Raw genomic sequence first — 121,896 nt, 5'->3', positions numbered from 1 at the left:
GCACTCCAGCCTGGGCAACAGAGTTAGACTGTCCTCTGTCTCAAAAAAAAAAAAAAAAAAAAAAAAATCGAATTGGCTTTTTTTTTTTTTTAAGACGGAGTCTCGCTCTGTCGCCCAGGCTGGGGTGCAGTGGCGCAATCTCGGCTCACTGCAAGCTCCGCCTCCCGGGTTCACGCCATTCTCCTGCCTCAGCCTCTCCGAGGAGCTGGGACTACAGGCGCCCGCCACCACGCCCGGCTAATTTTTTGTATTTTTTAGTAGAGACGGGGTTTCACCGTGGTCTCGATCTCCTGACCTCGTGATCCACCCGCCTCGGCCTCCCAAAGTGCTGGGATTACAAGCGTGAGCCACCGCGCCCGGCCCGAATTGGCTTTTATTAGTGATTCATGAATCAGGCAGCATCTCATCTATAAAACAGAAAAGTGTTCCAATGAGCTGAGCAGAAGGGGTTGGGCTTATAGGCAGAAAAGGGCTGAAGAAAGCAGAGATAAAGAACAAAAATCAGATTGGTCATTTTGAAGTTACTTTCCTTAAAGAGTTACGTCAGAGGGGACTTCTTTATCGTGCCAGCTCAGGTATATGGGCCCCTTCTCCTATTTGTTGGAAAACTGGCCTCTTTTAAAGTTGAGTTTAATTACCTGGCACCTAGGACAAATGCCTCCATTCTGGTTTTGTCTACTCTCTTGAGGCCTAGTGCCAGAGTTCTGTCCAAAACAACGACCTCCCATAAACTTTATTTAACACCATTGATTTTTTTCCCTACGTCTAAGTCACCCCAACTGTTACAAATTCCTATTACAAAGGGATCCCTGCTATGCTAATTGCAACCTTTGGGGTCTAACCGTGCTGTGTACACACACACACACACACACACACACACACACGCTCAACAAATCTATGCTATTTGATAAGAGGCAATTTGACGTCAAGAGAAAAACTATTTGGCCTAGGCTCTATGCCAAGCCTTGGTTGTGCCACTAACTGTGAAACATACCTCCCTGACCTTCAGTTTTCTGGCTGCAGACCTATTTTTCCAGGGGTGCCAGGGAGGGAGGATAGGCAACTGGTCCATTCGTTTATTCTCCCCATCTTCCCGGCGCAGCCTTCTTAGGGAAACTCCGCCTCAAGGCTGGGGACTGGAAGAGGGGTGGTGGGGCCAGGGTGGCCATCTTTGTGCGGGGCGACCCGCCGCCCACGTGCTGCGGCTCCCGGGCCATCTTTGTGCGGGGCCGCGCTTCCGCCAGCGCCGCAGCGGGGAATCTGCAGTAGGTCCGCTGGCGATGGAGTGGTGGGCTAGCTCGCCGCTTCGGCTCTGGCTGCTGTTGTTCCTCCTGCCCCCAGCGGAGGGCCGCCAGAAGGAGTCAGGTGGGCTCCGGGCAGTGCCGAGCCTGCCCCTTGGGCTCGGGGTCTGACCGGAGTCTCGAGGCGCTTCCCAGCGCGGCCGGCTCCCGGGAAGATGCCGCGGCCGCTGTAGCTCGGAGCTGGGCAGAAGGCACCGGGGCGCTTGCGGCGGAGAGTGAGGTGCCGGGGTCTCTGCTCCTGCTCTGGACCCTGGAGAGTAACCCATTCCCCGGAATTCAGAATGACAGGGAGGAGAGGGAATTCCCCGTTCACCCGCAGGAGGCGCCGCCCGTGCTTGGCTACTCTGGACCTGCCTGAAACACTGAGGAGTCGGGGAGGGGGGCAAATGTCGTGCGCGCGCGCGTGTGTGTATATGCGTTGCCAGAAGAGAAGAGGGGTTTAATGTCTGTAGCTTTTAACTGATCCTCTTTGTGAAGTTCAATTTGATTAGTAGAAAGTGAGAGTCCGCGTCACTATCCGTAGCGTTCTGAGGATTGGGCATTAAGCTTGGGAATTTTCCAGTTTCTTGGACACCTGACAGCCGGATAGAGGAACAGACTTGACGTGAGCGTGGGGGTTGCACACACAAAAATTCCTCCCTGGCGTTTCGTTTCCATCAGTGGGATGGGAAGGGGATTTCTGAAAGTTTTGGTCTTCTGTTGTTTCTGCCTGTGTGGTGTCAGCAAATAACGCTCAGGAAAATTTTGTTAACTCTCATTTACTTCACTTTTTAAAGGTTCAAAATGGAAAGTATTTATTGACCAAATTAACAGGTCTTTGGAGAATTACGAACCATGTTCAAGTCAAAACTGCAGCTGCTACCATGGGTGAGTTCTTTTCTTTGATGTGTCTTTGAGAGTTTAGTTGCTGCCACAGGAAGTATTCAAACATCCTTGAGAGATTTTGGTTGCAGTGGTCAGAAAGGCAAGGATGTTTTTCTATTTCTGGGGAATAAAAATGCTCTGGGATGCGAAAGGCTCAGGTGGTGTCAACCTAACCACTGACTCGCTGCGGGATTCAGTGCACGTGCATCTGTTTTTCCCACTGGGCTGCAAGCTTCTTGAGGTCAGGGTCTGTGTCTTTTTTGCTGTTGTCTCCCTGGTGTTAGCCCTCAGTGCGTGCTCCATAAATATTGTTGAGGAAATAAACCCATCTATCGCTGAATCTAGTCCTAAATTTCCTGATGGTTATCTTTAGAAAATGCGCATCAGGCTGGGCATGGTGGTTCATGCCTGTAATCCCAGCACTTTGAGAGGCCAAGGCAGGTGGATCACCTGAGGTCAGAAGTTGGAGGCCAGCCTGGCCAACATGGTGAAACCCTGTCTCTACTAAAAATACAAAAATTAGCTGGGCATGGTGGCACGTGCCTGTAATCCCAGCTACTCGGGAGGCTGAGGCAGGAGAATCGCTTGAACCCGGAGGTTGCATTGAATCCAGATCATGCCACTGCACCCCAGCAGTGAGCGGGGCGACAGAGTGGGCGACAGAGTGAGACTTTGTCTCAAAAAAGAGAGAGAATGCACATCAGGGCCGGGATGAGGTATGGTAGAAAGATAACTCTGAAAACAGACTTGGGTGTTAATGCCGGTACTCCCACTGGTTACCCCTGTGCCAAGCCACTTCAACTCCTCTGGGTCTCAGATTCTTCATCAGCTAAATAACAGGGTCTTTTAAGCTCCTTTTTATGTTATTTTTGACTCCTCAAAAAATTCCTTGGATGCTTATGATACTTATTGAAAACTTACTATGCACTCACTTTAAAAGGAATACAAAATAGTGTAATTTTGGTTACTGCTGTCACGCTACTAGAGTAAGGGGTTGTGGGGGAGAGTGTGGACCAGACAGACCAGAACAAGAGAGTCAGTGCTAGACTGTAAGGCATAAACTTCACCTCCTGTGGGATTGGGAGGAGATGCCAGGAGGACTGAAGTGACTAGAAGGACACAGGTGTGGCATGAGTAGCGAAAGAGGAATACAGAACTGCCAAGGGAGGGGCAATCCAGATGGAAGGAGGAAGAAGAGACATTGACCTGCTTTTTACTTTTTATTGCTTTATCGCATTTGATGTTTCAAATTACCTACAGGGCTTCTAGGGAAGAGCTGTTCATTCTCACTCTCAATTCTTTTGTTCCACTTACTGTGTTCTCTAATACGAAACCTAAATGCACTTAGGAAGTAGGTGGAATGGCACCACTCTCTTGGCCTGCTTTCCTTGATGACTCCCATTCTTTCCCAGTGTCATAGAAGAGGATCTAACTCCTTTCCGAGGAGGCATCTCCAGGAAGACGATGGCAGAGGTAGTCAGACGGAAGCTAGGGACCCACTATCAGATCACTAAGAACAGACTGTACCGGGAAAATGACTGCATGTTCCCCTCAAGGTAAGAGTTATGAAGTAGATATATCTTCTGACTTTATTACATATGGGCTTGATACCCTTTTATAGAGGAGCCAATTCATGGGACTAACAAGCAGATCCTTCCTCACATTTCAGGCAGACTATGAAATAGTGACGAGCTCTTCTCCTTGCCTGGGAATTTTTCTTGCGAGCTCCTCTCGAAGCCTGTCTCCTGAGGCTTGGCTCATCACAGGTTGTACTGTTGGTGGCTCTGCCTCTTCTGCTCCTTCCCTGGGATACAGGAGCAGGACACAGGCTGATGAGGCCTAGCAGGAGGGAGCTGGGCTGAAGGAGGAAGAGGAATTGGTTGAATGTCTGTCATGGGCCAGTGTAGTTCTAGATACTGAATATTCAAGGGGGAGTGGTAGAGTCAAGAGGAGTAACTAGATGGGGTTTGGTGGTTCACACCTGTGATCCCAGCACTTTGTGGTGGATTACTTGAGCCCAGGAGTTGGATTATGGCAAATAATCCGGCAGAGTGGCAAATAATACAACAGAGTGAGACCCTGTCTATTAAAAAATAAATAAATAAAAAAAGAGGAGTAACTAGTGCTGCAAATTACACTAGCCAGGACTTCAGAACTTCAGGTGTGAGACCTGAGGTACCATGTCAGTGGGCTGAAGGCAGGGTGGTAGGCAGGGAGGGTCATGGGCTGAGCGTGGAGGTTGGGTTTAGGCAGCATTGCACATACCAAAATATAAACTTTATTTTTGGAGTTTTTTTTTTTTTTTTAACTCAGATCTTTATAAAATTAGAAGGTACAAAACTCAGAGGGCATAATATTCCCTTATGTAAGAGCATCTTTCTAAACAATCCCTATTCTGTCATTAAAAGTAAAATAAATGTGCAGAGTTGCAAAAAATTATCAATTTGTACATAAATATTTATATTATTTGTATTTAATAACTTTGTAACAATTTAATATTTATTCTTATAAGTATGTAACCAAGGCCGGGTGCAGTGGCTCACGCCTGTAATCCCAGCAGTTTGGGAGGCCGAGACGGGCGGATCACCTGAAGTCAGGAGTTCGAGACCAACCTGACCAACATGGTGAAACCCTGTCTTTACTAAAAATACAAAATTAGCCAGCTGTGGTGGCGCATGCCTGTAATCCCAGCTACTCAGGAGGCTGAGGCAGGAGAATCGCTTGAACCCAGGAGGCAGAGGTTGCGGTGAGCTGAGATTGTGCTATTGCATTTCAGGCTGGGAAATGAGCGAAACTGTCTAAATAAATAAATGTAAACAAGAAAACAGGCTGGGCACGGTGGCTTGTGCCTATAATCCCAGCACTTTGGGAAGTCAAGGCACACATCGCTTGAGCTCAGGAGTTCAAGACGAGCCTAGGCCACATGGCAAAACCTCATCTCTACAAAAAATACAAACATTAGCTGGGTGTGGTGGCATGTGTTTGTATTCCTAGCTACTTAGGAGGCTGAAGTGAGTGGATCACCTGAGCCCAGGAGGTCAAAGCTGCAGTAAGCCTGAGCCGTGATTATGCCACTGCACTCCAGCCAGGGTGACAGAGCAAGACCTGTCTCAAATAAATAATAATAAAGAACAGTAAAAAAGAAAGATTATTTAATATCTCACAACCCTGAGAAAATCAGTTACCCTTTGGCTATCAGATATCGGAGGAAATAAGGTTGTAGAGGAAAAGACTGTTAAGATATTTTAAACAGACATTTGTTCCATTATTTGGAACTCAATGATAGAGACTTTAAATACAAATTGTGAGTCTAGGAGAATTTTTAATTTCCACAAGTGAGAAATAAAATAAGAATATAGACATTGTTGGACTTTGAAAGCTTACCCAATGTTTAATAGTTTGCTGAACAATTGCCAAATGAAATGAGATGCTTTCAAAGTTTCTGAAAGGCACAATTCTCTTCTTCCTGAGCTCAGAACATTTTGGTCATAATCATGAGCTTAGAAATGTTCTGAAGGGAGTACAGGACCTTCATTAGCAATAAAATAACATATATTTCCAATGACACTGAAAGTTCCCTATCCTAGCTACATATACAACTAAGGAAAACAGAGAGGGACAAAATACAAACAGGATGCAGTATTCCAAAACACAATCCTGAATGAAATGCACACAGTTGTATGATATCTCAAAGATTCCCATATAGCTAGAAATAATATCTTTCTAGGTCTAGATACTTTTTTTTTTTTTTTTGAGAGAGAGAATCTCGCTTTGTCACCCAGTCTGGAGTGCAGTGGCATGATCTCGGCTCACTGCAACCTCCGCCTCCCAGGTTCAAGCCATTCTCTTGCCTCAGCCTCCTGAGTAGCTGGGACTACAGGCGCCCGCCACCACACCCGGCTAATTTTTGTGTTTTTAGTAGAGACGGGGTTTCACCTTGTTCGTCAGGCTGGTCTCAAACTCCTGACCTCGTGATCTGCCTGCCTTGGCCTCCCCAAGTGCTGGGATTACAGGCAGGTCTAGATACTTTTAACTCATCCAGTATCAGAAATCTATGTGACATTTTAAAAATTCAGTTTTGAATAAAATAAAATATAAACTCCACATTTCAAGGATGAGCAGAGGAACCAGAGGTTTATCTAATTAATGCTAGAGACAAGTCATTTCAAAGATGAGGAGTAATGGTATTTTTTAATAACAGCTTTATTGAGGTGTGGTTAACATAAATTACATATAAAGTATACAATGTAAATGTTCCCACAACAAAAAAATAGTATGTGAGGATGTGTTAATTAGCTTGATATACTCATTCCACAATGTAAACATATATCAAAACATTACATTGTATCCTGTAAATATGTACAATTATTATTTATCAATTAAAAATAAAACCTACAGTGTACACTGATAAGTCTTCATGTATGTTTATACCAAGATAATGAACGTTCCATCACAACCAAAACGTTCCTTCTGCCTCTTTGCATTCCCTGTCTCCTGTGTCTCCCTGTCTCCCACTCCTCCCCATGCCCCACCTTCAGGCAGCTGCTGACTACTTTCTCAAATTATAGATTATTTTCTGGTTTTCTATAAATGGAATCATATAAGAGAGTACTATTTTAAAACCCAAATGTGGCCGGGCATGGTGAATCACACCTGTAATCCCAGCACTTTGGAAGGCTGAGGCGAGTGGATCACTTGAGGTCAGGAGTTCGAGATCACCCTAGCCAATATGGTGAAACCCCGACTCTACTAAAAATACAAAAAAATTTAGCTAGGCATGGTGGCAGGCGCCTGTAATCCCAGCTACTTGGGAGGCTGAGGCAGGAAAATCGCTCGAACCCGGGAGGCGGAGGTTACAGTGAGCTAAGACCACGCCATTACACTCCAGCCTGGTCAACAAGAAAAAAACTCCATCTCAAAAAATAAAAATTAAATTAAATTAAAAGCCAAATGTGAAAGAAATATGACCATTTTAGCTGTAATGTATAAATTGTACTGCAATTTTTTTTTACATTTTTTAACTAGTTTTTTTTTTTTCTTTTAGTGTCAAAGAGTATTACATGCAGTTTGGATATGTAAAATACCCAAATATTTTACCATGCTAAAATATTTGGATACCTCCAAAAGACATTCAGTGAAAAGGAAGTTTCTCTTCCACCTCAGACCCTCAGACCGCTAGTTCCTGAGACCTCTTTTCAAAAGACAATTAGAATTATGTGTCTTGTATATCCTTCTAGAATAGTCTGTACATTTAGAAGCATCTAGACTCATTAACAAACTAAAACATGCTCTGTCTTCTGTTCTGCACTTAGATTTCTTTTCCATATAACAGTAGATTTTGAGATTGTTCCATAAGAGTCCATAGAGAATGCCTCACTTTTTCATGGCTGCATAATAACTTATTATATGGATTTCTTTATTCAGCCCTTTATCAGTGGACATTTAAATTATCCCTTACCACATCACTTTGCTTTTTGGGTAACGCAAGCAATGCTGCAGTGAACATCCTTGTTACTGTGAACACTCATGTAAATATATATGTAGGCTAAATTCCTAAAAGTACAATAACTAGGGCAATTAATGTCATTTTAAAATCTTGATAAATAGGCTGGGTGAGGTGGCTCACGCCTGTTATCCCAGCACTTTGGATGGCTGAGACGGGCAGATCATCTGTGGTCAGGAGTTCGAGACCAGACTGGCCAACATGGTGAGAACCTATCTCTACTAAAAATATAAAAATTAGCTGGGCATGGTGGCCTGTGCCTGTAATCCTAGCTACTCGGGAGGCTGAGGCAGGAGAATCGCTTGAAACCCGAGTTGGAGGTTGCAGTGAGCTGAGATTGCGCCATTGCACTCCAGCCTGGGCCACAGAGCAAGGCTCTATCTCAAAAAAAAAAAAAAAACAAAAAAAAAACTTGATAAATAGGCTGGGCTCTGTGGCTCTCTCCTGTAATCCCAGCACTTTGGGAGGCTGAGGTGGGAGGATCACTTGAGCCCAAAAGTTCAAGATCAGTCTGGACAACATACCAAGACTCTGTCTCTACACACACACACACACACACACACACACACACACACACACACACAGAGTTGCCAGGTGTGATGGCACACACCTGTAGTCCCAGCTACTCAGGAGGCTGAGGTGAGAAGATTGCTTGAGCCTAGGATTTTTGAGGCCACAGTGAGCCATGATCATGCCACTGCACTCTTCAGCCTGAGTGGCAGAGTGAGAGACCCTGCCTCAAATAAAAAAAAACTTAAAAAAAGAGAAATCTTGGTAAATAGAAGTTAATTGTCCTACAAAGAGGTTAAACACTTCCACAACCCATATATCATATGCTGTGAATAGATCTCACACCCTCACCAACACTGCACTATTGGACTTTTTGATCTTTGCCAATCTGATTGGTAAAATTGGTATCTAGTTTCACTGATATTTCTTTATTATTAATACAGTTGAGCATCTTTTCCTATGTTTGTGAACCGTTGATGTTTTTCCTATGTATAAAACACTTTTTTTTTGGCTAGAGGAGCTCACTACATTGCCTACTATGTCACTGTGTTGCTGGTCTAGAACTCTTGGGCTCAAATAACCCTTCTGCCTAAGTCTCCCAAGTAGTAAAACAATATTTTAAATCAGTTATTTCCATGCTGCCAGAAAATTTTGATCAAGCCTTTGAATGCTGCCCCTAGCATAGGGCTGGTCAAGACCTCAAAGGATGAGGCAGAAACAAGCTAAACTGTCAGTGTATCTTCTTTTTCTTTCAAGAAATCCCTGATTTCCCAGGGAATCTAGTCAGAAAGCTATGTTACAGTATTTATGATTATGTATATAACACTTTTTCTGGCTTGCAGAACCGATTTTGATAATGTTCTTTATTCGGGTTGAAGGTAATGAAAGATTTTCTATCTGTTCTCATAAACTAGGAGACTTAATTAAAATGGAAATAAAAATAGTGTCTTTGTGAGGAGCAAAGCCAAAGGAACACAGGTAGAAAATTAGCTATTTCAGCTGTTACGAGAGTTTGTATCTTGCCTGCTAATTAAACTATTCCATATAAGGGAAATAAAAGAACTGGAATGAATAAAGTGGTAGAAGTAGCAATAATACTCCCTTCAAAGCTATGATGATTTGTTTGGAAAATTTTATTAAGTATTGTAAGCTGGAGCAGCTTAGCTAGGAGTGAACTTGCACAATACAAAAAAGCAGAATAGCCCGTTTAGAAGCATTGCTTTCAGGAGACTTTGCAGTAGGCTGATGGTCTGGAACACTGGCTCGTATTACTTTAAAATGTGAATGGGACCTGGCCTTGTCCTAGAGCCTGCAGGCACTACTCTGCTGAACTTATGGTATGTCTGGTTGACAGGTGTAGTGGTGTTGAGCACTTTATTTTGGAAGTGATTGGGCGTCTCCCTGACATGGAGATGGTGATCAATGTACGAGATTATCCTCAGGTTCCTAAATGGATGGAGCCTGCCATCCCAGTCTTCTCCTTCAGTAAGGTAAGTACAGGGAGAGCCACATGGGTGGATGGAGGGTGGTCCTCTAGGATATGAGCATGAGATCGTTGTCCGGTGACATAGTCTGATGGGTAATGGTAAGGATGAGGACTGAGGTCCAGAAATGGGTCTGTGTCTCTATTAGCATCACAGTGATTGAGCAAAAAGACATAGGAGAAAAAGTTGAGAACTGGTAAGTCATGTAAGATTGCTTGAGTGTCGATAGGGCTAGAGATGGAGGCTAGGGCGTGAGAGGCCTGAGAAACCTACAGGAATTAGAGGTGGGTCTTGAAGATCCTACAGAGCATGGGAGGAAGGGGTCCAAGAAAGCTTGGAGTTAGGGAACACCTTCATTCCAAAAGTTTGTTGAGCTCCTACTATGTATATATTCAGCCATAGCGCTGGGTATCAGCTGTCCCATCTGTCACCATATTCCAGGGGCCCAGGTGGCTAAAAGTGAACCTGAAGGTGCCAGATAACTCCACACGGTGTGTGTGCAAGCAGGGCATTGAAGGGATAGGCTGGAGATAGCCTAGAGGGCTATGCAAGGGGTGATCTTTTAGACTCATCATGGAAGATTGGAGTAGCTAGGACACACCTGTGGGCTTGGGGAATTGGAGGCAAGGAATGTCTTGTCAGTGCTCAGGTTCATGTAAACGCTGTATTGGCAGGGATGGGCCTTGGTTCCCCAGAGACAAGGAAAGCATTTGGGGGTGAAGGTGGGAAGGCTAGAAGAGAGTGGATGGAAGATTCTATGGGGTAAGAGTGAATTGAGGAAAACCCCATGGAATTTGGGAAAAGGAACACTATCTCTGATTTGGTTTGTCCAAAGCAGAGGGACCTTTTATCCCCACTTTTTCTTTATCACAGTTTACTTTCTCCCTAGACTTGTTTTATTTCCTGTGTTGCAAGTGGGCAGAGGCCACATTTGTGTTGCATTTCCCATGGTCTAGCCTCATTTCTCAAAAGTGCTTGGTTCCATTGTTTGTCGTGAAACTCACTCAGAAGAACAGATAGAGGCTCCCATGTAAGTCAGTAGGGACTTCGTGTTTGTTATCTATCTATTGTTTCTGTGGATAATAAAGTATGATCATCGGTATACTGACTTTCTGTTCATCTTTTCTTCCCTCCTGTTTTTTAAATCAGTGACTTCTAGTTTCCAAGGGAGAGTTTTACTCTGTCAACTTTATAGTTAATTGTGCAGCTTCTATTGAATAGCTGTTACGTTTAAGGTGCTTGATGAATCACATCATTTTTTACATATTTGAGAGACGGCAAACAGCATATTGCGCATGTATTTCCAGTGGAAGAAACAGTAGAGTTAGAGGTTTATCAGTGGCCAGATTTTTAACAGAAGTAACCATAGAAAGGAAACAAATGGAGGCCAGGTGTAGTGGCTCACGCCTGTAATCGCAGCACTTTGGGAGGCCGAGGCAGGTGGATCAAAAAAAAAAAAAGGGGGGGAGGGAACATATGGCTTTAAACTTCTTTCTTTTTTTTGAGACAAAGTCTCACTCTTGCCCAGACTGGAGTGCAGTGGCGCGATCTCGGCTCACTGCAACCTCCACCTCCTGGGTTCAAGCGATTCTCCACCTCAGCCTCCTGAGTAGCTGGGACTATAGGCACCTGCCACCATGCCCAGCTATTTTTTTGTGTGTATTTTTTAGCAGAGACGGGGTTTCGCCATGTTTACCAGGCTGATTTCAAACTCCTCCCCTCAGGTGATCCACCCGTCTCGGCCTCCCGAAGTGCTGGGATTACAGGTGTAAGCCACCGTGCCCAGCCTCAAACTTCTTTCAAAAGATATGTGATAACAGCCCTTCTTCTCATTTTGCTCATCCATACTTCTGACCCTGATCAGTGAATAACCAAGAATTTATTGACCAATCAATGTGAGCCCAATGGTGCCATAGTATGAGATAACACTAGCCAATATTTATCAAGTATGTACAATGTGCCAGCTACTGTTCTAAGAATTTTATGTGTATCAACTCATTTAATATTCAAAATAAACCGTTTAGGTAGATCATATTATTGATATTATTGTTTCCCCCATTACAGTGATAAGGAAGCTGAGGCATAGAACCATTAAGTAACTTGCCTAGCACTGTAAAGAGGTGGAGTCAGAATCCAAACCCATATGATGCACCTCAGGATCCCACACTCTTAACCATTGCACTGTATTTCTTGACTCTTGCTCTCAAAAAAACCCATTGGGAAATAACCAAAAACTGATAAGACAGTGTAAACTCTTAAGTGTAATAGTTAAACAATGAGAGAGCTCTGTGATTATTCAGAATTGGGCATATTGTTTCCTTAAATTGGAAATCTTAACAGTATATATCCTCTAGAAAAACAGAATTTGGGGGAACTGAAAAAGCTGACCTTTAATGTGATTCTAAATTCTGGAATTCAGTGAGCCCATGACTTTTAATCCATAGTCACTTTTGCCTTTTAATGTCTACAGGCTAGACTTTGGAAAATAGGGAAAATATATCTTTGACAATGTGACACTAAACCAAGGCTGTCCAGATCCTGTGGCATGATTGCAGTTGCCTCTTTTCACTCTGTTCCAAGACTGATTTAGAACGACCTGTCTGTTTTTGTTGAAGACATCAGAGTACCACGATATCATGTATCCTGCTTGGACATTTTGGGAAGGGGGACCTGCTGTTTGGCCAATTTATCCTACAGGTCTTGGACGGTGGGACCTCTTCAGAGAAGATCTGGTAAGGTAGGTCCTTTAAAGAGGTTTTATTTTTTCCTCTTTCTGGGTTTTCTTGAAATAAGCCATATAATATAACCCATTATTTACTTTTTTTTTTTTTTTTTGAGATGGAGTTTCGCCCTTTTTGCCCAGGCTGGAGTGCAATGGCGTGATCTCAGCTCACCGCAACCTCCGCCTCCCAGGTTCAAGTGATTCTCCTGCCTCAGCCTCCCGAGTAGCTGGGATTACAGGCATGTGCCACCACACCCGGCTAATTTTGTATTTTTAGTAGAGACGGGGTGTCTCCATGTTGGTCAGGCTGGTCTCGAACTCCTGACCTCAGGTGATCTGCCCACCTCGGCCTCCCAAAGTGCTGGGATTACAGGCGTGAGCCACCGTGCCCAGCCTATTTACTTTTAAGTGACTAATTTTTAAGTAAAAAATTAAAGACAGAAAACTGTAACACAAACAATTTTATGTGTGTCTAATAATATTTACATATCCATAGAAAGGGGCAGAATAGTCTATCCTAAACTATCAGCAATGCCTCTTTGCAAGGGATTATCAGAGACTTTTGTATTTTAAGTTTTTCTTTCTTTCTTTCTTTTTTTTTTTTTTGTGACAGAGTCACGTTCTGTCTCCCAGGCTGGAGTGCAGTGGTGCTATCGCAGCTCACTGCAACCTCTGCCTCCCGGGTTCAAGCGATTCTCTTGCCTCAGCCTCCTGAGTAGCTGGGATTATAGGCGTGTGCCACCACGCCTGGCTAATTTTTTGTATTTTTAGTAGAGATGTGGTTTTGCCATGTTGCCCAGGCTGGTCTGGAACTCCTGGCCTCAAGTGATCCACCCACCTCAGCCTCCCAAAGTGCTGGGATTACAGGCGTGAGCCACTGTGCTCAGTCAGTATTTTCAATTTTTCTATACTTAAGATTATTTAAGTAAGAGTGCATTCTTTCATAGTAAGAAAAAAATTAATGACCTCGTCATAGGGGGGATAGAAAATTATTTGGAAGAATATAAACGTACTTGGCAATTGAGAGCTAAGTACTTTAGGCAGGGCTGAGGGAGCATAAATGTCCCATAAGCATCTCAAGTACAAGCTTATTCCAGATCCTCTCTGATTCATGACTGAGACATGCCTTGGCCTGTTGACTCCATCCTGCTATCATTTCTGAATTTAGATTGTGTAGCTCATCCAAGCTGTAGATATTTCTTACCTAGCTACATTTTACATCATGATTCAAACAACTTTGGTGCTTAATTAGGGAACTTCCAGAAACACAGTCATTATAGGCCTTCTCTCAGGTATAAGGAAAGCAAACAATTCAACCTTGTTTCCATAAATACCTATCACCTCTCCCAAGTGTGGCTGAAGATTCAAAGAGGATTAAGGTAATATTCCCTTCCTGAAGAAACGTACAGGGCTGCAGTCCTCAGTGGCGGGTAGAGCCCTTTGTTAAAAAACAAACTTCTCTAGTGGGTATAATTTGGAAATTTTAAAAAATAATAACTTAGTCTCATATTTTACAGAACTGGAACTAGAAATTGTCTTTGTCCAACCCTTTATTTCAGGGATAAGGGAATGAAGGCACAGAAAGGTTTAGTGATCTGGTCAAGGTCAGAAGCAAATCTAGGCCTAAAGACCCAGTTTCCAAGTGCATTATCCAACCTACTTTACTGGTTAATATTCCTTGTGTTTTCCTGACATTGAGACTGTCATTTCTTGTTTATTTTTGGGTTTTGAACATAATTTTGAAAGGGGGGGAAAAAGGTGTGGTTTTTTGTTTCTTGGTTGTTTTTTAAAATTTTTTGTAGAGACAGGTCTTGCTATGTTTCCCAGCCCGATCTCAAACTCCTGGGCTCAAGTGATCCTCCCGCCTTGGCCTCCCAAAGTGCTGGGAATACAGGCATGAGCCACCACACTAAGCTGGAAAAAAGATTTTAAACTTTTTTTTCCCAAAGTTATTCTTGGCCTTGGCCTTAGTTTTCTAATCCTTCCCTCCCCCCTCCCCCCAGGTACTTGCAAATACCCTTTTCACATTCTTCTTTTTGTAGCTCTTTTCCCACCTGTCATGCAGCTGCCTTGTTTTTAAAATCTTTAAAAACATTTTTACTGATTATGAAACCTATATATGCCCATAAAATTTTACAAATATGTATAACTTAGGCAACTTTCCCCCTAACTTATTGGTGTATCTAAGTAATCTTTCCATGTCTTTGTTTCATGTCAGTACATATGAAACAGTCACTTTATTTATTTGTTTGTTTGTTTATTTTTAAGAGGCAGGATCTCACTATGTTGCCCAGGCTGGACTCAAACTCCTGGGGTCAAGGTGTTATCCAGTTACTCCACCGTGTAGTTAGTAATACCATTTTCCCCCATGTAAACTAGTAAGCAATTTTTAGGCAGATGGAATGTTTTAAAGTCTAATCTTGTATGAATACATTTTTCTTTTGATACCTTCCCATTTTATTCAATTGAATTTATTCATGGTTATAGAATTATAATTTTGTTTTTTGGAACCCTCTGTTTAGAATCTCTAGTGATGTTCATTTGTTACCTTGAAAATTTAATAATCTGCTTGTTTATCCATCTGCACTGACGTCTGCCTGCCACTGTTCATTCTATTTTTCTGATGTTTTGGGAGTTTGTGCCCACTGATTTATATTTCACTCTGTAGAATAATTCATTGTTCTTTACAGATAGAAGATTTCATTTGTTACTGTCAGAGAGGGTTTAAAAAAGAGGGCTGGAGTAGCACCAGGCTGTGGTGGCCACTGTTAGCACTTGCCTGGAGAAACAAGTCCTAGCTTAGGTCTTTTGAGGGAGGATGGGTGGGTTAGGAGAATGAAAGAGAGAGAACAGTGATACACAGTTTGGGTCTGTGTATATTAAACACAGCTTCCCCAGGAACCAAGGAAATAAAGAGAAGTAACTTTGAGTATAAATGGATACATTTTTTGTTAGGTAGTTTGACAATATATATCAAAATTGGAAATGTATACTGTGTACCCTTTGACCCAGCTGTTTCACATCTAGAATGTATCCTAAGGAATTAATTAGACAAATGTGCAAAGATTTGTGTACAAGGATGTTTACTACCGTGTTGTTTCTTAGAGCAGAAAGTTGGAAACTACCTAAAAGCCCATCAATAAAGGATGAAGTGAATCATAACATGACTATAAAATGGAATTTTTGCAGTGAGTCTTTGCCAGAGATTATAAAATGGAATATCGTGCATGAATGGAAAGGCAGTGTAGGTTTTAAAAACTCTGGGTTCAAATCCTGGCTCTTATTAGCTACATGACTCTGTGCAAGTTGCTTCACCTCTAAAGGACCTCATCTGTAAAATAGGGATGATAAAACCCACCTCTTAAGATTGTGAGAATGATTTTATATTTACAAAGCACTTAGAATAATGTCTGTAACATAGGGAAGTGCTATATAGATGTTGGCCGTTATTATTATTTATATTTCCTATTAAGATTGTTACCTAACAGTATGTATGGTGTGACCTCTGTTACATAGAGCAAAGTTTCTCAGTATTAGTGTTGCTGACATTTTGGGCTGGATAATTCTTTGTCCTGGGAGCTGTCCTGACCACTGAAGGATTGTTTAGCAGCATCTCTGATCTTTACCCACTAAATGCCAGTAGCAGTCCCCTAGTAGTAACAAGCAAAAGTGTCTGCAGACATGGCCAAATGTCCCCTGGGTGGGAGGGAAGGGCAAAATCACCCCCAGTTGAAAGCTACTAATATGAATAAATGATTGCAAGGAAATTCTTGGCTAAAATGTTACATGGTTACCTCTGGAAAGGGAGATTCCAGATGACTTATTACTTTTATCTTTATGCTTTTTCATGAGAACTTTGCACAAGGAGCATGAAACATTTTCCACTAAAAACAAAATAACAAAACTCCAGTGCTATAGTGTCTCTGTTTGGGCAGGAAGAAGTATGGGGAAAACAAGATAGTTTTGGCCTTAGACTGGAGAATCAGGTAAAGGTGATCCATCCAGAAAAGGCCAGAGGATGAGCCAGGTTGGCTGAAGGTGGAGGTCTGAGGGCCTGGAAAATACTGAGCAGCGTTCTCAGCTGAGTGAAAATGAGCAGCATGACATTATATGTATCTGAAAAGGACCTGTGCCTAGAAAGTTTATATCCTCAGTTTCTCCATTACTGTAATCCAGCCCACCAATCCGTCATTAACTTCAGTTCAGCCTTCCCTTCCTTTTTCAGAGAAGATGCTGTGCAGACTTCCGTGCAGGGAGGGTTCCTACGAAGCAAGTTAAGAATGATGCATCTGTGAGCTAGCAGTTTCAGTAAGGAAGGCTGGTCATGGTAATGTGTACTGAGATCTGAGTTTCAAGGACTTCATCTTTATAGAGCACTTAGTCTGGCTTTAAGAATACGAAGGTGCTTTTCAAATATCAGACTAAATCTGATGACACTTCCCACCTATGGAAAACATAAAATTAGAGAGTGATTTCCCTTTCATTCCATTTCTGATGCTTTTTTATTTTTTTGCAGTTCTGTTCACATAATGAATTTCATCAGTAGCACCCTACTTAAAGTACAGAGGAAATCCACATTTGCCAAATTATAAACAGACCTAATCATAGCCTTCAGGGTTTGGGGGCTTTTCTTTCCATGTTGTTAACTTGTTAATGGGGAGTAGATTTGTAGATACAACTGGGTAGCACCTCCAGAGCAATGAAATGGTAGCAAAAGGAAACAAAGTGTCCTTTAGGGCTTTTTCTTTTGAGTGGCTTTGATTAGATTTATTTAGAAATATGAAGCTCTGAACTAATCTTCAGAAATGGTTAAAGCACATTCTTATATAGTTGAAAAAGAGATATTGAAACTAATTAAATTCTATATTCTTAGGTCAGCAGCACAGTGGCCATGGAAAAAGAAAAACTCTACAGCATATTTCCGAGGATCAAGGTGAGTTATTTTCTGACATTTTACAAAGATATTCTTCCAAGTAATGTAAAATGTAAGTAACTTCGAGGGTGTGACAAGCTCTGTAGTTCAAAGGGAAAGCTAAGATAACAAAGAAAGAAATGTGGAGTCGCAATTTTAGATTCGAGAATAATTCACATTATTTGCCGAAATCGCCACTGATTGAGTTGATATTCAAAGAAGTAAAGTTCATCCATTTCAGTCATTTAACAGATATTTTACATAGTGTCACAAATGTGTCAGGCATTGATTATGTGATGCCAAACACAACAGATGGGTGTGTTCTTACAGTCCCTATGAGTAGCTTATGATCAGTTTCTAGGAGTAGCTTATGATCATGCCACGGTCACTCTGCTGGTTAATGCAGAGCAGGACTCATCACTGTATCTCTTGACTGCCTTTTTTATCAGACCGTGTGGCTGCTAAATAGTGGTTAAGAGCACAGAATGAGACTGCTGAAAATGAAGAAGGGAGCAGGGAAGAAAGAGAAGAGAAAAATGGCAAAGGTAGTAGGAGGACCCTGTGTTGTTCAGCTCCATAGTCCCAGTGCCAAGAACGGTTCCTAGCGTGTTGATATATGATAAATATCTGTGAAGCAGATGAATAGAAAAGACTGTGAAGGGAGGAGGGTTTTGTAGTTTTAGCAAGTGAGTCCTTGCCAGAGATTATACTCTCTCTTCACCCTCCTCTTCGCTTGGGAGCTAGACTTTAGGAGGTAAATGGATTATCCAGCTACTATGTCCTGTTTCTTACCAACTTCTCTGATTCTTAAATCTTGAAGTCACGAATTAATTTGGGGACCATGTCTGGACTTCAAGAGTTTTAGGACTCCCTTGAAATTATGTGAGGATATGTGCATTTTTCTGGGAAAGAGAGAGGGTTGGTTCATAGTTCTTAACAGATTATCAAGGAATCCATGATGCCTCACATGTCAAGACCCTCTGCTACTTGGAACATCACTAGAAATTCTTCCACATACAGTCGTCAGGTTTTTAAGCCCTTTGGTTTTTGTGCATTTTTTAAAAATTAAATATTATACTGGACTGTACAGAGCATACAAAACAAAGGTCACGTAGCTGTTTTAGTGAGTCGTGACTACCTAGCCTCACAGTTATGAGCACCAGTGATTATAGAAGCCACATGAACTTTCCTAAAAGGGAAATCATTCCCTGGGATTTGACCACAGTGACCTGAACAACATACCCTTCAAGACCAAATGCAAGCAAAGAAGGGCCAAGCACCCCCCAGCCCTAAAGGTACAGAGGGGACCAGCCCTGGATGACCTAAATGCTGCAGTACCCAGTATACCCCTCCTCTGCTGTCACGGCACCAGTGAATTGTCCATTTGTGCAGAGTCATTGCATTGGGTCCTAGTCCTGCTCACCTTTCAGGGATTGGGAACAGTATTCTAATACAGACCACACAGTTTTATGTCACGTGTTTCTTTTATAGGACAAGTCCAGAACGAGATCCTCTCATTCTTCTGTCTCGGAAAAATCCAAAACTTGTTGATGCAGAATACACCAAAAACCAGGCCTGGAAATCTATGAAAGTAATCACCAGTCATCTGACTAGAACTACAGCAGTGAATATTCTCACTCAAAGAACATTGCCACCTGGGTAGAATTTGAGATTAGGTTTCCTCTCAGTGGTGAGGTGAATGTAAAGAAAGTTCCATGAGCCATCATTAGCATATATGTGAATTCTCCTTTTTCAAACTTGCATTGCTTTTCTGGCCATATTATGACTAGTATATTGCACTACTTTGAAGGTTTAAACCAGAGGTCACAAACTTTTTCCAGGAAGGGCCAAATAGTAAATGTTGTAGGTGTTGCAGGTTGTATGGTCTCTATCGTAGTTGCCAACAGCCATGGGCAGTTTGTAAATGAATAAGTCTGGCAGTGTTTTTATAAAAACTTTATTACAGCCGGGCATGGTGGCTCACGTCTGTAATCCCAACGCTTTGGGAGGCTGAGGTGGGTGGATCACTTGAGGTCAGGAGTTCAAGACCAGCCTGGCCAACATGGTGAAACCCCGTCTCTACTAAAAACACAAAAATTAGCCGGGCATGGTGGTATGTGCCTGTAGTCCCAGCTACTGGGGAGACTGAGGCAGGAGAATCGCTTGAACCCAGGAGGCAGAGATTGCAGTGAGCTGAGATCGCACCATTGCACTCCAGCCTGGCAACAGAGCAAGACTCCATCTCAAAAATAAATAAAAATAAAAAGAATAAAAAATAAAAACTTTATTTACGGGCACTGAAATTTGAATTTCATGTAATTTTAAATTGTCATAAAATATTACTCTTTTACCTTTTTTTAAACCATTTGAAATGTAAAAATTTTTTAGTCCATGACAAAAACAAGCAGTGAGTCAAATTTGTCCTGTGGGTCGTAGTTTGCCAACCCCTGGTTTAAATCAATGATCTCAACCCTGGCTGTGCAATACAGCCAGAGAGCTTAAAAAATGAATCAAATGAGTCCGAATCTCTGGGAATGGTGTCCAGGAATCTTCATTTGTTTAGAACTTTTCAAGTGATTCTAAGGTGAAGCCAGAAATGGGACCGTTGGTTTATAGTCCACTCTCCTCTTAACTCTATGGCTTTTTGCCTTAATCAAAGAAATTAAAGCCCTAAACTTGCTTTCTATGAAATTTCCATATACCATACGAGGATGCTATGAGGAAAAGCTTTAGACTTCTTGGGAGAAAACTAAGTAAATCTGAGGTGCGTGTATTATTTCATACAGTTTCAGTCAGATAGGAGCAAGTGAGCTTAAGAAACTTTGTTGAATAATAAAAATGTGAAAAAATGTATTCATTTAGAACACAAGTTGTTAGCATCTACTGTGGGAGGCTGCAGAAGCAAACAAAACTTGTCCCCTCATCACGGAGTTTACCATCTGCTAAGGTGGATGGAATGTACGTGGGGATCTCAAACTCAGTGTCCCCAAGGGCCAGCAGGTGATGTCAAGAGGTGAACAACAGAGAATACTAACAGTTCCAAATGTTAATAAGAACCCAGTTTGCCAGATCTTCCTTTTTATTCTCCAAGAAAGATTGGAAATCTGGATTTTCACAAGAAATATCCTACCACCTACAAATGTTGGCAATGATTTGACTTTTTTTAAAAAAATACTTTGCATGCCCAACAAAATTTGAGCATGGGCTATATACACCCCTAAGGCCATCAGCCAGCACCTGGGACCTTCTCTGCATACATAATTTACACAGAGTGAAGTGTGCTGCAGGCTGTGACATCTGAATTCAAAGGAGGGCAACATGGCTTTAGGTGAGCTTAAACTCTAAAATCAGACAGGCCCCAGTTAAAACTCTGTCTTCTATTTAGAGCCACGTTGACCTTGAGCAAATCTCAACTTCCAAAGCCTTGGCTTCTGCATTTATATAATGGGAATAATAATGTCTCCCGAGTATATTGGTTATGAGGCTTAAATGAGATAATGTTGATGAAATGTTTAACAATGCTCGCTGCACAGCGATCACAATAAATGCTGTTGCTGCTAATACTAATGACTTCCTTTCCACTTAAAGGATACCTTAGGAAAGCCAGCTGCTAAGGATGTCCATCTTGTGGATCACTGCAAATACAAGTAAGATTTGCAGGACTCCTGACTCTCTTGGTTTCCATACTGCTTTTGAAATAGCTTCACTTTGGGTGAGAACTTTAATAAAAAGGCCCAGCTGGAGTAAATGAAAGTTGCATTAATTCATTTCACTGGCTTTTCCTGAAGGCCTGTATGCACTGACCTGAGTTCTGTGGCGACTGTAGAGAAGAATGGAACATGGTTCCTGCTTCCAGACAGCTGCGTGCTAGCTAGTAATCACAGTAATGGAATTACCTCTCCATATGCCCCACCCACCCAATCGTTGAAGTTAGAATAAATATTTCTCAGTTAATAAATATTAGAATTATTATCCTGGTGTGCTGGCATGCTCCTGTAGTCTTAGCTACTCGGGAGGCTGAGGTAGGAGGATCCTTTGAGCCCAAGAGTTCAAGACCAGCCTGGGCTACATAGTGAGACCCTGTCTCTAAGAGAAATAAAATAAAATTCCGGGACTAAGAATTAGATGAACAGGTAAAACCAGGTCTAGAGGAGGGCAGTGGTGGTGGGGGTGGCTCAGAGTTAGGAGTGCTAGTGACACACAGAGTAGGAGCTATATGGTGAAAGTAACTGGTTGGCGACAGGTGCGTGCATAAGAAATGCTGAGAAGACAGCTTTTTTTGTTTTTTTTTCCCCCTGTGGGCAATCTCTGAAAATTGATTTGGTTTTCTTCATTCTCTTCTCTATACCAGGGATCCCCAACCCCCTGCCATGGTACTGGTCTATTAGGAACCGGGCTGCATGGCAGGAGGTGAGCAGTGGGGAAGCGAGCATTACTGCCTGAGCTCTGCCTTCTGTCAGATGAGCCTTGGCATTAGATTCTCATAGGAGCACAAACCGTATTGTGAACTGTGCATGCAAGGGATCGAGGTTGCATGCTCCTTATGAGAATCTAACTAATGCCTGATGATCTGAGGTGGAACAGTTTCATCCAAAACCATCTCCCCCACACTACCCATCCATGGAAAAATTGTCTCACATGAAACCGGTCCCTGGTGCCAAAAAGGTTGGGGACCGCTGCTCTATACTTTTAAGAGAAGAGGGTGATGTCCAGGAAGCAGTGGAGACCTTCGACCAGATGGGGTACACTAGAGGAAAAACAAGGCTTTGGGAGGCCATGACTAGTTAGAGACATTAGGCCTAGAAAAGCTTGTGAAATTTTCTTCACTCTTTATATTTTGTGTTTACCATTGAACATTTATTTTCTCAAATATTTTCCAAATCTACAAGCTGTCATTTCCTTTTGAGCCCTGTATACACTCTACCTGGCACGCAGCTCCTGACCCTATCTAGCGCTGTCTGGAGAAAATATCCCCTATTTTTCCTCACCCTGACATTCCCAGAACAACCTGTAGTCCTAGCCCTGGTAAAGCAAAGAGCTGATAGAAACCACTTAGGAACATATTAATGTGTCCTTGAAAACTCAAAGTGGAAAGAGAATGGAGAGGGATCATAAAAGGAAAGAAGGGAGGGGAGAATAAGCATAAAAGGTCATATTTGTGGCAGCAGGCATATAGTATCAAATGTATTTTGTTCTTTTTTCCTCAGGTATCTGTTTAATTTTCGAGGTGTAGCTGCAAGTTTCCGGTTTAAACACCTCTTCTTGTGTGGCTCACTTGTTTTCCATGTTGGTGATGAGTGGCTAGAATTCTTCTATCCACAGCTGAAGCCATGGGTTCACTATATCCCAGTCAAAACAGATCTCTCCAATGTCCAGTAAGCAGTTATCCCCCAGTGTAGAGTTTCTAAGACCCTTCCAATCTGCTTTTAAAAATGCCTTAAAACCAGTCATGTAAGACATTTAGTCCTACGATTTTTTTCCATTGAAAGCTTTTTTTCCTCTAGGTTTGCATATATATAGTATTGCATTATTATCCAAGTAGGCTATAAGTGGAATTTAATTTGAAAAAGCGGTTTAATACTGGTTTCAAATGAAACATTCAGATAAAATGAAGTTAAAAAGCGCTAATCTCTCCAAGACTAAAGATAGGGATATTCAATCTTATTATATTGTCAAAAGGATTTTCAGATACAGCATGAGAATTGACTCAAGTGAAGTTTCAGCAAATTTCTTTTCATGACGGGAGGAACTAGGAAGAGGTATAGAGAAGGGCCAGAGTTATCTGAATATTGTCGTCATGGTGATATCTGTGTATATATATATTTTTTATATATAAATATATTTATATATAAATATGTAAAATAAATAATAGAAATATATAATATAATATATAATATAAATATACAAAATATATGTAAATATATAAGGTAACTTTTGTATTTTCTCAAATATGTCCCAAATCTACAATAGGGTTATCTTTAATCAGTGTGTGGGTTTTTTTAAAATTATTATTTTGTTCTTGAGAGAACCCTGATATCTTTGCTTGGAGGAAATAATCCACCATCCACATACCTAAAATTATCCGTAGACCTCAATCTATATGGTCTTTCTGATTTAGTGCCAATGAAGTTGGTCTATATTTCACAGTGAAATTCTTTTCATTTTAGAGAGCTGTTACAATTTGTAAAAGCAAATGATGATGTAGCTCAAGAGATTGCTGAAAGGTGAGTTCCGTTCATTTTCCCTTTTCCACTTTACTTTGCCATCCCCATTATGCCCTAGCCAGAGTTATCTGAATATTGGTATCATGGTGACATCTGTATTTTATCCTCATTATATGGAGATAATTCAGAACTAAAGCTGTCCTGGGGGAAAACATAGACACATGTCTACGTATGCTTGTTTTAAAGAAAAAGATAGGCCAGGCGTGGTGGCTCACGCCTGTAATCCCAGCACTCTGGAAGGCCGAGGCAGGCGGATCACCTGAGGTCAGAAGTTCAAGACCAGCCTAGCCAAGGTGAAACCCCATCTCTACTAGAAATACAAAAAAATTAGCCAGGTGTGGTGGTGCGTGCCTGTAATCCCAGCTACTTGGGAGGCTGAGGCAGGAGAATCACTTGAACCTGGGAGGCAGAGGTTGCAGTGAGCCAAGATCACACCATTGCGCTCCAGCCTGAGCAACAAGAGTGAAACTCCGTCTCAAAATAAAATAAAATAAATAAAGAAATAAAGGAAAAAGATGTTAAGTTGTATTGCTACATGCATGTATGTGGATATGATTGCCATAGGGTTGGTTCTTGAGGCTCAAATGAATTAATTTATATAAAATGCTGAATAATGCTTGGCACAAGGTGAGCACTCAAATGCAGACTGTTATTATTATTAAATTCTGTGCTTTAACATTTTCTTGTTAAATCTTGTCTCTAGGGGAAGCCAGTTTATTAGGAACCATTTGCAGATGGATGACATCACCTGTTACTGGGAGAACCTCTTGAGTGAATACTCTAAATTCCTGTCTTACAATGTAACGAGAAGGAAAGGTTATAATCAAATTATTCCCAAAATGTTGAAAACTGAACTATAGTAGTCATCATAGGACCATAGTCCTGTTTGTGGCAACGGATCTCAGATATCCTACGGTGAGAAGCTTACCATAAGCTTGGCACTTATACCTTGAATACCTGTTATCAAGCCAAATACCTGGTTTTCCTTATCATGCTGCACCCAGAGCAACTCTTGAGAAAGATTTAAAATATGTCTAATACACTGATATGAAGCAGTTCAACTTTTTGGATGAATAAGGACCAGAAATCATGAGATGTGGATTTTGAACCCAATTCTACCTTTCATTTTCTTAAGACCAATCACAGCTTATGCCTCAGATCATCCACCTGTGTGTGTCCATCACTGTGAAATTGACTGTGTCCATGTGATGATGCCCTTTGTCCCATTATTTGGAGCAGAAAATTCATCATTTGGAAGTAGTACAACTCATTGCTGGAATTGTGAAATTATTCTAGGTGTGATCTCTCACTTTATTTTAATGTAGGAAACCCTATGGTGTTTATGAAAAATACTTGGGGATCATTCTCTGAACCGTCTAAGGAAGCGGTAGCAATGCCATGCAATGATGTAGGAGTTCTCTTTTGTAAAACCATAAACTCTGTTACTCAGGAGGTTTCTATAATGCCACATAGAAAGAGGCCAATTGCATGAGTAATTATTGCAATTGGATTTCAGGTTCCCTTTTTGTGCCTTCATACCCTACTTCTTAATGTTTCTCTAAAGCCAAAAAAAAAAAAAAAAAAGACAAAGCCTGTTAATAAATTTAGGAAGTAGTCCTCATTCTTTAATGGAACTATACATAGAACAGCAGCTCTTCCTCACCCTTTGCATACCTTTAATATTTTTCCTTCTTAAATTGGCCACAGCAGGGGTCATTCACACTCTCACTGTCTTGCAGGAACCACAAGAAGTCTTCATATGTGAACATGCCGTTCAGTTGGTAGTTAAGAGCATTCAACTTCAAATATATAGAAGATACTTGTTTTAGTGCAAATCCATGCTGGAGTGCCTCCTTTTTCCTTTTTTCCCTTTTTGAAAAAGATGTTTTGGGTAGTAGTTTAATATCTCAGGGTGCTCTTTCTAACATAGTAAAAAATGAAGAAAAGTGTTTAGATTAAAACTCTGTAGTCTGATGACTTAGAACCATCCTTGACCCTTAGGCCCAACCTTTCCACAGAGAAATCACCTCTCTTCCTTTGTCTTTTAAGAACTATTTGGTATTAACTAGTTTCAGAATTAGTAAATGTGAGATTCAGTCACATAATTATCAGACATTCCATTTGTCAGAAATGTATTTGGATTTTTAAACTCCTTTCCACAAAATTTTTAGTCTAATGACCTTCTTAGAGAAGTTGAGCATGCCTGGCAAGATCATTTCATGGAATAAGCAGATGTTTAAAGTTAGATTTTTTTTTTTTTTTTTTGAGTACCAGCAATGCACAGGGACCATGTTCTTAGGTTCTTAGTCTGTGAATCTAGCAATAGGCAGTACAGATTTCTGAGTTGTACTATGGTTTTGCCGTGTCACTATGAGGCCCTACTAGGTGTAAGCATTCTGTCTGAATTTTAATTTCCTCTCATTAAAATAGGAACAAAATTTGCTATCCTTTAGATTAGGAGCTGAAGATTCATTTCCCTGGGAATGTTTCCCATTTAGCTTCAAGTTTCAGCTCAAACATCACCTTCTTTCTGATTCCTTTCATTCATTCCTCGAGGCAGTAAGGGGCTACCATAGTACTTTGCTTATGCCTGTATTATATGACATCACTGTAGTTACTTGACTGTTTCTCTTACTGTTCTGTGAACTTATTAATGGGTGAGAATCTAGTTTTACTCATCTTGATGGCTCCATGATCTAACACAGTGCCTCACACAAAGAACTATTGGGTGGGTGGATGGATGGAGGAATGGAGACAGTTGGCGTAACTAGATCCTATATACAGATTATTACTGGCTCCAAAGGATGAGTAGATAAGACCATAAGAATTGGATCAGTGTAAATCCTCACCTGCCCTTTGAGGAGCCAAGAAGGGCATCTTTGTCTTTAAATACAGCAAATGTTATTCAGATTTTGTACTTGTCTATCTGTTTACCTCAGTGTAGATGATATGAGGATGGTATAACTATGTAAACTGTTTGTTTTTGAAAATAATTTGTTTCCCTACAACTTTTGAAGGTTTTATTTGTTGTTGTTGTTACTAGTTCAGTCCCAAACTTACCCTTTCCTTTTCAGAGAGCTAATGGCCATGCTTTTCTTCAAGGAAAGAATAATTTATTTGAATGAAGTGGGATACTTGGATAACACAAATAATGCTTTGTCTTTATTTATTTCGGGAGTGTTATCTATGTGCTGTCAGTGACCCACCTTACTCTACTACAGGTCAGATTTTCCTGGTGGTCAAGAACAGAAACTGCCTCTAGCTAGTTTAAGCAAAGTAACTTATTAGAAGGATATGAGGGCATCTCGTGGAATCTAAAAAGGTTTCATAGTGGTTAGAAGGATAGAAGCAAGGGGCACCTCCAGGAATCTCAGCAAGAATTTTGACTGTTTCCAGGGTGCTACTATAATGCAGTTCCATTACCTATTGGGCTCTGTCTCAGCCCAAAATTCCCAAGGGCAAAAAATTTAATGGGCTCATTTGGGTCACCTCCAAGAGTTCCCTACACTTAACCCCTAGACTGACTACAAACAAGAGCACAAACAGGGCAGACACAGTGGTTCACACCTGTAATCCCAGATCTTTGGGAGGCCAAGGCAGAAGGATCCCTTGAGCCCAACAGTTCAAGACCAGCCTGGGCAACATGGTGAGACCTTGGCTCTAAAAAAAAAAAAGAGGCAGGAGGATAGCTTGAGCTCAGGATGTTGAGGCTGCAGTGAGCCATGATCACGCCACTGTACTCCCACCTGGGCAATGGGAATGAGACCCTGTTTCAAAAAAAAAAAGCACACATACACAAAAGTCTATCTTCACATGAATCTAAAGATGCCCTCTCAGGATAATCTTACTGCATCCAGAGGTAAGGTGTTGTGGATGGAGCAGAGAGTTATATTTACGAGTCACTCATTTAATACTTACCAGATACTTCTTAAGCATCTACTATGCACAGAGACAAGGAAAGTTTACAAGAGGCTCCCAAACCTCAAGGGGCTGTGCTGTTGAGACGATAAACAATACGAGAGGCATCATACATACGTGGAAGGTGATTAAGGCAGCAGGAGTGCCGATTATTCATGAAGACAATGTGGATCTGGAGTTTAGAGGAAGAATAAACTTCCAACTGGAGCAGATGGGAAACTTCGTGGAGGTAAAAATTAATTTATACCATGAAGGATAAGTAAATGAAATGGTTCTTGGAGTTCTCAAAACTCATTCTCTCTCCACATGTGGAAAAGTTTTATATCATATATAATGTAACAAAATGTAAAATACGTAGCAAGGGCAGTACTTAGTGAACCTGGCAGGGAAGGGAACCTGCTGACCCCTGAGAAAAAAATTCACTGTGAGGGAAGAAACTATTAGGTTCTATAAACAGAATTCAGCAACAAGGGCTGATGGTGGAAGAATGGTGCTCCAGGCAGTATGGTGATTGCACTGAAATCTTTCCCTGATGCAGTTACTCTGCTGGCAAACACATGTCCTGGGGACAAGAAAGCCATATGTGAAACAGTGGTCCAGTAAACCCCATAACACCTTTTGGCTTAGACCAAGCTTGTCCAACCCATGGCTCACGAGCTGCATGCGGCCCAGGAAAGCTTTGAATGTGCCCCAACACAAATTTGTAAACGTTCTTAAAACATGAGATTTATGCATGACTTTTTTCTTTTTCTTTTCTTTTTTTTTTTTTTTTAGCTCATCAGCTACAGTTAGTGTTATGTGTGGGCCAAGACAATTCTTCTTCTTCCAATGTGGCCCAGGGAAGCCAAAAGATTGGACACCTCTGGCTTAGACTGTGTTGATCTGAGAAGCTTCAAAAAGAGCAGACTACAGACTACAGGGCTGGGCTCGGTGGCTCACACCTGTAATCCCAGTACTTTGTGAGGCTGAGGCAGGCAGATCACTTGGGGCCAGAATTTTGAGACCATCCTGGCCAACATGGTGAAACACCATCTTTACTAAAAATACAAAAATTAGCCAGGCATAGTGGTACATGCCTGTAATCCCAGCTACTCAGGAGGCTGAGGCACAAGAATCGCTTGAACTTAGGAGGCAGAGGTTGCGGTGAGCTGAGATCGTGCCACTGCCCTCCAGCCTGGGTGACAGAGCTAAGACTGTATCAAAAATAAAATAAAATAAGCAGACTACAGAGGAGGGTGAGCATTTCCCTTGTTCTAAAAGAAGGTAAGCCGTAAGGGATTGGGGAAGTAGGAAATGTGGGAGGGCTCAGATGGAAGAGCAGCAGCAGTGCGAGCAGTAGGCAAAGGAGAGGGGACTTTTTTGAGTTATTAGGTGGCAAAAGGAACCTTACAAATGAGTCTTCAGTTACCCAAAGGAGAAACAAGTTATAGAATTTAAAATTTGCCTGTTAATATGACCTCATCTACAGGCTAGTGAATCCTGGGGCATTTGAGTTGTATATAAGTGATTTTGTCAGTATCTTCCCAACACCCACCCAAACCCTCCTACCCATTTCAAGTCTTCCTTCATCCCAGAATAATTCTGGGGTCATCTTATGCATTTCGCTTTTTCTACATATAGGTTAGAAACAGACTGTACAGCCATTTTCTTGGGCTTTCAGGCCTTGGTAACTTATCTTGGTGCCCACTTCTACCTGACATGGGATAAGCAGTAACCCAGAGCCAGAAGTCAGGGGATCTGAATTATTCATTCAACAAATATTTACTGAGCACCTACTGCGGTTCTAGGTCCTGGAGATAGAGATGAATATATTTGGCCTGTGATCTCAAGGATAATTTATTGAGACAGATTAACAAATAGGAAATTATGATGTAGTGTTCTAAGTGCTACGATGAGTGCTGAATCAAATCTCGTATCCCAGAGTAGTCTTTGTGGCACTGTCACTAATTGAGCTGGTCACTCTAGTCAGTCACTTCTCAGGGACTTATGTGTAGCATTTCCAGCTATCAAATTCCTAAGTCTACTTACTGTATTCTACTACAGTGTGGCAATTTTGATTGACAACTAGAAAGGAATAAAGAAGGTGAAGGGATTGGCAAAATGAATAAGGGAGTATGCTTGTTAACAAGGATTGAATGAAATTACACGAATACTGAGAATATTTTAAATGCATTCATTTTAATGAAAACTATACTTCGAAGCATCTATTAGCAGAGGTTGTAGTGACGGCAAATTATACAAACACTTGATAGAAATTCCAGAAATTCTCCTGCCTTTTGAGAAGCAGTAGGCATATGAACTAAAGGGAGTGAAATCCACCTTAGGAAGACCTGCCAAAAAGCTGATTCTTCAAAAAACTGTTCTCGAAATCTTAGTTTAACTGGCACCAACACCCATCCCCAATGTCTCGTTTTTTTTTCCGGCAGAACTGACAAGGTACAAATGGACCCCGCCCAGCGTGGAAGCCATCTCTAATGTTGGCAGAGTAGGTTGGACTTGTTTTTGCACAAATCGCCTTTCCCTCTTTCCCTACTCCACTTGTACTGAATATTGCATTTTCTTCCATACTGAAGCGGGATTTCTGGCATTTTTTTTTTTTTTTTTTTTTTTTGAGACGGATTTTCGCTCTTGTTGCCCAGGCTGCAGTGCAGTGGTGTGATCTCGGCTCACTGCACCCTCCGCCTCCCGGGTTCAAGCGATTCTCCTGCCTCAGCCTCCCGAGTAGCTAGGATTACAGGCGCCCGCCACCATGCCCGGCTAATTCCTGGCATTTTAAATACGATAAATTACTTCAACCTATGACCTTAATATAACTTCAACCTCAACCTTAATATAACTAGCCGCAGACACCGTTTGCATGACCCAGGAAACAGACACGGAGCGAAGGCCTGCCGGGACCACGCTGAGCTGCACTACCGGCAGCCAACTCACTTCCGGGGGTGGACTCAGCACAGCAGTGGCCCAACCCGCCCTCAACCGGAAGTCTTTTGGGCTCCGGCTTCGCTGTCGCCCCGCCCCGTGGCCTTTGCCCCGGTCGGGCGGGACTTCCTGTGTTGTATTTCCAAGGACTCCAAAGCGAGGCCAGGGACTGAAGGCGTGTGTGTCGAGCCCTCTGGCAGAGGGTTATCCTGGGTCAAATGCACGGTTTCTCACCTCGTACTCTTACGCCCTCCCGCGGCACGTCCGGGAGGACTTGAGGTCCTCAGCGCTCAAGTTTGTCCGTAGGTCGAGAGAAGGCCATGGAGGTGCCGCCATCGGCACCGCGGAGCTTTCTCTGTAGAGCATTGTGTCCATTTCCCCGAGTCTTTGCTGCCGAAGCTGTGACTGCCGATTCGGAAGCCCTTGAGGAGCGTCAGAAGCGGCTTCCATTCGTCCCAGAGCCCTATTACCCGGAATCTGGATGGGACCGCCTCCGGGAGCTGTTTGGCAAAGAGTAAAAGTGCCTAGGGTCTGAAGTGGGGTAGGGGGCCGCGAAAGCGGTGTCCTGCAGCGTTGGCAGCCTGGGTCAGCCTTAGGACACCCAGGATGGTGTGCTTCATTTTTAAATTAGATTTGAGGTTCTGATATTTGTAACCCAAGCTTGTATCTTTTTTCTTTTTCTTTTTTTTTTTTCCAGACAGGGTCTTGGCTCTGTCGCCCAGGCTGGAGTGCTGCGGTGCTATCTCGGCTCACTGGAGCCTCTGCCTCTGGGACTCAAGTGATCCTCCCACCTCAGCCTCCCGATTAATTGGGACTACAGGCGCGCCCCACCACGCCCGGCTAATTTTTTTAAAATGTATTTTTTATAGACAAGGTTCTTACCATGTTACCTAGGCTGGTCTTGAACTCTTGGACTTAGGCGATCCGCCTACCTCGGCCTCCCAAAGTGCTGGCATTACAGGCGTGAGCCACCGCGCCAGCCCAAACTCGTGTTTTTTTTTTTTTTTTTTGAGACTGAGTCGCGCTCTCTGGAGTGCAGTGGTGCGATCTTGGCTCACTGCACTCTCCACCTCGCAGGTTCAAGCGGTTCTCCTGCCTCAGCCTCCTGAGTAGCTGGGATTACAGTTGCCCACTACCATGCCCAGCTAATTTTTGTATTTTTAGTAGAGACGGGATTTCACCATTCGCCAGGCTGGTCTGGAACTCCTGACCTCACGTGATCTGCCTGCTTCCGCCTCCCAAAGTGCTGGGATTACAGGCCTGAGCCACCGCGGCTGGACTGCCCCTGGCCTAGAAGGGCAATTATTTTATAGTAACTTCAAAGACGGCTATTTGTTAGAGCAGTTTCAGGATGACATCTTGGGAGCTTCATTAGCAGTTCTAGCTTCTTATGCATTTGAGAGTAACAAATCGAATTAAATAGTAGCTTTTCCTTGTTATTTTAGATTGGCATGTGCCACCCACTGCATAGTAAACTTTCCCAGTGCGTTTTAAAAAAAAAATGTGTTTGTTTATTTTTAGAGCCAGGATCTTTGCTATGTTGCTATGCTGGATTTGAACTCCTGGGTTCAAGTCCTACCTCAGCCTCCTGAGTGAGCTGTGACTACAGGCGTGTGCTACTGTGCCCAGCCCAATGCTTTTATTAATACAGTCCTATCTGAGTATTTCATGAAATTATTTAGTAAAATAGAATTTAGATTTTTTGTCTTACATCCACGTTTTTATTCTTTAATACATTGCCCTAAAATCTCACGAGTTGGTGTGATTTCTAAAAGTTAACTTAAGGTTTAAACGGAAATATTGGTCTCTCTATCCAACTCACAAATTCTTCCTATTTCTAGGGGTGTAATAGTCATCACATAAAAGCACCTTTTAAAAAACTTTTTATTGGAGTAGGAAATGCATTTCAAAAAATGTACGTAAGTATACTGAGGAATGAATTTTCACAAACTGAACATAGCTGTACCGAACACTCAGAAAGAAATGGCAACTATTATAACATCCCAAAAGCTCCCCTTATGCCTTTTCCGGTCATTGTCTTTTCAGGAGTTGCCACTATCCTAATTCTAACAGCATAGCTTCGTTTTGTCTGAGACTTACATTCCTTTTAATATAACTGAACTGTTTAATTCATCTGAGAATTCTACCTATGATGAAAAATGTTGTGGTGTTAGCATTTGGGATAATTCTGATTATAGAGTCTCTTGGAGAGCAATGTCCATAAACTAATCCCAAACCAACATTGTCTTTTTAATGTTGTAGTGAACAGCAGAGAATTTCAAAGGAACTTGCTGATATCTGTAAGACGGCAGCTACAGCAGGCGTCATTGGCTGGGTGTATGGGGGAATACCAGCTTTTATTCATGCTAAACGACAATACATTGAGCAGAGCCAGGCAGAAATTTATCGTAACCAGTTTGATGCTGTGGTATGTACTGGTGATCTAAAGAAATCTGGGGCACACTGACTTAGCAATTCACTTTACACTTAATCATTCAATTAGGTTGTGGGGATGGAGGGTTGTTTTAAGGTGTCAGAGTAAAGAAATAAAGTCTGTACTTAATAACAGTGGAAGTACTAATGTTAAAGTGCCTGCATGTGGTTTGAGAGACTCTTATCTTCAGAACAGCCATGTTTGGCATCACCACTGTGGCTTTTCTTTCTCAAATACATTTCTTCCAATCCCCTGCTAAGTCGTCAAGGCACAGCTGTAACATATTTACCTCATTCACAAAGCCTCCATGAGTATAGGAGCTCACACTAAAGCGATGGTTAACATTTATAACTTTATAGAGTGCTAACTCATTTGTTACATCGTTAGATCAGTACATCAGTTCTTCTGTGAGAATATTAAAGCTCAGAGAATTTTTAACTTTTTATTTTGAAACTATGGCAGGCTTGAAAGTTGCAAAACTAGTACAAAGATTTCCTATATACCTTTCATCCAGATTCTCCACTGTTAACATTCTACCATGTTTGTTTTATCATTCTCCCTCTGTATAATATGTACTAATTTTTTCTGAGCTACTTGACAGTAGGTTATAGACATGATGAATACTTCAGTGTGTATTTCCTAAAAACAAGGAAATTCTCTTATACAACCACAATTATAAAATCAAGATCAGGAAATTAACACTGATGTAGTACTATTATCTTATTTAAAGACCTGTAAATTTTGCTAGTTATCCCAAAGTATCATTTATTTTAAAAATAAATAAAAAATATGTATTTTTCAGAAGTGAGGCTTGAGTTCTTATTAAAAAATTAATTAATTAAATTTTTTTTTGTCTGGTCCAGAATCTGACCCTGGATCACATGTTGAATTTGCCTGTCATGCAGCTTTGGTCTCATTTAGTCTGGAAGAGTTTCTCTGTTTTTGTCTTTCATGGCCTTGACTATGGGTGATTTATTTTGTAGAATATCCCTCAATTTGGGTTTGTTTGATGGTTTCTCATGATTGCATTCAGGCTATGTTTTTTGACAGGAATACCCTAGAACTGAAATTAAATTAGAAACCCATGATATCTCTGTCCCTTTACTGGTGATGTTTACTTCAGTTACTTGGTTAAGATGGCCTCTGCCAACTATACACTGTAAAATTACTATGTTTTCCCTTGGTAATTTGTAAGTATTTTGAGTACTTGTTAGTTCCTTTGAGACTATGTAAATATCCTGCTTTTCATCAAATTTCTACTACTTAAATGCTATTATAAACTATAATATTTCTACTATCTAAAAACTATTCTAAATTATAAATGCTATCTTAGCATTTATAATTTTTTAATTTTTTAAAAAAAATCATGTATTCATTTATTTTTTGAGACAGGGTCTCACACTGTTGCCTGGGCTGGAGTACAGTGGCACAATCTTGGCTTGCTGCAACCTCCATTTCCCAGGCTCACTTGATTCTCCTGTCTCAGCCTCCCTAGTAGCTGGGACTATAGGCATGTGCTACCATTCCCAGCTAATTTTTGTATTTTTTGTAGAGACAGGGTTTTGCCATGTTGCCCAGGCTGGTCTCAAACTCCTCAGCTCAAGCAGTCCACCCTCCTTAGCCTCCCAAAGGGTTGGGATTATAGGTGTGAGCCACTGTGCCCAGCCTATTTTTATTTTATAATTAATTAATTTTTTTTTTTTGAAATTTTTTGAGGCAGGGTCTTGCTGCCTCAGTGCAGGCCGGAGTGCAGTGGCGCGATCATAGCTCACCACAACCTCAAACTTCTGGACTCAAGATTTCCTCCCGCCTCAGCCTTCCAAGTAGCTAGGACTGCAAACACACAGCACCATGCCTAGCTAATTTTTAATTTTTTTTTGTAGAGGCAGGATCTCGCTATGTTGTCCAGGCTGGTCTTAAACTTGTCGGCTCAAGTGATCCTCCCTGGTTGCCTCCCAAAGTGCTGAGATTACAGGCGTGAGCTGCCATACCCAGGCAGTTTTAGCATTTAATGATTATTCTGCCTGTAACAATTATGACTGTGGTGGCCAAATGGGCATTTTCTAAGGTCTATCATTCTTTGTACATTTATTGGTTAGCATTATGCTCTAAGGAAGTGTTTTCCCTTCCCCCTCTATTTACATATTTATTTATCTATTTATAATTTATTTCTATCAGTAGGGACTCATGGATTCTTATTTTATGCTGTAGATTTATAATTCGTTACAGGTTGAGCATCACAAATCTGAAATCCTGAATGCTCAGATTCAAAACTTTTTGAGCATTGACACGTCATTCAAAGGAATTGCTCATTGGAGCATTTCAGATTTCAGTTTTTTGGATTTGGGATGCTCAACCGGTAAGTGTTAAAAGCGCATATTCCCAAATCTGAAAAAATCCTAAATCCAAGTATCAGATAAGGGATCTGGTCTCAAGTATCAGATAAGGGATACTCAACCATTTTTCATATCCTGATAGGATAGGCTACACATGGAACTTTTACGTAAGCCTCAATACTTAAAGAATAATATTTCTAGAGATTTTCTAGTATTTCTATCTGTTTGGGTGTACCTGACTAATCCATAGCTAAAATTCCTCTACTGCAGTTCTAGAATAAGGAAAGTATGATGGTGTCTTAGAACCTCACAGTTTTTTAATTGACTTTAGCAATCTGCACATCGTGCTGCCACACGAGGCTTCATTCGTTACGGCTGGCGCTGGGGTTGGAGAACTGCAGTGTTTGTGACTATATTCAAGTAAGTTCACTCTGAATTGTGAGATAGTGAATTTTCTTGATATTGTTTTAGGAGTGTGTCTTTTGAGCAGGTGGGGTTATGAAAACTGAATACCCACATGAAAGTGATTAATAATGCCTTTTTTTTTTTCAAGAACTTTTGTCTGTGTAAAAGACTGGTGCAGTTATGGTTTTACAACCATGTCTGGAACACATTGAAGGGGCCTAGGCTAGAACCAGGGATTGATATAGTAGGCTTTTCTAAATCTATTAAGTCAGTGAAAATAACACTCAAGAAGGTGAATGGGATATGCTTTAAATCTTATATTTTCCTTCTCTTCCCTTTTTCCCAGCACAGTGAACACTAGTCTGAATGTATACCGAAATAAAGATGCCTTAAGCCATTTTGTAATTGCAGGAGGTAAGACATTTTTGTTTATATTTTTCAGTCTTCTCAAATATAGTTTAGAAAATGTGTAAGGACTTATACATCAGAACTACTGAATTCTTTGGTTGGCTTCCCATCACATCTCATCAACACTGATGCAAAATGTGTTTATGGACAGTGTTGTGCTTCACCCTTGATATACTCAATGGGCAAAACAACAAGGCCCTTGCTTTCTTTGAATTTTAATGTCTAATATGTATGTGATAATACAGGTTGTTGTGATAGAAAGTAACAATTCGGTGGAACAATGGGATCTCATCTGGACAGGGTAGTCAGAGAAGGCCTTTCTGAGGAAGTGACATTTGAGCTGATAACAAAGAATAGGAAGGAACAAGACTTGCAAGGAAGGGTGTCCTAAATAGAGGGAACATCAAGGGGGAAGGCTCTAAGGCAATACAATTCCTTAAAAACAGGATAATAGCCTGGTGAGTGAGGGGAAGAGTAGCTTGAGATGAGATTGGTGAGGACTGTAGGAAGGGACTAGATTTTTTATGGTAAGAACTTGGATTTTATTTTAAAGCTCTCTGCCTCTAGTATATATATATGTATTTTCTTTTTAATGAGCATTAAAAATAGAAGGTACAATGGTGATTACCAGAGATTGGATATGGGGTTGGGAAGATGTTGGTCAAAGGATACAAAATTTCATTTAGATAGAAGGAATAAGTTCAAGAGACCTATTTAAAACATGGTAACTGTGGTTAATAACAGTGTATTGTATACTTCAAAATTGCTTTTAAAAAGTAGATTTTGGCCAAGTGGTGGCTCACACCTGTAATCCCAGCACTTTGGGAGGCCAAGGCAGGTGGATCACCAGAAGTGATTTGAGACCAGCCTGGCGAACCTGGTGAAACCCCGTCTCTACTAAAAATACAAAAATTAGCTGGGTGTGGTGGCGGGTGCCTGTAATCCCAGCTACTTGGGAGGCTGAGGCAGGAGAATCACTTGAACCCAGGAGGCAGAGGTTGCAGTGAGCCGAGTTCGCGCCATTGCACTCCAACCTGGGCAACAAGAGTGAAACTCTGTCTCACTTAGTGTTCTCACCACAAAAAAATGGTATGTGAAGTAACGTGTAGGTTAATTAGCTTAATTTAGCCATTCCCCAATATATACATACTGCAAAACATGTTGTACACCATATGTGTACAGTTTTTACTTGTCAGATTTAAAAAATAATTTTAAAATGAGCATTCATTTCAGAAAGGTAAATTAACTGCCATATACACTCAATCACTAACTCATGTACATTCTTGTATGTACAACAACACACATATGTATTCTGAACATAAGTTTGTTTTCGTTTGTTTTTTTGAGATGGAGTTTTGCTCCTGTTGCCCAGGCTGGAGTACAATGGCGCGATCTCGGCTCACCGCAACCTCTGCCTCCCAGGTTCAAGGGATTCTCCTGCCTCAGCCTCCCGAGTAGCTGGGATTACAGGCATGCGCCACCATGCCCAGCTAATTGTTTGTATTTTTAGCAGAGAAGGGGTTTCTCCATGTTGGTCAGGCTGGTCTCGAACTCCTGACCTCAGGTGATCCGCCCATCTCAGCCTCTCAGAGTGCTGGGATTATAGGCGTGAGCTACCATGCCCGGCCTGAACATAGCAGTTTTTAAATGTTTTTTTGGAAATAAGCTTACAAAAGATAGCAAAATAAAAATAATACAAAGAACAGTCTCTATCCTTCACATACAGAGATTTAGCCATTGTTAACAATTCATGCTGAGAATTTATCCTAAATTAAGTCAGACAACTTGCTTTATCTTCTTGCTACTGCATGCACTCTCCCTCTTCTCTCTGTATATGTGTACACACATGGGAAAACACATACACAATTTAAACTTTTTTTTTTAACTTTTATTTTAACTTCAAGGGTACACGTGCAGGATGTGTAGGTTTGTTACTTAGGTAAACGCATGTCATGGAGGTTTGCTATACAGATTCTTTCATCACCCAGGTATTAAGCCTAGTATCTTAGTTGTTTTTCCTGATCCTCAAACAACATTTTAATGAAAACTTTTTAAAATACAAAACTAGAGATAGGCATTAATAGCGTTAGAGCAGCCAGATTGTTTCATTTTTAAATTTGCAAGCATTTTTACATGGGTCTTGTCTTCCCACTTTTACTTTCTTACTTGCTCCTGCTGTTACATTCTCTGTCATCTGTTAAATGTCAAAACCAGGCCAGGCACAGTGGCTCACGCCTGTAACCAGCACTTTGGGAGGCCAAGATAGGCGGATCGCTTGAGTATAGGAGTTTGAGAACAGCCTGGGCAACAAACATGGCAAGACCCTGTCTCTGCAAAAAATTATCTGGGCATGGTAATTCATGCCTGTAGTCTCAGCTACTCAGGAGGCTGAGGTGGGAGGATGGCATGAGCCCAGGAGGTCCAGGCTACAGTGAGGTGCGATCATGCCACCTCATTCCAGCCTGGGCGACAGAGCAAGACCCTGTCTCAAAAAAAAAAAAAGTCAAAACCAGAAACCAAGGAATGATATGGTTCTGCTCTTCATTCTCTTTCCACTTCTTGTCCTATTAATTATACTCATTAAATATATATGGATTCTTTCACTTCTTCTTTTTTCCCACTGCTACTATCGTTTCGTCCCTGTTTCTAATCTTGATGTGCTCTACCTGTAACCTAGTTAGATTTTTGAAATATGAATACGATTTTGCCACTTTTCTGTTTGAAATTCTTCTATAGTTTCCCGTCACGTTAATGTCAATTCTTGATCTGGCGTCCATGTGCCACTCTTTTGCTTTCACTTTACGATCTCCTTGGATTTCCCAGCATGTTCTTGCCTTCTGTGAATCAGTCCCTCTTCTTGAATGCACTTTCCCACTACCACAATTAATTTTGTTCGGCTCCTACTTAACCGTACCTTTCAAAGTCTAGATCGTTTGTCAGCCTCAGCTTCCCTAGAGAGTTCTCCCTAGCCATTTTCCTATGTTTAGTTCTATTTAGCTGTCTTTCCCCTGTGTTCACATACTTCACTATTTTTTTCTTTATCTTTGATTTTCTGCAGCTTGAAAATGATATGCCCAGGTGTAATTTTGAGGAACATTTACTGTGCTTGGTGTTTTCTGAACTTTCTGGATCTGTGGTTTGTTGTCTGACTTAATTTAGGATAAATTCTCAGTTATTGTTTCAAAGATTTCTTTAGCTTTCTCTTCTCCTTCTGTTGTTCTAATACACTTAACACCTTTTGTAATTGTTTCACAGTTCTTGGATATTTTATTGTGTTTGTTTGTTTGTTTGTTTGTTTGTTTGTTTGTTTTTGGTGGAGGAGGTTCCCATCTTTTTTCTCTTTGTCTTTCGGTTTGGGAAGTATCTTTTGATATCTCTTCAAGCTCAGGGATTCTTTCCTCAGCTGTGTCCAGTCTACTATTCTTCAGTTCTGTTACAGTGGGTTTTTTAATTTGTTTTATCGCTAGCATTTCTTTTTGATTCTCTCTTAGAATTTCCATCTCTCTGCTTATATTGCCCATCTGTTCTTGCATGCTATCTACTTTATCCATTAGAGCCTTTAGTGTATTAGTCATAGTTGCTTTAAACTCTTCATCTGATAAGTCCAGTATCCCCACCATCTCTGAGTCTGGTTTTGGTGCTTACTCTGTTAGTCTTACTTGGTCTCTTCAAACTGCTTTTGCCTTTTAGGATGCCTCGTAATTTTTCTTCTTGATAGCTGGACATGATGTACCTGGGTAAAAAGGAATTGTGGTAAATAGGTCTTTAGTAATTTGGTATTAAGATGTGGGAGAGGGAACGTGTTTTGCAGTCCTATGATTAGGTTCTTAGTCTTTTAGTGAGCCTGTGCTTCTGAACTGTTAACTTCACAAGTGCTTTTCAGTTTTTTTCCTCTCCTTTGGTGGGACAGGATACTACAGTGGGTTGGAATGGGTATTTCCGTTCTCCCACGGAGGCGGGAATGGGAGGCTAGAGCAGTTGCATTTGGATATTCCCCAGGTTGGTTAATCTCTGACAAAACCCCAATAGGTTGGGCTGTGCAAAACCATTTATCTTGAGGGCAGGCCTTGGTGAGAATAATGGAATGTTCTGGCATATTTCAAAATGGTTACTTTTCTTCCCCCTTGCCAGAAGCCTGAGGGGATTTTTCTCAGATCTTTACTGGGAGAACCTGGTAGAGCTCCTGGAGTGTGGGGACCCTCTATGATTGGGCCCCCTACGGTTTTTAGGTCTTAGACTTTTCTACACTGAGCTTCCAGCAATTTATCATTTATAGTCAAGGTTTCCTACTCTGGTACTGGTTTCCATGGAGGCTTCTGCTCGTGGGTTTCTGCTCTAATAAGGTGTGATTCTCTGTATTTATCTGTCTGTCTCTCCTATTTTGGGGCAGCAGTTTACCCATGATCTCACTTCTTTGATGGATCTAAGAAGAGTTGTCAGTTTTTCCATTTGTTTAGCTTTTTACTTGTTGTTAGGAATAAGTGATCAATTCTAAACTTCTCACATGCCATACCAGAAACTGGAAGTCTCCCTTTCCTTTTTGCCCCACATCTTGACAAGCTGATAAGAAAGCCCAAGTGCTACCTTGATTGACACCAGCAGGAATTTTCAACCATGCAAGCTCAGGCCTACATGAGGGAACTCTTGCTCTAGCCCCACCTTCTAAAACCACAAGCCAGTCAGTCACCCTTCAGATTCTCAAGTCATTTTGGGACATGCTTGGGATCTTACCTTGCTCTCCCTGGAAAGCCTCATTATGTGTGTAATAAACCTTTTGGTATCGTCTTAGTACCTCTTGGTACTTTGGCATCTCAATATCTGATTCAAATTTTGGGTGGGGGGGGGGTTTATTGTCTCTGGAGGGTAACCACAACATCTTGCAAGTAGAAAATCCAAATGAATTAAGAAAACCATTGGAAGGCCAGGTGTGGTAGCTCATGCCTGTAATCCCAGCACGTTGGGAGGCTGAGGCAGGCAGATCTCTTGAGGTTGGGAGTTTGAGACCAGCCTGGCCAACATGGTGAAACCTCGTCTCTACTAAAAATAAAAAAATTAGCTGGGCATGGTGGTGCACATCTGTAATCCCAGCTACTTGGGAGGCTGACGCAGAATGGCGTGAACCTGGGAGGCGGAGCTTGCAGTGAGCTGAGATCGCGCCACTGCACTCCAGCCTGGGCTACAGAGCGAGACTCCATCTCAAAAAAAAAAGTTAAGCATAATTTACTGTGCAACTCAGCCATTCCGTGTCTTAGAATCTGCCCAAGATAAATGAAAACATGTCCACGCAAAGACCTATATATAAATTTTTATAGTGGTGCTATTCTCAACAGCCTCAAACTGAACCCATAAATTCATCAACTAGTGAATGGGTAAATAAAATATGATATGTCCATTCACTTGAATATTTTCATCAATAAAAAACTGATACATGCTGCAACATGAATAAAACTCAAAAACATTAAGTGAAAAAAGCTAGACACAAAAGACTTCACATTGTATAATTCTATTCATATGAAATGTCCAGAATAATCGAATCTGTAGAGTTAGAAAGTACATTAGTGGATTGAGGTGAGACTGGCAACCAGGAGTAACCACAAATGGGCATGGGGGATCTTTTTGTAATGATGGAACATTTAAAAATTGGATTTTGGTGATGATTATATAGCAATGCAACTAAATTTTTTTTTTTTTTTTGAGACAGAATCTTGCTCTGTTGCTCAGGCTGGAGTGCAGTGGTGCGATCTCGGCTCACTGCAACCTCCACCTCCCGGGTTCAAGCGATCCTCCCTTCAGCCTCCTGAGTAGCTGGGACTACAGGCATGTGCCACCATACCCGGCTAATTTTTGTATTTTTAGCAGAGACGGGGTTTCACCATGTTAGCCAGGATGGTCTCAATCTCCTGACCTGGTGATCGGCCCGCCTCGGCCTCCCAAAGTGCTGGGATTTCAGGCATGAACCACTGTGCCGGGCCACTACATTTTTTTACTAAAAATTATTGAATTGTACATTTAGATGAATTTTGTGTTATGTAAATTATACCTCAATAAAACTGTTAAAAATACATTAACACAGAAGGGGAAAAAGGCAGTGCTTTTAGACAGGAGGAAGCAAAATTGTCTGTATTTGTAGGTAATATTTTAAAAGATGACTTGAAAAATTATTGCTAGTCAGTAAAGTGTAAATATATAAATAGCCTTTTTATATTTCAGCAGTTACTTGAAAAGTAAAAAATTTTCTTAATAATAGTATTAAGAATGTAATATAATAAAGAATAAATGTAATAAATGTACAACTTCTCTGGAGAAAATTACAAATCATAAAAATGGGGAAACAGTTGATAGTTAACCCAGTATTTTTCTACTTCATTTATTTTTTTTATTTTTTATTTTTTGTTTTTTTTTTTTGTTTTTTTTTTTTGAGACGGAGTCTCGCTCTGTCACCCAGGCTGGAGTGCAGTGGCGCGATCTCGGCTCACTGCAAGCTCCGCCTCCCGGGTTCACGCCATTCTCCTGCCTCAGCCTCTCCGAGTAGCTGGGACTACAGGCACCCGCCAACGCGCCCGCCAACACGCCCGGCTAATTTTTTTTTTGTATTTTTAGTAGAGACGGGGTTTCACTGTGTTAGCCAGGATGGTCTCGATCTCCTGACCTCGTGATCCGCCCGCCTCGGCCTCCCAAAGTGCTGGGATTACAGGCTTGAGCCACCGCGCCTGGCTTTTCTACTTCATTTATAAATTGAAAGCAATTCAAATCAATATTACAGGGTTTTTTTAAAAAAAGAACTTGATACAATGTCTAAATCATATCTAAAATGCTGATTATAAGAGCATAGCAGACATTTCAGAAAAAAATAATGAGGGGTTCTTGCAACTGTAAAATTAAAATCTGTATAAAGTTACAATAAAGAGGACAGTGAGGTATTGGTAGATCTGTGGAATGGAATTCAAAGGTCAGGAACAAAACCAAGCACACACAAATAAGTAAAGGTGATACTTCACATTTGTGGTTTAAGAATAGATCATTCATGGGCTGGAACAGTTATTAACTGTTTGGAAAGAAATTATAACTACATTCAGTACAACAAAATTAATTAACATTTATTATGGTGCTTATGTAAAAAACGTCCATGAAAGATTAGGGAAAATATAGAAGTAAATGTGTCTCTGATTTCTGAGTAGGAAGATATATAAATGTGTACATATACAAGCTGACCTTTGAACAACACTGAAAACAGCTTTGAACACAAGAGCAATGCTGACCTCTGCCCTGTGCAGTTGAAAAATCCGCATATAACTTTTGACTCCCCCAAAACTTAACTACTAGTGGCCTGCTATTCTCCAGAGGCCTTACCAATAACATAAACAGTTGCTTCACACATAGATTGGTATCTACGTATATTTTATGCACTTAGAGATACATTTTTCTTAATTTTTTTTGATATTTCTAGGCTAGACAGTTTATCTGTGAGTTTTTTCAAGTTATTGCACATTTCCAAAACATTTTTCAATATATTTATTGAAAAAAATTCGTGTGGCCCGGCATAGTGGCTCATGCCTGTAATCCCAGCACTTTGGGAAGCCGAGGCTGGCGGATCACTTGAGATCAGGAGTTCGAGACCAGCCTGGCCAACATGGTGAAACCCCATCTCTACTAAAAAATAAAATAGGTGTGGTGGTGCGCACCTGTAGTCCCAGCTACTTGGGAGGCTGAGGTGGGGGAGAATAGCTTGAACCGGGGAGGCGGAGGTTGCAGTGAGCCAAGATCGTGCCATTGCACTGCAGCCTGGGCAGCAGAGTGAGACTCTGTCTTAAAAAAAAAAAAAAAAAAAAAAAGAAAGAAAAAAAAATTCGTGTGTAAGTAAATCTGCACAGTTCAAACTCATGTTTATCAACTGTATATATTTTTAAGCATAAGAACTAAGAAACTAGGAAACAGGAAACACAGTTTTGGCCACATAGAATTTTTAAACTTATCTATGTCGTAAATACTATAGAAGACATTAAATGTAAACAATGCCAAAATAATAATATGTGCAGGTAGTGGATAAAAGCCCTAATACATCAAAAAGAAAGGATAGCTCAGTTGAAGATTGGACAAAGGACATGAATTTGTAATTCACAGATGTACCACAAATAACTTGTAAACCTAGGGAAAAACAACTTCTTTTCTCTACTAATCAGAGAAATGCAACTTAAAAATTACATACCACTTCTGGCCTATCAAATTGGAAAAAATAAGAGAATGCAGAAGACTAGATTACTTGCATACTTTTATTTGGAAAGTAAGTTTATGCATCCTTTTTGAATAGCAGTTTAGTAATTTAAGTCAAAAGCCTTAAAAATGTTTATACTTATACCTTTTGACCCAGAAATTTCATTTCTGTGAGTTTGTCCTAAGGAAACAATCAAATGTATAAAAAGATTATTTGTGGAGGGATTATCATCATACCTTTATTTAAAATATCTATAAATAGAAAATCTAAGTGTTAGACAAAAATTTGTGGTACCTCCATGCAGTGGAACCAGGTGGGTGAAAACTTAGTGATACAGAATTTAATAATATGTTCTGTGAAAATAAAAAATTTAGTATGTACACCATGGCCCCAGTTTTTGTGTGTTTGTTTTTTTTTTTTGGAAAGAGTCTTGCTCTTTTGTCCAGGCTGGAGTGCAGTGGTGCAATCTCAGCTCACTGCAACCTCTGCCGCCCAGGTTCAAGCGATTCTCCTGCCTCAGCCTCCTGAGTAGCTGGGATTACAGGTGTGTGCCACCATGCCCGGCTAATTTTTGTATTTTTAGTAGAGACGGGGTTTCAGCATCTTGGCCAGGCTGGTCTTGAATTCCTGACTTTGTGATCCACCCATCTCGGCCTCCCAAAGTGCTGGGATTACAGGTGTGAGCCACTGTGCCCGGCCCCAGTTGTTTTTTTTGTTTTTTGTTTTTTGGGTTTTTTTAATTTTGTTTGGAGGATCAGAAAAAAGACTAACTTATTACTGACTCTGGGTAATGGGATTAAAGGTGATTGTGATTCTTGTTAATTTTGAAAATTTAAAAAATGAATATATAGTACGTAAAAATATAAACCTCAGCTGTTATTTATTTTGTTTTTTGTGACAGAGTCTCTTCCGCTGAGGCTAGAGTGCAGGGGTGTGATATCTGTTCACTGCAGCCTCCGCCTCTGGGGTTCAAACAATTCTTGTGCCTCTGCCTCCTGAGTAGCTGGGATTGCAGGTGTGCACCACCACACCCGGCTAATTTTTGTATCTTTAGTAGAGGCAGGGTTTTGCCATGTTGTCCAGGCTGACTTAGAACTCCTGACCTCAAGTGATCTGCCTGCCTTGGCCTCCCAAAGTGTTGGGATTACAGGTGTGAGCCACTGCACCTGGCCTCAAATGTTATTATTTAAAAAGTGTTACCACCTTAGATGGCATTAGTTGCATTGTGCATAGAGAAAGGAAAATGAATGAGCATGATTGATGCACAGTCCCAGCAGAAAGGAAAGACGTCTTTCTGTGCACCAGGTAGCATTGTAGGCCAAATGCTGCTTGCTTGTCGCCCCGCCTGGGTGGTGCCGTGTAGCAGTACAGAGAGAGTGAGTCTAGGGGAAGGCACAAACTGGAGGGGCTAGCGAAGGTTTTTTGCTTTTTTATTTTCCTTGAAGAAAGAAGAAAGAAAGAGAAGGGGAAAAACATTTTCAGATTTTTAAGGAGAGATGGACAAAAATGAAGCAGAATGAATGGATCCATAGAGCATATTGGAGATTTATTTTTGTAGAAGGGATGTTTCTTCCTTTGAATCTGCAGAGTGGATGGGAAGCTACCTGTGTTGGCATTTTAGATTCAGGAAGTATAGGCTGTAGTAGTATATTAACATTGGATTCAGAAAGCTCACTTAGGGATTTGTGCCCTTTTTATAGAAGGAAAGTTTTAAAATAGGATTCTAGTTTTAAAGATGATTTAATATTGCCTTTCTTGTTTTTAAATAGCTGTCACGGGAAGTCTTTTTAGAATAAACATAGGCCTGCGTGGCCTGGTGGCTGGTGGTATAATTGGAGCCTTGCTGGGGTAAGCATTAACATGGTCTGGTTCTAAATTGGCACAATTTTCATTAATGCCTTGCCTATTAAAAAGTTCCATTTATTTTCAAAGAACAAATTTAATCCTTAGAATCTATAAAAGATCTCTAGTCTTGCATTGGCAGTGGCTTTGACTGTCCATCCTAATTCTACCCCAATGGTTTATCTTACTTACAGTTTTTATTTATAGTTTATTTTACTTAGTAGTTATTACAATAAATAACATTGACTCAATACAACTATCCAAGATAGGGCCCTTATTCAAAATGCCTTTTTACCAGATAAAACTGTTTAAATATTGCTAACACCTGAAACTATAGTTTGAACAAAGGTATTTATGGGAGCAGGGAAAAAAGAACAAAAAACAGTTAACACGCATATTCTGTAAAAATTGTTAGTAGGATTTTGTTTTGCTTAATACATTTTTTAAAAATGTTCTTCCCCAACTTTTTTACTTTGAACAATTTCAAACCTACAGAAAAGTTGAATGAATTAGTACATTGAAACCCCATATACCCTTCACCTAGATTCACCAATTGTTAACGCCTTGGTGATATTTTCCATATCTGTGTATATGTGTGGGATGTGAATATATTTCTTTTTCTTTCTCTTTGCTTCTTGGCTAAACTGTTTGAGACCTCATGATACTTCACCCCCATATATATCAGCATGTATCTCCCGGGATGAAGAATACTATTCCATGAAATCATAATACAATTATCACAGTAAACATTGTTTCAACACATCTATCTAAGTTAGCGTCTATATTGAAAACTCCTCAATTATCATCCTAATGCCTACGTGTTTCTCCATTTTGTTTAATCATCCCATCATGATTAGATTAATGTATTTTTGTCAGGAATACAACATAGGTGAAGTTGTATCCTCATGTATCACATCAGGAGATATTCTGTCACCCATTATAAGTAATATTAACTTTAATTACTTGATATATTGGTTTTCTGCTGTGCAACAAATTACCACAAACTGGGCATGTATTGCATGTGAAACAACACCCTTGTAGTTCTGTGGATTATAAGTCTGGCTGGGTTTCCCTGCTCAAGATTTTACAAGGGCCAGAGTCAAGGTATTGGCTGGGCTGGGCTCTTACCTGGAGGCTCTGGGGAAGAATCTGTTTCCAAGCTCATTCAGGTTGTTGACACAATTTAGTTCCTTGTGGCCAGGCACAGTGGCTCACACCTGTAAAACCAGCACTTTGGGAGGCCGAGGCGGGTAGATCACTTGTGGTCAGGAGTTTGAGACCAGCCTGGCCAACATGGTGAAATGCTGTCTCTACTAAAAATACAAAAATTAGCCAGGCATGGTGGCAAATGCCTGTAATCCCCAGATACTCAGGAGGCTGAGGCAGGAGAATTGCTTGAACCCCATATACCCTTCACCTAGGCAGAGGCAGAGGTTGCAGTGAGCTAAGATCGCACCATTGCACTCCAGCCTGGGCGACAGAGTGAGACTCCCGTCTCAAAAAAAAAAAGAGGAAAAACAAAAAAAGAATTTAGTTCCTTGTGCCTTGAGGTCTGAGGTCTCTGTTTCCTTGTGGGCTGTCAGCCAGACTATTCTCCGTTCCTGGAGGCCACCCACGTTTCTTCTCCCAGGGCCCCTTTGTGTTTAAACCAGCTACAGCACATTAACTCCTTCTCATACTTCGAATCTTCAACTTCTACTCTGCCACCAGCCAGGGAAAACTCTGCTTTTGAGTGTTCATTCAGATACCTATCTCCTTTTTCATTACCTCAGATTCAACTAATTAGTAACCTTAATTACATTTCTCAAGTCAATTTTGCCATGTAAGATAATACAATCATGGGCATAATATATTCACAGTTGAGGGATTAGGCAGGATATTTGGAGGGACCACTTTAGAATTCTGCCTACCACACTTGGTTAAGATGTTATCTCTTCAGTGTCTCCATTGCAAAGATATCTTTTTCCCAATGTGATTAATTAGTAACCTGGAGAGTGAAACTAAATATCCTGCTCTGCAGCTATCTTTTCATCATGTGTTTTTAATGATCCATTGACGACCCATGCTGTAATCGGTTGGTTACTAGAAAGGTGGTTGTAAATGTTGATAAGCTAGTTCTGTCAGTTCTTCTGTCTTTATTAGTTGGTATTTGTCTGACTAGAAGAGTGCTACCTTCGTCCTCCTCCTGTTCACCCCTTTGTCTACCTCCTTTGAAGGAGAAGGTAATGCTATAGATTTAATGATTTTTTTTAAAATTTGAATTAAATAAAATCAGCATGTCATAATCTACTGCTGCCATTACTTTTGTTGTAGTGTTAATATACCAGTTTGGTTCGAAGGGAAAAGTTGTAGGAGTTAGCAACAAAAATATTTTTTATTGTAATAAACACATAGCATAACATTCACCATCTTAATCATATTTTAAGTGTATAGTTCAAAAATGCTAAGTATATTCACATTGTGCATGAGATCTCTAGAACTTTTTTATCTTGAGAAATGAAAGTATATCCATTAAAAATTAATTTCCCCTCCCCATACCCTCCAGTCCTCAGCAAACATGTTTCTACTTTCTGTTTCTAAGATTTTGACTACTTTAGATACTTCATATGAGTGGAATCATACACTATTTGTCCTTTTGTGACTAGCTTATTTTACTTAGCATAATAATATCCTTGAGGTTTATCTATGTTGTAGCCTGTCGGACGGATTGCCCTCTTTTTTTAAGGCTGATAATACTCCATTGTATGTGTATGTTACATTTTCTTTAACCATTTGTCAGTGAACATTTATGTTGCTTCCACTTAGCAAAAATAGTTATTAGTATGAGGTTACTTAAATTGTAGCTGGAGGAAATTTAAGGTATATGAAGGTCAAATACTTTTAGTCTGAGAACACAAGAACCAAACTCTCTTCATCACTATAATAGTAATTATCTAAATCAGTTTATCAATGGGTTGCTATTGGCATTGTGGGTGAGACAGTTACGCCAGACTCTTGAACTTTAGGATATTTTGGTGGTCCCACCCCCAAAAGCCAGTAGCATCCCTCCCTCAACCAAAAATGCCCTCCACATTTCCTGTCTCCTAGAGGAGCTGGTGCCATTCTGAACTAGAAATTTCATTTCTGAGAAATCTTTGGTGTGGGGCTACTTACTAGAACTTGTCATAAATATGTATTTTTTTCCTCTTTGTTTTGATTTATTTCTCATTCCTCATAAAAACAGCCAGTTTCTAGATCTGTTGTTTTATTATATATCAGTTAACTTTAGGAGGTTGTAGTGATTGTTTTTCTCTGTTGTTCAGACCAAAGAAGAGGTTACCTCAATGTTTTTCTTTATTTGACAGGGACACTTTAATTCTCAAATGTTCCTATACCTAACAGTGAACAAGTGGCTCTGGTGTTGCTCACACTAAGGTGAATCTCACATGTTGCAAGGTCTAATGACTCTTTTTTCCTAAGCTTTCCCTCTCCTTTCTTCTCAGCACTCCTGTCGGAGGCCTGCTGATGGCATTTCAGAAGTACTCTGGTGTGACTGTTCAGGAGAGAAAACAGAAGGATCGAAAGGCACTCCATGAGCTAAAACTGGAAGAGTGGTAAGGAACATGTTGAGCCCAGGGAATCTTGGCTGTCTTGCCCCAGGCCTTATATAGTGGTGCTCTGTTAAAATTATGTACTCTAAATTGCCACTCAATTCAAAGAAGAGTTTATTTTTACTGAGTCCTTCAACTCATACTGTACATTGTCTTTTAATCTATTTAAGGAGAATGGAAAAATGAAAGACATTAATTTTAGTTTTAATTTAATGAAGATCTTTCTTTGGATATCTTTTTAAGTTAAAATGGTGTAAATATTACTTGCTTGCATGTTTTTTCTTTTCCTATATTCTTAACTGCATAGGAAATTACCTAAAGGGAATATTCACCAAGGAGTGAGCTTTACCTGGCTTACTTAAAAAGTGACATCCTTAGCGGGGCAGGGTGGCTCACGCCTGTAATCCCAGCACTTTGGGAGGCCAAGACAGGTGGATCATTTGAGGTCAGGAGTTCGAGACCAGCCTGGCCAACATGGCAAAACCCCATGTCTACTAAAAGTACAAAAATTAGCTGGACATGGTGGCATGTGCCTGTAGTCCCAGCTACTCAAGGAGGCTGAGGCAGGAGAATCACTTGAACCTGGGAGGTGGAGGTTTCAGTGAGCCGTGATTGCACTCCAGCCTGGGCCACAGAGCAAGACTCGGTCTCAAAAAAGAAAAAAAGTGACATCTTTTTTTTTTTTTTTTTTGCATACATATGTAAGTAAGACACAGCATGTTAAGTCTCCACAAAGATTCTATTTCTTGCTGTAGACACAGAAGAATTAGGTGGACAGTGGTTGTTCATGCACTGAATGCCACCGAGGAACATGAAAACTTTTACCTGTCCCATCTAACCATCTCCTGGGATGCAATTTGTGGGATAGGGCAATCAGACTGATAGTTGACTTTGCACAGATTCAATATGTAAGATGAATATAACAGGCTGCCATCTAGTGCTCCTGAGTACAAATGATTCTCACTAGTTCAGCTTCCTGGGTACCTAAGACAGCATTGGCTGCTGCTGCTGTTGCTGTTTTGGTATTATAATTGGATAGATGGGAAATCGTTTTTTTCCAGTGTTTTCATTTGAAACCTCCATTTCTGCTAACCACACACACACAGACACACACACGGAAATTGTTAAGAGCTGTAGGTCCATCATCCAAGGGCATAAGTGCTATATGAGAAGAAAAGCATTGAGGTTGCAGTGAGCCAAGATCGTGCCACTGCACTCCAGCCTGGGCCACAGAGCAAGACTTCATCTCAAAAAAAAAAAAAAAATTAGAAAAGTAAATGAAAAATTAAAAACTGCAGACGTTTGTCAGTGATTTAGAGATCAGTGATTTTGAGATGGAAAAGCTTAAGAATGGCTGGCTAAGGCCATTCTAAGGTCATTCACCTGGAGTCTTCCACCACTGGCAACCCTGCCAATTCTAGTGGCTGAGCTGCCACGTGCACCCCCTGAAGACTGGCTCATCCAGGGCCCGCTGCCACCATTTACCTCCCCACCTCAGGTTAACAGCAGATTTGCCAGCAGAAACCTTACAGGTCAGGAGAGAATGGGATGATACATTCAGAGTGCTAAAAGGAAAAAACAAACAAACAGACAAACAAAACCCAAAAACCTCCTGCCAAGAGTATTATACCTAGCAAAGCTATTTTTCCAAAATGAAGGAGAAATAGTCTTCCCAAGACAGGCAAACACTGAGGGAATTTATCACCACTAGACTGCCTTATAAGAAATGCTTAAAGAACTCCTACATCTGAATGCAAAAGCACGGTAACTACCATTATGGAAACACGTGAAAGAATGAAACTCACTGGTAGAGCAGATACACAAATAAGAACGAGAAAGGAATCAAACCTTATAATTACAAAAATCCACCAACCGTGAAAATAAATAAGAGGGGAAGAAAGGGGAACAAAGATTATACAAAACAACCAGGAAACAATTAACAAAATGACAGGAGTAAATCCACACCTATCAATAACAATGTTGAATATAAACACTTTAAATTCCCCAATTAAAGATTTAGACTGGCTGAATGAATAAAAAAAATTTAAAGACTCAACTATATATACTGACTACAAGAAACTCACTTCACCTGTAAAGGTACAGATAGGCTGAAAGTAAAGGGATAGAATTCATGCAAATGGAAACCATAAATGAGCAGGAATAGCTATACTTATGCTAGATAAAATAGGCTTTAAATAAAAAACTATAAAAAGAGACAAGGTCATTATATAATGGTAAAGAGATCAATTCAGCAAGAGGAAACAACAACTGTAAATATATATGCACCCAACACCAGAGCATCCATATATATATATATAAACAAATAATATTAGAGCTAAAGGGAGAGATAAACCCTAATGTAATAGCTGGGGACTTCAACACCACACTCCCAGCACTGGACAGATCATCTAGACAGAAAATCAACAAAGAAATATCAGACTTAAACTGTGCTATAGATCAAATGGATCTAGCAGACATTTACAGAACATCACATCCAACAGCTGCAAAATACACATTTTTCTTATCTTGAAATATTCTTCAGGATAAACCATATGTTAGGCTACAAAACAAGTCTCAACAAATTTTTAAAGATCAAAATAACATCAAATATTTTTTCAGAACACAGCAGAATAAAACTAGAAATCAGTAACAGGAAGGACTCTGGAAACCATGCAAATACACAGAGATTAAATAATATGCTCCGGAACAACCAATAGGTCAATGAAAAAATTAAGAAGGAAATTAAAAAATTTCTTGAAACAAATGAAAATAGAAACACAACATGCCAAAACCTATGGGATACAGCAAAAGCATCACTAACAGGGAAGTTTATAGCAATGAATGCCTCCATCAAAAAGTAGAAATATTTCAAATAAACAACCTAACACTGCACCTCAGGGAACTCGAAAAGCAAGAACAAACTAAACCCAAAATCAGTAGAAGGAAATAAAAAGATCAGAGCAGAGCTAAGTGAAATAGAGACTTAAAAACAAACAAACAAAAACACGAAAGAAGAACTAAATGAAAAGTTGGTTTCTTGAAAACAAAATCAAGAAACCACTAGCTAGACTAAGAAAAAAGACCCAATTAAGGTAAAAAAACAAAAAAGACATTACAGTTGATACCATGGACATAGTCATATCATTAGAGATTATTATGAAACAACTATATGCCAAGAAATTGGGAAAGCTACAGGAAATGGATACATTCCTGAGCCCCTATAATCTATCGAGATTGAGCCAAGAAGTAATAGAAAACCTGAACAGACTAATAACAAGTAACAAGATTGAACTGGTAATAAAAAGTCTCCCAACAAAGAAAAGTCCAGGACCACATGGCTTCATTGCTAAATTCTGCCAAACAGTTAAAGAAGAATTAAGACCAATTCTCAAGCTATTCCGAAATATTGAAGATGAGAGAATTCTTCCAAACTCATTCTACAAGGCCAGCATTACCCTTATATAACAAAAAACAGACAAAGGCACATTAAAAAACAACAACAACAACAAAACCTACAGGCCAATGTATTCTACAAAACAATCCTTAACAAAATACCAGCAAACCAAATCCAAGAGTACATAAAAAAGATTATACATCATGAACAAGTGGGATTTATCCTAGAGATGCAAGGATGGTGCAGCATACACAAATCAGTAAATGTGTTACATCATATAAACGGAAGGACAAAAACCATATCATCATCTCAATAAACGAGAAAAAGCCTTTGGTAAAATTCAACACCCCATCATGATAACACCTCCCAAAAAGTTAGGGGTAGAAGGACTATTTCTCAGTACAATAAAGGCCATGTATGTCAGACTGACAGCTAATATCATACTGAACAGGGAAAAGTGAAAAGCTTTTCCCTCAAAGAACTGGAATGAAATAGGAATGCCCACTCTTACCAGTCTTATTCAACATAGTATTAGAAATCCTAGCCAGAGCAGTTAGGCAAGAAGAAGAAATAAAGGGCATTGGAGGCCAGGCACGGTGGCTCACACTTGTTATTCCAGCATTTTGGGAGGCCGAGGCAGGCAGATCACTTGAGGTCAGGAGTTCAAGACCAGCCTGGCCAACCTGCTGAAACCCCATCTCTACTAAAAATACAAAAATTGTGGTGCACACCTGTAATCTCAACTACGTGGGAGGCTGAGGCAGGAGGATTGTTTGAGCCTGGGAGGTGGAGGTTGCAATGAGCCAAGATGGCGCCACTGCACTCCAGCCTGAGTGACAGAATGAGTCAAAAGAAAATTAGCCAGGCACAGTAGTGCATGCCTATAGCCCCAGTTACTTGGGAGACTGAGGCCAAAGGATCCCTTGAGCCCAGTAATTCAAGGCAGCCGTGAGCCATGATCATACTATTGCACTCCAGCCTGGGCAACAGAGTCCCTGTCTCTTTAAAAAAAAAAAGTGGGCGGGGGAGCTTGGGGGAAACTTGTATTTCTCAAAAAATACCTACAAGTGGCTAACAAGTATGTGAAAAAGTATTCAACATAACTAATCAGGGAAATGCAAATCAAAACCACAATGAAATGTGGTTTGGGGACAGTTTGGGAAATTGGAGTGATATTTATCCCAATTAGAATGTCTATTATCAAAAAGACAAAAAATAAATTTTGGCAAGGATGTAGAAAGAAAAGGGAACTCATATACTTTTGGTAGGAATGCAAATTAGTACAGCCTTTATAGAAACAGTATGGAAGTTCCTCAGAAAACTAAAAATAGAACTACTGTAAGATCCAGCAATCTTCCCTACTAGGTATTTATCCAAAGGAAAAGAAACCAGCATATCAAAGAGTTATCTGCGCCCCCATGCTTATTGCAGCACTATTCCTAATAGCCAAGGTATGGAATCAACATCAGTGTCCATCAACAGATGGATGGATGAAGAAAATGTGATATATATACACCATAGAATACTATTCAGCCATAATAAAGAATGTAATCCTGTCATTTGTGGGAACATGGATGAGCCTGGAGGACATTGTTATGTAAAATAAGTCATACACAGAAAGATAAATACTGCATGTTCTGTTGCTCATGTGGGAGCTAAAAAATGGGCTCATAGAAGTAAAGAGTAGAATTATGGTTACTGGAGGCTGGGGAGGGGACAGGGAGGGGCATAAGAAGAGGAGATTTAAGGGATTGATTAATGGATACAAAATTATAACTAGATCGGAGGCATAAATTCTAGTGTTCTGTGGCACTGTAGGATGACTATAGTTAATAATTTATTGTATATTTTCAAGTAGCTGGAAGAGAGGATATTTGGATGGTCCCAAGAGTATGAAATGATAAATGTTTGAGGTGATACATATGCTAATTACCCTGATTTGATCATTACACATTGTATATGTATGAAAATATCACTTTGTACTTCATAAATATGTACAATTATTAGTATCAATTTTAAGAAAGATGGATTAAAACAACTTGAATCATAGTAATGAAAGAATACTTTGGCAGAATGAAAGTGTCAAAATTGTATAGCATATACACGTATGTGTGTTTATATGTGCGTGTGTTTGTGTGTGATACTTCTAAGGAGAGTTAATAAACGTTTAAGTGTCTTGTATGTGCCTACTTCTTCACTTGAAAATAATACAGGAAAATCAAACAAATTGAGAGTCAAAAAAAATTGCCTCAATGAGCAGAAAATGTAGAAAACTGAACATAGAGATATAGAAGAACAAATGACCAAATCTGTGAAGAGTTGAGAAGAAACTTTAACCCTGATAATCACTTAAGGAAGACACTAATACTTGATTTAGAAACAGAACTGATCTATTATTTGGAAATTAGTTTTTAACTCTTCATAAATATAAATCTATAGTGTTGTTCTATCTGACTTTTCTCTACCTAGGATTACCATTGTTATAGCCTTTGTCCAGTTCCTACAAGGTCTGGTCACAGAGTTTGAGAGTGGCAGGGTACTTACATTCCCCCAGCCCTGGGAGCAAGAGGACAGCGAGATTTCAAGCCTTCACACCTTAGCACAAAGTATGTCAGTTCCCACACATCACTCCTGTGAGAACTCTAGGACCCAGCATACTAGGAATATCTTATGGCTCAGAGCCATCACCACAACGGTATCCATTATGGTAATGTGGAAATCATAATTGGCTTGTGAGGTTAGGAGAGAGAAGAAAGTTACTGTATTTGAAGGGCAGGGAGCAGTATTTGCTTCTAAGTTGCTATACCAAAGCAGAGAGGAAAAGACAAATGCTACCATTTTTGTTTTAAATCTGTAAGAACTAAAGAAATGGAGCAGTATTTGATTTATCCTTTTTATTTGATTACAGGAAAGACAGACTACAAGTTACTGAGCACCTCCCTGAGAAAATTGAAAGTAGTTTACAGAAAAATGAACCTGAGAATGATGCTAAGAAAATTGAAGCACTGCTGAACCTTCCTAGAAACCCTTCAGTAACAGATAAACAAGACAAGGACTGAAAGTGCTCTGAACTTGAAACTCACTGGAGAGTTGAAGGGAGCTATGCTGCCATGTCCGTTGAATGCCGACAAGCCACTCTTTGGTCAGCCTGATGACAAATGTAAGTGCTGGTACCTGTGGTGGCAGTGGCTTACTCTTGTCTTTTTCTTTTCTTTTTAACTAAGAATGGGGCTGTTGTACTCTCACTTCACTTATCCTTAAATTTAAATACATATTCATGTTTGTATTAATCTATCAATATACACATACATGAATATATCCACCCACCTAGATTTTAAGCAGTAAATAAAACATTTCGCAAAAGATTAAAGTTGAATTTTACAGTTCGTATATTCATGTGGTCCTTTGAAAGGGTATTCTAGAAGTCACTGGAAGGAGGAGAGGAAAGAACCAGGTAGGCAAATGGTCTGTGAAACCCTTGGGTCCTGGAAGCAGTGTGAGTGTAAATGTGTAGTAGTGTTTGGTTTCATCTTAATAAACAAAGATGATTTCTTTGGCACTTGAAATAAAATACAAATTCAACAAAAAGTAGATCAGCATTATTAAAGAAACAGTTCAGCTTTGTTTCTTCCCTTAGTATTGCTGACGAAGCATCTGCTGTAGAATACAGGAATTACTTAGAGTAGAAACGTAGTCATCACAACTGTCACTAAATGGAAAAGAAAAGAATTACTGAGTTAACTATTCCTGTCAATACGGGAAACACTGCTAGTACCATATGTTGGTGTTAGACCTCTCTGCCCTACACTGAGAATATAGTTTTTCACAGGAGCAAAGTTTGTGAAGCAGCACAGTGAGGTAGCTAAAGCCATGGGCTGGCTCTAAAGGCTTTAAATCCCAGCCATGTGGCTTAGCTGCCATGAGATGTGCATTTGAGAAATGTTGTCTTCTTTTGCTGTCCAACTCCAAATTTTCAGATGATAATGTGATTATCCCAGCTTAAGTTGCATCCACTTCTGGTCTAGTGAATTGTGGGAGGCAGTTTTAGAGAAAGGAGTCATGAGTAACATGAACAGCAGTTGGCTATGTCTTTCCAGTTCTCTGCTGATGTCAGAAAGACCCAGAAGTACCAAGGAGGAAAAGTCATCTTAGGGATCTAAGGAGGCCCTATGGAAAGTTACTACCTTAGAGATTTGAAGATAGCTTACTGCTTAGTAAATACACTGTAAACAACTATCTCATTTTAAATGAGAACTTTCTCATAAATATTTTACAAATGAGGTCAAACTAGCATAAAGCCATTTAAAGAGATTATCAGTCCAATATGAACCAGTTAAGTCTTTGGACTATCCCTTTCCTCCTTGACTACTGCTTTGACGTACCTAAATCATTCATCTTACATGTCAGAGGAAATTAGTTTTGGATAGTTCTACTTTCTCCTGTACCTCATGGGGGAGTGAGAGAGCAACAATAGAGAACACAATGAAAAAAATGGAATACTGGGTAAAAACCAATTAATATTTCCATTAGCCTCCTAAAGATGTTCATGCCATACTTCCTATGCGTTACATTGGGCTTTTGTAAACAGCAACATAAAATCGTCTACTCTGACATGAGGAAATCAGATAGTCTCTGAAGTTGACCTGATATTGGACAAATTCTACTTCCAGCAGCACTTTGCCTGACATAAATATGTATATACCAGTTAACAGGCCACAGTCAAACTGATGAAGGGAAAGAGCACCAGAGTTAGGAAATCTGGGTTCTGGTGCTGGCCTTTATAATTCTGGTCACCTCCCTGGGCCTCAGTGCCTTTGTCATTAATAACACTGGTATTCTCTGAAGTCCCTTCCAGAACTCAAGAATTCTGCATTTCAAAACCCCTTGATCAAGGTCACCAGAGCTACTTCTGTGCCCACCATATTCCTCTAGACACTTCCTGCAAAGCAACTGAAGTGAAGAAACACCTAAGAGCAGATACATAAAGGGCAAGGTGGGGTAATCTTGTCCATCTGAAGAAGTTCCCAGAAGAGGTCAGTTGCAAATGGAGGTGGGACCTGAGAAAACAAAGAAATGATTACATCAAACCCTATATTGGCAAAGGAGGAAAACATCTTAAATCTATTTATACATGTATAATTTAATATATAAATAAATTTAAGATTTTAATTTTAATCTCTTTACATTTTAATCTCAAGATCAAGGGTATTCCCAATTTGTACACAGTAGCCTTGATAGCTGAAGAATATGAAGGGAAAGCTAAATTATGAGAGAACTTAAAACTACTCTGGCAATTTTTGTCACATGAAATATTGATCAGGCAAATGTTTAGTTATTACCAGCTATTACCAAACGACCAAATGCTTGATCAAGGCATTCTTCTATGTATGGGGCTTTCAGGCATGGTTGCTTTTCTCAATAAGCCTACATACAGTCCGGTAAAGGATAGAAGGAAGATGTGGTACATGAAAATCAACCTATGCTGGTGGTATGAGATGTACTATAGAGGTGGCACTGCTTGAGCTGGACAAGATGGCCACAGAAGGCCTTGTGTAGAAGATTGGCTACACGGCTTCATTTTGAAGTATCAGCAGACTGAGCAGAAGACTTTAGATAGAAAGTCAAGAAAATTGTAGATAATGACAGAACTGAGCCAGAGCAACATCCTGGAAAAGACATTCTGAGGAGTGAGCAAGCATTCAGTGGAAATGAAAAAACAGGATGGGAAGTTGAGAGACTGCCTTGGGGGAAAAAATGCATAGGCTGCCAGGTTGTAGGGAAAGGAGCCTGAATTTGATATCCAGTTTGAATCTTGGTTTTATTCCTCATCTGTATGACCTTACCTCAAGCAAATCACTTAACCTCTGGGAGCCTCTGGTTTCTCTCCCATAAAATGGAAATAGATCTTGCTCATAGAGATTTTTATAAGACTAAGATGAAGTAGTGTTTTTGCAAAACAACCTGTTGTATAAGTCTCAGGTATTATTTTTCATTTTTCTTTATGTTTCCCCCTCCTGCCCAGGACAATTCTTGCTTTCCTTTATTTTTAAAGATAATTTTGTAGACTAATTCTTATACTGGTGTTAACTCCAACCTTCACAAGTCAAAGCTGAACTGTTTAGGGAGGCTTATAACTACCTTGGACCTGATATCAGTCTCTTGGATTCTAATGTCCCATGTAAGTTTCTCTTGCATGAAAATACCTGGGGATTTGTGACTCACTAAAGCTAGTGCTGTGTTAGGCTCTCTTAACAGGATGGACATTCCAGAACCCAGATAGTAATTATCTCATTGTATGTAGAGTCATTAAGACCAAATCTAAAGTCTTGGGTTCCGTTTACCCCATTCATGTGAGGCACTGGAAACCATGCCATGTGAGGAACAATTGACAGAATTCAAGGGTATTTAGACTGAAGAGATCAGCTGGAATGTGGAAAGTTAAAAAGCTTTGAAGTTTTTTCTGTAGGCAGTGGGGTCTCTTTGAGTTTTTGAGTGGGAAAATGACATGACAGAGTAATTCTTTATGAAATTTGGCTCCATGATTGGTCAGTAGGATGAGTCTGTTAGTAAGAGGCAGAGAAACCAATGAAAATGTTACCGTGTTAATACAAAGTGGCCCCAACCCATGTCCATCAATACTGAGAGATACAGGGAAAAACGAATGATCAGAATAAGAAGTTACCACAGGAATATTCAAGATGAACTCAAATTAGTGTTGAATAGATAATAAAAGACATTGAATTGGCTGACAAGATGGGAATATTTCAAGGTGGCAGAATGAAAACATGGCAAAAGAAGAGGTTACATTAAGCAAATTGCATGTGGGGAGAAAGGAGAGGGATGCCAGCCATCTTGTAACTGTTCAACTTAATCTGAAAGAGGTTTTTAAGAGGTGAGGTAGTACGTAAAACAGCTTAAATTTGTTGCTAAGAGGAAGAGAAGACTGCCTCATGATCCCGATCCATGTATCCCAGAAGAGATGACGGAGGCTACCTTCAGATCTTTTCAGCCCGTTGCTTCTGCGGATACTGTTATATAGGGCGTACACTTTCCCTTCTCAGTCTCTCATTCCTCCTTCTCTCTCTGCATCTTGGGGCAAAGCCTTGGAGACAAGAACAAACAATAAAAATGATAAGTTTCCCTTGAATTGTGCCCATATATTAATATTTACTTTAGCAAGCCTTCAGACTGGCTTAGAACTGGAGCAGTGGTTCTTACACCAGGGGTAATTTACAATGTTGCCTCTTCACCTCTTTGCCAAGGGGACATTTGGCAATGCTTGGGGATATTTTTGGTTGTCACAACGGGCAAGGAGTGCTACTGGCATGTAGTGAGTAGAGGCTAAGGAAGCTGCTAAACATCCTACAGTGCACAGAACAGCACTCCAAAACAAAGAATTATCTTGCCCAAAATGCCAATAATGTTGAGGATGAGAACCCCTGAATTAAAGGGGTAACACTGGATAGTTGGTATTAGAAACATCCTTGAGCCCACCAGACCTCTTTATCCTACCCTTGGGATAAGTTGTTAACAGCATAACAGCACATACTCTCTAAAGAATTCACTGAGCTTTGGGTTTTTTTGGTGCTAAAGCCTGGGAAAATCAGCAGATGTTGATCTTCCGATTTTATTTGATCAGTGTACATGATTTCTTCTCAAAGAAGAGTTGGTACCCCTTCATAATGATTATGGCCTTATTTCGGACCATAGAACTAGCAGTTCCTCTTCATTTAATCATAGAGATTGAGGGCAGCATATGTCTAACACCCAAAGTGTAAATTCATAGGGTAAAATATCTTAGAAATCTCTTCTTTCATCAGCCACTCCTGATCTTTCATCCAAAAATGTATTCTAAAGAACTGAGAAAATGGACATTTTCTGGACACCTATGTGTGTGGCACTCTACTAGGCACTGGAATTCCAAAGACAAGAAGTCCCAGCACTTTGGGAAGCCAAGGCAGGCGAATCAGTAGGTCAGGAGATCAAGACCATCCTGGCCAACATGGTGAAACCCCGTCTCTACTAAAAATACAAAAAAATATTAGCCAGGCGTGGCAGCACGCACCTGTAGTCCCAGCTACTCAGGAGGCTGAGGCCGGATAATTGCTTGAACCTGGGAGGTGGAGGCTGCAGTGGGCTGAGATCGGGCCATACACTGCAGCCTGGGTGACAGAGTGAGACTCCATCTCAAAAACAAAAACAAAAACAAAAAAAAACAGAATTTGTTTGTTTTTTGAGATGGAGTCTCACTCTGTCGCCCAGACTGGAGTGCAGTGGCATGATCTTGGCTCACTGCAGTCTCTGCCTCCTGGGTTCCTGGGTTCAAGCAATTCTCCTGCTTCAGCCTCCTGAGTAGCTGGGACTACAGGTGCACACCCCCATACCCGGCTAATTTTTGTATTTTTAGTAGAGACAAGGTTTCACCATGTTGGCTAGGCTGGTCTGGAACTCCTGACCTTAAGTGATCCACCTGCCTTGGCCTCCCAAAGTGCTGGGATTACAGGCGTGAGCCACCTCACCCGGCCCAAGAACTGAGAATTGGTGAGATCACCTGTAGCCATGTAGTTTCTCAACTGTATTAGTGCATCTTGCCTTCCTCCAAGAAAATGATCCTTGGCTCCAAATTTTGTCAGTTTGTCTTTTCTCTAACTCCAAATCAAAATTAGAATATCAGCAGGATGGTGGCCATGGAAGTTGGAATTCACTAAGGAATGTGTAACAACTCACCTGCCAAATCGACTAGCCCTTAAAAAAATTAGAATATCATTTAGCATCAGAAACGTTTTCAAATTAGTTAGCAAACCCCAGTCTCCAAAAATATATAAAGTCAGGGAAAAAATAAACGGACTAAACTAGAATATGTCTTGAGGGCAGTGACTTCTTGTCTTTGCAATTCCAGTGCCTAGTAGAGTGCCACACGTAGGAGGTGTCCGGAAAATGTCCAGTGAATGAACAGAACTTGTTGAGACAAAGGAGATGCTAATGTTTCCATAGACTTGCTGTAAACATGAGAAGCAAATAGGCTAAAACCTCAGAGAGATGCCGAACCATGGTAATAAAGTTTGATCTTCCAGAATTGAGATCAGTATGATAGTACTTACAGTAGGTCAGGCAGCATGTCACAAAAATTCCATTTACTGAGATTAAGGTAATGGCCCAGGATGGGAGCAGGTTATCAGGAAAATGCTCTTGCTTGGCTATGGAGGGAAAAGAATAATGTCAGCTGTAATGTGTTTCCTACTGCCTGATACTCATTCTGTGCCTTTTCTATTGATGCAACTGTGAAGTATTCTTTGCCTGGTCAGCTCTCCAGTATGCAGCTGCTAGCATTTTTCTTGCATAATTCTTCAATCAGGCACATACTTGTGGGCAACTAATATTCAGATGTCAGATATTAAAAGTGAAAAAGATACTTTGAATGTCTGCATTTACTGAGTTAAGTTGACATAAGGAAGATTCTAAGGAAATCTTTTACAAGCCATCTTGTAGTATCTCACTTTTATAGCTGATTATAACTATGTGTTACTACTAACTGGTTGATGTTGTGTTCTAGGTATACTTTATTTTTCCTTCTGTAGTTCTGTCATGCCTTCTCCCTTTCTCCTACCATATTCTCTCTCAACACATACACATCACACACACCCTTAACTCACAGTAGCTGCCCTAAAGCTACAGGAGCCACTTTGCATTCACTTTCTGATACAGGTTTTTCACCCTCTAGCTACTGGAAATGCAGAACAAGTCTGGCAAAGAACTAAGTGTGGATATGGCTGGGTATTAGGTGGGACCATCCTAGAAGAGAGCTCTCAAGGTTATCAGCTGCAGTTTCAGTCCCACAGAGAGCACAAGAAGTACACAAGGAAATGAGGGTGGGGAGGAGAAAGGTGTTGGTGAATATGGTGCTGCGGGTCCATCCCTCCAGATCAGGAGCAGCAGCTACAGTATTTATTCTTCAGCTGCTTTGAGGAATCATTAGCAACATCTGGAAAAATGGCAGGGACACAAATTATAGCAGCTCATCTTCTGATTTCTCTGAAATGGCTTACAAATAAATGAGTATTTACTAACTTATTGTTTTTACTTTTTTTTTCATGCTGAAGTTTTATTTAAAATGTAAAAGAAATGTTCCCCAAAAATGCTGGTGAATAAAGCAAAAAGATACGATACAGTGCTCTCTCCCTATGAGTTAGCCAGCGTATCCAAGTACAGGGTAATATACAGTACTCAATGCTGGTAGAATTTCACAGTAGTTTAGTGTTAAAGATTATCTGTGCCTACGTTACGAAGAGATTCTCAATGTGTGATGCTTAGTCCTGGGTTTACACCTTACTGGGCATGAACAAGAGCTCCTGCTCCTTGGCCGTAGCCAAATTCCTTGGGCCCAAAGTTCTTTTCATAGCATCCTTTACAATAGATTTCACCTTCTTTTTCAGTCGGAGTTGTTGATTCAAGACTCTTCCCACACTTTGCACATCAGAAACAGTTTTTGTGCCAGGGCTTTCCAGCTCCAGTTATCTTCTCGGCAGCATATACAGAATCCCCACATCTGGAACACTTCTCAGCACCTGCATATTTCTGAGCAAATTTAGAAGCGTTTGGATTTGTAGGCCTGAGAGGCTGAACACTCTCTGGCTTGATGCCCAGCCTCTCACTATGTTAAGCATGCCAGCGACCTGGCCATAACCATAGCCTTTTGTCCCATATTTCTTTCCATAGTAGGATTTGCAGTAGATCTCTTCATTGTGAATTGCCACTGTTGTGCTATCTAAATTTTTCCTGCAAACCATTGAGTCAGAGGCAGGAGCATGCACCACAGGCAGAGCTAGCAAGGCTGGGCTGGAGAGAGGGTCCGGGGAGTCCGAGATCCCTGTTTTTACTTTTCTGATTACCAAACCCAGTGGTAAGTTTTATTTATTTATTTATTTATTTGAGACGGACTTTCACTGTGTTCCCCAGGCCAGGCTGGAGTGCAGTGACGTGATCTCAGCTCACTACAATCTCTGCCTCCCGAGTTCAAGCAATTCTCCTGCCTCAGCCTCCCAAGTAGCTGGGATTACAGGGATGTGCCACCACACCTAGCTAATTTTTGTATTTTCAGTAGAGATGGGGTTTCCCCATGTTGGCCAGACTGGTCTTGAACTCCTGACCTCAGGTGATTCACCCGTCTTAGCCTCCCACAGTGCTGAGATTACAGGCATGAGCCACTGCGCCTGGCCTAGTTTTATTCTTTTGCTTACTGGACTTCTCATCAGCATTTGGCCAGTTGGAATCTTCTCCTTCTTGGACTTCTGTGACACCACATCCTTCTGTTTCTGTTTGTTGCACTCAGTTTTCTCTGAAGGCTGTTCTTCCACTTCTTGTCCTCTAATTATTGTTGTTCCCATGGTTCTGTTTGTGGTCCCATTTTGCCCTTACTGGCCCCAGTCTTCCTGGGTAATATCCTCCACACCCGAGATTTGAAATGCCATCTGAGGCCGGGCACAGTGGCTCACACCTGTAATTCCGGCACTTTGGGAGGCCAAGGTGGGCAGATCACCTGAGGTCAGGAGTTCGAGACCAGCCTGGCCAACATAGTGAAACCCTGTCTCTACTAAAAATACAAAAAATTATCGGGGCATGGTGGTGCATGCCTACAATCCCAGGTACTCAGGAGGCTGAAGCAAGAGAATTGCTTGAACCAGGGAGACAGAGGTTGCAATAAGCCAAGATTGCACCACTGCACTCCAGCCTGGATGACAGAGTGAGAATCCATCTCAGAAAAAGACAAAGGAAAAAAAAAAAAAGAAATGCCATCTGATTTCTAAATTTGTGTATTGGATGGATGCCAGCATCTCCACCTGATTAAAACTGAATTTACTACATGCTTTCCAAATCATATCTACCACCTGTATTCTCCCATTTCAGTGAATAACAATACCATTTAGTTACCCAAATAAGAGTGTGGTATTTTCTTTGTGCTCACTTCCCAGTAGGCTCCCCTGTATTTTCTGTTCCATATTCAGAATATCTCTGGAACTTACTGCTTTTTCCCAAATCTCTTGCAGCAACTGCCTTAGCTGAGATTTTTCTCGTCTCCCACTTAGTAGCCTGCAAACTGGTCTCTTTGCCTCAGGTTTCCTAGGCTCTAATAACTCCTGCACATTGCTGTCACAGTAATCATTCTAAAACACCTATTTAATCATAGTGTACCTACCACTTAAAGACAGGAGAGTTGGTTTTTCTTTTTTCTCTAAAACACCAGATTGCATGGAGACATCAAGTGATTACCAGAGTTGACCTCTACAGATTAGAATGACACAAAAAATAACAAGCCATTTCCGTTATCCTGGGAGTCTAGAAGTTTCACAGGCTTCAGCTCATTCCTGGCTTCCACTCTACACCCATCCACAAACCTCATTTAACCTAGAGAGAGTATGTGTGTGAGGGAAAGAGGGAGGCCTCAGTAGCAGCAAGCCAGGTCTGTTGTGACACCTGTTAGAAACCTGGTAACATCCCACAGGGGCAGACCCAGAATCCAAGGTACACAGCTGTGTGAGGGCATCTGCACATGCAGCTTATTAGATACCATGAGTATGGCTCTCTCAGATTTATCTCCTTCCAGTTTATCAAGGGAAAACAAATTTGGTGGGACTACACTAAAAAGAATCATTTGTGCAATCCACTTAATTAATACATTTGGGCGTTTTTTTTTTTCCAGATCAGTTATTTACTGATATGGTTTGGCTGTGTCCCCACCCAAATCTCATCTTGAATTATAACTCCCACAGTTCCCACATGTCATGGGAGGAACCCAGTGGGAGGTGACTGAATTATGGGGGCGAGTCTTTCCTGCACTGTCCTTATGATAGTTAATGAGTCTCACGAGATCTGATAGTTTTAAAAACAGGAGTTTCCTTATAACAAGCTCTCTTTTTGGCTGCTGCCATCCATGTAAGACATGACTTGCTCCTCCTTGCCTTCTGCCATGATTGTGAGGCCTCCCCAGCCACGTGGAACTGTGAGTCTAATTAAACCTCTTTATTTTGTAAGTTGCCCAGTCTCAGGTATGTCTTTATCAGCAGCATGAAAATGGACTAATACATTTTCATGTCAAAGCTTTACTCACATTGACCTGTAACATTTCTATGAACTATACACTTAATGTATATTTGTTAGTGCAGTCAGCCCTTGACCTCCCATAAATGCATTATTTGCTTTTGAATCTTATTCTAAAGAATCCCCACGCAGTCCAATTAATGAGATTTGAGACATTTATACCCTAAAGCTCTCCAACCACAAAGACAAAAACCTTAAGTTAGCAAACTATAGCACATGGGCCAAACCTGTCCTGCACCTGTTTTTAAAAATGAAATTTTGTGGCTGGGCATGGTGGCTCACGCCTGTAATCACAGCACTTTGAGAGGCTGAGGCAGATGGATCACCTGAGGTCAGGAGTTCGAGACCAGCCTGGCCAACATGGTGAAACCCCATCTCCACTAAGAAAATACATAAATTAGCCAGTTGTGGTGGCAGGCACCTGTAATCCCAGCTACTTGGGAGGCTGAGGCAGGAGAATCGTTTGAACCTGGGAGGCAGAGGTTGCAGTGAGCCGAGACCACACCATTGCACTCCAGCCTGGGCAACGAGAGTGAAACTCTGTCTCAAAAAAAAAGAAAAAAAAGAAAGAAAAGAAATTTTGTTGGAACATAGCCATGTCATTCATTTATGTCTTGTCTGTGGCTGCTCTTTTGCTACAACCAGCAGAATTGAGTTGTTGCAACAGAGACTGTGACTGCAAAGCTTAAAATATTTACTATCTGGCTCTATTCAGAAAAAAATTTGCCAACCCCTGTCCTAGAATGTCACATATATCCATATTCCAATATAAATAATGTCCAAATCAAAATGCAATCCAAGCTAGTATTACTGATTTAATAATCAGTACTGTACTGTTTTCTGCCTTCAATCAGAGTAATGTAAAATTGGTTGAATAATGCTATAACAAGAAAGTAAAAATAGAGACTTAATAAACTATATGATTGAAGCCTCATTTTAATAAAATTTTTACAACACATAAAAGATGACTGAGACTGGTAAGTTTGGAGTATCAATAGTCATGTCAAAGTTTGGTTTATATTTGAACCAATTTTCCCAGGAAATTTTATCTCATTGAGGAAAATAAAGAATCTGCTGTAGCTGGGCATGGTGGCTCATGCCTGTAATCCCCACACTTTGGGAGGCTGAGGCGGGCGGATCACCTAAGGTCGGGAGTTCGAGACCAGCCTGACCAACATGGTGAAACTCCGTCTCCACTAAAAATACAAAAATTAGCTGTGTGTGGTGGCTGGCACCTGTAGTCCCAGCTACATAGGAGGCTGAGGCAGGAGAATTGCTTGAACCTGGGAGGCGGAGGTTGCAGTGAGCCGAGATCGTGCCACTGCATTCCAGCCTGAGTGACAGAGCAAGACTCCGTCTCAAAAAAAAAAAAAAAAAAATCTGCTGTAACACTGAAAGATCTAGAGTAAATTATATACTAGCATGAATTACTAGACCATCTAAAATAAATTATCCACTTCGCAACTACAAGTAAAGACATGAAGAATTAAGACATGCCATATAGTATATATTGTGCCATATACTTATGTGCAACTGTATTATCAAACTCAGTGTATTGTTTCTTACTATACAGTCACAAAACCTATCCTTGGGAGTGGGGCTAGGGGTAGGGAGAGAGACCTGTGGTCCTCTGTATGATCAGCCATACAATTTAAACAAGTATTAATATTTCGAGCATCTGAGTTCACCTTGTAAGTAAGCCATCTTAAGCCATTATAGGCCTAAGATGTATATATTCATATAAACCCAACATTTTCATTTTATATTTTCAAATGATTTCACCTCTTGGGGAAAGAGAATTCTCTGAGTTTACTACCAGTAGGGTAAAATATTTGCTCCAAAATGACCCTTTTCAGGCGTTGTCTTTAAGGAGTTTGTCACTCACCTTTCCCAGACTTGGTTCAGAATGAACCAGTAGTTCTTAAAAAGCACATTCACCTACAAAAAAAAATTGTTTGGCACCATGGAACCATGTGGGCAGCATGCCCTAAAAGAACACCAAATCCCTAAGGGCAATTGCAAAGGGCACATTTTATTGCTTTCAATAACACTATTGTTACAAAAACTTTTTAAGATGAATGCTTGATGGATAGTGGTGGTTAGTATATATAAATTTTAGAATATTTATTACAAGAAAATAAGGCCGGGTGCAGTGGCTTACACCTGTAATCCCAGCACTTTGGGAGGCTGAGGCGGGCGGATCACGAGGTCAGGAGTTCGAGACCAGCCTGGCCAACAGGGTGAAATCCCATCTCCACTAAAGATAGAAAAAATTAGCCAAGGGTGGTGGCTGGCGCCTGTAATCCCAGCTATTTGGGAGGCTGAGGCAGGAGAATTGCTTGAACCCGGAAGGTGGAGGTTGCAGTGAGCCGAGATCGTGCCACTGCACTCCAGCCTGGGCAACAGGGCAAGACTCTGTCTCAAAAATAAATAAATAAATAAAATAAAAAGAAAATTTGTAACAATATCACACCTTGCACAGTGACTTTATTTTTTTAATTTATTTTTTTAATTATTTTATTTATTTCTTTTAGAGACAGGGTCTCACTCTGTTGCCCAGGCTGGAGTCTAGTGGAATGATCATAGCTCACTGCAACTTTGAACACCTGGGCTCAAGTAAGCCACCTGCCTTACCCTCCCAAGTACCTAGGACTATACATGTGTGCCACCAAGCCTGGCTAATTTTTTAAATGTTTTGTAGAGTCAGGGTCTCATCATGCTTCCCAGGCTGGTCTTGAACTCCTGGGCTCAAGTGATCCTCCAACTTCAGCCTCCCAAAGTGCTGGGATTACAGGCGTGAGCCACTGTGCCCAGCCTCACAGTGACTTTAATAAGTCATAATAGCACATGTCATTTGTGTATCTAAAAGTACTATAAAATACTATCAAAGTGAATATGACAATTCTAAAATATATCTGGCCGAGTTACAGTAATGTGCCATGTAACGTTTTCAACGACATTACGCATATATGATGGTAGTCCCATAAAATTATAATACCGCATTTTTACTGTACCTTTCCTATGTTTACATATGCTTAGGTACACAAATACTTATTGTGTTACAACTGCCTATGTATTCAGTATAGTAACATGCTGTACAGGTGTGTAGCCTCAGAGCACTAGGCTGTACCATGTAGCCTAGGTGTGCAGTAGGCTATACCATCTAGGTTTATGTAAATACACTCTGATGTTCAGACAATGACAGAATTGCCTAATGATGCATTTCTCAAAATGTATCCACATCATTAAATGACACATGACTATATTGTCTTTTTAGATTCGATATAGTAGAAACTCCCCAGAACAATGTCACTTACGTGTATTCCAGTTGAAGGTCTGATTCACTCTCAAATGTCCGTACTTGATGAGACACATGAAGCTGTGGTTGCTTGTCATATTGAAATCCAGTTTGCTGCTAACAGCATAGAGCTCAGTTTCAGGATCTTGGGAAACTGTTGTGTTGATGGCATTTAATTCTTCTCCGTTTTCCAACCAGGAGAGGTGAGGCTCTGGAAAACCTCCAGAGGTTGAGCAAATTATCCTTCTAATATTAGAAGTTGGAATTTCAAAGTCAGATATACTAGGTGTAGGGAAGTCAGCTAAAGAAAGAACAAGAATATATAATTACATATAGTTACAAACCTATGTGTGTAGAGGTTTATTTTTAAATAATTTTCTAGCTTTAATAAGAATTGATAAAGGCCAGGCACAGTGGCTCATGCCTGTAATCCCAGCACTTTGGGAGGCCGAGGCAGGTGGAACACCTGAGGTCAGGAGTTTGAGACCAGCCTGGCCAACATGGCAAAACCCCATCTCTACCAAAAATATATAAATTAACCAGGCGTGGTGGCAGGCGCCTATAATCCCAGCTACTCAGGAGGCTGAGGCAAGAGAATCGCTTGAACCCAGAGGGTGGAGATTGCAGTGAGCCGAGATCGTACGACTTCACTCCAGCCTGGGTAAAAGAGCAAGACTTCATCTCAAAAACAACAAAACAAAACAAGAATGATAAAATGAGATATAATTTGCAACTTCCCATTAATCATTAATAGTTACGTATAATCCAAAGACTAACTTTGATTTGAATTGGTTATGTCAATTCTTTGCCACTTTTGATGGAGATAGGAGGGCACTTATTAGAGAAGTAGGTTCATGTGAATAAATGTTGCCAGAGTACTTGCACTTGTAAGAGATGAAGAGAAGAGTAATAGACAACATTTGCTGAGCTCTTGTTTGTTAGGTCTGGACCTTATCTGATTTGTCCTCACAGAAACCCTAGAGAGGTAGGTTGTAGATCTAAAAAGGTCAAAGATCAGTAATTTCATATGATTTAACCTAATATAATTTCCATTTTATGAGTAATCAAACTGAGGTTCAGAGAAATTATAACTAACCAGTAATGGCAGAATTCAAATCTGTCTGACACCAGAGCCTGTCTTTTCTTGACCTTGCCTTTCTTTCTTTTCTTCCCTTTCCTTTTCTTCTCTTCTCTTCTTTTCTTCCTGATGCTTCAGGTACACAGGTGGCTTTCTTCTATGTTATCTATTTATTTACTAAACTATAATGAACACCTGAAAACCCACCATCCAACTTGAGACCCAAAACACTGACAGTTACTTAGGTGAATCTGCTGGTATGGTGTCACCTATCCTGTCCCTCTTTCCCTTACCTAAGGTAATCACTATCACTATCCTAAATTTGTAGTTAGCATTTCCTTGCTTTTTAAGAGGTTGTCTTTTACATGAGAGGCCTACCCCTTTGCTCCTGAGAATGGTTTCTCATGTCCTCCTTTCTGGCCTTACCCTTTGGACACTGACTCTTAAGTCTGATACAAGTAAGGGCTCCATGAGGTCGTGTTTCCCTCTTCTCTCTGACTACCTAAGCTTAATACATAAATAGAAAAGGCTTTGCCTAACATAGAACTTTCGTTTGGAAAGGGTCTAGATGGGGGGAGAGAAAACATAAATCTGGTCAAGGAGAGGAGATCTTGGAGAAAGGAAAATGCTGCCTAATTTGCAAACCTGTGACCTGCCTTTTGAGGGGGCATTGTGTGCGTGTGAGTGGGGGGCAGGCATTGAACTATAGTCATGAGCTTTTTGCTTCTACTGAGTCTCACCAACATCCCACCCCCCCAAAAAATACCCATGACCAGTATTTTTAAATTTGCATATTTATTTCTGGATGGGTTTCCCCTCTCTTTATTCTTTCCTGAGACCATGGGCAAAGCTGTTTATTTTAGGTGAGAAGAAAAACTGTGAACCACATCAGTAATATTTTCATTTGAAAATATCATTGAAATTTATTTGAATAAATTTATTTGAATTCATTTGAATTTTTAAATTATTTTGATAGTAGACATGCTGTTTATTTATTTAATATGTATATGGAAGCCTGAAAAATAGAAAGCTGTATAGATTGAGTTTTGTTGTTACTTGGTTTGGGAGTCTTCCATGCATAATTTATGACTTCTCGGTGTTCTATATATTTGTCTGAATTAATTACTGGGATGAAGCTATGCTAGCTTTCAAACAGGAGATGCCTTTCAGAAATTTGTATATTGTGCAGTTGCCAGACCAATTAAATACCTGGTTGAAATAAAAAAAAAAGTAATCTTTTACTCAGAAAAACCTATATCCAAACTACAACATTGAGCCTATAACCTCATTCACCACACTTTATTGATTTTCATACTATTTTGATATGCCTTAAAGGGACAGGAAGGCCTTCCTAGCATTCCTCTAAGACACTTGAGGCACTCTTTCATTTATATATTTGCTCCCCTTAAGATACTGAAGTACAAAGTACAGGAAAATAAATGCAGAGAACATAGGAGAAAGATACTCTAGCAGCTTCGTCACTTATTCTTACACATAAAGAGTTTAGCTTCTTAGCATGAATGTAGGGATTCAATCTCCCCATAGAGTTAGCTTTCTTTTCTGAATTCTGAGCCCCACAGAGATGTCTTGTAGCATAAGGTCATCAAGAGCAGATTTTAAAACCAGTTCTGCCTTGTGACCCTGCATCAATAACTTACCCACCTTTAGTCTTAGTTTGCTCATCTATAAGATAGGGATACTAATACCCAGCGTTGTAAGAATTAAATGACATCATTCATAGAAATCACTTAGCACAGAGCCTGACACACAGGAAACTAAATAGTCTCACTCTGTTGCCCAGGCTGGAGTGCAGTGGCACCATCTTGGCTTACTGCAACCTCCGCCTCCTGGGTTCAAGCGATTCTCCTGCCTCAGCCTCCAGAGTAGCTGGGACTACAGGCGCACACCACCACGCCCATCTAATTTCTTGTATTTTTAGTAGAGATGGGGTTTCACTGTGTTAGCCAGGATGGTCTCAATCTCCTGACCTCGTGATCCACCAGCCTCGACCTCTCAAAGTGCTGGGATTATTGGCGTGAGCCACCACACCCAGCCAATGATAGCTATATTTAAGTGGGTCTTGAATTTATCCTCTCTTAGGTAAGCCCCCTCATTTAAATCAGGTTGCCAGGCAAACACTTCCAGGAATGCCTTGTGGCACCTAGAATAATGAGGATAAAGGGAAGCCATGACAAATGATTATAATTGCCAGGAAAGGGGAAAAGTTGGATTTGGTTGGAGGTGAAGTTACCTTTTTTTTTTTTTTTTAATGAACCCTGTCCCTAAATGAAGTTTGATATGTTCCTGAGCCATTTTTAGTTGGCATTGTTATTTCCCACTTATTAATTTATCCTATAAGATCGACTCATGACACAGGCAGCTGACATCTAGAGTATTCTCTTTCTTATAACATCGATATGTTTTGTGTTATAACTAGGAATAACAAATCCAAAAACTCATATCCTAAATTATTAATATGATTCATGTTCATTTCTGTGCTCTGCTTTTCTGGGAAATAAACTACAGGAATGCCACTCATACCAGGAATTGTATTAAAAATCTTTTCAAGGCCAGGCGCACTGGCTCATGCCTATAATCCCAGCACTTTGGGAGGTCAAGGCAGGAGGATTGCTTGAGGTCAGGAGTTTGAGACCACCCTGGAAAACATGGTGAAACCTTGTCTCTACTAAAAATAAAAAATTAGCCAGGCGTGGTGGCACATGCCTGTAGTCCCAGCTAGTTCGGAGGCTGAGATAGGAGAATTGCTTGAACCCAAGAGGTAGAGGCTGCAGTGACTCGAGATCACGCCACTGCACTCTAGCCTGGGTGACAGAGTAAGAGACTCCATCTCAAAAAAAAAAAAAAGTTTCAAAATCTTTCTTGGCTTAGAACAGCCTAAACTCCATCTCCCACCTTTTTTCTAAGGTGATCTGTTTAGGGTAACCATTCCTAAGGTCTTGTGAGATTGTGAACAATCAAAGATGTTGTAAGACTGTGACCTTTGTATCTCATTTTAATTAGTTAACCCAATTTTTACCACTCTTAATAGGAAAGGGTAAGAATATCTTACGAGGAAAGGAATAGGTGCACACGTTTTAGGAGGAAAAATCCATTAACCTAGTTAAGCTGTTAACTAATGTAGCTAGTTCTCAAACATGCCAGTTAATGGAGGTTTTCATATGGCTATGCTGATATTATATTACCATTTTGCAATCTTAGACAAATATAGGGTAACCAACTTCTCCTATTTGCCTGAGACTTTCCCAGTTTTAGCACCAAAAATCTTGTGCCCCAAATAAACCCTTTGGTTCTGAGCAAAGAGGATAACTGGTCACTCTAGCCAAATGAGAGCTTAATTCCTTGCTTCTCAAACTGTGGTCCTCCACAGCAGCATAGGCATCACCTGAGAGCTTGTTAGAGGTGCAGAATCTCAGATCCAAACCCCAGACCTACTGAACTTAAAGCTGCATTTTTTAACAAGACCCTCAAATGACTCATAGGCATGTAAGCATTTGAGAAGCACTGCTTTGACTCAATTGGAAAATTCAGAATGCTTCTCAGTAAAATTAAGCAAGTGACCTTTTTGTCTTCCCTTTACTGGATTTTGTCCACCCCCACACCCTCGGTTCTGAGTACCCCAGAAATCTCACATTGTCCCCTTAGCTGTCCTTGGTCTCTTACAGTAATCCGCTAATAGGGCCTGCTCCCCTTGAAATGTTTCCTTTTTTCACTCTTGGATTTTCTTCTTTATCTTTCTATCCAAATTCAGCTGACCTGAGTCTACTTCTCTCTGGGTAGTCCATTAGAGGACTACGTACCTAATGTAATTAACTAATACAGGCTAATATATTTGTGGTGCCACCTCCCACCCCCCACCCCAGGAAACACATTTTCATTTTAACAGAGATCTTTTAGGAGGAAAATGGAGACATTAGCAGGAATGGCTATGATGATGAGAATTTCAGGAGTCAATGCAAGTGAAAATTGTGGAAGAGGTAGGCTTCTTAGTACCCCTCAAATCACATCACCATATAATAATTTATTCTATCCAAGAGCAGAGAAAACACTGAGTGAAGTTTAAGATAGTTCCATGTAACTTTGGCTTACTCCCCAAAACTTTAGATGTGATTTGGATGTCACAAGTAAAGATTCATAGCTAATGATCAAAACAAAGAAGAACAGTAAGGAATTCACTAAGGATCTGCTGAAGTTATCTATTATCAAGGTTAATCATTATGTTTTATTAAGTAAGAAGTTTGGTTTTCACTACAGGCTCAAGTCCCAGGGGAAAAAAGAAATATGTTCAAATTTCAACTGTGAGAAAATGGCTCAGGGCTATAATTTCTCAAAAAGGGCTCTGGCTCCTTCAGTATCCTCTGTTAATACTGTGATTAAAGTGAAACCCCCTTTGCAAAATTATGACTGAGACAGTGAAAGAGATCTAACTTAACTGACTCCATCTTGCTTCTAACCTCCAAGCTGTCTTTGTTCATTCCTGGGCGTAGGCTGAACTAACTTTGGGAGAAACTTAGTTTATAGTTTATAGTTTAAACAAAGACGGTAACAGCCCTTTCCCAAAGCAGACCTCCTTCTTGCCTGGGGACTAGATTGCCTTTGTAGAACTAACATTAGCCACAAGATTAGAAATTATGGTTTAGGAGTCATAAAGCTGGAGGCTACAACATTCTGACCCTCCCTAAACTGCTCCTAAGATCAGTGCTTGAGCTATTTTGCAGCCCCTGCACTTGGATCAGCTGGCACCACCCAGATCAATAAACTGGCTCATCTGACCTTGTGGCCCCCACCCAGTGCAAGAAGACAGCTTCAACTACCTGTGATATCATCCCGGACCAATCAGCACTCCCAGCTCACTGACTTCCCCCGACCCACCTAGTTATCCTTAAAAACTCTGCTCCCCAGATGCTCGGAGAGACTGATTTGAGTAATAATAAAACTCCGGTCTCCCGCACAGCCGGTTGTTTGTGAATTACTCTTTATTGCAATTACCCTGTCTTGATGAATCGGCTTTATCTAGGCAGCAGGCGAGGTAAACGCCTTGGGCGGTTACAAAAGCAAGGGTCCTTTCTTTCCGAGACCAGAAATGCTTGCCTTCCACAGTAGGTACATAAACAGGGCTTTGATTCATAAATTAGTTTTTTTCCTTGTGGCAGGAATTAATTATGCATCCAATTCTCTAACTTTTTTTTAAGACAGAGTCTCTACCACTAGGGAAAATACCCTCCTCTGTAGTCTGCTTTGTTTTTTTTGTTTTTTGTTTTTTGTTTTTTTGTTTTGAAACAGTCTTTGCTCTGTCACCAAGGCTGGAGTGCAGTGGCACCATCTCTGCTCACTGCAACCTCCGCCTCCCAGGTTCAAGTGATTCTCCTGCCTCAGCCTCCTGAGTAGCCAACATGTCCCTGGCTAATTTTTGTATTTTTAGTAGAGATGGGGTTTCACCATGTTAGGCAGGCTGGTCTCAAACTCCTGAGCTCAAGCTATCCACCCACCTTGGCCTCCCAAAGTGCTGGGATGACAGGCTTGAGCCACCGCACCTGGCCCAATTCTCTAACATCTAACTTTTCAGGACTGACTGCTAGATTAGAGCTTCAGATATGCAATAAGTAAGTTATCACTTTGAAAATATTAGAATATAATAGTAAGATAGCCATAGTAATAGACATTCACATACTACCCAAAAAAGATTTATGCCTCCATTGTTCTTTTACCTCTTCTTTTCTTCTTTCTTTCCTTTTTTTTTTTTTTTTTTTTTTTTGAGATGGAGTCTTGCTCTGTCACCCAGGCTGGAGTGCAGTGATGCAATCTCGGCTCATTGCAACCTCTGCCTCTCAGATTCAAGCGATTCTCTGCCCCAGCCTCCAGAGTAGCTGGGATTACAGGAATGCGCCACCAAATCTGGCTAGTTTTTGTATTTTTAGTAGAGACGGAGTTTCGCCATGTTGGCCAGGCTGGTCTTGAACTCATGACCTCAAGTGATCCCCCCGCCTTGGCCTCCCAAAGTGCTGAGATTACAGGCATAAGCCACCATACCCAGCCCCGTTACCTTTTCAGCATACTTTCACAGGCATATATTGCTGGGTCAAGTGCAGTTAGTAGCAAGGCTACATCAAATCAAAGATGCCCCTTGGTGATTGAGAGTCGCTTTAGGTCATTACAGTGCCCCAGGATGATTGTCATGAACTTGGATTGTCAAAGAACAAGAAATGCACATTAACAGATATTTCCAGGACATCTTTAGAAACCAGTTAGAGTTTATCATACAACTAGAGACTTAACTCCAAGAAATGAAGTGAGATACATCCCTCTTTGGTAAAATTTTCACTTAAATCAATAGTCATGTGTCTTTAAGGGCATTAAGAATCTGCCAGCCTAGAGTAAAATCAGAAAATCCCACCAACCTTTGACTGATAACGTCACTTCAGCCAGGTGTTCCCGCTTGAAAGCGTCTTTTTCATACTTCAGAACAACACACTCATATGTGCCCTCGTCAGATGGGCGCAGAGCCAGGATCACAATGGAGAGGTTATTAGTGATATCAAAGATGGTCCGGTTCTTGTACTCGGGCCATATATTCATGTCCCCAGACATCATAGTCAGCACCATTTTCTTCTCCTTTTGCCAGTAGATGCGAGTTTGTGCTAGCTCTTCAACAGAAACATTGTGACCACAGGACAGCGTTGCCACTTCTTTCACTTCCTTGGTCACGTGGATAACACCTATAGAGAGGCAAACAGAACAAGATTGTATATTTATTAAATATGGATTCCTGCACGGTCAGGAATCCAAAGTCAGCAGTAACAGAACTTAGGGTGTTGCGTCTAGTGACTAAGCATCAATCCAGTTTGATTTTTGGGGTCCTCAATGCTTTTTTTCTCTTCATTTTTTAAAAATGTGGTAAAAAACACATAACAGGCCAGGCGTGGTGGCTCACACCTGTAATCGTAGCACTTTGGGAGGCCGAGGCAGGCAGATCACTTGAGGTCAGGAGTTCAAGACCAGCTGGGCCAACATGGTGAAACTCTGTCTCTACTAAAAATACAAAAAATTAGCCGGGTGTGGTGGCAGGTGTAGTAATCCCAGCTATTCGGGAGGCTGAGGCAGGAGAATCACTTGAACCCAGGAGGCGGAGGTTGCAGTAAGCTGAGATTGCACCCCAGCCTGGGCAACAAGAGCAAAACTCCATCTCCAAACAAACACGTAACATAAAATTTATCATCTTATTGATTTTTAAGTGTACAGTTCAGTAACGTTAAGTATATTCACATTGTTGTGAAACATCTCTAGAAATTTTCATTTTGCAAATCTGAAACTCTATGCCCATTAAACAATTCCCCTTTCCCCCTCTCCCCTCAGCCTCTGGCAATTGCCATTCTGTTTGTTTGAATGAATTTGGCTACTTTAAATATCTCATAGAAATAGAATCATACAGTAACAGCCTGTTTATGATTGGCCTATTTCACTTAGCATGATGCACTTCAAGGTTCATGCACATTGTAGCATATGATAGGATTTCCTTCCTTTGGAATGGTAATGAAGTGATCATAAGGATAATGAATAATATTACACACACACACCCCCCACATTTTGTTTGCCCATTCATCTGTAGATGGACATTTGGCTTGCTTCCCACCTCTTGGCTACTGTGCTGCTATGAACATGGGTGTGCAAATGTCTCTTCAAGACCCTGCTTTCAATTCTTATGGATATATGGAATTTTGGGGTCATATGGTAGTTCTATTTTTAAGTTTTTGAGGAACTTCAATAGTGTTTTCTATAGCAGTTGCACCCGCAATGCTTGTTAAAGGTTTTGGAAGTCACTATCTAGAAAAACTAAATGTGATTGCATAAAAAACAAATTTGGTTTCGAAAACAATGAAGACAAATCACTAAAATCGGACTCATGGACCAATCATTATAACATAACCTATCCCCTTCCTTTTTCTTGAGAATTTTCCAATGGCATGCAAGATTTAGGAGCATATGAGCCTTCTCTCACAGCAGGCAATTTTTAGTCCTGTTACTTCTTATTTGGTTTACCTAACACAATACCACCCCCAAGAGAAGTCAGTCCTGACTAAGGTTCTGGGTACAGTGGTGGTGGAGGAGGGCAAGGTGCTGCTGCCCACCTCTGTCTAGATAGCCTATACTGAATTACTCTTCATACTATTTCCTTTTTTTGCTTCCTCTGTGGTGGCTCTATGGAGGGGACAGGTGCTATTTCATTTAATCCCCCAACAACCCCACAAGATATGTATTATTTTCCCCATTCTGCAGCTGAGACAACTGAGAGATTGAGAGGTTCAGGAAGTCTAGGACAGGGCAGGTCAGCCTGAGATTCCAAGGGCCTTTGATTCTGCAGTCATGACGAAGAATAAGGGAGGGAGACGAGGTCAACTAAGAAGAAAAAATAGGGCCATACTTCAAATAGGTAGGGAATATAATCAATCTTCATTATTTATGAATTCCCACTTACAGAAGGCCTCCTTCTTGGCTGTGTTGCCTGGTCACTTGATTAGGTAATTTTCAGCTACTACTGCCTTGAGAAATAAGGAAGAATTTCACTATACAGACCTAGTCTCTGATGCTCACTGCCTTTTCCCTTGCGTTTCTCCTACAGCCCCCCTCCCCACAATCACGTGATGCAACAACACACACACACACACACACACACACACACACACAGATAAGCACATGTACACGCATTCATTTAAACTATAGAACTGCATTTAACCATGGGAAAAATCTAGGAATAAATTTTATCCAGATTAAGTGAGCTAAAGACAATCCATTTCATGTGACTTCACTGGTTTGGCACAGGAATAAAACCTTCATCTGTCACCTTAATACACATCCTGATTCCTCCTCTTTTCACTTGAGTGACTTCAGATTTAAAGTTCTCAGGACTGCCTACTTCCCTACCCACCTTAAAGGCAATCATGACTAAGTGCACCCTGCTAACATCCTTGCCTAGAGGCTCCTGGTTGTTGGTGTAGAAAGAACATGGGCTTTTTTTATTCAATAAAATCCACAGTAGCTGTGTGACCTTAAGCAACTTACTTTACTTCTCTGAACCCCAGTCTTCACATTGGTTATTATGAGGATTAAATGAGATAATTTATGGCAAGCACATACCGTAATTCAATGCCTAGACACACACCAAATATGAATCCCATTCTCCTTTCTCCAAGGGGGTGGGGAATTTACTAACTTCTAAGGCTTTTGATTTCATCTTTGGACAATTTGACTGAGGAAGTTTTGCTTTGCTTTATGTTGAAGTCTGTTTCCCTCCAGCTTCTACATGCATTACAAAACACATCTCATTCTTCTTACGTAACAAGACTTGCAGATATCTGAGGATACTTATATTCTCTCTCAGATAGTTCTGCAGGTTCCCATCTGCCCCTGTTCCTTGTTGATGTACTGAAAGTGAGTACCCTCACTTTCCTCACTACACAGTTTGATTTGTGTGTATATTTTTTTGAGAGAGCAAAGTCACTAAATCTAACATTCCAGACATCCACTGTGTGATTGGCTCAGAGTAGAACCGGGTTGTCACCTCCTTTACCTAAATCTATGTTTGCAGCCTAAAGTTGAATTCAATATATTAGCAGCTACCTTACACCTTTGATATAACTATTGATATAGTGACAAGCAAATTGCCTTATTTTTCCACCTACACATACCACTGTGTGCTGCTCCTACATCCAGTTCAACACCCCACCAAATGGGTAAAGCTCTTCCAGTGATGTTATCTTTCAAGAGTTATCCAGAATCTTCCCCTTCCCTGCATCTCCATAAGACGACACATCTTTCTTTCTTTTTTCTTTTTCTTTTTTTTTTTTTGAGACAGAGTCTTGTTCTTTTGCCCAGGCTGGAGTGAAGTGGCATGATCTCAGCTCACTGCAACCTCCACCCCCAGGTTCAAGAAGTTCTCCTGCCTCAGCCTCCCGAGTAGTGGGGATTACAGGCGCCCGCCATCATGCCCAGCTAATTTTTGTATTTTCAGTAGAGACAGGGTTTCCACCATGTTTGCCAGGCTGGTCTCAAACTTCTGATCTCAGGTGATCTGCCCACCTCAGCCTCCCAAAATGCTGGGATTACAAGTGTGAGCCACCGCGCCTAGCATGATGAGACATCTTGAGCATTCAGAAATATGGAAAGGCACCTGCTTGTCTTATTTATACAGCCAGATGCCTATGGGCCAGGAGTTGGGGACAGAGACAGGGATCCCTAGTGAGGGAGAAAGTCCACTGGTCCCCTGAGAAGACCTGGATATAAGTGCCAACCATGGGTTAAACAATGTACTCAGCCCCAGGGGATATGAAAGTCATAGTAAGTAATGTGAGGTCTGGAAGGGACTTCCATGATCATTCATTCTCATGGCCATATCTTACAAATGAGGAAACTGAGCTGAGGAAAAGAAACTGCCCCAGTTTTACACATTTTTTTCTTTCTGGCCCAGGCTTTTAGGGCCATTTTTCTTGTTTACCGATTTCTTCAGTTTTAGGCCACAGTCAGTAAGTTAAGCCAACACTGTACCCACCCACCCCAATCCAGCCCTACCACTGAGCCCTTTTGCTATAAGAAACAGAGTCCCAGGCCTGTAATCCCAGCACTTTGGGAGGCTGAGGTGGGCGGATCACGAGGTGGAGTTTGAGACGAGCCTGGTCAACATGGTGAAACCCCATCTCTACTAAAAATACAAAAAAATTAGCCGGGCATGTTGGGACACACCTGTAATCCCAGCTACTTAGGAGGCTGAGGCAGGAGAATCACTTGAACCCGGGAGGCAGAGGTTGCAGTGAGCCAAGATCACACCACTGCACTCCAGTTTGGGTGACAGAGTGAGACTCCATCTCAAAATAAATAAATAAATAAATAAGAAACAGAGTCCCTTTCTTTCTAGGCCTGATTGATCCCATGGTTTCAGGCTGAAATGACTCCCATGCTTACACCTTTGGACTATTTCTACCATCTTCAGGTACCCTAAATGGATCCTATATCCTGCCTTTATCTCTTTGGCTATCTGCAGTCCATGCCATACAGTTACCCTCCAGCCTGGATTTCCTGAAAGAGTTTTTATTTAAAATATTCTGTTCATTTCTCCATCCATATAACCAAGAAATACCGGCACATCGATATCTAAACTAGTCTCTGTGTCAATAGCACCAAAATTCCTTAACAGGCTGTATTTTCTGATTTTTGGTTTAGGAGGCATGGTCATTCCTCCTAGGCTGTTGTAGGACCTAAAAGCAGCATCCCTCTAAGGCCCCAGTGCCCCCTGCCCAGTGCTATCGTACTGTGCCTTCTGGGCCCTGTATCCCCTGGAGCCACACAGGTCCCCTTAGGGAGACCCATGTCTAGGGACTTCATTTCCAAGCCCTCTCTCTTCTTAGATAGCAGGATCATGGGGCACTAGCACCTTTCCATCTCACCAGCCATTCTCAGGCCTCTGTCAGACTGGATACGGCCCCACCACAGCACTGAACAAGAGAGTTTTGTGATGGTGGGTATTTGCATAGCAAAGTGAGGTAATGCAGAATGGTCCAGACACCTCTTCAGCAATTGTGTGGAATGTTGCCAGTCCCTGCTTTAGGGAATATAACTGAAAGAAAGGAAGAAATAAAAAGACATACTTGAAGGGAGCATATTTCAAAGTGAAGCTATATTAGCTAAAGATCAAATGACAACCCAGACACTCCTAGTGTTGCAAGGAAAGCAAAATGAGACGTAGAAGGAACATGGGCTATCCATCTCCATTGACTTGGATTCTAGTCCCAGCTCAGCCACTTGCTGTTTCATCTGTTTCTTCATCTCTAAATAGGTATGACACCTACCCCTTGGGATCATTGGAAAATTCAGTTCAATTAAATAATATAAATAAAAAGTCCCAAGGACATAGCAGGTCTTCTGTAAGAGTTTTCATTTTTCTTTCTCCCTCCTCCCACTGCCAACTCCTACCTTTCATTTCACTCAAGGGTCATGTCAGATATATAGCACTGTGGTCTTGCTATGGGCCAGACAGACAGCAACTCACTTATCTGGGCCTCCCAATAATAGGGTCTTTCCCCACTGAACTATTTGTTCTCACCCAAAAAGAATCCAATATTTCTCACTGATTTTGGTATGTGGTGATGTTAGCAAAAGCAGAAAGCATAGCTGAAAGAGAAACTATCTAATTTCGGTGATGGCTTCTAAGGAGTTTTTGTCCCGCCTTCTGAGAATAAGCGTGAGGAAGAACAGGACTAAAAAGAGGAACCCAAAATCTTCCGAACAATTTGGAAATTCACATAGGAACCCAGTTTTCAGGGTTCCACCACACAGAGACAGAAAACAGTCATTATAAATTTGCCCAACAAATTTATATCAATTTTGTCTGTTTTAGGGACTCTATCACACACAGACAAAAAGTAGTTGAAACTGAAATGTCTCTAACGATTTTGTCTGCTTCAGTGACTCTGGCGGGGAAAGTCAGCGCCTGGAAATCTCAATATTACTGTCTCAAACCTGGTTGAACTTCTGAGCTTGCTTTGCCATTTTTGAATGGGCATTGTAACACCTACCCAACCCAGTGGGTGCAAGGATTCAAAATGAGATACTGCTCATAAAAGTCCTCCACAGTACCTAGGACATTAGAAGGAGCCAGTGTCTTCCCCAGAGATCCACACAGTTCAGGTCCCACGTTGCTCACATCTACTCTCGTGGCCCCTTGTCAAAGAGGCCTTCCCTGACTCTCCTTGAACAGTGCCATCCTCCCTGCCCCCCTCCATCCTGCTACTCTTTAGTCTCTTTGCCTGATTTGTTTCTCTTCAGGCTTGTCTCCAACTGATATATATTTTTACAACTGTGATGTATATTCACAGGTATATGTGATACATAATTACATATGGAGCTATGGAGCAGAGGCTTCCTCCTTTGTTCACTGCCATATCTGCAGTGTCTAGAACAGAGCCTGGCCCATAGTAGGTGCTCAGTAAATACTTGCTGAATACATGTCTAGGCATGAGGAAATGAGGTCTGGCTCCATCCACTGTGTATTAGAATCATAACCTTGAGCAAGCTGGGTAACCTCTTTGGGCTTCAGGTTCCATCTCTGTAAAACAGTCATAATACTATTGCTGTGATTTGAATGTGTCCCCTAAAGGTTTTGTGTTGGAAATTTAATTCCAGGTGCAACAGTGTTGAGAACCGGGACTGTTAAAAGGTGATTAGATCATGGAGACTCTGCCATCATGGAGAGATTAATGCCATTTTCTTGGGAGTGGGTTCACTACAGCAGGAGTGGCTTCCTTATAAAGGATGGTTTTGGCCTCCTTCCCACTCTGTCTTGGGCGTGCTCTCCTGCCTTTCTATCCTCTGCCATGGGATGATGCAGCAAGAAGGTCCTCATCAGATGTGAGCCCTTTGACCTTGGACTTCCCAGCCTCCAGAACAGTAAGAAATAAATCTCCGTTCTTTCTAAATTACCCAATGTCAGGTATTCTGTTATAGCAGCACAAAACAGACTGAGATAACTATCTTCCCTGCTTCACATAATTATCACAGCGATCACAGGATACCAGATGTAAAGTGCTTTCTTAACTGTAGAATGCTCTACAGATTTTTAATGGGGCTGTTCTTTCTCATGCACAACAGCCTGCTTTGCTGAACCACACCCCCATAGGACCAGCATCACCATGGTAACTGGCTGATTCTTGAACTGAGTTCAGTGCCCATAGCTGGCATGGGGAGCCCATCCTGCACCTCTACCCAGCAGCAGTCAGAAAGGGGCAGAGGCTGTGAGAGGAGGCAGAGAGAAGGCAGAGATGGACGGCAACGCTGCTTGCCTTCTGGCGAATGCGTGGAAACTGCCCACCTGTACGCCACAATGGGGACACTCAACAGTGCTGGCCTCAGCCTCTGCCTCTCCTGACCCCTTGGCCACCCTCCTGCTCTGACCACTTCAACTCTGGACTGCTAGCCACCCAGGAGAGGAAGCTATTTGCCAACAAATGTAGAGACCTCTAGTTTTAGACAAATAATGGACCTCTCGGCCGGGCGTGGTGGCTCACGCCTGTAAACCCAGCACTTTGGGAGGCCAAGGCAGGCGGATCAGGAGATCGAAGATCATCCTGGCTAACACGGTGAAACCCCGTCTCTACTAAAAATACAAAAAAAAAAAAAAAGTAGCCAGGCGTGGTGGTGGGCTGATTTTTGTGTGGAGGACTTTTATGAGCTGTAGTCCCAGCTACTCGGGAGGCTGAGGCAGGAGAATGGCATGAAGCCGGGAGGTGGAGCTTGCTGTGAGCCAGAGATCGTGCCACTGCACTCCAGCTTGGGCGACAGAGCGAGACTCTGTCTCAAAAAAAAAAAAAAAAAAAAAAAAAATGGACCTCTCAAGGACTCAATCTAGGCCAGGCACCCGTAATCCCAGCACTTTGGGAGCTGGCCAAGGCGGGTGGATTGCTTGAGCCCAGGAGTTCGAGACCAGCCTAGGCAACATAGCAAAAACCCCATCGCTACAAAAAAAAAAAGTAGATCTCAATCTACAACAGAATATTATTTCAGAATATTATTTGGCCGTAAAAGCGAATGGAGTACTAAGACATATGTAACATGGATGAACCTGAAAGACATAATGCTCAGTGAAAGAAAATAGTCACAAAATGCCACATATTGTAAGAAATGTCCAGAATATTCTTTCTTACCTGGATTCTGGAAAAAAAGGAAGAGAAAAGAAATGTCCAGAACAGGCAAATTCATAGAGACAGAGAGTAAATTAGTGGTTACGAGGGGATGGGGTACAGGGGAATGAGGAGTAGCTACAAATAGGCACAGGTTTCTTTCTGGGATGATGATTTCCATCATCATCCAGAACATTTCGTTCTGGAATTCGATAGTGATGGTGGTTTCACAAAATTGCAAATATACTAAAACCCACTGAATTGTATACTTTGTTTGTTTGTTTGTTTGTTTACTGAGGCAGAGTCTCGCTCTGTTGCCCAGGCTGGAGTACAGTGGCATGATCTTGGCTCACAGCAACCCCCACCTCCCAGATTCAAAAGATTCTCCTGCCTCAGCCTCCTGAGTAGCTAGGATTAAAGGCATAGGCCACCTTGTGTGGTTAATTTTTGCATTTTTAGTAGAGACAGTGTTTTACCATGTTGGCCAGGCTGGTCTCGAACTCCTGACCTCAGGCAATCCACCCACCTCGGCCTCCCACAATGCTGGGATTACAGGAGTGAGCCACCTGTGCCTGGCTGAATTGTATACTTTAAAACGTTGAATTTTATGTCATTGCAAATAAAACATGAAGGGAAAAAAAGAATCCATACCAGGAAGACCTGAGTTTTCTCACCCTCTCCATACAGCCTGGAGGCCTGGAGGATGCAGTGGCCAGTCTGCAGTGCCCCTCCCAGGGAGTTCAACCTCAGCAGCCGTTAGAGAGGCTGCCCTTGCAGGGGTCTGGGAGCTGCATCACCACTGCTGGTGGAGAAGGGAAAGAAGCAGTTGACACAATATCTCTTAACTCACCAAATGATGGGACATACATGATCTCCCTGGAAACACAAGTGTGCTTTTTAAATAAACATTTTCCCTGACTATAAAATAAACATTCTCAGAAAGAATGGAAGATATAGAAAAGTGTGAAAGTCACCTATTATCTCACCACCTGGAGATTTTACCGTTCCTGGTTTGTGCACACTCTTCCAACAGGAGTAACCTCCCTCTAAATGTTTGATTAGGTGAACTAGCACGGGCAGGGCTGCTGTCAGCCCTGGGCTAGGTGCTAGCCACACAAAGGAGACAGGCAGAGCTGCCTCTGGCAGCCGCAGGCTTGAGAACTGTGTCTCCTGGTGTTCACACTGTTCCTGACTTTTCCGCCTGTTTAGACCCTGCTCATATACTCTGTACCATCTGATCCTTACTTTTTCTCTTTCTAAACAGTATTTATATCCTTAAAATGCTCAGGGACTTGAACAGCTGTTGTCAGGGTGATGACAGCAACAATCACTGCTCATGGGACCCCTGGGCCAGCAGCATAGCGGTGTGTGTTGCTGGGAGAGGAGGATGTGTTCTGTGAATGGTGGCACTTTGGGGCATTCTCTTTTCTCCTAGCTCTGAATTCTCAGACTATAAACTTATAGGCAATGTTTTTCCTACATCTCTTGCCTCCTCCTATAGGAGGCCTTTCCCCTCTCCTTACACCTGACCCTCTCTTAAAGGACTCCAGCTCTGAAGGAAAAGCTGCCCACATTGGCCCCTCTGAGGGCTGCCCTGTTAGAGCCTCTGCCTTACTGCCACCAGTTGCTGGAGTACAAAGTCAGGTGTTTCTGCCCCCATAGACAGTGCCTGCAGGCCTCGGGGGGGGGGGGGGGGGCGGAGGGAGAGGAGCCTGGCTGGTTCCACCCTGTGCATGAAAGAGGAGTCCCTTCCCCTGGGCATCAGTGGCTGGGCAGGAGGAGAGGGGGAACACCTCTGCCATGGTGTGGCTTCCTGACCTAGGGCAGGAGAGGAAGGCCTAGTGTGGCAAATCTCTGCCCTCAATAAAGCCCTCTATAATACTACTCCACTGTATTCACTGAATCTCGCCTCCCACAGACCATGCACAACTCACACCTACACTCCCGTTGAGCAGTCCTCACTAATTTTACATGGTACACACTCTCCAACCCATCAACTTCCTTCTGTTCCAATTCTTTTCATCAAAGACATCATCAGTTACTGTAAGTTACTGAAATAACCTCCTGATAGGTTTTGCACAGTCACTGTGGCTGCCCTACAAGCCACTCTGTTCTTCAGTAACACGTTTTTCTTTTTAAAGTTATTTACACCTTTACTACTGAAACTCAAAGTGTATGGTGGAGCAGCATCAGCATCACCCAGGTGCTTCTTAGAAATGCAGAATCTCAGGCCCCATCCCAGACCCACCTAAGCAGAAACGGCATTTAAAAAACTATATAGACTTTATTTTTTTGAGCTGCTTTAGATTCATTGAAAAAATGAGTGTAAAGCACAGAGGATTTCCATATACCCTCTCCTCACATATTCACAGCTTCCGCCACTGTCTACATCCTGCGCCAGGGCAGTACACTTGTTACAATCAATGTGCCTACACTAACACATCATTACCACCCCAAATCTAGAGTTCACGATAAGGGTCACTCGGTATGGCATATTCTATGGGTTTGGACAAATTTACAAGGACTTATATCTATCATTACAGTATTATGCAAAATAGATTCACTTCTCTAAAAAATTCCCTGTGCTAGAAACTGCAATTTAGCAAAACCCCCAGGCTATTGGTATGTGTAAAGAGTGAACAGAGCTGGGGTAGACTACGCCACTCTCCTGGGTAAAGCCCTTCCAGCTTCCTAAATAACACGCGGATTCATGACTACAGTCCACAAGTGCTGCAGGGTCTGGTTCTTGCTCACTGGGCCAGTCCCTCCTCTGCTACTTCCCTAGCTCACTGCCCCTCCTTGCTGGCAGGGGAAGACAGCACTTCCTCAGGCAGTGCCTGTGCCCTGCCTTCAAAGCACTTGGCTTTGTTGGCCACACCTTAACACATTCATTTGAGTGGCTATTGGATTACTTTTCCTCTTTCTAATGATAGTAAATTTCACAAACGCAAGAGCCATGTCCCCAGGACCAAGAAAAGTCTCTTGCTTTTAGGAGATGCTCATGTTTGTTGAATTAATAAATGATTAAACAAAAGAATGAACACCTGTGCCAGCCTCATCCTTACTTTTGTGCCTTTGTCCAGGCTGTTGCCCTGACCAGAATTCTCTCTCCATCATCCATCTGCCTCTGTAAAGCCTGCCCTCCTTGCTGCAGCCCAGTCTGGTACCCACTTTCCCAGATCTTGGGCTCCTACAATCAGGGCAAAGCATTTCATTGCTCTTTGCTTGTTCTACCTGGGTTAGCTTTGCATTTCCCCAACTAACATATGCAGACTTCTCTGGGTGCAGGAATCCTAATAGCCTCAACTTTTATGGCCCACCTGGTGCACAGCAGGTGCTTCATTGACTCAGTCACAGCAGCAGTAAAACCAGGATGTAGCTGGAGAACAAGGTGCTTTCCTAAACATCTTTCTTTAGCTCAAAGATCTCTTTCCATTTACCTCTGACCCTAATTTTTCTGGTACAATTTCTAAAGTCTGGGTTTTAATTTTTATTTTATGTCTTCTTTTACTTTTTTATGGTTCTCCCTCTTTCTGTGTCTCTTCCTCCCTGCCCCCCTTATTTCTGGGAAGCCTGTACAAATTTCCTTCTAAATATTTTAAACTTAAACTCCTCTGTACTCCCCAGAAGACTAGTTTGGGAATGCTTCCCCAACTCCCCAGAAGGAAATTGTAACTGTTGGAAATGTAATGTAACTGTCAAATATATACAAAATCTGAGGTGTAAATTGTGAAATGTAAGCCATGGTTCTCTTGGTTCTGAAACAATGTAAAATAGCTCTGGACAGAAAGTTTTAAATGGCCGCCATTGCAGTCAAGTAATCTGTGTGCCCCCAACTCCTCTTCCCTTCCCTCTACCTCTCTCTCACACCTCTGATATTGTAGGCAGTACTTTACGTGAGAAGTTTTTAAGACAAGGACCCTTAATAGTTAGGTCTTTGCAGACTGGCAGATCATGCTGGAGCCCAAACTTCTTTATTTTTGGGAAACTGAGAGGTATGCTGCTCACTGGAAAACAGATCTTTTGTTTTCTGATTTAAAATAAAAAATCAGAACCATCCTGCCAGCAGGGACAAGCCTCAACCTTCTTGACAGTCCCAAAAGTTCAGCACTCTTAAGATCACCTGAGCAGGAACAAAAGCCTCTAGAAGTCAAATTATTACTTTCAGGATGTGTATATAATACCTATGTGGCAGATTAAAACTAACTAAAAATACAATTTTGTGCTAAATCTGATACCACTTAAAGTCAGATGCCAATGTTGAAAAAAGATCTCAGCATCCAAAGCAGAACAAAGAAGATTAATGTATTAAGAGGAACTTAAGAAGGTTAAGAAGATTAATGTCATTAAGAGGAATTGTCCTCAACTACTCTCCTGCCTTCAAATTGGAAAGAAGATCACCATTGTTCAATTTTAGAAGCAGGACGCTTTCGCTGAGCTGTATCATGAAAACAGTTTGAGACCAGACTCCGAGGCCAGTATTGGCACATCACAGAATGAAAATGAGCATCTAATATTCACGGAAGAGACCATTATGAATCGGCTGTATGGTTTTGTTAAAATAGCACTGTCCCTTCCATGCTTCCTTGAAGGCCTGGGTTCTTGAGTTAACTTGTTTGCTAACTTGCTGTGTGATGATAGGCAGGTGCTTTAACCTCTTTGGACCACAGTCTTCCCATCTTTAAAACGTTCTGAAAACACCCTGAAGGTTCCTTCCGGCTTATAGGATAATAGAAGGGAGCAGCTCAGAGAACCCCACCTACTTTCTCTTAACCCTATAGCAGTTGATTCAGTTAAGTTTCTGAAAGTTGCTTACCTGAACAGAAGCAAGAAAGACCAGCCAGCACCAAGAGCTGAAAGAAATTGAGGTATGGACACTTGAATGGTGATGTTGCCTGCCTCCGTGTGTGGCCCATGGCTTCAGATGCTTAGGGTCAAAAGTGAAAGCCAACAATTTGGAGCCAAGTAAGACCAGGGCACTTCCCGGGTACAAAACAGGCAGGGCTGATGACAATCCAATTGCCCACGTAGAGGACCGTCCAGTGATGTTTACAAAACACACGGAGATTGGAGGGTGTTCCTGGGTCTCCAAAGGTTGTGGATTTAGTTTCACAACCTGAAAAAGGAACAAATAAAAGTCATTCAGGAAGGAAGGTGTGCCTACTGTGAGTTGTAAAACTCCCGAGTTGCCTGCTAAAATTAGTTGGAGCAACCTCTAAAGCAGGGCGTGACCCTCAGGAAAAGCGAATTGAAATTCTGTGAGGGTACCAGTTCCAAGAACCAACCACAGCCCTTCCATTAAAAGGCTTTCTACTTAATAGGTGGGGTTAAGATTTGGTCAGAAACAAGAGAGCTCTAAGGACCCTCCGTATCTGTTAGCCAAACTACTAAAGTTCAAATCCTCTTCTGAACATACCAAGAAACACAGAAAAGAGAGTAAGGGTGTATTTTGTCAAAGGCAGGACCTAAGTTATGAAATAACTTCTCTCTTGACATTAACATAAGAAAACAATTATCTCAATTCTTTAAACCCTCTGCTCAAATAATATATCATAGAGGGGTATGAGATCTCAATAACCAGAAAAGTCTATCCGTAAAAAGGGAGGGAAAAAAGACACTGCAAACGTAACTTATTAAAATTATGTACTCCAGGGCCAGGCGTGGTGGCTCACGCCTGTAATCCCAGCACTTTGGGAGGCTGAGGTGGGTGGATCACTTGAGGTCAGGAGTTCCAGACCAGCCTGGCCAAGATGGCAAAACCCCATTTCTACCAAAAATACAAAAATTAGCCAGGTAGGGTGGTGGGTGCCTGTAATCCCAGCCACTTGGGAGGCTGAGGCATGAGAATTGCTTGAATCCAGGAGGTGGAGGCTGCAGTGAGCCAAGGTGATTGCAACACTGCACTCCAGCCTGGGTGACAGAGACTCCAACTCAAAAAAAAAAAAAAAAAAATTATGTACTCTCATGTGAGGTGGCCAGGGATTAATTTTTCCAGTAAATACGTCAAAATTGAGAAATGAAAATGAACACTGTGCTCCACTGTCACCCCTTCAGGCTGTTACCAGGACACAGCCCCGTGCTGCTCAGAGAATGCTTGAGTGTCCTCTTTGGAGACCACCCTAGAGCTAGAGTTCCAGCCACGCCATATTGTTTTATTAGCCATCATCCATTTTAGGCAGGATTAGTTAAAAGAGATTTATTCACCAGAATTTGTTTTTCTTAAGATAGAATCTTGTTCTGTCGCACAGGCTAGAGTGCAGTGGCGTGACCATAGCTCACCACAGTCTCAACCTCCCGAGCTCAAGCGATTTTCCCACTTTCACTAGAATTTTACTGGCTTGAAAATTCAAATATGGCCCACAAAAACAATATTTGCTAGCATCTAGGACATTTTAAAATAATGGGCCACAATTCTCACTATGATGCTCCAAATACGTCGGGAAGCCACAGCCTCCTGTGGGAATGAGACCCTGAGGGTTCCTTTGAGGGCAAGCATGGATCCAGGAGATGGTAGTGGAGGTATTGTTTGTTTAAAAAGCAGTGAGGTTGCTGGTAACTAGTTCTACCAAGCTATCCCATAGTAAGATAATAGTAAATGTACTTACTTGCTGAAGAAAAATTCCACTTTTTCTTTAAATCCTTTGATTTCAGGATAAGACTCCACTTCTGAGATGTTCTCTTCTTACAGTCTATAAAGCAATGACAAGTCACTCCGTTTTTCTTTGGGTGATCTCTCAGAGAGGTGACATTTCCCCTTCTAACTTCCGTTACTTGACAGAGGGTTTGAGTTAGCTCAGAAGTACTTCTTCAGTGCCAGGAGTTGGACAGGGTGTTTGAGGAAGCGCCGTCTGCTGCTGTCTTCTCCCGGTTGCTTTTGTAGAGGCTGTGGCTGGGGCAAATCACACAGCAGCCTCCCTCACCACTGTGCACAGACTAATAAACGTGAAAACCACGAGCACCAGGCGGCCTAGGGGAAGAGAAAAATGGTGCCCTAGAAGAGGGAGGAGCATCTCGCTAGCCTTGCTGTGTGATGGGAGGCGAGCTTCATGGGCTGGCTGTTTCTGTGCTGGTCTCAAGTTTTGTTTTAGCACCCAGAGTTAATCCTGAGTCCCTGCAGGAATAAGCTGTCGACCTCATATGTAGGGAACACTTTTGGGAGAATGCTCAGCTCACAAGACCACCCAACTGTACTCCCACCTCTGCATCCCACCATCTTCAGAGAGTGGGCTTCTGCCAGCCACGCTGGACAGTGAATTCTGGTCACCCTAGCCACAGTTGAGTGCATCTCAGTTGGGGTGAGGAAGACTTTAGTCATGCCCATCCCTCCCATTTCCAACTAGCTTGCCACCCACCCCTGTGTGTCCCTTTGTAGGATTCTGGAGCCCCTGTGAGTGAGCAGCTGACCCATGCTGGACCAGTGTCCTTGTTTGCACAGGTGGAACCTGACAGCACCTTGCATGCGTTGCAGTGAGCTGAGATCACACCACTACAATCCAGCCTGGGTGACAGAGCAAGACTCCGTCTCAAAAAAAAAAAAAAAAAAAAAAAGACGCCATCCTTCTCATACCAGCCAGAAAGAGAGCAAAGCGTGTGGGTGAGAAATACTGACTGCAGCGGTGACTTCCTTCATCTCAGCAACAAGTTTGTGGCAGGGCTTAGTGGATACCACCCTGTTCACCTTAGATTTGGAATACTGAAGCTTTGGAAATCATGAAGGCAGAACTTGCTATGAAAGGACTCCACTGCACTGTCACCTTCTGTATTGGCAGAAGGGGCCTAGTGAGCACCCTTCTTCACCTGTGTCTTGTTCTGGTCTCAGATGCATATTTTGAATAATTGCAAGGAATATGGACGTGACAATTCCTGCCTTACCTCTAGTAGATCAACATTACATTTTCAAGTAAAGGGAACATAGATTAGAGGTAAGTTCATGCTTTCTATTTTCTTGAACATTTATTCAGATCAAAGAAATGTTTTCACTGATTTTTGCCACTTCTACTTGATACATTATTACAATGCACTGGAAGTGATTTTTTTTTCCAGGTATTTAAAGTAATAGAAAGTTATAGATGTCAACTTAAAAGAGCAAAGAAATACAGAGTTTTAGAAATTTCTTTTCTTTTCTTTTCTTTTTTTTTTTTTAGATGGAGTCTTGCTCTGCCACCCAGGCTGGAGTGCAGTGGTGCAATCTTGGCTCACTGCAACCTCTGCCTCCCGGGTTCAAGCAATTCTTCTGCCTCAGCCTCCCGAGTAGCTGGGACTACAGGCGTGTGCCACCACGCCAGGCTAATTTTTGTATTTTAGTAGAGATGGGGTTTCACCATATTGGCCAGGCTGGTCTCAAATTCCTGACCTTGTGATCCACCCACCTCGGCCTCCCAAAGTGCTGGGATTACAGGTGTGAGCCACCACACCCAGCCGAGTTTTAGAAATTTCATGAGGGACTATATGAATAAAAATTTTGATGATCACAGACACCCTCAAATTTTAAGAATCCCAGTGAAATCCTAACCTGCCTTGGAAAAACACACATTAAACAACTTTGCCATTAGCATCTTGACGTGACTTAATCAAAGAGGCTGGAAGAAAAGAACACCAGGCAGGTACTTTGCAGGGTTTCCCCAATCCTGATTGTAAAATTCAGAAGGCTTCTCTTCCAAGATTATGTACTAATGGGATGTGTTTAATTCCTCTTCCTCCTACAATGGGTCTAGGAGCATGACCTGTGGACCACAGATTTCTAAGGTAAATTTCTGGACACTGGAGGTGAGATGGATGAAGAAGGGCAAAGGAAGCCGAACCTGAATACCTATATTACTGGAAAACAAAACAAAACAAAACCAAGTAAAATATTTAAAAGGAGGCTGGGTGCAGTGGCTCATGCCTGTAATCTCAGCACTTTGAGAGGCCAAGGCGGGTGGATCACTTGAGGCTAGGAGTTCGAGGCCAGCTGGCCAACATGGTGAAATCCCATCTCTACAAAAGAAAAAAAAAAAAAAAAGCTGGGCATGATGGTCCACGCCTGTAATCCCAGCTACTCGGAAGGCTGAGACATGAGACTTGCTTGAACTTCGGAGGCGGAGGTTGCAGTGAGCTAAGATTGTGCCATTGCACTCCACCCTGGGTGACAGAGCAAGATTCTGTTTCAAAAACAAAACAAAACAAAACAAAAAAACTTTAAATGAGTTTGTTCTGAGGAGCAGGCCCAGGGTTGGAGAAGAATAGAGCAGGAATTACTGCTCCTCAGTGTAAATTCTTCAGTGCCACTTATTTTTTTAATCCATCCTTGGCTTTACTGTAATAAAAGTGAAAGAAATTCTTTTAAAAATTTTTATGTGAAAAATTAAAAGGATAAATTTATGAAAGTATATTTTTATAATTCTAGGGTGAGCAAGACACAAAACTTGGAAGCCACGTAAAAAGAAAAGATACACAGATTTGAGTTCATAAAAATTAAAAATATTTGTACAATGAAAGACACCATAAATGAAATGAAAACACAATCACAGACTGTAGAGGACCCGGCAGGAAGAGATGACGAGAGGGAGATGCAGCTTTGCCACTCAGAGGTTGGTGCAGAGGCTGTTGCGACACATAGGGGAAGCCTGGCCCTTTGCTTTACCCTTGAACAGGATGATCTCTGTGGAAATGAAGTTTCCATCTTTCCGCTCTTGACCTTGGAGCCGCTTCACCTCCTCATGCTGATAAAGTCGGCCTGAGCTCAACCTTCCTACCCTTCCTTTCAGCACCCACAGGGAGGGCTGGGCTGGCTCCTTGCAGTGGCCTCAGAATTCCTGTAAGTGCTATCATTTTCATGTTGCCTACTCAGGGCCCACGGTGCTAGCCTGACTGCTGGGAAAACCCCTTTCCTACAGTGGGCTCACTGTTGCCAAGGAAACAAAACCTGTTATTGCATTGACAAAAATTTTCAGGGGAGTTTTTCATGTTCTAACATGACCCTCCAGTGAAGTTTAGAAGTTCATTTGTAGATGTGGCAGTGAAGGATGACAGGAAGCCTTCTGACCATTTCAAGACAATTCCCCAGCGTCTTCACGCTGGTTTCTGTCACAGAATATGGCGACAGTGACCTTCAGCTTCTCCGTGGAGGGTTGAAATGCTCCTGGCTCCTTTCCCTACTTTAACCCAGCATGTCTATAAGGCCTGCACCCCTTATAGGATGGCTGATCTAGGCTTTAAGGCTACGGTGCTCCCCAGGAGTGCCACAGTCTGCTAAAGCTGGCAGCAAACTCATCAAAGTGGGAGAATTCACCTCTTCCTCTTAAAATGCTGTCACATTCTTTCTGGTTCTTTGAGATGGAAATCACCAAAATGCTTAAAATGAAAAGTGGACTTTCAGAGCTAGCCCTCATTCAAAGTGAGGACCCTCTTCTTACTGCCCACAACCCACTCTTCCTCCTATACTTGGCATCTTACTCTTCCTGCCTGTGACTCTTTTTTTTAATTAATATTTTATTATCAATTTTTTTTAAATTATTCTACTTTAAGTTCTAGGGTACATGTGCACAATGTGCAGGTTTGTTACATATGTATACATGCTCCATGTTGGTGTGCTACACCCATTAACTCGTCATTTACATTAGGCATATCTCCTAATGCTGTCCCTCCCCCCTCCCCCCGCCCATGACAGGCCCCTGTGTGTGATGTTCCCCTTCCTGTGTCCAAGCATTCTCGTTGTTCAATTCCCACCTATGAGTGAGAACATGTGGTGTTTGGTTTTTTGTCCTTGTGATAGTTTGCTGAGAATGATAGTTTCCAGCTTCATCCATGTCCCTACAAAGGACATGAACTCATCCTTTTTTCTGGCTGCATAGTATTCCATGGTGTATATGTGCCACATTTTCTTAATCCAGTCTATCATTGATGGACATTTGGGTTGGTTCCAAGTCTTTGCTATTGTGAATAGTGCCACAATAAATATACGTGTGCATGTGTCTTTAGAGCAGCGTGATTTATAGTCCTTTGTGTATATACCCAGTAATGGGATGGCTGGGTCAAATGGATTCTACTTCTAGATCCCTGAGGAATCGCCACACTGATTTCCACAATGGTTGAACTAGTTTACAGTCCCACCAACAGTGTAAAAGTGTTCCTATTTCCCCACATTGTCTTCAGCACCTGTTGTTTCCTGACTTTTTAATGATCACCATTCTAACTGGTGTGAGATGGTATCTCATTGTGGTTTTGATTTGCATTCCTCCGATGGCCAGTGATGATGAGCATTTTTTCATGTGTCTGTTGGCTGCATAAATGTCTTCTTTTGAGAAATGTCTGTCCATATCCTTTGCCCACTTTTTGATGGGGTTGTTTTTTCTTGTAAATTTGTTTGAGTTCATTGTAGATTCTGGATATTAGCCCTTTGTCAGATGAGTAGACTGCAAAAATTTTCTCCCATGCTGTAGGTTGCCTATTCACTCTGATGGTAGTTTCCTTTGCTGTGCAGAAGCTCTTTAGTTTAATTAGATCCCATTTGTCAATTTTGGCTTTTGCTGCCATTGCTTTTGGTGTTTTAGACATGAAGTCCTTGCCCATGCCTATGTCCTGAATGGTATTGCCTAGGTTTTCTTCTAGGGTTTTTATGGTTTTAGGTCTAACATGTAAGTCTTAAATCCATCTTGAATTAATTTTTGTATAAGGTGTAAGGAAGGGATCCAGTTTCAGCTTTCCACATATGGCTGGCCAGTTTTCCCAGCACCATTTATTAAACAGGGAATCCTTTCCCTATTTCTTGTTTTTGTCAGGTTTGTCAAAGATCAGATGGTTGTAGATGTGTGGTATTATTTCTGAGGGCTCTGTTCTGTTCCATTGATCTATATCTCTGTTTTGGTACCAGTACCATGCTGTTTGGTTACTGTAGCCTTGTAGTATAGTTTGAAGTCAGGTAGGATGATGTCTCCAGCTTTGTTCTTTTGGCTTAGGATTGTCTCAGCAATGCGGGCCCTTTTTTGTTCCATATGAACTTAAAAGTAGTTTTTTCCAATTCTGTGAAGAAAGTCATTGGTAGCTTGATGGGGATGGCATTGAATTTATAAATTACCTTGGGCAGTATGGCCATTTTCACGATACTGATTCTTCCTATCCATGAGCATGGAATGTTCTTCCATTTGTTTGTGTCCTCTTTTATTTCATTGAGCAGTGATTTGTAGTTCTCCTTGAAGAGGTCTTTCACATACCTTATAAGTTGGATTCCTAGGTATTTTATTCTCTTTGAAGCAATTGTGAATGGGAGTTCACTCATGATTTGGCTCTCTGTTTGTCTGTTATTGGTGTATAAGAATGCTTGCGATTTTTGCACATTGATTTTGTATCCTGAGACTTGGCTGAAGTTGCTTATCAGCTTAAGGAGATTTCGGGCTGAGACAATGGGGTTTTCTAAATATACAATCATGTCATCTGCAAACAGGGACAATTTGACTTCCTCTTTTCCTAATTGAATACCCTTTATTTCTTCTGCCTGATTGCCCTGGCCAGAACTTCCAACACCATGTTGAATAGGAGTGGTGAGAGAGGGCATCCCTGTCTTGTGCCAGTTTTCAAAGAGAATGCTTCCAGTTTTTGCCCATTCAGTATGATATTGGCTGTGGGTTTGTCATAAATAGCTCTTATTATTTTGAGATATGTCCCATCAATACCTAATTTATTGAGAGTTTTTAGCATGAAGGGCTGCTGAATTTTGTCAAAGGCCTTTTCTGCATCTATTGAGATAATCATGTGGTTTTTGTCTTTGGTTCTGTTTATATGCTGGATTACATTTATTGATTTGTGTATGTTGAACCAGCCTTGCATCCCAAGGATGAAGCCCACTTGATCATGGTGGATAAGCTTTTTGATGTGCTGCTGGATTCGGTTTGCCAGTATTTTACTGAGGATTTTTGCATCAATGTTCATCAAGGATATTGGTCTAAAATTCTCTTTTTTGGTTGTGTCTCTGCCAGGCTTTGGTATCAGGATGATGCTGGCCTCATAAAATGTGTTAGGGAGGATTCCCTCTTTTTCTATTGATTGGAATAGTTTCAGAAGGAATGGTACCAGCTCCTCCTTGTACCTCTGGTAGAATTTGGCTGTGAATTCGTCTGGTCCTGGATTTTTTTTGGTTCGTAGGGTATTAATTATTGCCTAAATTTCAGAGCCTGTTATTGGTCTATTTAGGGATTCAACTTCTTCCTGGTTTAGTCTTGGGAGGGTATATGTGTCGAGGAATTTATCCATTTCTTCTAGATTTTCTAGTTTATTTGCATAGAGGTGTTTATAGTATTCTCTGATGGTAGTTTGTATTTCTGTGGGATCAGTGGTGATATCCCCTTTATCATTTTTTATTGCATCCATTTGATTCTTCTCTCTTTACTTCTTTATTAGTCTTGCTAGCGGTCTATCAATTTTGTTGATCTTTTCAAAAAACCAGCTCCTGGATTCATTGATTTTTTGAGGGTTTTTGTGTCTCTATCTCCTTCAGTTCTGCTCTGATCTTAGTTATTTCTAGCCTTCTGCTAGCTTTTGAATGTGTTTGCTCTTGCTTCTCTAGTTCTTTTAATTGTGATGTTAGGGTGTCAATTTTAGAGCTTTCCTGCTTTCTCTTGTGGGCATTTAGTGCTATAAATTTCCCTCTACACACTGCTTTAAATGTGTCCCAGAGATACTGTTACGTTGTGTCTTTGTTCTCATTGGTTTCAAAGAACATCTTTATTTCTGTCTTCATTTTGTTATGTACCCAGTAGTCACTCAGCAGCAGGTTGTTCAGTTTCCATGTAGTTGAGCGGTTTTGAGTGAGTTTCTTAATCCTGAGATCTAATTTGATTGCACTGTGGTCTGAGAGACAGTTCATTATAATTTCTGTACTTTTACTTTTGCTGAGGATAGCTTTACTTCCAACTATGTGGTCAATTTTGGAATAAGTGTGATGTGGTGCTGAGAAGAATGTATATTCCGTTGATTTGGAGTGGAAAGTTCTGTAGATGTCTATTAAGTCTGCTTGGTGCAGAGCTGAGTTCAATTCCTGGATATCCTTGTTAACTTTCTGTCTTGTTGATCTGTCTAATGTTGACAGTGGGGTGTTACAGTCTCCCATTATTATTGTGTGGGAGTCTAAGTCTCTTCGTAGGTCTCTAAGGACTTGCTTTATGAATCTGGGTGCTCCTGTATTGGGTGCATGTATGTTTAGAATAAGTAGCTCTTCTTGTTGAGTTGATCCCTTTACCATTATGTAATGGCCTTCTTTGTCTCTTTTGATCTTTGTTGGTTTAAAGTCTGTTTTATCAGAGACTAGGATTGCAACCCCTGCCTTTTTTAGTTTTCCATTTGCTTGGTAGATCTTCCTCCATCCCTTTATTTTGAGCCTATGTGTGTCTCTGCATGTGAGATGGGTCTCCTGAATACAGCACACTGATGGGTCTTGACTCTTTATCCAATTTGCCCATCTGTGTCCTTTAATTGGAGCATTTAGCCCATTTACGTTTAAGGTTAATATTTTTATGTGTGAATTTGATCCTGTAATTATGATGTCAGCTGGTTATTTTGCTTGTCAGTTGATGCAGTTTTTTCCTACCATCGATAGTCTTTACAATTTGTCATGTTTTTGCAGTGGCTGGTACCAGTTGTTCCTTTCCATGTTTAGTGCTTCCTTCAGGAGCTCTTTTAGGGCAGGCCTGGTGGTGACAAAATCTCTCAGCATTTGCTTGTCTGTAGACGATTTTATTTCCCCTTCACTTATGAAGCTTAGTTTGGCTGGATATGAAATTCTGGGTTGAAAATTCTTTTCTTTAAGAATGTTGAATACTGGCCCCCACTCTCTTCTGGCTTGTAGAGTTTCTGCTGAGAGACCCACTGTTAGTCCGATGGGCTTCCCTTTGTGGGTAACCTGACCTTTCCCTCTGGCTGCCCTTAACATTTTTTCCTTCATTTCAACTTTGGTGAATCTGACAATTTTGTGTCTTGGAGTTACTCTTCTCAAGGAATATCTTTGTGGCGTTCTCTGTATTTCCTGAATTTGAATGTTGGCCTGCCTTGCTAGGTTGGGGAAGTTCTCCTGGATGATATCCTGCAGAGTGTTTTCCAGCTTGGTTCCATTCTCCCTGTCACTTTCAGGTATACCAATCAGATGTAGATTTGGTCTTTTCACATAGTCCCATATTTCTTGGAGGCTTTGTTCATTTCTTTTTACTCTTTTTTCTCTAAACTTCTCTTCTTGCTTCATTTCATTCATTTGATCTTCCATCACTGATACCCTTTCTTCCAGTTGATCTAATCGGCTACTGAAGCTTGTGCATTCGTCACGTAGTTCTCGTGTCATGGTTTTCAGCTCCAACAGGTCATTTAAGGACTTCTCTACACTGGTTATTCTAGTTAGCCATTCATCTAATCTTTTTTCAAGGTTTTTAGCTTCTTTGAGATGGGTTCAAGCTTCCTCCTTTAGCTTGGAGAAGTTTGATCATCTGAAGCCTTTTTCTCTCAACTCATCAAAGTCGTTCTCCGTCCAGCTTTGTTCTGTTGCTGGTGAGGAGTTGTATTCCTTTGGAGGGGAAGAGGTGCTCTGATTTTTAGAATTTTTGACTTTTCTTCTCTGTTTTTTCCCCATCTTTGTGGTTTTATCTACCTTTGGTCTTTGATGATGGTGACATACAGATGGGGTTTTGGTGTGGATGTCCTATCTGTTTGTTAGTTTTCCTTCTAACAGTAAGGACCCTGAGCTGCAGGTCTGTTGGAGTTTGCTGGAGGTCCACTCTAGACCCTGTTTGCCTGGTTATCAGCAGCAGAGGCTGCAGAATAGCAAATATTGCTGAACAGCAAATGTTGCTGCCTGATCGTTCCTCTGGAAGTTTTGTCTCAGAGGGGTACCCAGCTGTGTGAGGTGTCAGTCTGTCTCTACTGGAGGGTGCCTCCCAGTTAGGCTACTCAGGGGTCAGGGACCCACTTGAAGAGGCAGTCTGTCCATTCTCCGATCTCAAACTCCGTGCTGGGAGAACCACTACTCTCTTCAAGGCTGTCAGACAGGGACATTTAAGTCTGCAGAGGTTTCTGCTGCCTTTTGTTCGGCTATGCCCTGCCCCCAGAGGTGGAGTCTACAGAGGCAGGCAGGCCTCCTTGAGCTGTGGTGAGCTCCACCCAGTTCGAGCTTCCTGGCCACTTTGTTTACCTACTCAAGCCTCTGCAATGGTGGGCACCCTTCCCCAAGCCTCGCTGCTGCCTTGCAGTTCGATCTCAGACTGCTGTGCTAGCAGTGAGTGAGCCTCTGTGGGCGTGGGACCCTCCGAGCCAGGCGTGGCATATAATCTTCTGGTGGGCCATTTGCTAAGACCATTGGAAAAGTGCAGTATTAGGTTGGGAGTGACCCGATTTTCCAGGTGCCGTCTGTCACTGCTTCCCTTGGCTAGGAAAGGGAATTCCCTGACCCCTTGCCCTTCTCAGGTGAGGCAATGCCTTGCCCTGCTTCAGCTCTCACTCAGTGGGCTGCACCCATTGTCCTGCCCCCACTGTCCGACAAACCCCAGTGAGATGAACCTGGTACCTTAGTTGGAAATGCAGAAATCACCTGTCTTCTGCGTCACTCATGCTGGGAGCTGTAGACTGGAACTGTTCCTATTCGGCCATCTTGCCTCATAATCCTTGCCTGTGACTCTTGACACACTGTCCCCCAACTTCCTTGGCTGCCTTTCTCCATTCTTTCTGCCCATCTAAACATCTTTCTTCCTCAAAGGACCAGGCCAAATGCCACTTCCCCAAGAAGGTTTCCTGACTCTTCTAAATCTCCATCTGCTCTTTCCCTTCTCTGAGGTCCTATGTCTGTGCCACTCATTTGGCACCAATCCAATCCCTCCCCACCCCCCCAAATTTATTGAGTGCCTACTATGTGCCTGGAAGGGTTCAAACTTTGGGGAAGCAAAATGGCTTGACCAGGAGAGATAAGGACAACGTGGACAGATCCTAAGTAAAAGAAACAGTAGCAGAAAAAGAGCAGGGCAGCTAGCTGAATTTAAGTCTGCAGTGTGGCAAAAATGCCAACAAAATATTGCGAGATATGAGTGGCAATATGACATACCATGGCCAGAAATTATCTTTTTGGATTCTTTCTACATGAACCCAGATCCTTATTGAAATACTACGTCCAATTTCAAACTAAATGTGGAGAGGATCCTTCAGAAGGTAACAAACAATAACAAAAAGGATGCTAAACTGGGCAGCTCAGAGAACAGAGGAATGGGGAGCCAAGATGTTTTAGACGGGCCAAGTGGTTTTGAGGCCTTTGGTAATGATCCTCTGTGGCTTTGAGGTGTGTCTGTTTCTTTGTTTTGGGCTAGTCATGGACATAAATGCCTTCTACATCTGTAGGCGACCAAACTGGAGAAAACAATCTACATGTAATCAGGATAAATTTTGATTGTGTTTAAGGAAGCATTTTTTTTGTGTTGAAGCTGGAAAAGGTGACTTTCAAAGAAGGTTGCAAATTTTTATTGCCTGATGCTTTAAGAAGAGAAGAGACAAATCCTGTTTGGGGAAAACAGAGGTTTCTCTGTCTGAAAGTAAGGGACTATGGTGGAATCCCAGGCGGTCCATGATTCTAGGACCTGAGGCATTAAATGTCACTGCCACTGGCTGCCAATCCCCCGCCCTACCACACTGTCCACCAGAACCACTAACAAAGTTACAAAAGTCATCCTTTTCAGTTTTCTATTTCATTTTCCCTGTCCCCTGAGAAACAGGAACCAAGGACTAGGCAGTAGGAGAAGCCAGACATGATCTATGCTTTCAAAGTGGGTCACCATGGCGTGAATGAATTAGAGCTGAAGGGTCATGGAGACAGCCTGTTCCTCCTCCCTCTCTCCTCCCCAGCTCTGCCCCCCACTTCTTCCTTTTTTTGTATTATTCTGAAAAGTGAATCAAACAGTTGCCATTTGTTTTATATTACGTTGGTCCACAACGTCAAAGGTCATGGTTTCCAGATTTCGGAAAAGGAATTTGATTCTGTTCCTAAAATTAAAGAGAAATTGCAAGGCTTGAATGGAAAGGGGAAGTTCCCCTTCACTACCTCTTTCTAGAAGGGTCAACATTTAAAACTTAACGTGTGGCCGGGTGTGGTGGCTCACACCTGTAATCCCAGCACTTTGGGAGGCCAAGGAGGGTGGATCACTTGAGGTCAGGAGTTCGAGACCAGCCTGGCCAACATGGCAAAACCCCATCTCTACTAAAAATTTAAAAATTAGCTGGGCATGGTGGTGGGTGCCTGTAATCCCAGCTACTCTGGAGGCTGAAGCATGAGAATCGCTTGAACCTGGGAGGTGGAGGTTGCAGTGAGCTGAGGTTGAACAATTGCACTCCAGCCTGGGCAACAGAGTGAGACTCTGACTCAAAAAAAAAAAAAACAACCAAAAAAGTTAACCTTATGTGGATATTTACCTATTATTTGAATACGAGAAGGAATTTGACCACTTGAGGGCCTGATTTATACAAGTACCACATGATGAAGAACAGGATTTTATGGAGTGAAGATCCTTAACAGCACTCTCAGATTGAATCTCTCCTGAGCCTTGAACTGATTTCTCCAGTGGCCACTGGGGTTCAGTGACTCCTCCAATGGCCCCAGACACAACTAGGAAATGTGCCTAAACTGGCATCCATTTGAAACCTTTTGGTGTCCTTTGTTTAGATGCCCCACCCTAAACTTCAGGAGTTCTCTCTAGAGAGTAATCTTAGGAATGAATGCCAGAGACCAAGGGATGAGGGACTGTTGCCTCATCAGAGGGTGAAGGAGCTTGCTGGAAAAATAAGAGGAACAAAATGTCCCCTGACTAGATTTTTCTTTACCTTTTGTCTTAAGGATTCTTCTAGAAATAGAAATGAGAGTAGATTCATGTATATTTGCCGAGGTTGACCCCAGTGGAGGGATTGTGGGGCAGAGACTACATGAAAGAAAGATAACTTCAGTAAGGCCCCCCAAACTTTTGGTTTAGGGAGCAGTCACTTTTTACTTCCTAGAAGCTGTATTTTCACCTACTGAGAGTCTAGGAGGCAGTGAAGTCCCCTTAGGATGGGGCCGTGTGCAGGAGCATTGATGTTTCATTGCAACCCTGGAAGCGGAACTTGGGACCCAGCTGGCCAGCTGAGCTTCTCTTCCTGTGGGAAATCCCAGCAAAACCAGGAGAAAGGGAGCAACAGAAGTCATCTGCTAGGAAATGTACCAAAGAAGATTTGAAAATTACTGGTGAATCTCCAGAGCAAAGGCTGGAAAGCCCTGACCTACAGGAGCAGGCTACTGCGTTGCTGGGAGGAGCAGGATTCACATCCACATGGACTTCCCTCGGGTCTCTTTCTGCTCTGCATCGAAGGGTGGAAGCTGCTCCTAGGGTTTTTTTTTGTCTTGTTTTGTTTTTTAAGATGGAGTCTCGGTCTGTCGCCCAGGCTACAGTGTAGTGGCATGATCTTGGCTCACTGCAACCTCTGCCTCCCAGGTTCAAGCGATTCTCCGGCCTCAGCCTCCCAAGTAGCTGGGATTACAGGCATGCACCACCACGCCCAGCTAATTTTGTATTCTTAGTAGAGAGGAGGTTTCACCATGTTGGCCAGGCTGGTCTTGAACTCCTGACCTCGTAATCCACCTGCCTCGGCCTCCCAAAGTGCTGGGATTACAGGTGTGAGCCACCACGCCCGGCCACCCCTAGGTTTTAAAACACCAGTTTGTATCCACTTATCTCTTTTGCTTCTCTCCATATAGTCTCCCATCTCTACCTCTTGCTATATTTGATTACTGCCTGCTTGTTAGAATTACAATGCATATCTTAGATTTTTCTTTAAATACAACTTTTAGACTGTCATTAACAAGAGGCTTAATGCTCTTTGGCGGCGGGGTATAGAATATTTATTTATTTATTTAGAGACAGGGTCTCACTGTGTCACCCAGGCTACCGTGCAGTTGTGTGACCCTAGCTTATTGTAACCTTGAACTCTCAGGCTCAAGCAATCCTCCTGCCCCAGCCTCTTCAGTAGCTAGGACTACGGGTGTGCACCACCACACCTGGATAATTTTATTTATTTATTTATTTTGTAGAGACAGGGTCTCACTTTATTGCACAGGCTGGTCTTGAACTCCTGGGCTCAAGTGATCCTCCCACCTCTGCCTCCCAGCATACTGGGTTTATAGGCATGAGCTACTGCGCCCAGCAAATATTTAAAAAATCAGACTCAGGAGGTTCATATCTTTAATAGATGTTTAGTCTATCATGTCATTTCAATTTTTTTCTAAGTGACAGTAGAAGGAATGGAAGAAGTCCTGGCTGGGAGTTCAGAGGGCATGGGCTCCAGGCCCACTTCTCTCCATGTGTGAAACTGAGTTATATAAACTCTGAGTAACTGTCTTCACTGGCCTCAGCTTCCTCCCTAGAAAGTTATTGTCAGCTGGGCATGGTGCTTAATGCCTATAATCCCAGCACTTTGGGAGGCTGAGGCAAATGGATCACTTGAGGTCAGGAGTTCAAGACCAGCCTGGCCAACGTGGTGAAACCCCTCTCTCTACTAAAAATACAAAAATTAGCCAGGCGTGGTGGCAAGCACCTGTAATCCCAGCTGCTTGGGGAGCTGAGGCAGGATAATTGCTTGAACCTGGGAAGTGGAGGTTGCAGCAAGCTGGGATCGCACCACTGCCCTCAGGCCTGAGTGACAGAGCCAGACTCCATCTCAAAAAAAAAAAAAAAAAAAAAAAAAAAAAAAAAAAGAAACTTATTGTCAACTGAAAATTGACAAGGTTTATAAATCTGGAAAAGAGAGCTTTATTTTTCATAAAGGGTTGCAGACGGCAGGGTGGCCATTCTCAGACTGGGAAGTGTAGCCTTCCAGCCAAAAGCCAAAAAGAGGAACCTCGAGGGAAAGGCAAAGGGAACAGGAATGTATGCTGAGCACAGCGGCCAAATACACTTATTTATTTATTTATTTATTTATTTATTTATTGAGACAAGGTCTCTGTCACCCAGGCTGGAGTGCAGTGGCACAATCTCAGCTCACTTCAACCTCCACCTCCTGAGTTCAAGCGATTCTCGTGCCTCAGCCTCCCAAGTAGCTAGGATTACAAAAATACATGTATTTAATAAGCTATAGGAGGAGTCATGAATATTTATGAAAGGAGAAACATGCGCAATTGAGCTTCATGCCCCTTCAAGAGTCCCTTTTACAAAAAATGGCAGCATTAGCATGATCTGACGGTGGAGTTCTCGGCCCTCTGATGTTAAAAGGTGAAGCAGAGGACACAAAAACCCTCACTACAGGTCCTCTGTAGGCTGGCCAGAACCAATCTGTGATTGGTGGTCTCTTATGAGGACAGAATGATGGTCAGTTGTGTCAAAACTGCGAAAGGAAGGGACAGCACTCATGTGGTTGGTTGAAATCAGCGGTGGAGTCTGAGCCTGTTTTCCTTGATGAGCTGATCTTCCGGATGCCGCCTCTGAACACCCTGACGGAGCTGATACCATTAACTCCCTAATAATTGCCAACCATGTACCTTGAACATTCTGTTTCCATACTCCTCAAGGCCTCGTGCCATTATACTGTACAGTGTCTTCTCTCCTCGTGTGATTTTTGCCCTACCTCTGTACGTGCAAGAAGCACCAAGCATGTGCTTGGCTGGCACATTTTGTTTATTTATTTATTTATTTATATTATTTTTGAGTCAGAGTTTTGCTCTTGTTGCCCAAGCTGGAGTGCAATGGTGCAATCTTGGCTCACTGTAACCTCCGCCTCCCGGGTTCAAGCAATTCTCCTGCCTCAGCCTCCCAAGTGGCTGGGATTACAGTCACCTGCCACCATGCCCAGCTAATTTTTGTATTTTTAGTAAAGACAGGATTTCACCCTGTTGGCCAGGCTGGTCTTGAACTCCTGACCTCAAGTGATCCGCCCGCCTCGGCCTCCCAAAGTGCTGGGATTACGGGCGTGAACCACCATGCCAGACTGGCTGACACATTTTAGATACTGTATTAGTCAAGATTCTTCTGAGAAACAGAACCAATAGGATGGACACACACACACATTCAGAGAAAGAGAGTTTACTTCACTTTAAGGAATTGGCCTATACAATTGTGGAGGCTGGCAGGTTCGACAGGGTAGGCCAGCAGGCTAAAGACCCAGGAAAGAGTTGCAGCTCGGTCTAAAGGCAGTCTGGCAGAATTCTCTCTTCCTTGGGGGAGGCGAGTCTTTTTTCTATTAAAGGCCTTCAACTGATTGGAATGAGGCTCATCCACATTAGGGAGAGTAATCTTTACTCAAAGGCTACTGATTTAGATGTGAATCTCATCTTAAAAAATACCTGCACAGAAACATCTAGAACAATGTTTGACCAAATATCTGGGCACTGTGGCCTAGCCAGGCTGACAAAATTAGCCATCACAGATGCTCACTAAATCTTCTTGAATTGAATTGACAACACAGGATACGTGAGCAGCTACTTTTGGTTTCTTATTTCTCCTGTACTAGCTTTCTTCTGTTTTCTTCATTTTCCTTCATTTAAATTCATTTTAACAAATGTATATGGAGGTCCTATCCTGTAGTATGTTTTTTTCAAAACTTTTCTGCTATTTTGTGTCTGCTAGTAAGTCCAAGTGGCCCTGCCTATCAACCATTTCCTGTTAACGCCCTTTTCTTTCACTTTTTTTTAAGCTCTGATTATTTAACTAGGCAGTCATGTATGTATAATCACATTTTCAGCCGCACAAAGTGGCAAAGAGTGAATTCCTGTTTTTTGATTCTGCCTTCTGTTGAAGCAGTCTTAGCCACCATGTGGTAGGAGAGGAGCTGACCACCAGGGCCTTAAACTTTTTTGTATCAAACTGGAAGGGAGTTTATTCTAAAAGCATGACCTTATCTGAACATTCAGAATCAATTATGGTCATAATACTATTGCAAACGAGACAGACACGCTTATAATGTAAAAGTAAGTAGTTTTATTTAAAGGATATAAAATTGCATACACAAAATTATTCCATTTTTGTTGAAAAAACATGTACATAAAATAAAGACTGTAAATATATACAACCGAATCATGGACTGTGAACTGTGGATGGTTTCTATTTTGTCTATGTTTTCTAAAATTTCTTTATACACTTAATATACAAAAATGCTTATTGCAAACATTAGGTTTCCCTTTATCTCTCTTCCTAATCCCTGACAACTCTCCCATCCGCATCGTCAGAGATAACTGTAATCATTATTAAAAATTCAATATTTATGCTTCTAGCCATTTTACACCAATATACCTGCATTTGCACATGCACAAACACAGAGCTTGTTTCACGAATATAAACAAGGCCATATATATTCATCTTTTTAAATCTTTTTAATTTTTTGTTTGTTTGTTTGTTTTGAGATAGAGTCTTGCTCTGTTGCCCACGCTGGAGTGCAGTGGTGTGATCTTGGCTCACTGCAGCCTCCACCCCCAGGGTTCAAGCGATTCTCCTGCCTCAGCCTCCCGAGTAGCTGGGACTACAGGCCTGCACCACCATGCCCGGCTAATTTTTGTATTTTTAGTAGAGGCAGGGTTTTGCCATGTTGGCCAGGCTGGTCTTGAACTTCTGACCTCAAGTGATTCACCCACCTTGGTCTCCCAAAGTGCTGGGATTACAGAAGTGAGCCACCACGCCCAGCCTAAAATTTTGTTTTTTTCAGTTAAGCGTCTCTAAGCTTTTCCCATGTGAGCATGTCTGTGTCTATCTCATGGTTTTAAGCAGCTCCATAGTTTTTCCATAAATAGTTAGGTCACAATTTAGGGGAAGGAAATGAATACTCCCTTGTAGATGGATACTGAAGATATTTCCAGTTTTCTCCCTTTGGGAACATTTTGTGCAGAGCATCCAGAAACATTTATATTTGTGAATGTGTGTGGGTATTTCTTTTAGAACATTTTGACTACTATTATACATCACTTTTGTCATAAAAAGTTACCATACTTATCTTCAAACTCATCAAGTTGTATACATGAAATATGTACAGCTTTTTGTCTGCCAGTCATATCTCAATAAAGTGATTTAAGAAAACATATAAACACTTTTTTTGGTAATTTTAGAAATATGTTAGCAGCCGAAAAATGAGATCACTTGGGTGCCCTAGAAGAGCAGGGGCTGTCAGGGCCTAGCATATACTTACACAGCAGTTGTTCAATGTCTGAAGAATGTATAAAGATCATTCTTGTAAGTGACCAGTTTGTTAAGAACAGTGTCATTGTTCCGACCTCATAGATGAAGTGTCTGAAGTATCTTAAGATCAGGTCCAAGGCCAACAAGTTTATTTCTCAGCAAGAGCCTCAGCATAGCAATTGATTCTGCATTGGTGAATAAGGAAGATGCCTATGTTGTGTCTTCCTCAATAAAACTAAGAGCAAGGAACCAAGTATGCAACATATTTGTCTTTGCAGGACCTATACTAATGCCTATAGCACCTAGTAAGATGCCAAGTAACTATTTGTTCTTCTTGGCAGAACAACATTCACTGTTTCCTTTGCAGACAAACCCTGATTTTTGTAAAAGAACCTACCTCTACCTCTCAGGGAAGATGTGTCTATCCTTGATCTAGGGGAAACGTCATAATCCAACCTGCCTGCCAGGAATTGGTTTAGACTTCTGGAGGATCTTTGCAAATAGTTTCTTCATCTTGAAAGAAGAAACACTTTCTTTTTCCACTGGACACTGTCTATAACTGTAACTGCAATGTGTTATTATGCATACACATTATCTTGACTGCCTAGTTAAATAATCAGAGCTAAACAAAAATTTTCGAAGGAATTAACAGTAAATGGTTAATAGGCAAGGCCTCTTGGGCTCGCTAGCAGACACAAAATAGCAAAATGGTTTAAACAAAAACACACTGGAGGATAGGACCTCTATACACATTTGATAAAATGAATTAAAATGGGGAAAAATATGATCTTGTGCCAGTTAAAAACGTCAGTCTGGGGATAAAAATAACTGAAGATAGTAGGTCAGAAAGATAAGAAGAACAGGGCCTTTGATGATAGTATTGAGTTGCTAAATTAACCCTGGGACTTCTTACCTTTAGACATTTTGTTACATAAGATAATGTGTCATTATTATTTAAGCCTGGTGAGTATGTGGTGTTTTGGGGGTGGGGAAGAGTGATGGTTATTTGCCATTATTTGGAGCTGGAAACATGCTAACTGATAAATTATCCTTTTGGTTTACACGACAATGTCCTCGATGCCCAAAAACATTTTCCAATTTTGACAGAAGAGAAAGGATGTCAGTAGGTGTTAACTAATGTGAAAAGAAGGTAGAATGGCTCATGTGTGTGACGGAGATGAGAACTGGGAATACAGAGAAATATCTGACCTGGTAGTAATTTTTTCTTGCATGACTACTACATTGATAAGCACTGTGCTAAAATTTTTCAATTAATTATTTCATGCACTCTTCAAACCAACCTTATGAAATATGTACTATTATTTTTCCTACTTTATAAAAGAAGCTTAGCAAGATGAAGTGACTTGTCTAAAGTCACTTACTCAAGCTAGTGTTTTTTGTTTGTTTTGTTTTGTTTTGTTTTCAGATGAAGTCTCACTCTTTCGCCCAGGTTGGAGTGCAGTGGCACGATCTTGGCTCACTGCAACCTCCGCCTCCTGGGTTCAAGCAATTCTCCTGCCTCAGCCTCCCAAATAGCTGGGATTACAGGCACCCACTACCATGCCTGGCTAATTTTTTATTTTTAGTAGAGACAGGGTTTCACCATGTTGGTCAGGCTGGTCTCAAACTCCTGACCTCATGATCCACCCCCCTTGGCTTCCCAAAGTGCTGGGATTACAGGCGTGAGCCACCGTGCCCGGCCCCCAAGTGTTGTTACAAGGGTTTGAAACCAGATAGCATGGATGTGTCAGGAGTCTATGCTAATGGTCACAAAGTTCATAGGCACTATAAAGTTAAAAGCAAACTAATTGCTAACAACCCCAGTTTTTCTGTTTTGTTTTTGTTTGTTTGTTTGTTTGTGTTTTGAGACAGGGTCTTGCTCTGTCATCCAGGCTGGAGTGCAGTGGCACAATCTCAGCTCACTGCAACCTCTGCCTCCTGGGCTCAAGCAATCCTCCCACCTCAGCCTCCTGAGTAGCTCAGACCACAGGCGCATGCCTGGATACTTTTTGTATTTTTGTAGAGAACAGGTTTCACCATGTTGCCCAGGCTAGTCTCGAACTCCTGCTCTCAAGCAATCTGAACCCCTCGGCCTCCCAAAGTACTGGAATTACAGGCATGAGCCACTGTGCCCAGCCCCAGTTATTCTTTACATTTAAGCCAAAAACAAAAACAAAAAATCACCCTTTCCCATGGATTCTCACAGAAAGATCACTATATAATATGAACAATATCCTCAGCAGACATCTTAAGCTGAAACTGTGTTGAGTTTTATCAGGATGCTTATTATTAAAAATGTCTCTTACTACAGAACTTGCTTTGACTGTATCCTCAGAGGCTGAAAATCTTTGATAGTTGAAAGAACGAAGGATGTGCCATCCCCAAATATGCCATATAATCTATTGATTACTTTGAGTTGAAAACATTAAAGAAATTATAGTTTCAGAAAGGGTAAAACTGAGGGCTGACCTGATTAGGCCTGACACTTAATTTGCCTTGCTTGCTTTTAGTCACTTGCTTCTAGTCGATTTTAAAACCTACATAGCTAAAAGTCATGTAGCTAGACAATACGTAACTAAATTCCACTTGCCTCCTTATAGATAACTTCTTTGATAGGACACCATGGAAATTATTGCTTAAGTTATTTTTCAGGAACTTAGAGTCAGTTCTTGTCCAGTTCAAGCCAACAGCCCTTCATCTAGGCCTGCGTGAGTGTCCAATGGGTGACCTTTTGACATCAGAAGGCCCAAAGCTCCACCCTCAGATCATGCTAACGTCACGATTTTGTGAACATGTGTTCTATGAACAGCCATGAAGCTTGACTATGCTTGCTCAGATTACCGATTGCCTCACTTTTCCTTACCTCATCTTTCTCTGAACCTTGGACCACCTTCCTCCCCTATCCCATAAGCACTCCTAAAATTCCATCTTTGCAAAGGCAGATTTGAGGCCTGTCCTCCAGTCTCCTGTCTTGGCTGCCTTGTGAATACACCCTTTCTCTACTGCAAAACTTGTGCACCTCAGTGATTGGCATACTGTGTGAAAGGCAAATGAGCCTGGTTCCCTGACAGGAGCTGAACTGTCTCTTCCTGCATGCAGCCAGCAATAAAGATTCCTCTAGGAGAGGTATGTTCTCCATGCCAGAGTGTGAAAATAGCCCTTATCACCAGAGATTTGGAACTGGAGGTGGCATTTGGACTGGAATAAATATTCTTGCAAAGCAACCATTATCTTCCACCTGTTTTACACCCCATCCCCCATATATCTCCTAGGGGCTCCCCTAGAAATTTTTACCACCCTAGCCGGATTTTCTTTGTCCTGTCGTTTCTTCTTAAATTTATCACTCTTTTTCTAAAAAGTATAAAAGCATCTTGCTTTGGACACTTTCTTCAGGATTCAGTCTCTTAACATCCCCATGTACATGTAAAATTAATAAAATTTGTATACTTTTCTCTTGTTAATCTGCCTAGTGTCAATTTGGCTTCTAGATGCAGCTGATTAGCCCATTAAGAGCTAAAGGGTGTTGGGGGTTGGAGGATCTCTGCCTCCCTTACTGGTGAACTTGATTTTTGTAGACACTCAAAAGTCACTTAGGCTAGAGTTGGAGATGGAGATGGGTATTCACGGGGAAGGCCACAAGAGAATGTTTTAAAGTGATGGAAATATTTCATATCTTGATTATGGTGTAAGGACATTTCATTATATATAAATTATATATCAATTTTTTAAAAAGCTGTCAGACCAAGGCTAATCATTACAGCAAGAAAATAGGCATAGCAAATTTAAAACTTTGGAGAAATATATAGAATACTTGCATATGGTGATTCTGATTTGCTTTAAAAGTGACATGATTAATGTATTTAGACAAAAATACTCTTCGTTTTTCTTTGCTTATATTTACGATCAGGATAAAAGAATTCTACGCTGCTGCCAAATAAATGACTAGTTAAAATTAACTAACTGAATCCTTAACAACCATTCTAAGAGGCAGATATTATTATTATTATTATTATTATTTTTTTTTTGAGACGGAGTCTTGCTGTGTCCCCCAGGCTGGAGTGCAGTGGCGCGATCTCGGCTCACTGCAAGCTCCGCCTCCCGGGTTCACGCCATTCTCCTGCCTCAGCCTCTCCGAGTAGCTGGGACTACAGGCGCCCGCCAACGCGCCCGGCTAATATTTTGTATTTTTAGTAGAAACGGGGTTTCACCATGTTAGCCAAGATGGTCTCGATCTCCTGACCTCGTGACCCGCCCGTCTCGGCCTCCCAAAGTGCTGGAATTACAGGCGTGAGCCACCGCGCCCGGCCAGAGGCAGATATTATTATCCCACTTTATGCGTGAGGGCCCAGAACCCTGGCAAGGGCGGCGGACTCAGTGCGCTCTTCCAAGCATCTGGGCACACCCGGTCCACTACAGTCTTACAAAGTCGGACGAGAGCACGGGCGAAGGCGTCAGCCGGGGCCACACGGAAGCCACTGACCACAGCCAGGCGAGAGCCGGCTTTCCGGTGTCGCCACATTCCGGGCACCAGGCTCCGGGCTCTTCAGAGCATTTGGGGCGGGCGACGGAGGTCCTGTCCATTGTCGCTTGGGTGCAGAAGGGCGCGGAGGTGCCGGGAAGCCGCCTTGGAGGCTCCAAGATTCGCTCAAACTCAGCGCCGCCGCCCTGCTGACCCGGGGACCCGGCTCCGCCCCAGCCCGCGCCCTCGCCCACCGGCAGCAGCCAGGCCTCTTTCCCGGCCCCGGGAGCCCGCGCCGCGCCCTTCGCTCGCGCGTTCCAGTCCAGGCTACGAGCAGGTACCGCGACCCTGGCCTTCGGCCCCGCGCTCCCCTCCCCGGCCTCTGGCGCGCTCCGAGTGTGGCGGGGCCGTGCGGATTCCCAGTCTTGCAAATCGTGGGAGCGTGTCAACTTCCCCGTTTCTTTCCAAAGCCGGGCATGGCCCGGAAGCAGCTGATCAGATCTTAGTTCTGAATGTATAGTTCGGGTACGAGAACGTGACCCGTGAAAGTTCAGAGGAGTTAAGTAATTACAGCGTTCTGAAAGCGAACGTTAAAGGGAATTTACAACCGATAAAAGATGCCGGTCTTCTTCCCCCATCCCAGCTTGCAACTCACAGAAACACACATCAGGGAGGAGCCAGAAGGAATTACGGAAAGGACAATGAGGACATTGAGAGAGAGGGTATGGGGGGTTAAATTTAGTCCTCAGAGGCCAAGAAGCGGAGCTAGTGTCTGAAAATCACAGGGCGGGACGGAACTTCCGGGAGCCTAGACCTCCCCACTTCCCCCTCCAATTTACAGATGGGCAAACCGCGGTCCCGGGTGTCTGTTCTTCCACAGTTCTGCCTCGGCAGAGCCAGGTCTAGTAGCCCAGAACCTCAGTGCCTAGGCTTCACTGTAAATAATAAACTATGTAAATAACATTTACAGATATCCTTTGTGAGCTCAGAAACTCAGCATTCCCAGTAACTGGGTACTGGAACGCATCTATCTTCGCCGTTTACTCCTTCTCCAGGGGGCTCTCCAGCCTGCATTCCATGGCCAACAGCAGTGCAGCTGCAGAGGCACTTCTGGAAGCCCCGTGACTTGAACTAGACCTTGAGTAAATAGCGTTTAGATAAGTGGAGAGGAGGGAAAAGTTTCACCTCTCGGCTCACTGCAACCTCCGCCTCCCGGGTTCAAGCGATTCTCCTGCCTCAGCCTCCCGAGTAGCTGGGACTACAGGCATGCATCACCATATCCGGCTAATTTTTGTATTTTTAGTAGAGATGGGGTTTCACCCTGTTGGCCAGGCTGGTCTCGATCTCCTGACCTCAGATGATCCACCCACCTCAGCCTCCCAAAGTGCTGGGATTCCAGGTGTGAGCCACCGCGACCAGCCAACTTTATGAAATTTAATTTATTTATTCCTAACAACAAATCCAGGAGGTTGTTACTTTTTAAAATCAGTGCCATTTTATAAATGTGGAGGCTCAGGCACCAAGAGGTTGCCCAAGGTAAGAAGATCTGGGCTGAGGCTGAGTGGTGTGATACCAAGCAGCCTGGCTTGGCTGGAATCAGAAGATTTGGGTTCCAGTACTTCCACTCCTCTTGTTTTGTGAATTTAGCTTATCTGAGCCTTCATTTTCGTATCTGTGAAATGCATACTGTAATCCCTCCCTACTAGTGAGACAATGAATGTGCAGGTGCTTTGTGAACTACGAATTGTGACACTAATTGGAAGTGTTAAGCCTTGCACTTCTAAGGCCAAATCCCAGCTAAGAAGAGAAGATGATGAGCTGGGTTTGACTTGCAGAATTTAGTGGGCTTACTACTCACCAAGAGGCAAGAGATACAGTTGTAGTTATGATGATAGACTTCGGAGTCAGATGGACCTAGGTTGGGATCCCAGCCCTGCCACTTATTAGCTCTGTGACCTGAGACAAGTCACTGAACATTTCTGAAACTGCATTATCTCCATGATCCTCCATTTGCTCATACATAAAATGGGCTTTACATTCCTCATAGAGCAGTGATGAGGATTACATGAGATGCCACTGATACAATGCCTGCAAGTAGTGAGTGCTCAATAAAACATAGCTGGAGTCGTTGTTTTTTCTGATTCTTCTTGCTCCTCATCCTATTTCCTTTGTCTTAATTTCCCCACAAAGACACCCTCTGCAGAGCCCAGCAAGTGTGAGGGACTGATGGAGAAGTATGTGGCTGCTATGGTGCTGAGTGCAGCTGGAGATGCCCTGGGGTACTACAATGGGAAGTGGGAGTTCCTCCAGGATGGGGAGAAGATACACCGGCAGTTGGCCCAGCTGGGTGGCTTGGATGCCCTAGACGTGGGAAGGTGGAGAGTTAGTGACGACACAGTGATGCACTTGGCCACAGCAGAAGCTCTTGTGGAAGCTGGGAAAGCCCCTAAGTTGACTCGACTGTATTACCTCCTTGCTAAGCATTACCAAGACTGCATGGAAGACATGGATGGGCGGGCACCAGGTGAGCACAGCCGGTGGGAGGTGCAAGGAGGGCAAAGAATAAAACAGCCTTGAGGAAATCATTAAGAATGTTGATGGAGATTTAAATAACTGAGACAATAGTGTTTGTAAATGTGATAAAAATAGAAATAACAGCCGTGGTGATGGCTCATACCTGTAATTCCAGCTCTTTGGGAGGCCAAGGTGAGAGAATCACTTAAGCCCAGGAGTTCAAGACAAGCCTGAGCAATATACTGAGACCCTGACTCTAGAATGGGGTAGCCAATCCCTGTTCTAGAGACAGGTACTTCTCCGTGGCCTGTTAGGAACTGGGGCACATAGCAGGAAGTGAGCGATGGACGAAGGAGCGTCATCACCTGAGCTCTGCCTCCATCAGATCAGTGGTGCATTAGTTTCTCATAGAAGCCTGAACCCTGTTGGGAACTGCACATGTGAGGGATCTAGACTGTGGGCTTCTCATAAGAATCGAATGTCTGATGATCTGTGGTGGAACAGTTTCGTCCCAAAACCTCCCCCAACCAACCCTGTCCATGGAAAAATTATCTTCTGTAAAGCCGGTCGCCGGTGCCAAAAAGGTTGGGGACTACCACTCCAAAAAATTTTTAAAACATTAGCCAGGTGTTGTGGCACATACCTGTAGTCCCAGCTACTTGGGAGGCTGAGGTAGGAGGATCGCTTGAGCCAGGGAGATTGAGGCTGCAGTGAGCTAGGATCGCACCACTGCATTCCAGCCTGAGTGACAGAGCAAGACCCTGACTCTAAAAAATAAAGAAATAAATAGAAAGAACCTAAATCTCTCATAATTAATTAAGCTGACACATTTGTAACCATTTAAAATTATTCAGGGTGACTGTACTCAATAACAATGTATTGTATATTTCAAAATAACCAAGAGAGTAAATTTCAAATGTCTCACCACAAAAAAATAAGTGAGGCAGTAGATATGCGAATTAGCTTGATCATCCCACATTGTTTACATATATCAAATCATTGCATTATACCAAATAAATGTATATAATTATGATTTGTCAATTAAAATATTAATAAAAATTTAAAATTTGCAAATAATATTTACTAATATTGAAAAGTATTATTATACACTAATAGGTTATAAAATAATATGTATGTTATGAACCTACTGTCCTTTAAAAAATAGATCTGTGGGGCCGAGTGTTGTGGCTTACACCTGTAATCCCTACACTTTGAAAGGCCAAGGCAAAAGGATTGCTTGAGTCCAGAAGTTTGAGACTAGCCTGGGCAACATGGCAAAAGCCTGTCTTCTAAAAAAATTTTTTTGGGTGGCCAGTTAAAAAAAATTTTTTTTTTTTTTTTTTTTTTTTTGGGATGGAGTCTCACTCTGTTGCCCAGGCTGGAGTGCAGTGGCACGATCTCAGCTCACTGCAACCTCTGCCTCCCAGGTTCAAGTGATTCTCCTGCCCCAGCCTCCCAAGTAGCTGGGATTACAGCCATGTACCACCATGCCCGGCTAATTTTTGTATTTTTAGTAGAGATGGGGTTTCACCATGTTGGCCAGGCTGGTCTCAAACTCTTGACCTCAGTTGATCCACCTGCCTCAGCCTCCCAAAGTGCTAGGATTACAGGCATAAGCCACCAGGTCCGGCCAAAAAAAAAATTTTTTTTTTAAATAGATATGTATTTCTGTGTTGAGAAAGGTCTTGAATACCATGTACAAAGATGTTACTAATTATATTTGGGTGATGGGAGTATTTATAGTTTTTTATTTTTACTTATTTGTATTTCTAAGTTTTCTGTGATGAATAAGTAAAAAGAAAAATGTATATTTTTTATTTTTAAAGAAAAATGCAGCTGGGCACGGTGGCTCATGCATGTAATCCAAGCACTTTGGGAGGCCAAGGCGGGCAGATCATCTGAGGTTAGGAGTTTGAGACTAGCCTGACCAACATGGTGAAATCCCGTCTCTACTAAAAATAAAAAAATTAGCTGGGCATGATGGTGCACGCCTGTGATCCCAGCTACCCAGGAGGCTGAGGCACAAGAATCACTTGAACCCTGGAGGCGGAGGTTGCAGTGAGCCAAGATCTCGCCATTGGACTCCAGCCTGGGCGACAGAGTGAGACCCCATCTCAAGAAAAAAAAAATGCAAAGGGTTTTGTAGAGACTTCTGGCCACAGGTTTGCTCACAAGTGGTTCTTGCCCACTTTGGCAACTTGTTAGAGCCACTTGGGCCACCAGGTGATTTTCTCTGGCCCATCTGACCTACCTCTCCTATTTGAGGCTGCTAGGGCTGCCATAACAAAATGGCGTAGACTGAGTGGCTGAAACAATGGAAATTTATCTCTCACAGCTCTGGAAACTGGAAATCCAAGTCAAGGTATTGACAGGTTTGGTTTCTTCTGAGGCCTCTCTCCTTGGCTTGCAGACAGCCACCGCCTCGCTGTGTCCTCACATGGTCTTTCCTCTGTGTGCATGCATCCCTGGAGTTTCTGTGTGTTCACATTCCTCTTCATATAAGGACACCAGGCAGATTAGATTAGGGCCTATCCTAAAGGCCACATTTTAGCTTAACCACCTCTTTAAAGGCCCTATCTCCAAATCGAGGTACTTAGAGCTACAGCATTTGAATTGGGGGGATTCAGTTCAGCACGTAACACCTCCTGATGAAAGCTCCCCATTACCATACCAAGGGGCACTCCAAGGATTGGCTTTAGATGCCAATCTCTGTTCATTCTTTCTCGGCATCTGATAGCTCATCAGTTTAGCAAGTGGAAACCTTTTTTTGTCCACCTGTGCTGTCCATGAACATTGTTGTGAAAACACTGACCAGTAAAGGAACAGCAGTGCCACACTCCATCGTATGTTGCTGCCATCGCTTGGCTCGCATGCGTATTCACAGGTCCCCAGTAGGACAGGTCAGGGGGACGAGCCTGCTTACAACACTGTCACGAGGGGATAGCCGAGGCCCAGAGGTTCAGTGACTCACCAAAGACACATTGTTTCCCTGAATCCACTGCTCCTCATCTGAGCCCAGGGCTTCACTCTAGAATTTTTGGCCTCTTTCTCTCTTTTTGATGTTCAGGAACTCCAATTGTGAGGTTTCTGTTTTTTGTTTTTTGGTTTTTTGTTTTGAGACGGAGTCTCGCTCTGTCACCCAGGCCAGGGTGCAGTGGCGCAATCTTGACTCACTGCCACCTCTGCCTCCCTGGTTCAAACGATTCTCCTTTCTCAGCCTTCCAAATAGCTGGGACTACAGGCACCTGTCACCACGCCCGGCTAATTTTTTGTATTTTTAGTAGAGACGGAGTTTCACCGTGTTAGTCAGGATGGTCTCGATCTCCTGACCTCATGATCTGCCTGCCTCCACTTCCCAAAGTGCTGGGATTACAGGCATGAGCCACTGCACCCGGCCTAATTGTAAGGTTCTTATTGGACTTCATAAGGGATTGGGCTTTGGAGTCTGATGGATTTTACCCAGCCACTAACTAGCTGATTATGTGATTTTGAGGAAGTTTCTTAGGCTCTGGGCTTAAAAGGCTTATTTTAAAAAGACAATAATATACTTCTTAAATTTGTTGTGATGTCTCAGTAATGACTGGTAAAGATTCAGAGTGTCCCTATATGAGTCTGCTGCCTTTATTAGCATTATCTTGCCAAGGGTTATACATAAAGAAAGGCACATTGTTGGGTGGGGTTTGGAGTTTTGGGGCATGCATCATCATATTTTTTTGGCCCTCCCTTTCCATCAAAAATACTTGGAGATAGAGTTTAGTTATTTATTCCTGCTGGGGCCTTTGCTTTGGTTATGCTAACCCCCATCCCTTATCCGACTCTTCCCCAGGTAACGCCTCAGTGCACAACGCCATGCAGCTGAAGCCCGGCAAGCCCAATGGCTGGAGGATTCCCTTCAACAGCCATGAGGGCGGCTGTGGGGCCGCCATGCGGGCCATGTGCATCGGTCTCAGGTTCCCACACCATAGCCAGCTGGACACACTGATCCAAGTGAGCATCGAGAGCGGTCGGATGACCCACCACCACCCAACAGGCTACCTGGGGGCCCTTGCGTCTGCTCTTTTTACAGCCTATGCTGTGAATGCCAGACCACCCTTGCAGTGGGGAAAAGGACTGATGGAGCTGCTACCAGAAGCTAAAAAGTACGTTGTCCAATCAGGCTACTTTGTAGAGGAAAATCTTCAACACTGGTGAGTCTGTAGGTGCATGCCTTGCTCAAACATGGTTGAATCTATGTGTGTACCTCCACCTGCACATATATGTCTTGTATTCAGAGATCACAGCAACCCTCATGGTTTTCACCGCCCAGCCCCCCTTTCTACCCATCTGCTAAGGATTTCAAGTTCCCTTCCAGTAATGATTGTACAAAGTAGCCAAGTGGATACCTCGATGAATAGGGCAGCTGTGGTGTTTCCCTCTTACACAGGGATCCTGTCATTTTTGTGGCTATCCTATTCTGCCATGAATTTTCATGCCTATTTCCTACTTTCCTAGAATTTGCTTTTTCAGTGTTGTCTTGGTACACAAATAATGTTTTGAAATCCTTGGTTAAAATGCCAGAGATAGGTTTTTCCAATAGCTAACTAATAAGTGGTAAGGCTACATCTTCCCCTTCTTGTGAGTTCACTTCACGTTATCTTTCTTAGTATAAAAAGAGGCTTTCTGCTGAAGTCACCCACAGTTGTGATGTCTTGAAGTTCCCCTTTAAAAGGTCATTACTCTCCACCCTCTCAGGAAAAACAAACCTGTATTTCTTACCCTTTAACTTGATATGTATCTCTTTATTTAGCAACAGGATCAATGCCTTATTTATGTAGATCCTTATGAAAAATGTATTGAATGCATGGTACTTATATAGAAATAATTTTGACGTTTAAAGAGTTTATGGTATTACTGCAAGAAGCCGAAGTTATGTTGGATGTTTCTCTGTTCACACATCCATCTGGTGCTTTTTGTTTTGACTTTTCACTTTATTTTTTTCAATTGACTCTAGATTTTTTCCTTTCTACAGGTCTTACTTCCAAACCAAATGGGAAAATTACCTAAAACTTAGAGGGATTTTGGATGGAGAATCAGCCCCTACCTTCCCTGAGCCTTTCGGTGTGAAGGAGAGGGATCAGTTCTACACCTCCCTGAGCTACTCTGGCTGGGGTGGCAGCAGTGGGCACGATGCCCCCATGATTGCCTACGATGCTGTTCTTGCTGCAGGAGACTCCTGGAAGGAGCTTGCCCACCGAGCCTTTTTCCATGGTGGAGACAGTGATTCTACAGCTGCCATTGCTGGCTGCTGGTGGGGAGTTATGTATGGTTTTAAAGGAGTGAGTCCCTCCAACTATGAGAAACTAGAATACAGAAACCGGCTGGAAGAGACAGCTAGGGCTTTATATTCTCTCGGGTCAAAAGAAGACACTGTAATTTCTCTTTAGGGAGATGTGATGTTCACTTCTGATGGATTCTTCTTTTTTGTATTTCCTTTTCTGCTATTTCTTTTCACTTTTTCCGAAGTCAAGAGTCTTAACCTTGTACTCAGGGAATTTTGAGGTAACAAGTCCCTTGGGCACCTTAAGCTCAGTTTTTTTCAGGCTCATCTCTTTTCTTACACTGAAGAGTCTTTTAGCTCAATTGATAGGGTCAGTGTCTCGCAAGCAAAAAATCTCATGACCTCATATCTGAGTCT

The 121,896-nt window shown here is 41.9% G+C and overlaps 4 protein-coding genes and 1 pseudogene across 5 annotated transcripts in view; 3 read left to right on the top strand and 2 right to left on the bottom strand.

Moving 5' to 3' along the window:
- The first annotated feature begins 1,202 nt into the window (after positions 1-1,202).
- Positions 1,203-26,669, top strand: POGLUT1 (protein O-glucosyltransferase 1). The gene is made up of 11 exons (XM_003261851.2): positions 1,203-1,365; positions 2,078-2,168; positions 3,578-3,721; positions 9,533-9,668; positions 12,278-12,399; positions 17,258-17,317; positions 18,788-18,887; positions 20,885-20,943; positions 22,504-22,671; positions 23,464-23,520; positions 24,224-26,669. Exons 1-11 carry the CDS (start codon positions 1,281-1,283, stop codon positions 24,378-24,380), a joined length of 1,179 nt encoding a protein of 392 aa, XP_003261899.1. The 5' UTR covers positions 1,203-1,280; the 3' UTR covers positions 24,381-26,669.
- Positions 26,670-30,420: 3,751 nt separating this feature from the next.
- On the top strand, positions 30,421-56,364 carry TIMMDC1 (translocase of inner mitochondrial membrane domain containing 1). Its single transcript, XM_004091715.3, has 7 exons — positions 30,421-30,871; positions 32,620-32,785; positions 35,459-35,547; positions 35,879-35,946; positions 45,922-46,000; positions 49,477-49,587; positions 55,887-56,364. Exons 1-7 carry the CDS (start codon positions 30,678-30,680, stop codon positions 56,035-56,037), a joined length of 858 nt encoding a protein of 285 aa, XP_004091763.1. The 5' UTR covers positions 30,421-30,677; the 3' UTR covers positions 56,038-56,364.
- CD80 (CD80 molecule) lies at positions 56,196-91,915 on the bottom strand. 2 transcript variants are annotated; one of them, XM_003261854.2, is made up of 7 exons: positions 91,736-91,915; positions 89,947-90,246; positions 76,866-77,183; positions 69,391-69,672; positions 62,080-62,175; positions 59,972-60,080; positions 56,196-58,035 (listed from the first exon to the last, which is right to left on the bottom strand). In XM_003261854.2, exons 2-6 carry the CDS (start codon positions 90,044-90,046, stop codon positions 60,010-60,012), a joined length of 867 nt encoding a protein of 288 aa, XP_003261902.1. In that variant the 5' UTR covers positions 90,047-90,246; positions 91,736-91,915; the 3' UTR covers positions 56,196-58,035; positions 59,972-60,009. The 2 variants fall into 2 exon arrangements, with proteins under 2 accessions (XP_003261902.1, XP_030657564.1); XM_030801704.1 differs by lacking the exons at positions 56,196-58,035; positions 62,080-62,175; positions 91,736-91,915 and having other exon boundaries at positions 58,188-60,080; positions 89,947-90,046.
- LOC101176667 lies at positions 63,300-63,831 on the bottom strand (annotated as a pseudogene).
- Positions 91,916-113,910: 21,995 nt separating the features above from the next.
- Positions 113,911-121,896, top strand: part of ADPRH (ADP-ribosylarginine hydrolase) — a 9,787-nt gene continuing 1,801 nt past the window's right edge. Inside the window, exons 1-4 of the mRNA XM_003261855.4 lie at positions 113,911-114,045; positions 115,899-116,232; positions 120,049-120,409; positions 121,231-121,896. The exon at positions 121,231-121,896 is cut by the window's right edge and continues 1,801 nt beyond it. Of these exons, the coding sequence (XP_003261903.1) occupies positions 115,935-116,232; positions 120,049-120,409; positions 121,231-121,645 (1,074 nt within the window). The 5' untranslated portion in view covers positions 113,911-114,045; positions 115,899-115,934 and the 3' untranslated portion in view covers positions 121,646-121,896. The remainder of the gene's footprint in view (positions 114,046-115,898; positions 116,233-120,048; positions 120,410-121,230) is intronic.

Source organism: Nomascus leucogenys, chromosome 21 (genome assembly GCF_006542625.1).
Source record: "Nomascus leucogenys isolate Asia chromosome 21, Asia_NLE_v1, whole genome shotgun sequence".
In the NCBI taxonomy this organism is placed as follows: domain Eukaryota; kingdom Metazoa; phylum Chordata; class Mammalia; order Primates; family Hylobatidae; genus Nomascus; species Nomascus leucogenys.
Note: the sequence above shows the minus strand (reverse complement) of the source record. Positions and strands in the feature narration are given on the sequence as shown.

Coding starts and splice junctions, on each gene's coding strand:
- TIMMDC1 (XM_004091715.3), top strand. CDS start 30,678: ATGGAGGTGCCGCCATCGGCACCGCGGAGCTTTCTCTGTAGAGCATTG. Junction 35,548..35,878: donor GTGTTTGTGACTATATTCAA/GTAAGTTCACTC, acceptor CCTTTTTCCCAG/CACAGTGAACACTAGTCTGA. Junction 46,001..49,476: donor ATAATTGGAGCCTTGCTGGG/GTAAGCATTAAC, acceptor CTTTCTTCTCAG/CACTCCTGTCGGAGGCCTGC.
- CD80 (XM_003261854.2), bottom strand. CDS start 90,046: ATGGGCCACACACGGAGGCAGGCAACATCACCATTCAAGTGTCCATAC. Junction 77,184..89,946: donor TCTTTCTTGCTTCTGTTCAG/GTAAGCAACTTT, acceptor GCCTCTCTATAG/GTGTTATCCACGTGACCAAG. Junction 62,176..69,390: donor GACCTTCAACTGGAATACAC/GTAAGTGACATT, acceptor TTCCCTCCATAG/CCAAGCAAGAGCATTTTCCT.
- POGLUT1 (XM_003261851.2), top strand. CDS start 1,281: ATGGAGTGGTGGGCTAGCTCGCCGCTTCGGCTCTGGCTGCTGTTGTTC. Junction 9,669..12,277: donor CAGTCTTCTCCTTCAGTAAG/GTAAGTACAGGG, acceptor TTTTTGTTGAAG/ACATCAGAGTACCACGATAT. Junction 18,888..20,884: donor AGGCCTGGAAATCTATGAAA/GTAATCACCAGT, acceptor TTCCACTTAAAG/GATACCTTAGGAAAGCCAGC.